The sequence below is a fragment of the Alligator mississippiensis genome, chromosome 2 (genome assembly GCF_030867095.1).
Source record: "Alligator mississippiensis isolate rAllMis1 chromosome 2, rAllMis1, whole genome shotgun sequence".
Taxonomy (NCBI): Eukaryota; Metazoa; Chordata; order Crocodylia; family Alligatoridae; genus Alligator; species Alligator mississippiensis.
In genome coordinates, this window is record NC_081825.1 from 179,367,763 (window position 1) to 179,509,187 (window position 141,425).

The 141,425-nt window shown below is 44.3% G+C and overlaps 6 protein-coding genes, 1 long non-coding RNA gene and 1 other non-coding gene across 12 annotated transcripts in view; 5 read left to right on the forward strand and 3 right to left on the reverse strand.

The window, feature by feature from the left end:
- The first annotated feature begins 10,982 nt into the window (after positions 1-10,982).
- Positions 10,983-18,451, forward strand: CIMAP1A (ciliary microtubule associated protein 1A). Its single transcript, XR_009459572.1, has 3 exons — positions 10,983-11,078; positions 13,937-14,058; positions 18,315-18,451. It is a non-coding gene; the product is annotated as a ciliary microtubule associated protein 1A (transcript).
- Positions 18,452-29,476: 11,025 nt separating this feature from the next.
- Positions 29,477-36,554, reverse strand: BET1L (Bet1 golgi vesicular membrane trafficking protein like). 3 transcript variants are annotated; one of them, XM_059722512.1, is made up of 4 exons: positions 36,530-36,554; positions 35,160-35,251; positions 34,277-34,333; positions 29,477-31,787 (listed from the first exon to the last, which is right to left on the reverse strand). In XM_059722512.1, exons 2-4 carry the CDS (start codon positions 35,232-35,234, stop codon positions 31,620-31,622), a joined length of 300 nt encoding a protein of 99 aa, XP_059578495.1. In that variant the 5' UTR covers positions 35,235-35,251; positions 36,530-36,554; the 3' UTR covers positions 29,477-31,619. The 3 variants fall into 3 exon arrangements, with proteins under 3 accessions (XP_059578495.1, XP_006274947.2, XP_059578494.1); XM_006274885.4 differs by lacking the exon at positions 36,530-36,554 and adding an exon at positions 36,284-36,359; XM_059722511.1 differs by lacking the exon at positions 36,530-36,554 and adding an exon at positions 35,956-36,118.
- A 3,468-nt stretch (positions 36,555-40,022) lies between these two features.
- On the forward strand, positions 40,023-64,962 carry RIC8A (RIC8 guanine nucleotide exchange factor A). Of its 2 annotated transcripts, none has more exons than XM_006274884.4 (11): positions 40,023-40,290; positions 42,798-42,981; positions 51,101-51,148; positions 56,221-56,835; positions 57,548-57,642; positions 58,141-58,291; positions 59,211-59,306; positions 59,618-59,762; positions 60,479-60,623; positions 62,006-62,125; positions 63,306-64,962. In XM_006274884.4, exons 2-11 carry the CDS (start codon positions 42,898-42,900, stop codon positions 63,424-63,426), a joined length of 1,620 nt encoding a protein of 539 aa, XP_006274946.3. In that variant the 5' UTR covers positions 40,023-40,290; positions 42,798-42,897; the 3' UTR covers positions 63,427-64,962. The 2 variants fall into 2 exon arrangements, with proteins under 2 accessions (XP_006274946.3, XP_059578496.1); XM_059722513.1 differs by lacking the exon at positions 40,023-40,290 and adding an exon at positions 42,515-42,598.
- Positions 64,963-67,267: 2,305 nt separating this feature from the next.
- SIRT3 (sirtuin 3) lies at positions 67,268-75,179 on the reverse strand. 2 transcript variants are annotated; one of them, XM_014604254.3, is made up of 9 exons: positions 74,825-75,179; positions 73,658-73,829; positions 72,082-72,279; positions 71,224-71,354; positions 70,881-70,981; positions 70,446-70,607; positions 69,640-69,849; positions 68,256-68,324; positions 67,268-67,464 (listed from the first exon to the last, which is right to left on the reverse strand). In XM_014604254.3, the coding sequence occupies exons 1-8, from the start codon at positions 74,898-74,900 to the stop codon at positions 68,304-68,306; spliced, it is 1,071 nt and encodes a 356-aa protein (XP_014459740.2). In that variant the 5' UTR covers positions 74,901-75,179; the 3' UTR covers positions 67,268-67,464; positions 68,256-68,303. The 2 variants fall into 2 exon arrangements, with proteins under 2 accessions (XP_014459740.2, XP_006274945.3); XM_006274883.4 differs by having other exon boundaries at positions 71,122-71,354.
- Positions 75,180-76,758: 1,579 nt separating this feature from the next.
- On the forward strand, positions 76,759-90,454 carry PSMD13 (proteasome 26S subunit, non-ATPase 13). The gene is made up of 13 exons (XM_006274882.4): positions 76,759-76,926; positions 78,528-78,606; positions 79,852-79,886; positions 79,967-80,022; positions 80,409-80,452; positions 80,743-80,829; positions 81,818-81,989; positions 82,544-82,623; positions 82,710-82,835; positions 86,005-86,067; positions 87,232-87,312; positions 87,782-87,898; positions 89,657-90,454. Exons 1-13 carry the CDS (start codon positions 76,832-76,834, stop codon positions 89,750-89,752), a joined length of 1,131 nt encoding a protein of 376 aa, XP_006274944.1. The 5' UTR covers positions 76,759-76,831; the 3' UTR covers positions 89,753-90,454.
- Positions 90,455-92,968: 2,514 nt separating this feature from the next.
- Positions 92,969-100,038, reverse strand: LOC102561884 (uncharacterized). The gene is made up of 2 exons (XR_363610.4): positions 95,777-100,038; positions 92,969-93,190 (listed from the first exon to the last, which is right to left on the reverse strand). It is a non-coding gene; the product is annotated as an uncharacterized LOC102561884 (long non-coding RNA).
- Positions 100,039-111,999: 11,961 nt separating this feature from the next.
- On the forward strand, positions 112,000-126,756 carry LOC102571826 (NACHT, LRR and PYD domains-containing protein 12-like). Its single transcript, XM_019484927.2, has 3 exons — positions 112,000-112,112; positions 123,073-123,114; positions 125,270-126,756. Exons 1-3 carry the CDS (start codon positions 112,103-112,105, stop codon positions 126,670-126,672), a joined length of 1,455 nt encoding a protein of 484 aa, XP_019340472.2. The 5' UTR covers positions 112,000-112,102; the 3' UTR covers positions 126,673-126,756.
- LOC132243302 (NACHT, LRR and PYD domains-containing protein 3-like) overlaps positions 126,692-141,425 on the forward strand; it is a 26,540-nt gene continuing 11,806 nt past the window's right edge. Inside the window, exons 1-4 of the mRNA XM_059721329.1 lie at positions 126,692-127,008; positions 136,137-136,264; positions 137,496-137,664; positions 141,017-141,190. Coding sequence (XP_059577312.1) covers positions 126,692-127,008; positions 136,137-136,264; positions 137,496-137,664; positions 141,017-141,190 — 788 coding nt within the window. The remainder of the gene's footprint in view (positions 127,009-136,136; positions 136,265-137,495; positions 137,665-141,016; positions 141,191-141,425) is intronic.

The window sequence follows — 141,425 nt, forward strand, 5'->3', positions numbered from 1 at the left end:
TGGGTACAACACTGGACTAGGATTCAAGTGAGTCATCTTTTATTCCCAGCTTTAACACTGACCTGTTGACAAACGGTGGGCAAGTCACTTCACTTCTGCATCTCAGTTTACCCATCTGAATATGAAGACCGTAGTATGTGACCACTCTTTGAAAAACTACTAGAATAGATGAATGAATGAAAAGTATGATATAAAATTTACTCATTGGCATTATTTTTACTTTTTCAAATCAGGCTTTTAGCATCTCCAATTGAGAATAATTGCAGCTATAAATAATTGGTGGGACCAAGCTTATCCACATTCATTTGCACCTGAAACTTGCACTTCAAGTAAAGGAAGTCAGGTTTTCAAAATATGGCTTTTTTTTAAAGCCTAATTGGAAGTCAGTTCCTTGAGACAGCCTATAAATGTATCACACCTTTCCCCTGGACCAGTCTACCTCAACCATATGAGAATCAGGACATCCCCCACCCCCAACTTTTATGCATTTGGCTGTCCCCGAGTTGAGAACAACTGTTGTGCTGTCTTGACTTACTGCAGTGGTTCTCAGCCAGGTGTCACCTCTACTGCCATCAGGTAAACAGCCCCATGTACCTGTCTGAACAGCCAGACCAGGAAGGGCTAAGGCATATACTCACTGTCCTGTCTCATAGTGCTCTCTGATTAGCTAAAAGCAGGCAGGGAAGCTGGCTCATGCTGTACCCTTTGCTGTCCAACCCTGCATGGCAGTGCCATAGCAATGAAGTTTGGTGCCTGGGGCAAAGTCCGCAGCAGCAGCCCACCCTCACCCCACACACAGATCCAGGGGGCACACTGCCCCCCGTGCTTGCCTGGGAGTGCATGCAACACCAGGAGCCACCCTTCCCCCATCCCTGTGACCCCCAAAATGAGCCTCTCATGGCTCTAGCCCATGTCCTGCCCCAGCTGGGCAGTGCTGTTGGTGCCCCTTCGCTTTGGTGCCCAGGGTGGTCGCCCTGCTCACCCCTCCCTTGCTAGGGTACTGCTGTATGGTGTCACCCAGAAACAGAGGTGTGCAGGCCAGATGGAACTTTGCAATCCTATGGGAGGAGAAAATCTGGCTGCTTTGTGTTATTTGGGCTCTTTCTGAAAAATGCCCAAGCAAGGTCAGTAAAGGGTAATACTCAAGTTGCTTAGGAGCCTAAACCCCATGTTCAAAAGGGACTAGCCCATTGAAATTAATGGGGTAGGCACTTAATCTGATTAGGTGCTGTTGAAAATTCCACTGGGCTCTGTGTGTGTGTAGGAGTCCAAAACCTTTTGGAAATGTGGTCCTCTGTCTAAGTTACTTTTGAAAATGGGAACAAGTTGCTTTCAAAAAATCTTCCTTTAAGCTCCAAAATGCAATGGCCTTCTTTTGGAGCATCAAAGGAAGAACTCATTATATACACATATGCAAATGCTTTGAATTTGACTCTGCTGCCTAACTACCATCACGTGAAAACATGAGCCAGCAATAACTAGAGACAGATGCTAGCAGAAAGACTGATCAGTAGTTATTCAACTGGACTGCCCTCAGGACTCAAGGTCCTTGTGCCAATCTGAGGGTCTTGCTGCTTGGGAATTGATTATTTCAAAAGTAGAGGCAAGACACTGAAGCTACAGGAATGATTCATGAAATCTTGACACCAGCACTTGAATCCCACTGCTGGGTAGTGTTCTAGAACACTCAGCGCTGGTGTGCAAGGTAATTGTGAGTTTTCTATGACCATTTCACGAAAGTTCTTCCCACAATCTGCAAGGAGGGAGAAACCTCGGCCTGCCCTGCCAGTATCCTGCCTTCTCTTTCCAGTTTTGTTTTTTTTTTCCCCACCCCCGTAATAAAAAGAGAACAGAAGAGAAGCCAGGGCTATCTGTATATACTTGGACTTCAAAAGACAAAAGAGGTAAATTATTTTCTGTTCATCTAGTTGGGAATTTTCCAGTTTTGTCTTTTCTTTCCTGGTTTAGGTTCACTAATTTGTTATACTGGTTCTGAGTGAATTTAGCAGCATAACTTCCAGGTGTGTCTATAGCATCAGGGTTGAATCCAAATTTTGCACCTCATTGCGAACTTAAGTTAAGAGGATCATACTAACAAATAATTTTCTCTGTAGGGCATAAATGGTTCAATATTTCTGGGCTGGTATACTTTAAACTTTTTTTCTTAAAATAACACCTTGATATATAAATGATTAGTAAAGACTGACAGCAATCACATATTATTAGGGAAGGTACACAATCATGTAAAATGTGCAAGTATTCTGTCAGCTCCATTAACCACAGCTCCATGAACAACTAACACAAAGATTTACCGAGCATTATATAAAGGAAAGCACAGTTCAAACCTACCCCAACCAAATTCCAGAGACAATTCTGCTAATTCCCCTCACAAATTCATTTTGGAGATTCAGCATACTATTTACTTAGGACACATACCTTGAGAAGGAATCTTAGGGCCTCATTACATGTTAATTTTAGGTGGCTCCTGGAGCTCTTAACCCCTGCATTAGCCACATGTTAACACCTGAAACTAGTTCCAAGCACACTTTAGGCAGCTTAAAGTTACACCACTCCAGGGCAGATTTGTCTCTGATCATTGGTGACATGTAGGGGGGTGCATGCGGGTGCATGTGCACCCCTTGAAATCAGCCTTGCACCCCCTGGAAATGCCAGCTGCAAAACCATAAGTGCCAGTGGAAGTGCACTTCTGGTTTCACTGCTGGTTCAGTGATCGGCAGCTGGGGGACACCCTCCTGCCCCCCTCAGAGATCTGGTGCCCCCCCAGACTCAGGAGGCACCAGTCACCCATGTCTCTGATCCATGTTACCTAGCTCATGTTCCATTAATGTGTGGCCACTCCCAACAAATGAACTGCCCAAGCTGCAGTCCTTCAGCATCTCAGGATGCAGTGTCTCCTCCATACCCTCCTTTTCTGTGTGGACAAATTTTCTTGAACTCTACTGCCCTAGAAGGTGGTGCTAGCACTAAGCCAACTCCCCCTTCAACCTCTGGTGATATGACCTTTCCACTTGCAGGGGTACAACCCTGGCAAGCAGCCTCCAGAACACATACCAGCTAGCCAGGTTGCAGGGCACAGATAGGTCTAGGAGTGGGTTTTAGGGGAAAATTTCTTTTTAAATTCTGGAGGGGGGTTTACTTCTTTTTATTTTATCTTTCAGAGGCTGCCTTCCTTCATTTCACCATGCTTCCCCAACCCCAATTTCCTTTCCACCTCCCATTTTATTACCCGCTCCATCCCATTAACTCTCCACCTCCTAGCTTCATGTTCTTACCCCCCAAAACCCATGTCTCACACACCATCACCTAGAGCAGGGATAGAAATCTGTCCTGGCCACCAGCCCTTCAGCAGCAACTCACAGTTACAGCTCCTGGTCTTGCCCTTGCTCACTAGGCTTCTCAGTGGCAAGGCACAGCTGTGCAGGGTGGGGGCAGTCAGAGAAGTCTGTTAGGTTTAAGGTGTGTCTGCTCCAAACTTGAGCTAGCACTAACACTTATCAACATTTGAGTAGATCTAAGTTCAAGGTGTAACAAGCCCTTTAGAACACAGTTCTACTCTGTCTACTGACCACAAGAAATTCTGAAATTAACATTTACGAGCATTTTTGGGGAGCCACATGAACTGCAGTCGCAACATGATTTTAAATGTACTTGGGAATATCTAGGAGCAAGTGTGTTTCCTTGATCCTAGAGAAGCAATAATCCATAAAAAGCTTTGTAGTAAGGAAGCTATTCGGATATAGGCAGAGTGCTACTGGTCTCACATCTTCAAGCACTGAACATGCTTATTTCAAAATTTGCATCCTGATGTAGCATATTGGTGTTGAAAATGTGTTTGAAGAGCTACTGGAACTGTCTAGAGACGTAATAACTGGGTACTCTGAAGAAAAAAACATCAAGTCCCTAAAACCAGTTATCTTTAGATAAAGAAATTAAAACTCCTAAATGGCCATTTGCAATGTGATACATGATACCTCACATCTACAAGTCCATTTATTAAGCAGATATTAATTTGTGGCATAATGTGACCATACAGTAGATCTTTCCAAGATACAAGCAGAATGTTATCTAGTTTCTTTGCATATCCTAGTTTTAGCAGGAAGATTCCAACTGGGCAACCTACACAGTAGGTTCCTGGTTGCGTTGCCTTCAAAAAGGAAACTCCAGAGCTCTCTAGTGAGTCCTTCATGTTGCAACAATATGATTTTCTTTTTTATAAAACGAGTGTGCAGTATATACATAATAAGGTAGCTTGAGGGGTGTAGGTTGTAGCCGTGTTGGTCTAAGGACATAGGCAGACAAGGTTTTTTGGGTGAATCTGATATCTTTTCTCATCTAATAAAAGATATCAGATTCACCCAAGGTAGCTTGACAAGTTTGGAGACTGGCATATTGTGTTAAGCCCTAACCCCTTTTAGTTTTTCGAGCTCATCTGAGGGAAGAACTATTTCAGCCGACTAAAAGTAGGCTTTTTCTTCTTATGGCATTTCCCTCCATCCACTTCCTTTATAATTTGCCTAACCTTAACATAGAGGAGTGATGAGAAGAGATAAAGCTAAAATCCAGCAAAACTTTACTCACACAGATAATTCTGACTTACATGATTAGGGTTTACCTTATACGTTTCTATTATATAATTTGGTGGAATTTTGTGGCGAGGCAGAGAGAGGAAGAGTACAGCTTTGTTCTTCCTGTGCATTGAAAATCCTTCTGTAGTACAGATTGCACTGGTGTACTTTAATGCAGTATAGTCTGAAAGGGGAGTGTAAAATATCATATGGACTTACCTGTTCAGAGGCTTATCCTTAAATCAGGCTGTACACAGGAGTCTCACTGAAATCAGAAGAACACAGAAAGGATTGGATCCTTATTTCTATAGTCCAGGGGGTTTCAAACTGTGTTTTGTGGAGCCCTGGGATTCTGTGAGAGGTCATCAGGGATCCCATAAAGAGATTGGGGGTAATGGCAGAGCAGACCAGGAGACAGTGTATCACCACTGCCAGGTCAGGTTGCCTGGCTCCATGTCAGCTTATGCAGCCCCCAGAGCCAGGGATAGGGGTTCTATGGCAGAAGAAGTGATGCGAAAGAGTTCTTTGATTTTTGGAAGTTTGAAAACTACTGCCACAGTAGATTTGTATCACTCAAAGTCAAAGAACAATGATTTTTTTTTTTTAATGTTCAGTGCTATAAACTAAAACTTAGGATGTTCCTTTTCCTATACTTCATCAACAAGAACCAAGGATTTTGAAGCTGGAATTTCATTGATGTGGTGAGGGAAGAAAAAAACCAACTCCCTCTTCTGTAAATGTAGTAGCCGAGAGAAGCTAACTGCATTCACTTCCAACTGAGAAACTAGTGGTCTGCTCACTACAACTTCATGCATGGCAAATCCTGGAAATGAGATGAGAGCTACTTTAGAGTGTCACTTGATACGTCTCCAGCTACGCTCTTAGGCATCTACATTGCTCGATCTCTAGAATTTGTCATAGGTCAAGCACAGCCAGTGAGCATTGTATGCCTCCATGCAGTGTGGTATGGACAGAAGTGTGGAAGACTGCTAGGGTGCACAATACAATGACCAGTGACAGACAGCAGGTAAACCTGGGGTCTGCTTTACAGTGAATGATATGACTGGGCAGGGAAACAGATCTCTTTGAAATATCAAATGAGTCCTGGTTCTGGATACTGGGAAATGCCCTCTTTATCACTTCAAGAGGGACCTCAATAGAAGGATTCAGCTGTCCTGTCCCCATTACTTGTATTCACCTATGGGAAATGTAGCAAGACTGATATCCAAGGAAAATCTCATCAAACAGCTGTGTATTACCTCAGTAATACCATGCTGCTGGCAGCAGTGGCCCTAGGGGAGGTACAAAACATGGTTCCTTCAACACAGATCCATTATGCCTACAACTAGCCTTTGGGTGTAGTACAATTTTAGGGCCAGGTTGAGAATGGATTTTTGAAACTCTCAAAAGAAAAAGAACTCTTCTTCTTTCAAAGAATATATTATTAACACTTCTACTTTCTCTTTAGGCTTTGTAACCAGCTCCCACTATGGGTGACAGAGTTTGGGTGGGAACCTGGAGACCACATCGGCCAAGGATACCAATAGCAGCCCAGTATACTGGTCCAGGACCCAAGTACTCAATACAGGGAACAACAGGTAAAAAGCACAGACAGATACAGAACTCTAGGGAACCTGGTTCATAGTAATAATTTAAACACAAAGTTTAGATCAGTTCAGATCATTCATTTTGTGTACACTCACATATATTTTATTTAAATAACTCCACTATCTTTGGTGTGACAATTAGTATAACTTTTCCCACATTGCTGCTGAATATTAGTAATTTTTATTTTTTTTTATAACCTAGCAGAGAGAACTGAGTGACTCTACTTAGTACACACCTACCTGATACTACTTCAAATAGTGTTTTAATATCAATCATTCTTCTAATTTTCTCTATGACAAATAGATTTTATTGCTGAGATGGTAAATTTTCATGACAAAAGCACAAGGCTGAATTAGGCACAAATTTCCACAGACCAGGGATTGCAAAAAGTGTAAGTTTTTGGGAAATTCATAAAGAATATTACTTTTACGATTAATTGCATTTTCCACCATCCGTGACTTGCTCCGCAGAGAATTCAAGGCAAGGTAAGCTGCCTGTCTGTGACACCAAGAACTTAAAGATGGTTGTTTGCAAAAGGCAGCTAGTATTGGCTCTTCTCTTCTTCTGCCTCATGCTTGTGTAAATTGCAATTGGCTTTTAATACCTTTTTCTAAGGCATCCATCACTGTAGTTTCTAACATAGAACAGAAATATAATTCATTCAGAAGGAATTGTCTAAATCAATTTTTAAAATATCAGTTACTGCTTCATTAAGTGGCAATTGCTGCTTTTGGTGTGAAATTACCATGTTAGTAACGTAATTGTATCTACAAGCATCAGAATTCATGATAGGTAACATCTCTTATTAGAATGCATTGGAAAGGCACCCCCCGCCCTCCCTCCGCGACAATTAGTTATAAGAATTTTTTACATTTACTTCTCGTTAATTTGAAATCTGGTTAATTAACTTCTGGTTAATTTTGACACTGATCACAGATAGCAATTTTCTCAGACTTTGCAGTCCTGTCATTAAGATGGTGTCTTCCTGTCAGAGCTCTAACACATATTGTTTAAAGAATTCCTCTTCTGTATGACTGAACAATTTTTTGTGCTGTTTAAAAATTTTAGTGCAGTCACTTTACTTTGAAAGGGACCTTAGGTTTCATCTATACTTGGAAAATAACTATCATGGAATATCTATTTTACTATATTTCCAAACCCTTAGTCACTGGTATGAGAACAAAACCGGACAGCTCATTTTTTCATAGAATCATAAAAATCAAGGGCTGAAAGAGACTTCAAAAGATTATTGATTCCAATCCTCTTGCTCTGGGCAGGAATACTGCTGAGATCAAATGATCCCAGCAAGGTGTCTGTCCAGTCTCCTCTTGAAGACTTCCAAGGTTGGGGACTACAGCACCTTCTTGGGAAGTCTATTCCAGATTCTGGTCACCCTCACCATAAAGAAGTTCTTCTTTCCTTACATCCAACCTGAAACCATCCTTTAACAATTTATGGCCATTGCTCCTTCTTCTCCCCTGGGGCACCCTAGTGAACAGTTTTTCTCCTGGCTCCTGATATTCACCTTTACATACCTATAGATGGCCACCAAATCCCACCTCAGTCTTCTTGTCCCCAGGCTGAACAGTCTCACATCCCTTAGTCTTTCCTCATAAGGTTTGTCCTACAGGCCCTTAATCATTTTGTGGCCCTTCTCTAGACCCTTTCAAGATTTTCCATGTCTTTTTTGAAGTGTGGCACACAGAACTGGACACAGCTGGGGTCTCACCAGCACCAAGTAGAGGAAGTATCACTTCCTTAGCTCTGCTTGCAGCACATCAACTAATGCATTTCAGTATGTTATTAGCTCTGTTGACTACAGCATCGAACTGGTGGCTCATGTTCATCCTGTGATCAACCATAACCCTGAAATCCCTTTCAGTCATCGTGCTGGCCAGGATCTCTCCTCCTAACCTATATTCATGTTGGTAGTTACTTCTGCACAAATGAAGTACTCTGCATTTATCCTTATTGAACTGCATCTGGTTCTGTTCCACCCACCTTTCCAGCTTGCCCAGGCCTGTTTGTATCCACATCCTATCCCCGAGTTTAACCGCTTTTCCCCATAACTTAGTATCATCTACAAACTTGACCAGAATGCTTTCCACCTTCTCATCTAAATTGTTGATAAAAATGTTGAACAGCACGGGGCCAAGAACCAGACCCTGTGGGACACCACTGGCCACCTCCCGCTAAAATGATACAGACCCATCCACTAACACTCTCTGGATTTCAACCCTTAGCCAGTTCCCAACCCACCTGACTATGGACTCTGCCAGCCCACAATCCCCCAGTTTTGTTTTGTTTTGTTTTTTTATAAGAGCCTCATGGGGGACCATATTGAAGGCCTTTTTAAAATCCACATATGTGACATCAACTGCATCTCCCACATCTAAGCGGTTTGTTACTTGATCATGGAAGATGAGATTGGTCAAACATGACCTACCCAAACCATAATGACTATCCTTCAGCATCATGCCCTCTGCCAGTCTCTCACAAATGGACATTTTGATCATTTTTTCCAAAATTTTACTTGGTATCAAGGTCAAACTAACTGGTCTATAGTTTCCTGGGTTCTCTCACATCCCCTTTTTAAAGACTGGCACCACATTGGCCCTTTTCCAGTCTTCTAGGAACTCTCCCAAACACCACAAGTTTTCAAATCCTTCACCAACGATCCTGCAGTGACTCCAGCTAATTCCTGCAGCACCCTCAGGTGTAGTACATCCGGTTCTGCTAACTCGAAGACATTCAGCTGCTTTAAGTACTCTCTCACCAGTTCAACACTAATCATTTCTTGGCAACTGCCCCCCTGCATCCATCCAGTATTTGACCAGGTGGGTGATCACCATTTGTATGCAGGAACACCAGTGCAAAGTATTCATTAAACAGTTTTGCTTTCTCCTGACTGTCTGTTTTCAGCTGTTCCGTCCCATTCGGCAAGGGCCCCACATTTCCCTTCATCTTCCTCCTGCTCCCTATATACCTAAAGAAGAACTTATTATTGTCCTTGATATCGGTCACCAACCTGATCTTGGTTACCACCCTTGCCTTCCTTATCATCTCCCTACAAACATAGGCTATACTTGTGTATTCCTCCTTGGTGACTACTCCTTGTTTTCAATGTCCGTAAGTCTCCTTTTTCTTTTTTAAGCACTCCTTGACTCCGCTGGTAAGCCAAGAGGACTTCCTGGCCCCTTTTCCACCTTTCCTGAATAAAGGAATGACCTTTTCTACTCTCTGAGGATCGTTCCTTTGAGGAATGACCACCTTTCCTGAACTCCCTTCCCCTCCAGTTCCTCTTCCAAAAGGGTCTCTCCCACTATTTTTCTAAGCTCATTCAAGTCAGCCTTCCTGAATTCAAGCACCTCTGCCTTACTGACTGAGTTCCCTGCCCTATGATGGATAATGAATTCTATCATCTCATGATCACTATCTCCCAGATTACCCTCAGATCTCCCACCAGGTTGTCCCCTTTGACTAGAACAAAATCCAACAAAGCTTTCCCCATGCTCAACCCTTTCACCTTCTGAACTAAATAAAATTCTTCCACTCAGGTCAAAAATCTACATGACCAGTCAGAGCTGGCCAAGTGCTCTTCCCAGCAGATGTCAGGGTAACTGAGAGCACCCATGAAAACTATGTTGTTTGAATGTGCAGCCGCCATCAGTTCTCTGAAAAATTCCAGATCCAGCTCCTCCTCCTGGTTTAGCAGTCTGTAGTAGACACCTATTGCTGGGTGAAAAATCTGAGATACATAGAATCTGAAAAAAATGTGTGATATACTGAATATATGTCCTACAAAACAAAAGGAAACACAGTGTCCTGAAAGGGAATTTCATGAGGCCAAAGACTCAAATAACTTTAGCACTGTAATACAAAGGGAATTTAAAATGTGACTTGGTCAACACATAGAAAATGTAGCCTTTCTTCCTAGGTTACATGAAGCACAATCCAACCAAAAAGAAAGCCCCTGCTTATAGTATTAGTGGGACAAGGCCACGTTGCAAAGAAAGCTGCTCTCCAGGTCCTCGCTACTATGTGGCCTCAATGACCAGAAGGGGGAAGGAAGTTGCCCCAGCTTATACCATATCTGGGCATCCCATAGTGAAAACAGAGATCACCCCTGGACCAAGTGAGTAGCACATCTCTAGCAGGCTATCCAAAGTGAGGATAGCATGTCCGTGATCTCCCTCTCTTAACGGATTGGAAACTTTAGAACATTTTTTAGAATAAAGTATGTATATCCTCAAACAGAAACAGCTCCAATGCTGGGGGATGAAATGTGGGAGGAGCAGCCACATAGGACCATGGGGCAGAGATACAGAAGGAATGGCATGTGGACAGAAGGGCTAGAATGCAGAACTAGAACGAGAGGGGAATTGGTGGTAAGCACTTGCTGTAGGACAGGGGAAGGCAATTATTTTGAGTGGAGGGCCACTTACTGAGTTTTGGCAAGCCATCGAGGGCCTCATGACAGGCAGCCAGGGGCAGATAAATATTAATTTTCTAAATTTTTAGGGGCCCTGTGGGCTGGATAAAATGGCCTGGTGGGCCACATCTGGTCCACAAGTCACATTTTGCCCACCCCTGCTGTAGGAGGCAGGAGAAATGCCAATACCGGACCATGGGGACAGGATGTGTGGGAAAAGGCAATACAGTGTGATGAGTCAGATGGAAGCCCTAGAATTTTGTATGCTGAACCTACAGACCAAGTCATTTGCTTTGGATGCTTTTAAGGAAAAGCTGTCATTACTGTTGCTTTGTTCTACTCTTGTCTAGGTGATTACTCACCAGAGAAGTCAAGAAAACATGTCTATCGATGTGCTCCTATTCACTCCATTTCCTTTAGATCTAAAAGCTTCAGAGTAGACAGCACTCCAGGTAAAAAATCCATTAACTAATAAATAAATCTGATGTAGGACTCCTGTTGTTGAAACCTGGCCTGAAGGCAGATAGTCCTGAGTCTGATTCCAGAGGAAAGTATTCTGATACAAGATAAAAGCTTCAAAAGGATCCAGTGTTATACCCAGAGCTAAGTGGGATTGTCATCAAGATTAACAGACTAAAATGTGAAACAACTTCATTTACTTAGGTGCATTTGAAAAGAATATGCAAATCCTTTTTCCTTTTAGCCCTGACATGCAGGTCTTATTTTATACTTGGCTGCCTCGCCCACCAGAACTTCTGCTGACTGACAGCAGGTGTCATAGGAACATGCTCACTGCCATGCTGTTCCAATATGGCAGCCACCAGGATGCAAAGCAAGTCCTGGGGAAACACAGCTGCTTAAGGGACTACAGCAGTTGGTATGTATAGACAGTCTTCTGCCTTCTACTAGCTTCTAGATGGCAGCAGAAGTCTTCATCACAAGGAAAAGTGACTTTACTCTTCCAGAATAGACTGGGTTCTGCCACCAAAGACTAGCTTTTCGGGCTATGCGAAATTTTTCTGGCTGTCTCATTTCAATGCTATTTCAACTCATTTTGAGCTCGAAACAGCAAAATCAAAATGAAATGAAGGGCTTCGAAACAGCTTTGAAACTAAATGAGGGTAGTCAAATCATTTCAGAAGTTTCGCAATGTTTCGAGTTTTGAAGCTGAAGCTGGGCTTGCTTGCAAGGAAACAGAAAGTAAGGAAAGGGAGGGGGAAGAGCACAGTGAGGGCACGCCTTAACACACGCTGGGAAAGAAGCTCCTACAGGAGAGGGAAGAAGGGCTCTGCCACAGTTTGGCTGCCTGAGATGCTGCTGGTACTACTGTGCAAGTGTTCACTAAGTGATTTTATACCTGTTGTCATTTAAGCAGTGGACTGGCCTGAGGCTGTTGCGGGGGAGGAGGCCTCATTGGGGCACACTGCCATGTCATGTAGAGGCCCCAGCACCAGCGAGTGCACCCCTTAACATAAACATGCAGTCATACGTCATGAGTTTTGCTTGTCAGCAGTTTCTGAGAAACCCCTGTGCCTATCTCCTTGAAAGCTGGCAGGCTTAATGCCTGCAGCAGAGGCTACCATACCTGCAGTTTTCACCCCCCTGTGCCTTCACACTTAAAAGTGACACAAGTTTTGCTGTCAAGATTTGAGGTGCAGTTTCCCAGAAACCCCTGCACTTATCTCCTTCAAAATTGGCAGGATTTATGCTCTCAGAAGGAGCTACCATCCCTGCTGCTTTCATCTAAATCTGCCAAAAAATTACAAAGTTATAGGCAGTGTTGTGCTTCCCCATTATAGCCTATGGGTGAAACATCAAAACAGCTTTGAAATGATGAAACAGTTTCAATGAAACAAAATGGAACCGTGCTTTCAAAATGAAATGAAACTCAAAACAAAACACTGTTCTGTCGAAACAGTGAAATGGAAGTCGAAACAAAACGGTGCTGTTTCGCACAGCCCTAGTAGCTTTGATTGCAGATCCTGACAAACCATGGAGCCATCTGAGCAGTCAGTGTTAAACCAAACCAATGAGTACCTAGGTGAACGGTGGCAAATGCACACTAGTTCAGAAGAAAATCCTGCAATACTCTAATTAACATTTGCACAGTCCAGAATGGGGAAACAATGTTTGTGTTTGATGTTTGCTAAGTTCATGCATATATAAATGATAAATCCAGTGCATGCTGAAAACAGGGAAAACAAAAGCATAAATAAATAAATAAATAAATAAATAAAACAAGCACACTGGTCATGGAAAGATATACATTTGAACTGCTCCAAATTCTCCTTCAGAGCACTTCAGGTTGATGTGAAGCCCCCAACTCCATCCTCCCACTAGACCACTTAAAAAAATCACTACAAACATGCAAGAGCCTGCTCTTCAGTCAGCTGGGTGCAATAGAGGTTTGCTTGGCTCTGCGACTCCACTCCCTACCCACCCAGGGAGCAAGGGGCTGGAATTGGAATAGACAGCTAATGTTCTTCTGTGCTCTCAGCTTCTGGTCTCCTGGTCCCAGAGCCTGAAAGCCAGGCAAGAAATTGCTCTGCTCATACTCGGAATATGTGGCGCTCAGACTCCCAAGACCACCAAGAATGGCTGAAAGCACAGAAGAGCAGGTGATGTGAGAAAATATGGAGAAGTCAATGGGAGTCCTGTGACAAATACACAATACTTTGAAAAATGCTCCTTTCTGTGTGTATTGTTTAACAAGGCAAGCATCTCTTATGAAATAATTAAAATAAGAAAGAAAAAATATATTGTGATAGTGCCCCCAGCCCATCATAGAGAATGGCCTTCTTGTAACTTGGCCTGGACAAAACACAGGGTGTGATGACAATGCTGTTCCCCAATAGCTTACTGTTTAAGTGCATGAGCAGAGCAGGGGGATTATCAAACATGTTGATAATTTAAGACACGGCAATTAGCATGAGGATAGGCTACTACAGGCTTTGAAGGCCAAGAGAAGTCTTCTGTGCTTGTGGCATCAGATAAGGTAGGATCAGAATACTGATGCAAAGGACAAAGCAGTCAGCCAAGAAAGTCCACTTTGCTGCTGTAAAACATGCTAAGTGAAGCATCCCACAACCTCAGAAAAATGAAGATAGGTCCTGTCCACAAAGGCAAAAAAAACCCAGATTATATGATAGTCCCATGAGGCTACTACAGTATTACAAATCGGTGCCCCAACATGGTTGGAATTGTTTTCCTCCCAGCCTCAGTTTGAAAATGTCTTCCTTGTCTAGATGTGCTATCTAATCCTTGACCACTCATGCTGAATGTAATAATTATTATCCTTCTCTCCTGCCAGGTCCTGCCAGATATACAATCCCTAAGATGTTGGGCCCCAACACAGTGGACAAAACAGCTAGTCCTTGCTATTCCATGAAATGGAAAAGTAACATAGGTTATTTTTATGAGGATCGCCATAAGGTAGGCTGCCTTTCTACCTCCTTTCCAAGTATTCTTATCAGTAACCAGAGGCCCCCTCCAAAACTGAAGGGATCCAAATATTGTTGGGTCCTTTCTTAATATACAAATACAAGCAGATCCAAGCACTCAGTTTGCACATGAACAGTGGTATGCAGAGTCCTACTTACTGTACCATCAAGACAGGGTGCTTCTATACTTGCAGCATCTACCTATCCAAAGGACATGACTCAAATACCATCAAAATCAATGATACTCCCAAATTCTTCAAATTTGACCTAGTCTTTCTACCAACCCCAATCATAAAATTATAGAAAAGTAGGGATAGAAGGAACCTCAAAAGATCATCTATGCTAACCCCCTGTTCAAGGCAGGATGATCCCTGATTAAATAACCCAATCAAATGTTTGTCTAACCTGCTTCTGAAAACTTCTAAGGATAGAAATTCCATAAACTCCTGAAGTAGTCTGTTCCAGTGCTTAACCACCCTCATTGTGAGCAAGTTCTTTCTAATATCTAATCTACATTTCTTCTGCTGCAATTTAAGAATGCTACTCCTTGTCCTGTCCACTACAGTCATAATGAATAGTCTACCTGTACCCTCTTTATAATCACCCCTCAGGTATATGAAGACTGTTATCAAATCTCTCCTCAGTCTTCTCTTCTCCAGGCTAAATAATCCCAATTCTCTCCATCTTTCCTCAGAAATCATAGTTTCCAAGCCTCTAATAATTTCTGGCACTGGGAAGGTATGGTATGGAAATGGGAATGGGATGGTACTGGTGAGAGTTCAATTTTCTGGACTTCAGTGTTGAGCTGGTTCATAACTTGGTGAAGGGCAACTTTCAGTTCCATAAGGTGCAGGATACAGCTAAGGGATGACTTGTCTTGGATTTTGTCCTGATCAATAGGGAAGAACTGGTGGAAAATTTGACGGTGATAGGTAGCTTGGGAAGAAGCAATAATAAGATGCTAAAATTACAGTAGGTGTGCAAACATGATTCACAAGATAACCCAGAGATTTCAAAGAGGAATCCATAGTATTAAAAGCATTCTTACTTCTTGTGGCCATTCTGAGTTCTTTGCGAAAGAAGAATTTCTATATTATTTTTCACTAGCCAAAAATCTAGTGAAAACTAAGAGCTGACATTTTCTGAGTGATGCCCTGGGTCTATCAAGAGGTCCCCTGAGTCTAGAAAAGTTGAGAACTACTATATTAAATCCCTTGGCTTTCTCTGCATCGCTTATTAGTAGACTGCCCTCTGTGTTCAATAAAGAACCTACACTTCCCTACGGTCTTATTTCTTATTTATTCTCTTTTATGTTCCTCGCTACTTGCAACTCAAATCATGCCTTGGACTACCTGGTTTTCTCCTTGCATGCCCATGTGATTCTCTTATATGCTTCCCTAGTAATATGGACACATTTTCACTTTTTCTACGATTCCTTTTTGGGTTTCAACTCAGTGAAAAGTTCTCTGTTTAGCCAGGCCAGCCTCTTGCTGAACTTCCTTTTCTTCCTTTGGATTGGGATAGCTTGTTCCTGTGTCTTTAATAAGGCCTCCTTCAAGTACAACCAGGTCTCTGGAACTTCCTTTTCCCCCTCAGTTTTGCCTCCCACGGGATCCTGAGACTGTTAAAAGTCTGTTTTTCTGAAACCCAGCATCTTTATTCTGCTGTTCTCCTCAATTCCTTTCTTTAGGATCTTGAACTCTTATCATTTCATAGTTACTGTTACCCATTACCTTCCAATTTCTCTCTGTTCCTCCCCATTTCTGAGTGACAGATCAAAAAGAGCTACCCTGTACTTGGTCTGTCCATCACTAGTACCAAAAAGTTATCCCTGACACACCCCTAAAACTTGATGGACTGTCTCACACCAGTAGTTTTCATCAGTAATTATAGTTTCCCTGAAAACTAGGTCCTGCAATTTGGAAACTGCAGTTAATTTTAAAAAAGATTCATTCACTTCTTTCTGGTTTGGTGGTCTGTGGCAGACACCCACTGTGACATTACCCTTACTGTGATGGGAGGGGAGAAATCTGAGAGGAGAGATCCTCTTGCCTTGACGCAGAAGCCTTTAATAAGTCTGCTCCAGCAACCTTTGAGTCATGGGCCAGAACAACCTGCTCAAGTCCGACATGGGCCGGGTGATTTCCGCAGTGCATCAGTGATGGGGGCTTTGCCTAAGCCACACCAGGACCAGGCAGTTGGGAGCTCCTCCCAAGGCACCAGCTTCTTCCAGGTCCTTGGCTGTAGTATGGGTGCAGATTTTAGCCAGTGGGAAGCTGCATTGGTGCTCATCACCTTCCAGCTGTATCTGCACTACAGCTGCTTCTCCCCCTCTCCACTTCTCAGCAGTGGTAGCACAGGCATAGGAACAGGTATAATCAAAACCCTTCAGCTCTGAAGGCTGAAACCAGTGGCTCTGTGAGCTGAACATTGTCAAACCCTGGCTTACCCTGTTCTGCAACTCAAAATAAGATTATGTCTCTATATATAGGGCAATACTACCCCCACCTTTTCCCTCCTGCCTATATAAGCTATACCCATTCATGACAGTACTCCCATCATGTGAACTCTCTCTCCCCAGCTCTATTATCCCAATCACATCATACTTTCATTATTGCATTAGGACTTCCAATTCTTCATGCTTATTCCACATGCTCCTTGCTTTAGTATATAAAAATGTAGGTAAAATCATGTTGACTGACCACCCCTGTGAAAGAGGAGATGGGATGGGAGGGGAGGAGAAGAAAAAATCGTCAGGATGTACATAATGCAATATTAGTCTGGAGGAAAAAATATCTATTATTTTTAAGTTTAGAGCCCTACTTACATACCAGAACCCTACTGTGCTTGGTACTGTCCAAACAGTGGCTTTAGTGTCCTAGTTTTAGAATAGCTGCTACTGAAAATGCAGTCACAAGAGTTTAAACCCAAATTTCTCTGCCATCTGTAAAGAATTGCCCTTGAAACACCTGCAATGATCCCTGTCTCTAAAATTAAAAACTTTTTTCATTTTTTAAATACCTGTTATACTGACAATTGAAATGCTACCAAATGCAAGTATAAATGCTACACAATGACATCTGAAGGATCCTAGGTTTCTTAGAGCAGACAACAACAGCTGTGTTTCAATTACTTTTGTTACAATTGCTATATATAAGAAGGCTCAAGGCTGTGTTAGCACCACCAGATAGTACTTGGGGATTGTTAGAGCACAATTAACCCTTAAATGGAACATGAAATACAAATGAAGACAACTCTGTGTCCTAAAATCAAAATGTAGACAACTCAGTGTCTTAAAATCAGTCTTGGACAACTCGGTGTCCTGAAATCAAAGTCTAACTTTATTAGTACAACAAGTATTATCATCTCAGGGGTTCTTATATTCAGAGAGAAAAAAACCAATCAGTACAATAATTTCACCCAATCCCAGATGTTACTTTGCTCGGACAGAAAAGATGGCCACTCAGTTCCTGGAAGCAAAGGGTACGTTATGGGCTGGAAGGGTCCAGACAGGTGTTGAAAGCTGGATTTCTGATGATGATGAACTTTTTTGCTCCCTGCTTTTATGCTTTTCTTCAACTTCACTTCTTTGATGACTCTCTGCTTTCGGATTGGTCTCTTTGGACTCAGCATATTCCTTTGTCTAACACATCCATTGCAAGCACACCTCTTAAATTTGGCCTTTTTCTGGTGTCTTACTTTGGGCATTGTCCATTTGTCTTCCTTATCACCTTTCATTAATATAGCCAATTCTTCCATCCCTCTGATTCAGCTGGTTAGTGCCAAGTTCAGTTAACTGAAGCTAGTAACAAGGCCATTGCTATGTTATGTTAAAAGAACTTCTCACAGTGATAAAAAAGAAAAGATATAATATAATGAGCACCTATGAGCTCTACAAAAACAACTCAAAGCCAGCTAATAATAAAAAACAAAAAGTTAATAAGGACAAAACTTAAGCAACGATTCAACAAGGCTAAATTATAAACAACACTATAAGCAGGTACAACTTGAAAGCATTAAACATAACAAGCTACCCTAACAGCTGGAAACAGATTTCAAAACAATTAATGGAAACTTCTGAAGGAGTTGCAAACAATAAAAAGAGAAAACTTGCTCTTCAGGCAAATTGTTAACTTTGCTTATATGCTATGATAACATTTTCCTATCAAGCTTGGTGCAACTCTCAGGGGAGGCTGGGGGTCCTCAATGTTGATGTTTTCATCTGAAAGATTTCACTGTCTCTTACAGACACCAGGTCCTGCTGCATATAATAGGCCAAAGCTTGATGCATACAAACACAGAGCACCTGAGTACAGTATGAGCTCACCAAGTAGGCCTCCAGGAGATAGAACTTTGCATCCTGGACCTGCAGCCTACAATATAGGAAAGGTAAGACAAAAAAAGCCCTTGTTTCCCTTTTCCTCCTTTCAGCAGCTGGCCTTTATTGTCTCAGCATCTCCTTCAATAGTTTTTGTGAACTAGGGTTAGTAGCTAAATTACAGGACTAACAATTAGGCCTGTGTGAGTCGGCAGCAATCAGATCCGGCCACTTTGGATGGCCGCGATCCGATCCGGAGCTCCCGACTGGGTTTCCATCTTGATCTGGCCAAAGCTTCGCAGCTGTCTTGGAGATCCGGCCATAGGGTATAATTGGGGAATCAATTAAATGTCTATAACATTGTTGTTTTTTGTCCAATTTGGATTAAACTTTCAGGGAAGGTAGCCTCTGCTGAGAGCATGAAACCTGCCAAGTTTCAAGAATATAGGTGCAGGGGTTTGGAAGGAACTGTACCCCAAGTTCTTGAAAGCCAAACTCGTGTCTTGGCTGTGCGTTACAACACAGGGGGGTGAAAACTGCAGGGCTGGTAGCTCTTACTGAGGCACCTCAAGCTATGGACAAGCGAATTTCATGCCACGGGTGACACTGCGTGTGTTAAGGCGCAGCGGGGTGACAGCTGCAGGGATGGTGGCCCCTGTTGAGGCCACGACACCTGCCAGCTGTTGAGGAGATCGGTGCAGGGGGGTTGTGGGGCCCTGCACCCCTCGCAGCTGACAGACAAAACTCCTGCTAAGACTGTGTCTGTCTTAGGGCAGTTGATTGTCTGCATTGATTCTTCCTCTCCTTAGCCTGGTTTTGTAGGTGCTAATTGATGCTCGTTAAGTCATTATGTAGTAGCTAGGCCCTGTGTATTGAGCTGGTCCCTGAGTCCCTGGTCCCTGAGTGAATCATGATTGATTGGTAACTGGTAACACAGCAGCTTAGCAGCCAGGCCTGCAGCAGTGTCTCCCCTCCCCGCCCCAAGACGGAGACAGTCAGTCTCGCAAGCACCCGTGGCACCAGTTTTGCATGTCCTCATCTTGAGGGGCAGTTCCCCCCAAACCCCTGCACTGATCTTCTTGAAACTTGGCAGGCTTTGTGGCCTCAGTAAGAGCTACCACCCCTGCAGTTTTGACCCCCCTGTGGTGTAACACATAAACGTGACAGGAGTTTTGCTTTCAAGAATTTGGGGTGCTGTTCCCCCCAGGCCCCTGCACCGATCTTCTTGAAACTTGGCAGGCTTTATCCTCTCTGCAGAGTCTACCATTCCTGAAAATTTCATCTAAATCGGATAAAAACAACAAAGTTATAGGTATTTTATTGTTTCCCCATTATACCCTAAGGCCGGATCTCCGAGGCGGCTCCGAAGCGCTTCGGGAAGCCAAACGAGGCCCCCGAAGCGTCCGAAGCTCCTCCGGATCTGAAGCTCTGTCCGAAGCCTTGCACAGCCCTACTAACAATCTTGGCAGCAGGATTGTGGTGTTTTACTTTACTAGTATTAAGAAGTCTTTACTTTCAGCCATTATGAGTCATGGCTTTTTCCACTGGACTCTGGTATCTATATTTAAAAAAAAAAAATCAGATTCCAATAAGTAATGACTATATCTTCAATGTATAGATTAATGATTTAAAGGAAAAATTGGTAGATGGGACTGTGATCTTGCAGGAGAAGCCATGTTTGAAAGCTAAACAAACTCCATACACTAATAAGGCATTATTAAAACAGATGAATTGCACAGAAAGACACGCATAAGAGAAAGTTCCTTTATTAAGCATACATGTGCATATATATCCGTTCCAACACCATCTCTTATCCCAACAGCATAGACATAAGAGAGATTTATATCCTACTCTAATATTTGAACCTAAGAAAAAACACATGCAAACACAAAGGTTGTATCTGTGCATCTGAGAACCACAAAGTTTAAAGGAAAAGCCGCAATTAAAATTTACTTAGTCTTATTGTATGAGCAGTATCAAAAAAGTGCAGTTACCTTCAGTGTACTGATTTTTTTTTTAAACAAATAAGGTTTGCTTCTACTTATAGTAGCAAACTTAGGTGTAAATAGTTCAAAGGGACATCTATAAAAGAGGCACAAAACTTTTTCCTGCAACTACTGTAATATATGGTGAATATGTAGCCACTGTTTCATAGTATGATATTTACCTCTAGGCTATGGAGAAATTGTAAGAAATCAAATTAAATGTACTATTGTAGTCTCTGAAAGATATTTTATAGCTCACTGAGAGAAAAGGCTTGATCATAAATTACCAGCTTAGTAGGTAGAGTTAAATGAAAGCAGCAAGGAATATACTATGTTACACAGGATGCAAAGGTGAAATTATGTATGCAAATTTCACGTGAAGGATCACTGACTTGCATCAGTTATATTCTGTCATATAACTGATGCAAGTACTGGTGCATACAGAAGCAGTGTTGTTACTTTATTTTTTTCAGAGTGCCAGCCTCAAAGGTTAAACAGCACCAGATCATACCATCCACCTAAGAAATGTTGCAACTTTTCATTCAAATTGCAGAGCAGCTGATGTACTTCATTGTTCCTATTCTCTCTGCCCCCACTTACACTTACAGCTCCAAACTTCTTTTTTACTGAGATATAGTGAGCATGAGGTGCAGCAAGTAGCAAGGATTCTTCAGACCTGGTACTTGACTATGGAGGGTACAGGCCATGGCAACTAGCAAGAAGTGAAGGTAATTAATGAAGAATACTCCAATTAATTTGATTTACTTTTCTTCTTCCAGGTGACACTGAAGAAATCCATGTCTTCTGGGATCACCTTTGGAATCCGGCATTCTGAGTACACAGTGCCTTTAATTATGGAAATCTATTGACCTTCCTGCAAAGCTGTCTTACAAGAACTAAATTTATTTTCCCATATCATGTTGCTTTATGTTTGAAAGCTGCCAGATTTTATATAGCTCCTCTTAAATTTAGAAGCAGTCATATCTCCAACTTGTAACAAAAGATGTGCATCCATATTCAGAAAATTATCATGTGTAGTAGTATAATTTGCCCCCTGCTATAAAAGAATCTTCAATGTCCCCACTCTGCAAGGAAGAGAGCATATTGAAGCTAAGATCATTGTCATCTGTGTGGATCATGCTGCCTTCATCAGTACAGTACTACCACTTCACAGCACCTGGCTCCAGCTATTCTTCAGACTCTGGACTTTCACAAAATTGCCTGTGTAAAAATCTCATTCCATTTCCTACTAATAAGGCAGTCAGTTGAGTTTAGTCCTGTGATGGCCCTAGCTGCATGCCATTGGGGGGGTGTGTGTGTGTGTGTGTGTGTGTGTGTGTGTGTGTGTGTGTAATCACGGTATTAGGATTTAAGAAAAATAAACCAGGAAGTGAATCTGAATTTAACATTTTGAAGTTATTGATCACCCATTTGCCTTTAGATGGAGCTATATACTAAGGTTTAAATAGACACAGCCTGAAGTATTAAAACAAATTCTCATGTACGCTACAGTTATATTCAGGCAAAGCTTTACATAGACTTTTCATCAGTCTTCCTCAATTCACTTGTTCTTCATTTATCTTGGATAGTACGAGAAAATAAATGGACTAGTTTATAGTTTCTGGTTTTCATGCCTCTGCAAAATATTACATTATTAGAGCTGCTGGCAAATGCAGAAATCCCTAAAAAAAAACATTGGCTTTCCATTAGAATGTGTAAAATAAAGGAAGCTTTGTGCTTTGTGCCTAGGCTGTTGTCTTTACCCAGAAGAAGCACCGTTCTTCCTCTCACCACTGCCGTGTGCATTCACTAGCCAAGGACATACAAGGTCCGCATACAGACCAACCACAACCAGAAATCATATTCAGAAAGCACAGGAGCTACTCCCTTTGGATGTTCCTAGTAGAGCACATAGGAGGTGAGGGATTAGACACAACCAAGCCTTTTCATGCTGCTGTTTGGCACAGGATGGATACAGCTGGGAAAGGAAGTTACTTCTACTGAAGTACTGTAAAAATGGTCAAGTTCCTTCTGAATAATGGAGAAAAGTTCTGCCTTCTAAGACACCATTCTTCCCTGAGCTTCCCTCAGATAGCGTGCAAGTTTGCACCTTCCTTTAATAACTGGGCAGTGATTACGTGTCACAAAAACATGCAAAGACTTAATGTACTTATTGTGGAGGAGCTGTTGGCTCTGCTTAACCAAGATGGAAAAACAAATAACTTTCCCAACTACTGTTTTGTTAATTTTTTTTATGTATTCTTTCAAGACAAAATTAACGAGAAGGCAATGATAGGGAGGGTAGCAGTTGAATGCCAGCACTTCTGGATCCTTAACTAGTCTGTGTGAGGGATAGAACTTCAGATTGATGCAAGGATAGTTATTAATGAATTATGCTTTATTGTTATAATACTAGGATATTATGAAATTGCCTGCATCTTTACTGAATTAAGAAAATACATACAGTTTTTATATTTGTCAGTATTTGGAGACCAATACCTGCTTGGGTTTTTGCTTGCTTATTTTGTTAAGTAATATGTAATAAGAAAATGATCCCTTCTCCCCCTCTCCGGATTTCTCTCACTCAGGAACAGGTCTCACATGTCAAGAAAAATATAAACATATTTATTACTAAAAAGTGTGTTTATACTCAAAGAGCACTTACAATTGTCTTTCTGTCTGAAAATATTTATGGCATTTCTTTTATGCTATATTTTGAAAGATGTATACAAGTATTAATTATGGAGGTTTATGCTGTAAAAGCATAATTATAAGTATTAATTATGGAGGTTTATGCTGTAAAAGCTGTAAGGATAAGTTAAAGCTGTGCTATAAGTTTTAAATATGAGGATATTTGGTCAGAGGAACAGAAGTCCCGTAAGACTGTCTCATCAAAAAAATCAAAGCACATCCTTCTTGCGTGGAGTTGAAGCCTGGTATAGACAAAACTTCCCTCAAAGCAAGTGGGTGAAAATGCATCAGATTAGATGTTCTACAAAATTCTTATTTTAAAGTGATTTTTATGAAGACTCCAAAGTATTCATCCTTGAAGTTTAAAGAAAAACATTGGTGGGTGGAAAATATTTTATAGTAGGCTTTTTCAGCAGCTAAATGAGCACTTGTCATTGAAGGCAAAATATCATGTGACTCTTTAAATGCTTCAGGGGACATTGATATCTTGAAGGAAGCTTCATTGCATATACAGTAAAAGCTGTGTTAACTGGCATGAGTGGGGAACAGTGTGCTGGTTATATAAAAATCCTGGTTATCAGAGGCAGGGGTTTTTGGCCAGACGCAGCAGCGCAGGGTGGTGGATGGCGGCAGCGGCCATGTACGAACTCTCCCCCTCCATGTCTGATTAATAGAAATGCCGGTTACTAAAATGCCAGTTAACACAGGTTTTACTATATTTTGAACCTCAAAGTAAGCCTCATATCCAGGGATGGGCAAAATGTGGCCTGCAGGTTGGATCCGGCCTGAGGGGCCCCTAAAAAATTTAGAAAAATAATAGTTACCTGCCCCTGGCTGCCTGTCATGTGGCCACTTGCTGCTGTAAGAAGCTTTAAAATATTCATAGAATTAGTCACTGGACAAAGTCCAAGCAACTTCAGATATGCCTACACTGTGCTGGGTGTATCCAGGAAGGAAAGATGCTCCCCAAAACATTCCAGCTTTTACTCACATACAACAAAATATGGAGCAGCTTCACTGCTGCATTTCCAGGGTCATCCCCTATGGCTGCCCAACAGACCTCTGTCTAGTGTGCTTAAGACCAGCCACATGGGACGTCTTTAGGGTGGCTTTATTACCACATTTCTGGGTTTAGCCTGCGTGAGAAAAGACACTCCTTTCTGGATAGGCCAGGGACATGGCATAGATATACCCTTCTTTATCACATTCAGGATGGCACCACTCCTGAGATAGCTGAGAACAAGAGAAAAGACTTTACTTAGATGACTGTTTGAGTTTAAAAAAACTAATTTCAAAACAGGAAGATTTATACAGGCAAAGAAGGGTGCCTGGACCCTTTTGAAGCACGACTTTGATTTCTCTTGAGTCTCAATGGAACTTAAGGAGGGAGAGGGAGCATTGAATAATAAACAGAACAAGTTTAAGCTAAAGTTAGCTTTAGGGATGCTCTAAAAAGTTCTTATCATCATTGGGGAGGGGCGTGAGTTTACAAACCCATTGCATATAGATTAACAGATTACACATTCATGAGTGTTATGAATCAGGGTGTAAATCTGACCTAATGGTTAATATCCTGGTCACTAAGTGGGAGAGCAGGGCCACGAAGCATCAAGATGAGAATTCAGAGCCAGAAGCCACAGTCCAGTACTGTGCTAGAAGCCAGAAACCAGGAGGTCCAAGGTAAGAGTGAGGGCAGAAAGCCTGATTAGGAACTAGGCTGGAGACAAGACTGGGGGCTTGCACAGTACCAAGCAGGAAATGGAGCCAAAGTGAGAATAGGAACCAGAACTGGAGCTAGGAGGGATGGGGCACAAGACTTGAAGCAGGAAACAAGGGCAAGAACAGGGGACAGGAGCAGAGAGATGACACTACAAGCCAAGCACAGCTCCAGGTTTGTGAAGAGTAAAGAACCAACAGCTTTTCTTGGGACTGGTCTTGTACTTTAATGTTTAGCCACCTGCAGCCAATAGGGTAGTCAGGCCCAGCTTGACCAAATCAAGACTCAGTCAGCTCCAGGAAAGCCTTAAACTTAGTGTTGACCCTTAGCTTAACAATGATCTCAAGACACTGCCTAACCTGAGCCTCAAAGATGCCAACCCAATGAAAGGCACAAGAGTCATATTTTATCCACAATGGCCTGAAAGACATTTTCCTTCTTCCATGAAATAAGAGGGGGAAAATAAAAATTTGTTTGAATCAAGCAAGATGCCATACTTTGCTCCTCTCCCACCACATTGCAGCACTAATTATAGCTTGTCCTGTTCACCTCTGAAAGCAAACACTTTGAGAACAGTACTAAAAGCAGGCATGACAGTCCTGAGAAGCACTCATCATAACTAGATGACTTAATGCTGACTTTGTGAAGGAACATCTTGAGAAGCTGGATACCTTCAAGTCAGCCGGCCCTGACAATCTTCACCCCAGGGTACTCAAGGAGCTGGCGAGCATCATAGCCCAGCCACTAGCGCGGATCTTTGAAAACTCTTGGCGCTCTGGTGTAGTGCCCGAAGACTGGAAGAAGGCCAACGTGGTGCCTATCTTCAAGAAAGGGAGGAAAGTGGATCCGGCTAACTATAGGCCCATCAGCCTGACTTCTATCCCGGGGAAGATCTTAGAAAAGTTTATTAAAGAGGCCATCCTTAATGGACTGGCCGACGCCAACATCTTAAGGGATAGCCAGCACGGGTTTGTTGCGGGTAGGTCTTGCTTGACCAATCTCATTTCCTTCTACGACCAGGTGACCTATCACCTGGACAAGGGAGATGAGATTGATGTCATATATCTTGACTTCAAAAAAGCCTTCGATCTGGTGTCCCATGATCGTCTCTTGGAGAAACTGGCCAATTGTCGCCTTGGGTCCCCCACGATCCACTGGCTGGAAAATTGGCTCCGGGGTCGGACCCAGAGGGTAGTAATTGATGGAAGTCACTCATCGTGGTGTCCTGTGACCAGTGGGGTCCCCCAGGGCTCTGTCCTTGGACCCATACTGTTCAGCATCTTCATTAATGATGTGGACACTGGAGTCAGAAGCGGACTGGCCAAGTTCGCCGATGACACCAAACTTTGGGGCAAAGCATCCACACCAGAAGACAGGTAGATGATCCAGGCTGACCTGGACAGGCTCAGCAAGTGGGCGGATGAGAATCTGATGGTGTTCAACGCCGATAAATGCAAGGTTCTCCACCTTGGGAAAAAAACCTCGCAGCATCCTTATAGGCTCGGCAGTGCTATGTTGGTTAGCACTATGGAAGAAAGAGACTTGGGGGTCATCATTGACCACAAGATGAACATGAGCCTGCAATGCAATGCTGCGGCTAGTAAAGCGACCAAAACGCTGGCTTGCATCCATAGATGCTTCTCAAGCAAATCCCGGGACGTCATTCTCCCCCTGTACTCGGCCTTAGTGAGGCCGCAGCTGGAGTACTGCGTCCAGTTTTGGGCTCCACAATTCAAAAAGGATGCGGAGAAGCTTGAGAGAGTCCAGAGAAGAGCCACGTGCATGATCAGAGGTCAGGGAAGCAGACCCTACGATGACAGGCTGAGAGCCCTGGGGCTCTTTAGCCTGGAAAAGCACAGGCTCAGGGGTGATCTGATGGCCACCTACAAGTTTATCAGGGGTGACCATCAGTATCTAGGGGAACGTTTGTTCACCAGAGCGCCCCAAGGGATGACGAGGACGAATGGTCACAAACTACTACAAGATCGTTTCAGGCTGGACATAAGGAAGAATTTCTTTACTGTCCGAGCCCCCAAGGTCTGGAACAGCCTGCCACCGGAGGTTGTTCAAGCGCCTTCTTTGAACACCTTCAAGATGAAACTGGATGCTTATCTTGCTGGGATCCTATGACCCCAGCTGACGTCCTGCCCTTTGGGCGGGGGGCTGGACTCGATGATCTTCCGAGGTCCCTTCCAGCCCTAATGTCTATGAAATCTATGAAATCTATGAGATGGCTAAAACTGCACCAAGTTTTCAACAGACATTGGCGAGAAACTCTGCAACGTCAAAGCTGGAGTGGAATTATAATTTAAGAAACCAACAGTTTCGCCTATTATATGCCAGATGGTTCGGATGATGTATTCCTGGAGGCATTAGTGAAACCTTGTCAACAGAAAGAAACATTACAATTAAACACTAATCAATTTACTTGTCAAGATAGCTATTTGAAGATCGTTTGAGTAACAGACTTAAATACTTCTAATTTAATGAGGCTTGGTTAAGATGACACCCCTTTTCCCATGTATATTATGGAGATTCAAAACCCTTGGGTTTTTGGCATGCCATGCCAAGCCCCAATATTCTAAGCTAGGCTTTCATGGGAGCCCTGGGGAAGCGTGTAAGGATGGGTGAGTCAGTATGGCCAAAATGCATTTTTAGTTTTGGGGCAGCTGAGACCATTCGTGTCCTGCCAGGGAAGAAGGCCTCAGGCCTTTGGGCTTGCAAAGCCTCTCTGAGGCTGAGCATCAGGCTGGCAGATACAAAGGGAGAGGAGATAAAAAGCAAAGCAGATATAAAGGAACAACCTTTCAATGGAATTCTTTACCCATCTATAAACTTTCATTTGCCTTGAGACAGGGCTTGTTTGTTATTTGGGGAATAAAATAGATTGGTTCCATTCAAGAGAAAAACCCATTCTCAAAGTACAATCTCATGTTAAAAAGGTTTCCACAAAAGGCACGCAGACAGGTCATACCCAAAATAGCCATTGTTTAATTTTCTTTTCCTTTAGTAATAGGAAACGGTTGTGGTTATTTGCAATGATTTTGCTGGTCTTTCAGCACCCTGCCCCTTCATTCATAAATAAAAAACATCACATAGTAGGAGAAATCATGAATTGGAATTGAAAGTGAGAGAGAAGCAATAACATTTTGTTAAATGTTCCTGACCACCTCTTTTCATGACTTCTGAACAAGAAGGTGCTGGATAAGCAAAATGATCCTTCAGAAGGCCATAGAGGACAACCGTTCTTCCGCCTGGTGGCCTCTTATCATATGCAGAACCTGCCAAGGTATATCTTATCACCAGGGATCCTGTTTTTTTCTGTTAAAAAAATATCACAAATTCTAATTTAAAAAATTTGCAAATTCTCTTATTAAAAAATCCCAAATCTGTGTTTTTTATTTTAAAGCAATTTGGAAGCCTACCAGCGCCTCAATCAGTATAATAAAATAAATTCTAAATACCTATATATTTTAGTGTTTGATTTTGGGTTTATATTATGGAATATCAGAGTTCACCCTGCCCCCTTTGCTCACTGGGATGGAGGTCCAGTTGTGGCTGTCCCCCACCACTGCATTGTGGCACTGAGCAGCCCTGGCATGCGAGTGTCCTGCCCATGCCATCGTCTCTCACTCCTAAGCCACAGCCCCTCAACTCTGCTGGTGCCCTTCACTCGTGACCCACAGCCCTTTGGCCCTGCCGGTGCCCCTCACTCCCTACCCACAGCCCTAACCCCCCTGCCAGTGCTCCTCACACACAGCCTACAGCCCCCGCCCCCCCGCCCTGACAGATGGGGTCCCCAGCTGCCAGAGGTATGGGGAGGGGAGGGGAGGGAGAGAGATGCAAGCTTCCTACTGCAGGCTCAGGGCTCCCTGTCCTGTTGCCTTCCCCCCACAGGCCATCATGGCGGGCAAGACCCTGTGCAGTAGGGCAGAGGGGCAGGGAGGCTCAGTGCTGCCACCGGGACCCCTGCACTGCCATGGTGAGATTGCTCCCTGCCCACGTGGCAGCAGCAGGGGCACAACTCTGCATTGCCATCTCCAGTGCTACTTGGTCAGCAGGGAACATCTTGCCATGGTGCTGCAGGGCTCCCCGCTGCCCCCGGATGAGCCACCTGTGGCTCTGTCCTGCACCCCCAACTGCGGCCACACATTCCCATTCCGGCCCTGGGTCCCAAGCCCCAGGCACCACTCTGGCTGGGCAGTGACCCCAGCACCAGCCCTGCCTAACTCCCTCCCTCCTTCGCTATGGGGGCCTCAATTCCCCCTGCCCCCACACCAGACTTACCTAGGAGGAAGCTGTGGGAACTGACCTCCTTTCTGTCTGGCTGCCACGTGCTTGTGTGCACATGCACATGCTGCCTCCTGCCTGATCGCCCTCCTCCCACTCCCTCCAGCCCCTTGCAGGCTGGAACTCTGCCAGCCTGCAAGAGGAAACCCACTGTTTCCCATGTTCCCCCACCCTTTAAGAGGAGAAAAATCTGTGTTTTTCCATAGTGAACGGAAAGCCCAGATCCCTGCTTATCATTTTCTGGCCCAAAGCAGTTGATTTTTGCCCATAATGCTGGAGGTGTTATTGCATCAAATGAATTCCAAGGTATCAAACCCTGTAGAATGTCAGTATAAATCAGGTACAAAACATTTAGAAACTGTTTTTTGATTTTTGTAATAAATTCTGAAAGAAAAATTCTGATACAGAGTCTCTTAAAACAGTACAACTTTATTTTCAGCACAAAAAGCAAAATAAGCAGATCACTGCTGAAGTGATTTAGAATCCTTTCATCAGGAGGGATTTATATTACAGAATGAAGCCAAGCAATTTACCCTTCAGAATGTTAAATGAGCTCAGAACTGCCAAGTCTTGCCACAGAAAACAATGCGAAACAGAATTGGGTCACCACAGCCTCCTTCTCCACACATACCCACTGCACCTTCTGTCTCAAAACTCTGGAACAAGATAAGTTGAAGTAGGTTAGCTAGCTCATTATGAGATCAAGATTCAAGGTGAGGAGGAGGAGATTGATTTATTATTTCAGATTTGTCAGTGTTCTTGGGTCAGAAAAAAAAATCCTCAGATGTACTGCACATCACTTGTCAAGGCTGAATAATGTATCTAGGAATTAGGGAATATAAATTGGCCAGGATGCAGAAAGACTGAGTACGTAAAGGAATAGTTTTTTGGTCCAGCAATTTGGTTGGCATGAAACGAGCTAAGAATCCTTACAGGGAAACAATTTCAGACAAAATACACATTATAAAACATTTATGGCAGAGTTGCTTTGTACAATAAGGGTTTGTTTTTTAATTTTTTTTTAAAAGACCCAAACTCTATTATAGCAGTATTTTACCAGTTATACATGATTTAATGGAATTGAAGGAAGATATAAATAATTCAGATATGAGGGAACAGGCCTGGAACAGAACGAGGGGTGAAGTAATGGCAAGTTCATTCCATGAAAGGGGAGAAGAATGGTGTTTTTCAAGGAACATTCTTAACTAGCATACGGTACACAGTAGGATGGAGTGGCTGAGACATGATTTGCACAGCTTTCTAATGTACAGAATACTGCAGCTTTATAGTAAAATGAGAGCTTTACACATGTGTTGCATCTCAAAGTCCTGAACACTCTAGAGAGTGACTGCTTTAAATAGACAATACTTTTTCATATATTTATTCCAGAAAGATACAACTAGTGGCATGCTGAGCATCTACCAGACTGGCTATAGAGAAGAGACCAAGTTGAGTATCTGAAGTGACTTTCTATTTTTAAAATCACTCTTTTGGTCAAATCCTCTGCTCTTCCTTTTCCTATTGAAAAAAGATGGGGCCATGTTTTACCCTGTTACCTAAACTCTAAGTTTGCGTAAGAAATGTCTTCCTCCACATACCAAAGTGCTAATTCATGAGGATGCCAGTACCAACTGTCCAAGGCACACAACAAGGCCTAAAGCAACTTCAAATCATCTTTTAGACACTGCAAATTAATATTTCCCTGCTCCCTAGGTTTTCAACTGTTTCAGGTCTTTAATGGTTGCAATGGGAAATCCATGTGTACCTATAATCACTCACACATACTTATGATACAAAGAAAATACTAACACCAGCCAGCTCTCTCCTGTAGGGTCTCTCTCTCCCCATCTACTACGAAAATAATCAGTAGAACCAAACTCTTATCCTAATAACATCTACTCTATCCCCAAGTCCATCAGTAGTTCAATGTAACAAGAAGATTTTTAGCTCCAGGCCTACCCTACATGCAATCTGGAACTTCAAAGCACTATACAAAACTATTTTAACCCAGGGAAATACCACTGGCATCCCCATACCAAAATGTGAGTCAGAAAAAAGATTTGGCTTAAAATCCAGGAGTGTCTGCTTCCCAAGCTCACATTCAGCTTTGTAACATGCTCTGCTTTTATAAGTGAACTGAGCACAGGCCAATTGCCCACTTTATGGTTATGGATTTACTTTGATCACAAACCTTCATATTAACAGCATGGGATGACAGTGAAGTTAACACTGAGGCCATGGACAAATCAATAGAAGAGGTTCTGAAGGGTATAGATAGCAAGACGATAGATGACAGCTGACTATCAACAAGATCAAATTATGTCATACATAAATTTAAAAAAGGTTAGAATGAACCATTCACCTTATATTAAGAAAAAAAAATTATATGACCCAGATGTCCAAGACCACCCACAACAACAGTTTCTTTGGACTCCAACTTGTTATCTGATCCTCCAGAAATCTCTCAGCAGGATAAACTGAGGGTGACTTTGAATAAGTCTAACATTGTCACAGCTTTCCATTCCATAAAAATTCCACTACAAGGACCTCACTCAAGTCCGTGCTTTCGACACCAGATAGTAGAGGATGAAGAAGACGACAATCAGTCCAGCAGAAACATAACAGAGTAGTTTGCGATTATCCCTCCCTGATCGCGTCATGCTGGAAAAACGCTTCCCAGTCCCAGTCAGCAGGCCAGTTACACTCATGAAATCTGAGTCCTGAGGGGCAGAAAAGGTGAAATGGAAAAGTTATAACACAAGTCAAGGTTCCCCTGGAATGCACTCCTTATTTCAGTCATTAGCTGCCATGAGAAACAGATAGTAACAGAAATTCTAAGTCTAGATTAAGAAAAAAACCAAAATACAAGAATGCAGTTTTTTGACAAAACAGGTTTGGCTACTCTCTCTCAAACTCCAGGGAAAAGCATCATGTTAAGGATGTCTGAAGGGCAGGATTATAAATGTAACACACGACCCACAGTGTAACCCCCACCCTATGTTAATGTAAGTTTAAAGGTTTTAATTGCACCCTAACCAAAATAATGTCAAATGCCCTCAGAAAAACTTTATTTTTCCCTTTTTCCCCCATCACATCATACAACATACCTCAAAAACATGCGTTAGTGCTGCATGCAACTGCTCTGCCTGTCAAAGCCAGTTATCACTGATTAATTCCATGCAAATTTACTCCAGAATAAGAGTGCCCCCACATGGAATCAGTCACAGATAGCATGTGTAAACAAGCCTTTGAGATTAGAAAAAATGAAATTCCTTCCTGTAGTGTTGTTTGCAGAATAGGTAATAATGTTGCTCAATGTTGTGTCAAGGCACTAAAATACCCTGCTCTACAAATTCTTCCCCATCCTCTTTCCTTTCCTATCTTCTCACAGCACCACCATTATCACAAATCACATTTTCCTACTCAAAACCTTTAAAAAAAATGGCTGCTGTTCACTCTAATTAGTTTCTGATGACCTCCAACCTACCCCTTTCTTAAAGTGCTTGACAGGAAGGCTACTTTCTCAAACCTCTCCCAGAACTATATCTGAAATATGCAGTCTGAGCATGGCTACAAACAAAGAATTTACTTTCTTCCAATTGTTAATAACCCTTTCCTTTCTGATGACAGCTGGTCCCCCCCCCAATTTTGAGTTCAATGAAAAGCTCGTATCACTCCTTCCTCCTGTACCACCTCCCCAGTTATGCAGGCATCTTCATAGGTCCTTCTATTTACCCAGTAGCTTTGCACCTTTGATAATGGTCTTACTTCTGCATCAAATACCCTCCTGTTGGCTGTGCTCTTTTCTTCCCCTTGCTCAGTTATCTGATTTCTACCTTTATCATTTGCTGTATTTTTTAAATGACAGTCAGATGAATACATCATTCAAGAACATTAAGGAAGTCAGAGAGTGTAAGAGACAATGTTAATCTCACAGTTTCTAGCTTAAGCTTAGGTTTACTCCAAGATATTTATCTGAAGTCCATCTCTTGAAGGGAAGTAAAAAAAATGGGTATACCGTCTTGATTTAAGACCCCTCATTTAACTTTTCTGCTGTAATCATGGTCTCTTCCTTCACCCTAACCTTCCACTCTCCTCCATTTCCAGTGAAAACAAGTATACATTAGACCTTCCACACACTGCCCGTGACATCACTGCCTGCATGCCAGCTCTGCTGAAGCCTGAATAGGTTTATCTTGCCTTGCTTTCAATATTGTGGTTATCTTCTATAGGGGTTACATGCCCTAGCTACCCAGATTCCAACCTGCAGACAACCACTTCCCAATCACTCACAGAAACAGCTTGACCACATCAATCCCAAACTCAAACATATCAAAGGAAGGGATTCCAATGCCAAATTGAATCATGAAGTTATTCTTAGTCTAGAAATTCTTGGTGGGCACATTTTAAGCTACAGACCTGGTCTTGTGGCCAAATAGCTTGCTTATTACTTTAAGTACATAAAATGCTTTGAAATTAAATTGTATCATATGAATGAAAATCATTATATTAAGCAATGGAAGAAATCTTGAGGCAAAAAAGTTTGCTTGTGTTTGCTAACGTCAAGTGTGAAGCTAGGGGATTTTCCAGCCACAAATGCATGTATTGGCTGCACAAGCCATTCCCCAAGTCCCTGGATTCTCCATCAGCAATAAAGAGTTTACGAAACATGCCAGATTTTGTCTCAAAAATCACCGTTTTTTAAATACCCGTGGTAATTAAAAATGAGAAGAAAAAGGAACAGAGTACTTGATATTATTAACACTACAAACCCTGATTCCAATTCTATACATCCAGGGCATTTCAGAGGCTGTAGAAGTACCCCCAAGAGATTTATAAACACTTCCAAAACTCCTAAACAGGAGTGACAAAGGCAGGCAGGCAGGCTTATATTATCTTCATAGGAGCCAGTTTGTAATCCTAGTAAGTAAGTAATTTCTACCTGCATTACTGAACTATACTACTCCCTATCAGTGTCAACTGTTATTAAATGCTGGCTGTATTTGCCCAACATAATATTGGGAGCTTTTAAGTTTCTGTTGGCTTATGTACTTAAAACCCCAAACAATGTTTTCATGTTACCTGACATGTGCTGGGTTGTTAAACCCAACTGCCAGAGTTTGATCACCTTTCCTTCTGAACTACAGAGCAAACTCTTTGAAGTCAGCACAAAACCATTCACATGTTAGACATCTCACCAGTGTCTTACCATGCCATCTAGATAGTGATTTTGATCTTCAGCATCTTTGTCAATATCCAGTGCCAGCTAATCAAAACACAGAAGGATGCAAGTGTTACTATCTTCAAATTAACAGATCAACTCCTAATATATCTGAAGCTGGTGAAACCCCAACCACACAAACAGGCCATTACTTCCACTGCCTCCTACACATTACACACTGCCATGTCTGTTCTATGCAATGAAAAAAAGAAGACGGGGGAGGAGGGAGATTCTGCCTACATTTTAAGATTATATAAATTCCTGCGCTTTGCAGCATTGGAAATAAAGGTCTATAGTTGGAAGCTTCTGTACATGAAATGACCATGCCTATCATGAAGCAGTAACAGAACACAGATTCTGGTTTTCTGATAATGATGTTGTCTGTGCATTACAGCCATATGTTAACTGAGGCTTTTGACATTAGTGGAAGCAAATGATTACTGTGAATACTCCTTTAATAGCCATGGATACACCACGACTATCATCACCATAAATATCATGACTCCCTCCTGAAGGAAAACTGAAAGTGTGTTTTTTATTAATATTTTTAACCTGGTTTTATAACTACTTTCTTCCACAGAAGGCACGCCTTGTCTGACATGTTTACCTGCCTTGGCCTCCCTGCCGCTTACTTTTTATATCAAATTTCTTCTCTAGCTGCCACTAAGACCAGACAATTTTGGTGATGAGAAAATTGGTAAAATTTCCCAGCTACATCATTAGAAAAGTTAACTATGCAACCCACCACAGGCTGTATCATATCCTGCATCTTCTCAAACCATGGAATAAAGAAATCACCCCTGTGTAAACCAGCTCCTTTCTCACAGTGAACACAGCAAGGAAAATGGACCACATGGAGTTAGTAACTAACCGATTTCAGCCTGGTGACTTTGGTGGCAAGATTGTCTGCCATATGTTTGTTCTCGACATCCAACATGTCATCCATGCCGTTCTGGCCCTGGCCTGAAAGAGAGAGGAGGAGTCTTATCAGTTATGACACAAACATCAGCATGTAAACTCATCACAGCTGGTAAGAGAACTGGGATTTCTGTTCGCAGCGCCACCGCCACTTTGTTGTTAGTTAGGTGACTCCGAGTACCATTTTAAGAACCGGTTTTTCCTACCCCTGAAATGTTACCCCAGATGTATGATATGTATCCGAGACACCCAACATACATGCAAACCCTGATCCTGCTTTAGCTACACAGGTGCAAAGCTTGAGAGCGCTCAGATTCAATTACTTATAGATATATTATCTGTGTATGTGTGTATACACACACATGCACACCTATACCTAGATATGCAGACACACATGTACATTTTATATATATATATATATATATACACACACACACATACACACACAGGTGCGTGTATCTGTGTATCCACATACAAACACACATATATTTGTTCTTCTTTGACACACGACCATCTACAGTGTGTACAAGACAGGTCAGCTAGTGTGCCGGAGGGGACGTAACAAGGTACCCGCATCAGCAGCTACCGACCCACTGCAGATGTATGCCCCGAGACATGGGGGTCACTGCAGGACGGGTGGGGTGGCAGGGGGCCTGCAGCTCTTACGGAGCCAGTTATCAAAGGGACAGGTTGAAAACATCTCCCGCCTAATACCTGCCCCTCCAAGCGATACAAAAACAGAGACGTACTCCTAGCACCTGGGCAGCACTGGCAGGCATGAAAGGCACCTAGCGCCAGCCTCTGACCTGCCAGCAGCCCAAGCAAGCCCCGGCCAGGCAGGTGAGCGCGGTGGGAGGGCAGGCACACAGCACACGGGGTCGGAGGAAGAGGAGGCATCCCCCCATCCCCGGGCCGGGGCTGGCAAAGCAAAACCTCCCCCAACCAAACAGCCGCATGTGCGCCCCCCCACCGCCCCAGTCACGGGCAGCCCCAGGGACACCCCCAGCATGCAACCGCACGACCCACGCCCGAGCCCCCGGCAGGGATCCGAGCTGAGCGCCCCGCGGCCCCGCTCACCGCGCCCCCACTCCGCCATGGCCGCGGCCCGTCTCCGTGGCCGGCCCCGCCCCGGCTGCTGCGGGCGGAGCCACCGCCGCTCCTTGCCCCGCCCCCGCGCCGCCTGGAGAGAGCCCGGGGCACAGGGGCCGGAGACACTGGCCTGCGGCCGGCTTCCTCCCTCCCTCCCTCCGAGCGGCAGCAGCCGGGGTCTCCAGTTGCAGCAAGGGCAGATTAAGCTGTTAGGGGGAAATAAACCCCGCTCACGCTAGGAAGGGAGCACAGTAAAGGAGCAGGTCGCCTGGCAAGGAAACGCCGTGTATCTGCGTCCAGGAAGGCAGGGTTCCTCAAGCGCTCCCGGGCAAACCTGCTCTTCTGGTGCCCGCCCCGGCGTCGGGGCTTCAAGCCCACTTGATGCAAACGGCAGCCGCTCTCTAGCTCGCTCCTGCGGCCACACGGCTGAGGCGGGGCGAAAGTCGGCGGCATCTGAACCGCTTGGGCCCGCACCTAGGACACCTGCTAAAGGATTTTGGAAACATCTGCAGCCTCTGGTGAGGTGGAGGATGTTTGCGGGCTGTAGGGCCAGTATGGTTCTGGGCTGACTCCGGGATTTGGACTTGATTTGACTGGGAACATGAAACATTTCTTTAAAAAAACAGGTCTTCCAGAGGTGGTGGCCTCTCCATCCTTGGACGTTTTTAGGACCCAGCTAGACAAAGCCTTGGCTGGGAAGATGTAGTTGGGGATGGTCCTGCTTTGAGCAGGGGTTGGACTAGATGACCTCCTGAGGTCCCTTCCAGCCCACATTTCCTAAGACACCACTCATAAAAGCCCCTCGCCTCTCTGGCAGGTTTCCTGGGACATCAGGGCTGCAGCATCCCTCCAGCACTGCCAGACACAAAGGGCACGCTTGTCCAGCCGCAGTTTGACTTCCTTTTTTCTCCCCTCTATAGCAGTGACTCTCAGGCGGGGCCATGGCACCCGAGATCCTTTTTAACCGTGCCACACAATACGATGCACAGGGTAGACCCAGCGACTTCAAAGAGGAATACATAGCAGCAAGAGCCATCACACCTGCTGTGAGAGGCAGGAATTCTTGTGGGCGATTCTTTTATCGGGCCATCTGTGCGCGGTTGGGATAGACTAGTGCTTCTCAACCTTTTTAGGTTTGAGGCACCCCTCCATAGTCTCAAGGCAGTCTCCATAGGGACTGGAATTAGAATTATTGGACTGGACAAATTCTTGGGGAAAAAGGGCATCAGTATCTATTGAGCACAGGAGTTAAGGGTCCAGCCTCTGAATTCAAAGTTCCTGGACCTTAAATGCTAGAGGTTGCAAGTGATGGAAGAAAGTGAATAAAAACCAACCCTGGTCTTGTCTTGTTTACTCTCCCTTTCAGTATCCATTTTCTGCCGCTGTGTGACACAGGCCTATTTGACACATAGGGTTAACGTGCACTTTACCACAAAGCAATAGTTACTCTCCCCGCATAAGCCGCGGAACAGGGTGGGGCACCCAGGCCATGGCCTGACCAACATTTAGCACGTTAACTTAACTAGCTATGCAGTTAAAAAAATAGCTATACAGTTTTAACCGGAATGGCAATTGCGCATTTGTGGGTTATATAAATTGATGTGCTACAAGTTGGTCAGGCTGTGGCCCAGGTGGCCCACCTCGTTCTGCAGGCTATGCCCCCTGTTATTAGAGGGGGCAATTGGGTATATGTCAGTTGATTTCAGGGGACAACTAAAGACAAAACAGGACTGGGAGTGAGGTCAGAGGTTCAAAATGAGTACACCAAGGAGGGGGACACTGAGCAGAGTACACTGGACAGTGCCCACTGAATAAGTCCAGGGAGCTAGTGGACACTGCCAAGTGAAACTTTGTCTGGAGACATGAATGGACCAGGCACAGGAAAATGGCCCTGCAGTCCCCGGGGGGCCCCCAGCCAGAGCCTCTGTGTGACAGGCCTATTTGACACATGTTGGGAACATGGCCCTTATGCCCACAGATCAACAATTACCTCCCCTTAATAATAGAGGGAGCTATTGGGTATGCATCAGCTGAATTCATGGGACAAAAAAAAATACAAAACAAGGACAGGAGTGAAGGTCACAGGTTCAAAACGAGTGCACCAAGGGGGACAGGCTGAGCAGAGTATGCGGGACAGTGCCCACTGGCCCTCAAGTCCAAGGAGGCAGTGGACACTGCCCAGTGAAACTCTGCCCAGAGACATGAACAGACCAGGGACAGGAAAGTGGCCCCACAGTCCCCAGGGGCTGCCCAGCCAGAGTCTCTGTGTGATACAGGCCTATTTAACACCTATTGGGGACATGGGCCTTAGGTTCACATGTGTCAACTGATTACTTGAGAAAACAAAAGAAGCAGGGACAGAGTAAAGGTCATAGGTTCAAAACAAATGCACCAAGGGTAGACATCATGCAGAGCACACGGGACAGTGCCCACTGGTCCCCAGTCAAGTCCAAGGAGCCAGTGAACACCTCCCAGTGAAACTCTGCCTGGAGATGTGGATGGTCTCCCTGGCCAGAGCCTCTGTGTGATAAAGGATCCCCGGCCAAGATGGACCTATAGTCTGATACAGTCAATGGCAATTCTTATGTTCTTACAGGCTGGAGGCAGCCCATCAGGAAAGGCCAGCTCTTATTTTTCACTCATGTTTAGACTACAGAAAAAAAGTAGAGCAATTCTGTTGCAAAGAACTTATGCAGGCCATTCCAGGTCTGAATGCTTTTAACACCATGGATTCCTTTCCTGACATCTCTGGGTTTATTTTGTGAATCCCATTAGCACACTCAACAGGGACAACATTGTGTGGCACCCCTGAAAGGACCTCAAGGCATCCCTGGGTGCCATGGCATCTTGGTTGAAAATCATGGGTGTAAACACCCAAACTTCTGGCTATCCTAGGACCCTATCTCAGGCCTGTGGCCTTGCTGCGTTCTTTGCAGCAGCAGAACGGCTTGATTCTTTTTTTCTGTAGCAGAAACACGAGTGATAATGAAAAGCTGGCATTTTCCAAGGGTTGCCTTGAGTCTCATGAGGGTGCCTTGAGTCTGAAACAAGGTTGAGAACCACTATTGTAGGGATTCCTAAAAAATGAGGGTTGGAAAGGACCTCAAGAGGTCATTTAGTTCAGTGGTTCTCAACTTTTTTTTGTACCAGGACCCATTTGTAAACATTGATGGCCAGTCTGGATTCACTCCGGACCCGCTGCCCCCAGGCCCTAGCCCCTCAGAGTGTGAGGCAGTGGAGGCCCCAAGCAGCCCCTGGCAGGCTGGAGCTCTGCCAGCCTGCAAGGGAAAAACCCTGGTTTCCCATGTTTTTTTCCTATAAGGAAGAATCCATTTTTAAAGTTTCTTGATCCATTTTCCAAGTTGGTTTGTGCCCCTTTCATATATTCTTGTGACCCACGGGTTGAGGAATGCTGATCTAGTCCAGCCCCCTGCTCAGACCAGGACCAGCCCCAACTACATCATCCCAGCAAGTCTTTGTCCAGCTGAGTTTTAAAAACCTCCAAGGATGAAGAGTCTGCCACCTCTCTGGGTGACCTGTTCCAGTGTTTTATTATCCTCCTCAGGAGAAAGCTTTTCCTAATATCAAACCTGAACTTCCCTTGCTGCAACTTGAGCACATTGCTCCTTGTCCTGTCATCTGCCACCACTGAGACCAGCCCTCCCCTGGCAGGCAGCAGGATCCGCCCCTTGCATTTTGCACAGTGCTCATGTTTTTTTTATATTCCTCTTGCTCATAGTGCGGGGCGGGAAACAGCCTCAACCCCTGACAAGGCTCCTGATTGCTTGTATGGTTGGCAGGCTGGTGGGTGATCTCTGCCCTGTCCCACAACCCCAAGCCTCCAGGTAAAGCAGCTCTTCCCTTTGCCTGGGTCTCCACCCAGCTTCCAGCCACCCCTCCCTGCCTCCTCTGGCTGAGAGCTGGGGAGGGCTAGGGGCAGCAGCAGTGTCCAGGAAATGAAGCAGGAAACCTGAGCCAGCGCAGCTAAAGAGAAGGTAACTCGCTCATCTTTTCTCCCTCGGATGGCTCATGGCAGTCAGACATCTCTGTCCCCTTGGCCCCTTAAAATCCCAGCAGAGGTGGCCTTAAAATCCAGCAGTTTGTTGCAGCCTCTGCCACACTTCCATGTAGATTCTCTCTGCAGGGTCCCTGCTTGCCTGAAATCGTCTCCATTTTGTCCCTTTTTTCAAGCGATCAGCAAGGACTTGCTTCACAGGAAAATAGAAAGCCACATCTCTATAATTATTCACTAATGCTGTGATCCCACAAAGGCTTCCGCAGAGGAGCTTTGCCACCAGGAGTATTTTCAGTTCCTCTTAATGGGATTGCTCCCAGATGTAAAGCTAAGCACATGAGTGAATCTCAGTAGGATGCTGGTCAAAAGGAGGAGCAGGAAACCAAGCCTCCTCCTGTTTTCTTAGGGGACTAAAGGTGACAAATAGGTCTGTTTTCTTAGGGGTTTGAACCCTGAGGAAAGAATGGCAATAAAGAGGAGGAGGGGACCTTAAACAAGCAGAATAAAAATTGCAAAGATTGAGGTCAGTGGTTATTATAGTCCATCTCCTGCATTGTTATGTGATGCTGGACTGGGCAACATGCTGGAGAGTACTGTGTTAGGGATAAATCCTGCACTGGTCCTAAAGGAAGGAGCTGTCTGTTCCATCTTTAATGTCTATGCCGCTATGAAATCTCTCTTAGTTCATTGTGTGCATATGTGGACGTTGTATTCCTGTTTTTCTTCCCAAATAATTCTATATGGAGCAATGAGATGTCAGAGTGGGCGCATCTATAGGTGCACTTTAATGTGTAGTAGCCTATTTTACTGCGTATTAAAGCATCTCATAAAAACCATGCTAATATGCGAATGCGTTGTAAAAATAGGCTAGTGTGCTTTAAGCTTCGCTAAAAAAGCATGCACTTTCACTACTCCATATTAGGGTAGCCTAATGCTCATTTATTTAGGATCTCAAATTCAAGGTACCAAATTTAATGTGCGTCAGGAAAAGTGCATTAATGGACGTGTAGACATACTCAGTGTGCATTAAACTGACACTCTGACTTTAACTGTGATAACTTTGTAGCGATGGCACAAACCATATGGCAGAGGTTCTCAAACTGTCGTCTGCGGACCACCACTGGTCTGCAAGCTCCATTCAGGTGGTCCACAGATAGGTTGCAGAACAATCAAAAATATCTGTAGTTGGCCCTGCATTTGATTTATTTTTTCTGACGATGGAGATTAAGTGGTCCGCTGAGACCCTCAGCAATTTTCAAGTGGTCTGCGAAAAAAAAAGTTTGAGAACCGCTGCTTTGTGGTGTCTTAACCCGTGTCTACATTGCGCGTTGTGGCAATGTAGACACATTTGAGTTGGTTTTAATCTAGCTAGCTTGGAGAATGAGAGCAGTGAAGTCACTGGCACAGGTGTCAACCACTGATTACCCAAGGCTCTGGGTGGGTTTATATGGACCAAAATGACACTTGCGCTCTTGCAACATTGCTGCTGTCAGTACCTATGCTATCTAGATCAAAGCCAGTCTGGGTATTTCTGTGCATGTTGCAGTCAGTCATGACTTTCTGTGGCAGTGTAGATATAGATGTAGATGTTTGATTCTGTAGTAAGCAGCTCCCTTTGGAGTCTAGGATTGGGGCTTTGTGTCATTTTACACTACCCGTCTTCAGTACTATTGCAAAATTTGTCACACAGCTATAGAATCTTAAATCTTTGTGCTTTCACAAGTGTGTGGAATCATACTGTGATTTATGATGTGACCCCTTATTATTATTTAAAGTCACAGTTTCAGCACTGTAAGCCTATGTGGTGCTTTATAGACACTTTAAACTCATGCCTAGCCTTTAAACATAAATGTGTGTCTAGTGGTTTATAACAGATCACTTGGCTTTTGAGATGGTGTAAACCTATTTCCTCCTGTATCATGAAGACACACACTTGTGTAGTCTGTTCAGCATGTCCTCCAACTTCCCTAATTACATAGCCCTTTGCAGGCCCCAAATGCACCAGGCTGGGTTTCTTTTTGAAGAAACTGCTGAGGAACTCTTTCATGCCACCTTTAAAAGACTGCTCCACCTTAACCCAGTCGGGATGGAGCTTGTCTGTCTATGTTGCTCTCTTGTGAGCCCCTGTTATTCCCCAGGGATGTTTCTGTGTGTCTGTGTGTGTTGGGGGGGGGGGTGATTTCCTCTGTGCACTATGAGAAATCAGGACAGTCGGTGGTGGAGGAGGAGAAGGAGGGCTATTTCAGGGAGCTGCAGTTATCTGTTCTGTGTTAATCCTCAGGCTGGGGGTGAGGGAGGTTTCCTAAGTGATTTAGTGGGAGGGCATATATTAAACACTGAAAGGCAGAGAGAAGGAAGAGGATTAAAGGGAGGGGGAGAGGGAGAGAAAGAGGAAGCTTGTGGCTGGTTTTACTGGGGATGTTCATCTGCTTTGCTTTTTAGGTATAACAGAGTAAGCAATCGCACTTGTTTTTTTCTCCCCCCCAGCTGTCTGTGTGGCAGGGTCCCCCTGCATCTGTAATTATCCAGCAACATAGCAAAGCCCCTCCCCATCTCGCCTCACATCTGTATCTAAGCTGCTGGAGCAATGGAGCTCAGGACTATGGTAGCGACTGTGGAAAGCAGGGAGCAAGACACAGTCCTCAAGGTGCTGCAGATCTACAATCAGGAGGTGAGTGAGTATGGCAAGCTGCTGCTTGATGTTGCCTTTCCCTATTTATAAGCAGGTTGGTAAGAGGATCCATGTTCTGGGATCTCTGTCAGGCACAAGGCAGGGTAGATCTGTACCTTATAGACTAAATCAGAGGTGCATACACTCTCAGCTCTGTGTTATCCAGCTTCTATCTGCCTCATCTACTTGCATTTGTCTGTATTGCTTGTCTGCTTGATCTTTCCTTTTTCTTTCCTGCAGATCTTGCAAGTAAGGTTTAATAATGAGCATCTAGTAAACATCTCTTTCCTGCTTTCCTTGTGTACTGGAAGCAAAGCCTCTGTAAGGGATTTTCACATCTAGGGTCCATGCTAGAAAACTGAGTGTCAGTGTGGGAGCTGAATAATGAAGGAAGGTTTGAAGGCCTGAGGAGGAGTGATGGATGAAGTTGAGTGGTTATGGCTTTCAATTAATGAGCAAAAACCCCATGGGGATTTTCCAAATATGCATGTTCTGAAAGGTGATCATAGGACAAATTGAAAATAGGATGCAAAAGGAGCAAACTTAGGAATGAGAGATTTCCACTGCTGGGCTAAAAACAGTTCAAAATATTTCATGAGTATACTGTCACCTTCTTAAAAAAAACCATGTATAGTTGTGCTGGGATGGATAATCTATACAAGTGCAGTGAAACTTGCTTCAAGGAAGTTACACCAGAGAGACATTTGGCCCTGCAGAAATACATGACTCATTCTGCACCACTCCTAAGTAGGTGGAAAATGAGCAGAGAAAGCTGCAAATATTATTGCAAAAGTGTCATTTTCCAGGGAAAAATGTGGGTACCACATCTGTTCCAGTCAAGCAGTTCTACATGGGTAGAAATCTCACCTAGGAAACAGTAGGTCCTCTTAAAGAATGACTTAACAGCAGCAATAGCAGAAACCCTGGCAGACAAAACATGAAGGAAAGTAGGAGAACAAAGTGGAAATTTGAAGAGCAGATAGAAATATATAAAAAAAGCCACCAAGACATTCTTGGTAGGTATGTCAACCATAAGAAACCTGTTAGAATATTAGGGAGAAAATGGAATGATTGGTGAGGATAAGATATTGCAGAACAGTGAAACAATTTCTTTCTATTGGTCTTTACCATAGCAATTGATGGTGAGAAACATGCTCCAGACCTATTATTTTCAGGTAACAAACAGGCATTTTTAACATGGAAGGAACTTAATGTTAAGATACCCGAGGAATCCATAACAGCACTGTTGGAGTTTCATATTTTTCAAAGTATCTGGAGAAGGCATAATTTGTAGATGACACAAAATCATTTGAGGAAGTCAAGACTGCCAAAGATCATCAGGACTTCTTGAAGGACCTACCAAAACGCATGCTCCAAAGCTCTTTGAAATCCGTAGAAAGACTATCATCAACTTCACTGAGCACAGGATCAGACTTAAAGCTAGGCAATAAAGTAATATGGAAGCCAAAAATTTCATTGTAGTCTGGTACAAGAATATGTATGTTGGAAAGAACAAGTTGAACTATTTAGACCTTGATAATATGTTCTAAATGAACTGTCATCAGGTGGTGGGGAAGGGGAATCCCTATGCAGTATTTATGAGCAGCTCAAAAAAGCTTTGATGAAACAGCATTGGTCAAAAATGATGGAAGGAAGTACAAAGGATAATAATTTATGGCCTTTTTATGCAGAAGGGGAGAGTAAATTATTGTAATAGTTATGTTTGGACTTAATTTCTTGGCTCATTGATTCATACATTTTAAAGGAGAACACATTTGAAACATTTTAGAAGGAAGTATGCATAATGAACCCGTGGAACTCATTGCCATAAGATAGCATTGAGACAAGGTGGCTGAGTAGAATTAAAAAAGGATTAGACATTTGCATGCATGATAATGAGTTTTATTAGGTAGGCTAAAATATTGAAATCCACATTGAAAACTTGAAATCCTCATCCTTTGGAGCATAAATCAATTTACTAACTGCCTGGGCTTGGGAAGAAAACCCCCACCATGGGCATGAATGTAAAATGGACAATTATACATCATCCTTGGAAGCTTCTGCAGTGGACCACTGTTGGAAGCAGGCTGCCTGAGTAAATGGATCACTGGTCTGATGTAGTAGGGCAACAGTGGTGGGGACTGAGGGAAGGCTCATTGTATCCTTTACCCCTTGGACACTTACAGGTAGTGCAGCCACAGTTTGGCACTGTGGTTTGTTTTCAATTACCTGTGCAGGTGTTACTGCAACCCACACCTGTGTTAGTAATCTAGGATAGTAAGTCCTGGGACCTAAGTGTTCGGTGAATAGAGTAGATACAGATTTCTAGGTCATCCTTTTGAAGATGCCTCTTCTTGAGATGTGGAAATTGTTTCATTCTTTTGAAAAAAAGGATCAGATTAGAAATGTTGTGCTTTGGATGCAGGTGCATGATTCCTATCATCTATCTACTGCAGTGAGTAGTGGGGTGAATCCTGTGATCCCTCCTCCATTTTCAGTCATTCCTGACTCAGATAATGCTGCCACTGATTTCAGAAGGTCTCTGAAAAATGGCTAAGCAAAATCTGAATTGAGGACCTTGGAATTTGGGTCTATATATTTGAGTGACTATGTGAAATGTGCTAAAGAGAAGATGAAAACATTTCTTTTTATGCTTTCCACCCAAAGCTCATTATGAAAGTGAGAGTGAGTTATTTGGTTCATGCTGATTGTAGCTGTGCAATTAAAATGATCGTTGTCACAAAATAAGGCAGTAAATATACACTGCAAGCTGCTATGCAGTGAGAATGTATTTGCATATGCTGATCAGTTGTTTAAAGAACATGTGGTGAATAACTGACATACTGTCAGATATGCTTAGGAGGACCCTAGACAGATTAGTGACAGGCTGGACTGAAAGAGTAGATAGTGAGCACTAACTGTATGAAAAATATATAGATTTGGGCCATAACTGGGCACAGATAGGTTGGACAACATAGCTGGATTATCATGAATAACTACTTCATGGCTAGTTTGTTATAGTTTTAAAAAATAAGTTAGCTGGCTAAAGAGCTGTAGCTAGGAATGTGTCACATATCAGTAGCCGGCTAAAATGACTTGCCCAGAGTTTGAAAACTAAATCTATATACATATGAGTATCACAAGCAAAAGGAGCAAATCTAAGGATAATATCCAAGGAATATTACTTGTTATTTATGCATCACTGTAACTTTATGTGGCCCTTTTGTAAGTGAAAGGCTCATTCTGAGCCCTACAGTATTCTCATTGCAATAGTCAGTGCCAAACAAGGGAGTGACGTGTCTAGTATCCTGTTCTGATGCCTTTGACTCCACAGCCTGAATAACCAGATATCTAGTTACAGCTGGGTCAACTGAGGGCAGCCTTCAGTAAAGCTTGAATTTGTGCTTTGGTAGCTGTGGTGGGATATCATTTTTGCTCTGCCATTCCACCCCGGCTCATGGTCCTTTACAGACCAGTGAAAGATGTGAGTCCAGATTCTTGGCCATTTCTTCATCCATTTTGTACTTTGTAGTCTTTGAATGGAGTCTTTGACCAGCAGGGATGACTCTAAGCCATCATCTGCTCCTGGTCCAACAAAACTTGGGGGGGAGAGGGAAGTCTGTCTGAAATTTTAGACTGATGGAACAGCCCCATAAGCAGCTCTGGCGCTGTGCTAGCTTTGTGTTGCATACCAAAGCAGTCCTCTGCGGTCTCCAGGGGCAGGGCATGAGATGGAAATCTACCAGTCAACCCCTTTCTCAGCACAACTAAGGATCCATCCCAGTGTCCGAGCCTGACAAGGTTTAAAAATAAACACAGATGAATGGCTTGTTGTGCACTTTATGGATATGTGAACTTGAAAGAACGAAATAGAATTTCTTGATTTTTTTTTTTTTTTTAATTTATTTATTTTTGCTTTGAGTACCATAGCAGATCTGACCAGAGACCTGGAAATGGGAATATATCAAAGGGAAAAAGTACTTACAGGGTAATGGTATTCCGGTACTTAGAAGGTTGTTGTAAAAGTGATGGTGATCAATTTCTGCATAAGAGAGATAGTGATCAATTTCTGCATCAATTTTTGCTTAATTTGCAGCAAAGATGATTTAGGTCGGATATTAGGAAAAAAAATCTGCTTGAGTGATGAAACACTGGAAAGGGTTCTTTGGGCAAGTTATGGGGATCCCTTTTACTGGAGGTTTTCAGGAACAGATTAGATAAATATCTTTTAGGGGTGATCTAGATATACTCGGTCATGTCTCAGACCAACAGATGGATTAGATGGTCTCTTACAGTCCCTTCCAGGCCTGCATTTCTAGGCTTCTCTTAAAGCAACCATGCATATAATTCAAGTTAGCTGTGTAAATAATGTTAAACAGATTGTGTTGGAAGACAAAGACATGTGGAAGAAAGAGGAAATCAGTTAAACCTGACTAAGTCTCAAAACAATGGAAGAGAAGAAAAACTTGAAGTGATAAAAAGGGACTGGAAGAGTTTTGTGAGCCTGCTACTCTGCTAACAGTGAAGACTGTGATTTCTGCTCAGAGAAAGTACAAAGTAAACTAAGGTAAGGAGGGAAAGATACACAAGAGAGAAAATGTAAGTCAAGGAAGGGTTGAAAGATCATAGAATGAAATGAACTGATTTGATAGTGCCTACTGTACTAAGTGAGTGAAATGCCCCCCAGTGACGCTGTACAAACTGCAGGCCTGGTATATCAATGAAATGCTGATGTTTTGTTGCAAACGTAGTACTTAATGCTTCTGCATGTGGTCTCCTGCAGAAGTGTGAGCGTGAACGAGTTAACTGAGCATTAAAATGTTCTGAAAAGAAGAAGCTGAATAAATCACAAAAGTTTTCAAAGCAATAAAAGAAAATAGGTAGATAAAAGAAACAATGGGGAACTTGACAGCGAGGTACCTAATGCCTCTTCTCTGTATATTCTGTCAGGACTTTAATGATGGAGGATGCCAGACATGCCAGATGTAATAACAAGCTAGATCCATGCAGAGAACAGTTAATCAGGAAGTGGAATGTTTGAAGACTAAGCAGATCCCAGGGTGCAGTTAGGGTCAATATTTGAATGAAGAAGCAAGTGAGGTGTAGGATGTTAGCTTTTTTCTGCTCAAGAAAGCTTATGATGTAAAAGCATACCTTAGTAGCTATATTAAGGGATCCAGAGCAGATGGAGGAAACTATAAGAATGTTAGCTGTGGAGCTGATTATGGAAACACTCCCCAAGGAGAGGGATGAAGGTTGATTACTAGAATACTGAAAATGCAAAAGTGTGTATAAAATCCTAAATGATTGATATCTGTCTTGAGAGTAGTGTTAAAATCAAAAGCCGAGTGCTTTCACACACCTGGCAAGGAGTCTTCTGTTTTAAATGTAGGATATCCTTCTTGCCTTCTCACTTTGGGGATGTGATCCTTCATATGTGGCAGCTTTTTACCAATTAAAATAGGGGGGAAGGTTCCTTAGGACTGCTCTTTTTACAGAAAAAATGGACAGAACTGAAGGCTGTCTATCTCCTGGTATGCCTTATAGCCAACCTAGAAAACTCTTGAACTGGTTGCTTACTCATAGAAAGCCATGGTCAATAGGGAGGCAAAAAAGAACTAAAGAAACACTAAGAACTCCTTGATCTACAACTGTACAAGCTAGTGCTGAAAGCAGGAACAAAAATCAAGTATTCATGGTGGAAACTAATCTAAATACAAGCTGACCCTGATATAGGGAATTTGTATTACCACAACTGCAAAGAAGACAAAAGGAGCATGCCTCTCTTCTTCAAGATCAACCTAAAGCTGTGTCCCAGAGAACTTTTCTGGACTATGAGATTCTTTAAAGGCTTGGCTGGCCACCACTCAGCTCCAGAATGGGGCATCTCTCTCCGTGAGGAACTATCTCGTTTTTTCACAGAGATAATCACTCCCATTTCTGAGTGGTTATATAGGCCATAGGATATAATAAACCAGGAGTAGGACTAGAAACAACTCTTTCTGTTGATAATCCAGCCATTTACATGTGATATAACATTTCACTGGTTTAGACAAGAAAATAGACACTCAACACATCTCTCACATACAAGCAAACTAACCAAGCACCTATAAACAAATCAAGCTGTTTTTCCTACAGGAAAGAAGTTAGAGTTTGTATTATTGTTTCTGTGTTCAGGAAAGTGCATGAGTATATTACAGTGATGGGGGTTATAATAGTATTGTGATAGGCTCTTGAAAAAAATGAAGTCATTTGAAAAACTGACAACAAGCTTTCATGTGAGCTCTCCCCTCCCTACAATTCTCGTCGTTCCACAAGCTGTTGCTTGTTTCATGTATTCATTCCTTTTTTTAAAGTGTAGTAGTGACTATTATGATAATCTAGCCCACTAATTCTCAACCAGGGTGTTGATTGCATTCTGGGGGCCACAAGATCCTTTGAAGGGTGTCCCAATGTGTGAGATAAGTAGACAAGCACAGGTTTAGGCTTATCCCTACCTGGCTGCTCCCCAACCCCCGACTGCCTGGCCCCTCTGCAAGGAGGTAAGCACTGTAATAAATACATTCGGTTTTCAAATGGGGTGCCTCTTAATTCACAAAAGTTATGGAGGGGTGCCTTGAGTCTAAAAAAGTTGAGAACCACTGATCTAGCCTGACTTCCTCTATAACACAGACTGTTGAATTTCACCAGTTTCCTGCATCAAGTCCAGTGATGTGTGGACATCTATACCTTATAGGGTCAACAAAATGAGACTCCTGTGCCTATGAATTCCATGTTATAGGGTAGCCATTAAAACAAGGAGCCTGTGGATTTCTCTGAGCCTCAAAGCCCAGGGATTTACTCATTATACAGCAGACACTATAAGGCTAAACCATGGAATCACCCAGACATCAAGACTGCCCAGGGATCTTTAGTGCCTGTGGAGAATACGAGTTATTTTTAAAGGTCTTATCCAGAAAAGTTATTTACAGAGGAGTGACCTAAAAGAAAGAAGGAGCATGCAGTGAGGGAAATCAACCTTGTTAATGATAGAAAACTAGAACAACCCTAGGAATTGATGAAGACAAAGATCCCTACTGTTAAATTGCTGAATAGCTTAGACAGAAGAAGAGAATGAGGACCAGAATGAGGCTTGTGCTGTAACAGAGAGAAATGGGAGATAACAAGGCTTGCATCTAAAATTAAAAGGAAGGAAGTTGCACAGAATGGAGGTAATTTGGGGAACCTGGAGCAGGAGTGGGATTGGGAAGAATGAAGCAGGTCAAAGCCTGGGGGACACCCTCTGGGTGTAAGTAGTGCTCATGAAAGTAAGACAAATGTGGGGGGTGGATATGTATTCAAGTAAGTAGTAGTCTTTCCATTGATTTCAGTGGCCTCCAGATCAGGCCCTTATTGCAACCATAAGAGATGCTATTACCAGTTAAGTGATCCTTGCTCTTGTTTTGTTGTTATGTTCCAGCATAGAATTCCTATACAATAAATCTTTGACCTTAGATAACACTGGCTAAATTGGTTTTGCAATACCACAAATTTGTTTAGCAGTACTAGCAGAATTATTTTCTGCCAAATGTGCATGCCAGAGCCAGGGAGCTCCTGTCCTGAAACACTCCATTAACCAAACTTGCCCATGATCTTGTGCTCCTTAGTGTCTCCCCTTCTGATATTTTAAAGGGAAGTGAAGGCCTCCATAGTGCATCTAAAGTCAACTGTGCTTTATCACATTAAGAAAACTTCATAAGCGCTCCTACCATCTGAAGCCTGATTTTTTTCCATTAACATTTTGCCTGGTTTCTTAGTGACTTCAGCTGCTTATGTTTTATCAGTTTACATAAATAGACCACTTCAAAACTGTCTATTGCACATTGCTTTACTGCTTTCCTGCATCTTGGAGTTCCACAGGTTGCCTTTCCTTTTGTGAGACAGAATGGTTGCAGTTCTAATTCATTTCTAAACCTACTGCCTTTCTGTTGAATGACTATTCCCTAGCTTCTATGCAGGCTGGCTGAGTAAAGGGAGCCCACTTACTTTCTTTGAAGCGTTCCTTATAAACTGTAGAGCAAGTTTCTTTTCTCAGTTTGCTTGCCTCTTGAGACTGATCATTTCTGCTTTGCTTTTACAGAAGTCTCAGTGCTTCACATTTGAAGATCATGAGCGGGAGGAGAGGAAGGTATGTCCTTCATTTTTTTTTTTTTTTTTTTTTCTGTGGTCATTCAGGTGTGCTTGAATGCAGAGTAGCTCATGTAGTAAGGCTTGATGATGACAAAACCCAAAGGCTAGGGACAGACATTACACATAAACTGGTTTAAGTGATCAGAAACTGTTGTACACCTGTAACAGAACAGATATTCGGTGTACATAAACCAGTTTGAAAATAGCTGAAACCACTTTGAGATGAACCTGGTTGAATGTAGTATCAGACTTAACTGATCTGAGTCAAACCAGTTTATGCAATGTCTGTCCCAGACCCCTTCCTGGTTTAACTTAAACCAGAGTCCCCCAGCATCCCAGATGCTTTGCAGCTCTGGGTGGGGCTCTCTGCTGGAACTCTGGCAGAGATGACAGGCACAGCAGCATTTGCCTGGCTTCCCCTTGCTCCACCTCCCCTCACCACTCCCTGCTCAAGCAGGGATTCCCCACTCCCATAGCACGGACTGTAGCTAGCATGTGGTATACTAACTAATGCTGAGAGGTGTTTGTGTAAGGCAGACAGGACAGTGTCTGCTTAGGGCTTTTTGGAGCTAATCAACAGGTCATCTGGTAATGTCCCTCCATTCCTTCCTTGGAAAAAGTTGTTTAAGAAGAGCTTAAACTAATGAGAGATCCTTTTGTTTTGTTTGATGCTCTCATAAATGCTAACAATTCCCTGTGTAACTCACTGCTGTGTAACTCAATGTTCTGTTATCAACTCCCTGCTGGCTCCCGCTGGTCGGGTGTTGGGGGGAACCCCTCCCTAATCAGAGTGACCTGCCAGAGCCTGGCCACGCCCCCCTCTCCGTTCAGCACTGAGGAAGGGAAGGTAGGGCTGCTCTAGTGTCCCCGGCTTTTAGCCTGAGCCACTGTAGGCATACTCCTACATTTCTTCAGTTCAGAGTGGATGTCTGTATGGTTACAAACTGGATCAGCCTAGCCAGGTTAGACTAACCTGCAAAGATTGAATCAATTCAGGCTCAGGCTTTTTGAATGTCTGTCCCTAGCCAAAGAGAAAAGGTAATGCTTTTCCACTGGGTCACATGTGGAGCAGTACTAGGTTAGGAAGTAGGTCTGGGTGCTGTTTGCTGGAATATACCTGTCATTATATGATATTTTAGTAAAAATGTCTGTTACCACTTAACGAAGTGCACCTGTTTCCTTTGGGTTCATTGGTGGTGGAGGTTTGTACCAAGGATATGTTATGTGGTAACTCTCATCCCACGAAGAACAATTAATAGAACTTGAGAATTCTCCCAGTGCATGTTAATTTATTATGAATCTGTGACATGGACTGCTGCAAAGTATGAGCTGGTAGAAAATGCTTTGTTGTGTGAGCCAGACCAAGTTTCAGATTAAAGCACTGGACTGGGACGTGGGATCTGAGCTCTGCTCTGCCTCTGATTTTGTGTGTGAACTCAGGCCTGTCACTCGGGCCAACAATTTCAGAAACAGCACTGATTTGGGGAGCCTCATTGAGACACCTGCCATGCCCCTGCATTTCCTTGGGCAATAGAGAGCTGAAAGTCAGGACCCTTAGTATCTCAGGGTGGGCATCTGAGGTGCTCAGAGTCCTCAACCTTAATTTCTGTGCCTTAGTTTCCCTCTCTATATAAAAGGTAAGGATGAGGAAACTTGTTGTTTTATATTTTAAGCTGTTTGTGAGCAGCAAGGCTCTTGTTAAGGAATTAAATTAACGGTTCTCTTGTTCCTGTTCTTGGCTCCTTATTATGATGAACTATCCATGATGAGGCTGAGCTAAGCCAATTACACTGAGCTACAGTAAACCCTATAATCAGTGGTACTTTGATCCTTTCACATCTATAATGCCTGCCTCACTTTGAAAGAGAGATGCATTCACCTAAAGGGAGACATTCCTGCCACCTAAGCAGACATACTGTATGGATGTGTGCAGATAGACATGCTCACCAAGTACCTGGTTGTGCATGGAATCAGCCTGACCTTTGTTTCTCTTCAGTGAGGCATTATCAGTATGGCTAGACATGCAAATTTTGCTGAAGTACAAAAAAGACACAAACTCTTCAGGCATCCATCAGGGATGGATAAGATCCAGCCAGTGATAGCGTGTCTGGAGTAGTTCCTCACTGTCTTGTCAGCAGTGCCTGTTCCTTGTCTAGAGGCAGAATACTGTTAAACATGATCTCATCTCTGCCAGGGTCCAGGCTCAATTACTCCTCAACATTACTTGATGAGCTTTCTATAATTCCTGATAATTTGAGGCAATCACTGTTTTATACTGCTTCCTACCGTGGACACTAGAATAGAAAGCTCCTGTCTCATTGCCTGCAACACCTTCTCTCGGTTTGAACCCATAATGAACAACCACACTCCTGTCACTAGCCCTGTAGATTGGCAACGGCTTATTATGTGCATGCACTTGAACATGGCTACACACAAGCATCCTCTAAACAGACATACCCTATACTGCCTATACCTAACACAAGACCCAATTCACCTCCTCTTTAATTCTACTGAACTCAGTGAAGTTATGCTGGATGTGAATAGCCTGCGGTATCAGAAACATGGTAAGATAACCACAGAAAACACAAATACCACCATCCATGTAGCTAGGAAATATCCTTCATCTACCTACTCACACTTAAGTTTTCATCTGCAGTGAAGAAATGTCCTTTTGTAAGAAATGATTATGCCCCCTTGGCCACTGGGAAAGTCCTGTGTATTTAACTTAAAAGTGCTCCAGTAGATTTTCGAGAAGGATACTGTAAGAGACATGGTAGATGGCCTTGGGTTTTGTAGCAGTAAAGGTTAAAGAATCGTAATGCAAAGAGCATTCAAAAACAAAACTTGATGGGACAAAGCAGGCCTGTTAGCATACCTGTCTCCCTTACAAAAGGTCAAAATGAGATTAGGATCCAATAGAGACTTTAGTAGAGTGAGCCACTATGCCTTTGTGGAGCTTCTGCTTGCTATACATATTGCCCTTATGCGTGTTTTTATGCAAAGTGTTTTTTATATTATTAAAAATCATTGTAGTGTTAAAGTGATGCTGTAGCCAGGAATTATGTGAGGGGCAAGAATTTCTTTGTGTGATAGTTGGTTCAATAAAAGATATCACCCCCAAAAAATCCTTGCCTTGCATAAAAATTATTGATCACTCCAGTACTTCAAGAAACTGGATTGTACTATAATGTCAACAGATCCTCCTTCTTGGGTGGCTGAAGGAGTTTGACTGCAGAGCTTGGGTATTACAATACAACTTTTATAAAATGTTTGTAATAGTTATGTTTTCAAGGACCCCTCCTCATTTAGTTCACGTTGGATCATGCCTAGAAAGGCCTGGGGATTACAAGACCTCATTGATTTATGTTTTGCTGTCTCCAAAGACATAGCTGTGATAAATGGCCATTTCACCCTCACTTCTAAACATGGGTTTAGACCTATAGAAAGGTCTAATATTACCATGACATGATTACTTACACGGGATGTACAAAACAATGGCTAGTGCTATCATGTGTATGGTGAAAACTGATTTATTAGACACGAGAACAATGCATTACTATGTTCTTATTAATCAGTGTATTGAATGCTTGCTGGAATCACATTGATATGTACACAAAATGCTTTGGCTAACTTATTATCTGTTAGTCATTTTCAGATGTACATACATAATAATCAAAATGGAATTTGTTCCTTATAATTAATTTGGTACCAACCTCTGCCCTCCATAGCGCTCATCGAGCCAGCTGATGTTTGCTAAGCATTAGATGCACCCCAGCTTTTCATAGCCCACAAAACATAGACAATCAGCCATGTTGCATAACTGTTTTTTATTTTGATAAATGCATGTAAATGAACAAAGAAATAATCTTTAGTGGATTGTTTTACTCCTTCATAATCATGTAATTCTTATATAGCGAGTGTGCCAAATTTTTGTAGTAGGAAATCGTACATTAACAACAGCTGTCCTCATAGAGTACCTGCCATTGTGCGTGAGTGATAGAATCCTTGTCTGTCATGTGAGAGACCCAGGTTCGATTCCTGGACACACACACAGGTGCAGTCATCAAGGCACCAAATGTCTGGACTTGGTCTAGCCTTTGCATACTGTCTCAGTGGTCTAAAGAGAGGATGGAAGGTCTGGGCAGCCTCCATTCTTCTGCTTAGGTATGTCTCGAAGGTCCTGGTGACCTCTCATGTGTACATCAAGGTCTACAAGGGTCAATGGTTTTGCCTAATATTACTGTCATTAAGTGATCCAGTGTGTACAGTCTGCCCTTGGAATTTTTTTAAAATACATTTGACTTCAGTTACAGGCGTCAAAATCATTCTGTATTGTGTCTTAATATAGCCTGAAAAACATGTATCATAAAAAGTTGAAGATTGACTAATTAATGAAAAATTGGTCGCTCATGGATAATTAGTCATCATTACAAGTCTTCTCGGAGCGATGAATTGACCAGATTTGGCTGTAATTGAAAATGACTTTGCAGGGCTGTGTGATGTATTATCCTTTTATGTTCAGTTATTTACAGTTATGCAAGATGTCATTAATCCACAGTGAAGTGGTTTTTCAGCGGGTGTAACGTTGCCATCACTGAAAATATGTTATTGTACACCCCTGAGCAGTTTGGGTCAATGCCTCTTCCTCTCGTTGGTGTGAACTGTTGATTTCTGCTCTAAATGCTTAAGGTCTTTAATCTTCTTCTCAACAGTATCCCATTTGCTTTTCCACCAGGCTAGATCCTTCTCCCATCCCTTATTGTTGTATTATGTATCCCGTAGTTTGTTCAGCTTATTTCCTGCATCCTCAGAACAATCTTCCTCCCCGTGACTTTGAGGCTCCCATTACCTCTTCCCATACTTTATTACTCAAAATGGGTCCAACTGCAAAAGGTGGTGCCAAATGACCCTGAACTTTGGAAAATCACACTGGAATCTGAGTCTTTGTGGCAGGGCCATCTCTGGCTCAGCACAGTGCATTATGTGATGCCAACATTTGGGAGCAATTGAAATGCCAGCACTCTGATGCATCGTTTGCTGTATTTTCATGTTTCCCTTTTCACTCCACAGAAACTGGCACAGCTGCTGATCAAGTTCTTGGAGAGGGAGCTCCAGCCAGCTTGCCAAGTCACGTGTTTGGAAAGCATCCGCATCCTCTCCCGGGACAAACACTGCCTTGACCCCTTCACTACCAGGGAAGGCCTGAAGACCCTGGCCAGACATGCTGGTATTGACTACTCGGAGGAGGTCATTCAGGAGATCCCAGACCTGGATGTCATCCTGGAGGCCCTCAAGTGCCTCTGCAATATTGTCTTCAGCAGCCGTCTTGCACAAGAGCTGACAGCTGAGGCCCGGCTTGTGGTAGGCCTGACTGAGCGCATTAAACTCTACAATGAGAAGAAACTCCCCCATGAAGTTAAGTTCTTTGATCTGCGTCTTCTGTTCCTGCTGACAGCCCTGAGAGTGGACATCCGGCAACAGCTAGCCCAGGAGCTCAGGGGAATCAGCCTGATGACAGACACCCTGGAGTTGACACTAGGGGTGAAGTGGTTGGACCCTTATGAGGTATCTACTGAGGGGAGCCTTCCTCCACCCTTGCCTCGCCAGGAGACAGAGCGTGCTATGGAGATCCTCAAGGTGCTCTTCAATATCACATTTGACTCCAGCAAGAGGGAGGTGGATGAGGTAAGTTTCTTAGTGGTCGTTTCCCAGGCTGTTCACACTGCCTGTGATTCAGTTTGATTTGTGGTTTTTCCACCTCCCAGTTCTCATTCTTTGTCTGCTGCACACTAAAGTTGGTGCGGTCTCCTGCCTATTAAACAGAATCCTAGCAGCAGAACTGTGCCCTGGGCCCTTCATGTTGCAACCTTTGGTATCTCTGTCCTATGTATTGTTAACTTTTGATTTCAGAACATTTAGAAACTCTTCATTTTCTTTCAAATGTTCCTATGACTTGAACTATAACCTTGAGCTAGAGAAGAGCGGAGAACTCACAACATTTTTAGAAATGGTAAAACATGGCCTTTTCCACTTTCTGCATCAGCTAAAGAGTATGATGGTGGATGCAGGCAGCTGACTTAGGACTGTCTGTGGCTTCTCCCCAACCTGCTATCAGCTGTACAGTGTGATGGAGGACTCAGGAAGATTCAGGTAGGATATGGAGTAGGAGCAAGATCAGCAAGTGGTTAAGGAAGCAGTAGCAACATTCTGGGTTCATTTCTGTGATTAGTGCACTACTCCTCTTTCTCCATTTAATGAAGATGGGGCTTGTTCTGGGTGCTGGAATGCAAGACTGTTCCAGAACAGCAAAGACAGTCACAAACTTTGTGATATTGGGGACTGCAGAGACACGTTTCCTTCTCATGATCAGGTGTGTCATTTTCTGTTTTGGGGCCAGGAAGATGCTGCTCTGTACAGACACCTGGGTGCTCTCCTTCGTCACTGCTTGATGATTTCAGCTGATGGAGAAGATAGGACAGAGGAATTTCACAGGTGAAGAGCATTGTCTCAAGTGTGAGACTTGAACCTATGCATCTTTCTTGCTGAGAGTTGAAACTGCCATGCACACATGAAGGGTTGGATTCTGATATCATTAGCCATGCCTACAAGTGGTCCCACTAAAGTCAATGGGACTGCTTGCCAGAGTGAGTGCTCAGTAACTTGGTTAAGGTGTCCACAGTCTGGATTTTAAATAAATGACTCTATCCTATTGTCCAGAATAGTTGTGCATTGGATATAGACTGTTCTTCTTGGAAATAGGCCTGAGACCTCCCAATATCAAGTCATGTTTGACCTTGGTGGGTACCTCCCTTTATTAGTGTGGTCATAGCTATAGTCTACATGGATGTCACAGTAAAAGATCATTTTTGAGCTTACTCTTAGGCTCCCCAGGAATTAACAAATGAACCTGTTCTTTGCACAGTTTAAAAAAAAAAAAATGCATTAATGCAAATCCCTGATTATCTGCTGCATCTTTTTCTTTACACTCAGCCACACAGTTAACCTGTTGGGCAACTTGCCGCTGAAGTGCCTGGATGTCCTACTAACTCCTAAGGTCCGGCCAGGCTCACTTGAGTACATGGGTGTCAACATGGATGCAGTCAGCGTCCTGCTAGATTTCCTTGAACGACGTCTTGACAGGGTAAGTGGGGAGATTGTTCAAAGCCAAAGGGGAAAGTCTTCTGGACTTGCTGGATGACAGACATGATCCTCTACCTCACATATAAATATGCTGCTTTCTCCTTTAAAAGGCAAAATGAAACAGAGAAACAATAAAAACTGCATCATGTAGAAAGCACAAAAGCATCAGCAAAAGTAATGTCTGATTTGAAATTTCCCTGAGTTGTTTGAAGATATTCCTCTAATGGAAGAGGTAGATATTTCCCAAGAGAGGCCAAGCAGTGCCTGGTAGCTTAGCAATTTGATAAAAGGTTAATTAATTGCCTAGAAGATGACTGGTTGGTGGAATGGTAAGATGATTTATTTGTTGATAAAGATGTAATAGTTGTATTGGGTGGTAACCACTGACTGCTTGGGAGTTGGTTAACTGGTGGATGAGTGCAAGGCTGGTTATCAAGGAATAGGAAGAACTATAACTAGCTAATAGTCTGATGAATTGGACAACTTTGTGGATACAAGGTTAGCTGGTGTGGTTGACCTGTTTCTTTGCAGTGTCTAACTTAGGGTCAAATGGTCACTGTTCTCATTTAGATATAGAGGGCTGAAGTTTTTGTAGGCTTTGAGCCTAAATGGGGGAAATAACAGCCAAATTCCTCTTCAAAATCATGGAACTTCTTTTCCAGCAGCTTGGTCTAAGTGTCTTTTGAAGCCAGAAATAAAACTCATCAAGGTGGCTGTGGCTTTCATTCTCCAAAGTCACTCCAAGGGCTTCGTTAATTTGACTGCATTATGCCTCACAGTGGGGAAGCTGCTGTTGCAGAGTACTGGAATCTTTCTTAGCCCATGACTCCTTCTATTTGGCTCCACACTGTTGCGATCTGCCTGTATTAGGAACTGAACTACCTACACTTACTGTTTGTTTTGGGCTCTTTTTTTCCTAGGGCCATAAGCTGAAGGAAAGTCTGACCCCTGTGCTGAACCTGCTGACTGAGAGTGCCCGTGCCCACCGCCAGACAAGGAAGTTCCTCAAAGCGAAGGTATCCTGCTGGCTTAGGTAGAATCCAAAAGACGTTAATTTCTGAGTCTTCTCAGGTGAGAGGAGACGCTATGGATCTTCTGTAAATACCATCAGGCTACAAACAGATATCCCCTCTCTCGTCATATAATAAGTTCTGACCTCCAAGTCTGTGAGGCCTGTAACCCCTGCTATATTTGTCTGCACAGTTCCTGCTTTCCCCTAAACTTATTCAATTACTTGGTTGATAGAATCCATGCAGACACCCTAGTGCAAGACACTGCAGAAAACCCCAGGCTGTTCTGTTTTGATCCCTCTCACTATGGTTTGCAGGTGCTGCCTCCTCTCCGGGATGTGAAGAACCGCCCTGAGGTGGGGAACTTGCTGCGGAACAAGCTTGTGCGCCTGATGACTCACATTGACACTGATGTAAAGCACTGTGCGGCTGAGTTCCTCTTTGTACTCTGCAAGGAGAGTGGTGAGTGAGGAGACACCTCGGGGCTGGGTGGCATCTCCTAGGTTCTCAGTGCCAGAGAAGCTGGACATGGGATCCACATTCTGGTAGAAGCTGCTGTGTAGAGCTCACAGCACATTGTGCTTTCTTTGGCTGAGGGAAATCCTTTGCTAGTCTTCAAATCTGCCAAACAGGCAGTGGGTGGCTATGGGAGGGTGGAGGCAAGTGCACCATGGGAAGGATGATTAGCTTTCCCATCTCTTGAATGCAGCTTCTGGAGGAGTGGTGCCAGTGATTGGTGATCTGCTGCCAAGGGTTGAGTCCTTCTTGCCCCACAGATAGTGGGTATCATTCAGACCTGTTGCCAGCAGGTGCTCCATGCCTCAGGACCAGCATAGTTGCTGTGTAATAACACTGGTCTCTGCTTTTCCCTGTGCTTTCCATTCCAGAGCCCAGGGGCACAGTTGCCATTTTGGGGATTCTTTCCAGGGGATAAAGACCTTGCGTTGAATGTATTGTTTCACAGCTTGGGAGCAGGGTGTGTGCCATAGCCTTTGTTTCCCCTCCTGCCTTTTCCATGTGAAGGCACATCCTGTGGACATCCATGTTGGCTGCTGCATCAAGTTTGTTTGATAGGGTTCTCTCATTTGCCTCCTGACCCTATGAGTCTCTTCTCTGGCTGGGTAGCTGGTACTGGGGTGGGGCAATGCACTGAGTTTTCTGTCTCTTTCCCTTGTCAGTGTCACGGTTTGTGAAGTACACAGGGTATGGAAATGCAGCAGGGCTCCTGGCAGCACGAGGCCTCATGGCAGGGGGCCGGGAAGAGGGAGAATATTCTGAGGATGAAGACACTGATACAGAAGAATACAAGGAGGCTAAGCCCAAGTACAGAACCCTTTTTCTGTTACCAGCCTATACTGTCCCCCATACCCTGTCTCTATTCATTGTTCTGTACATTTCCTCACTTGCTTTCCATTTATCTCCCTAAACCCCTCAAGACATGTTGCCTACTTTCTCCTCCCCAACCCCATTTTACTGCTTGCCTGATCCAGTGGTTACCAACTTCCTGCTCCACAGCCACTGCCCACCCTTCAGATAGAAAGTCTTCACCTTCTAGATGAGCTGCTCATGTGCCCTGGCTGTAGACCAACAGATATGTTCTATTAATAGGCCTTATGAAGAGAGGCTGAGAGCCATGAGACTCTTCAGGCTAGAAAAGTGCAGGCTCTGGGGGGACCTGGTGGCTGTCTATAAGTACATAAGGGGTGTACATCAGGATCTGGGGGAACATCTGTTCACCAGAGCGCCCCAAGGGATAACAAGGACCAATGGTCATAAACTCCTGCAAGACTGTTTTAGGTTGAACATAAGGAAAAATGTCTTTACTGTCCAAACCCCCAAGCCCTGGAATAGACGCCCTCCAGAAGTGGTGCAGGCACCTACTCTGGACTCATTCAAGAAACGTTTGGATGCTTATCTTGCTGGGATCCTTTGACCCCAGCTGACTTCTGCCCCTGGGACAGGGGGCTGGACTTGATGATCTTCAAGGTCCCTTCCAGCCCTAACATCTATGAAATCTATTAAATCTATTGTTGGCAGCAAGATATGCTGTCAAGAGCAAAATAGGCTCTTTCCATGTACAGCTAAGGTTGGGCAAAGGGGAAGGCACCCTCTAGTAAGTGGTGTGAGCAGTTCTTGTAGAGTGAGTTCCAGTGCAATGCCTCCACCTCCAGCTGCTGTGTCCCTGTGCTCAGCTGATGAGAACCCGTTCCTATGTTTCCTCACTGAGTTATGGTACTCCCCAGTCTGTGCTGAGCTCTGAACCAACACAGAATTTGTCTTCTTTGGTTGGGCCATTGGTCTGTCCATTCCACTGTGCCATTCAGTGCCTTTTTAGGCTATATTTATGGATTTTTTTGTAAATTTTTTAATTGGGAGGAGCACAGTGGTGAGATTTTCTTTTCTCCCCTTGGATTGAAATCTTTGGATTGAAGTGGGCAGGGCAGGGCATGCTCCAACCCCAGTGGCTAGAGAAGTGGGAGTCACTTGTACAGAGAGTTGCGGGTGACACAAGGGGGCAGGGGCAAGAGCCCCTGGTGCAGTACATCTGTACTCCTGTGATACCACTATCAGTCATCAGCTAAGAGAGTGTGTCCCCCTGCCATTGAACTCTTCACATAGTTATAGGAAAAACCCACTTTTTAATGAGCCTGTTTGTCTCCTCTCTCTCTCTCTCTCTCTCTCCTCCCATTCATGAATGTGGGCAGCATTAACCCAGTGACAGGACGTGTGGAAGAAAAACTCCCCAACCCCATGGAAGGGATGACTGAGGAGCAGAAGGAGTATGAAGCCATGAAGCTGGTTAACATGTTTGACAAGCTGTCCAGGTAATAGAAATGTGTGTGTATTCCTCTAGCATGAGGATGCAGTGGGATTTGAGAGAACCCATAGGTTTTTGATGCTATAGCAGATCAGAATTCATATGCTTGCATACCTATTTGTAGGCCTTCAGGAGGAGAACGCCAGCTCAGTGTAGGCCACCTCACAGATGTACTCTCCATTACCAAGTGCATCTGAGTACAGTCACCTCACTGGAGTTCAGCTTGGAAGCTCTGTAGCAGCTGGCAGCACTGCCCCTGGGTAGCTGCTGGTAGGAAATAGTGTTTCAGAGACAAATGGCAGCCAGTGCTACTGATTTTTTTTTTTTTTTTTTTTTCCTTCCCTGCAGGAGAGCCTTCTCCAGTAATAGCTCATCCATTATTCATGGGCCCTGTAGACAGGAATCCAGGATTTACCTAGTGAGTTCAAAAGACCCCAAGACGAAGAAAAAGGGCAGTAGGGCAGATGCAGATTAGCAGTTAATGCAGGTGCCACATTTCCCAGTGTGTGTGTGTTAAAGAGAGAGAGATCCAGCCTGGTGCCGCTAACATTACACTGCAACTGGCTAGTTAGGATGGTACCAGGGCCTCTGAGGTATTCTACACCCAGACCAGTGCAGCAGGAGCGTAGAGTGGCTGTTCCTGGGGCCTGCAGTACTAATTATGGTGTTGTTGGAACTGTAGAGCGACCACTGTTCAGTGCCTCAGGAGCTGTATTCAATAAATTTAGAAGCAGAGCCAGTTCCTTCCTTGGATTAGACTGTTTGGTGAGGTGGGTTTTTTTTTTTTTTCCTGTTGCCATTAAAAGCTTTGAAACTGGAAGCCTTGAGTGTTTAGAGGTTTCTATAAGAGTTCTGGGTGCTCAGCATTTCTGAAAATCAGGCTGACCTTTGTTCTTTTAACAAGCTTGTTCCAAGGGTCATCTGCTTCATTGGTGTCAAACAGCATTCTTCCTGGATGTCATGTAGGTCTTGAGAGATCCCATAAGTCTCTGATGCTGTGGCAGCTTAGAACTCACTGGTTCCCCCACATACTTCTAGGCCCTCACGTGGAGCTCTTCATGGGTCTCTCAGGGGATGGACATAGATGCTTAGTAACAAGGGTGGATCTGGGACCAATGCATTAGTGTGATTCTTCATCAGAACTACTTTCATCAAAATTGCTCTGCTGTTTTCCCCTTTGATTGCAGACAGCAAGTCATCCAGCCGATGGGGATTAGTCCAAGTGGCAACCTTACCCCTCTGGAGAATGTTGTGCATGAGATGGCTGAGGAGAGGTCGTCATCTGACTCTGACCGGGGGCTAGACTGATCCGGACCTATCCGTCTCCCCCCAGGACTGTGGACCCTCCACTTTCCATCCAGAACTGGTGCTGCATTTGGCGATTTGGCACCGGGCAAGGGACACAACCCATGGGATCTGAATCGGGGCTGCCTCCCCACTGCCCTGGGAGGGTAATAACTATCCCCTCCCTAGTCCTGCAGCCACCTCTCCTTCCCCAAAGAGCTCCCCACAGCTTGGTTCCATCCTGGTTTCTCTTCCTTTTATGCCCATAAGGATATCATACTCCAGCCCACTCCTAGGATTTTCCACTAGGACTTTTTATAAGAGAATTTTTGGGAGGGGAGGAGATATCTTATCACATCCACGGGGTTCAATAGCATGTGAAGCATTGTCTGTACTGACACTTGGGTTGGGTATATGACTTTGCGTGCATCTCTGTGTTGACAAGTGGGAGCACTGTTTGCATGTAAGCAAGACACATGCAACGTGAATGTGGAAGGGCCTGTCTGAGAACATAGGTTGGAACTGGGGAAAAAACAGGTGTGTGTGAACATGTGTGCACAAGCAGAGAGCATGACTGAGATGTATAGTGTACAGAAGTGTATGCGCCTGGTGAGGCTGTGTCTCTATGCGTGTGGAGTGAGTGCCATTGTGCATGTACAGCTAGAGCCATGTGTGAAGCGTAAACATATGGATGTAATGTGTGTGTGGGCACAGAACATGTGCCAGTGACTGGTGTCTGATGAAATGACCTGGTAGGGACATGTGATATTTAGATGTGTGTGTTGGAGCTCCTGTTAGGGTACACATGCACATTTGGTGTGGAAGCATATTATATTGTATTAATACAGATCTTATCTGAAGCTTTCAGTGCTCACACTGATTGCAGGGCTGACATCTGCAGATGACTCTTTGCCAGAAATGCTCTGATTTTTAGTCCATGGCACTGTGTAGTGCTCCTGTTACCACCAGATAGTAGTTTTCTGGATTAACCCCTCCCTTAGCTCTTTCTGAGTGGGAGACCACATCCCACACTTAGTTGCCTGCTGAACCATTTGCTTCAGCTTCCACCTATCCATAGCTCTTTGAACTCACAGGCTGGTATCAAAGTCCATCCATCACTAACGCTTAGACTTCTCTGTTCTCACAAAGGAAAACAATCCTCTGGTTTGTCTTGTGTACCAAACATTTTGAAACTTATTAGCATAAATAAAAATGGAAGAATTCCACTAGAATAAAGAAATCAATGTACTCATTTGTGGGAAGGTTGATTCATCTGAGTGTCGCAACTTGAAGCAAATGAAAAGGCAGTCAGTGTTCCTGAGAAGTTTAAAGTTTATTCCAAAATAAAGTACTATACCAAAAAGAGTTAAAGCTGAAGCTATTAATAGACCTTAAGTGACAATAAGAACAAAAAAGCTTAATTGAATGGTGTAATTTGAAATAAAGCATCTGAGCTTCAGGAACCTCATTCCCCAAATCACCTTAGCTCTGCCACATTGTACCTCATAATGTGTACTAGAATTCGTAGGACCATAAAATGATTTTTGGCTATTTTTCAAATGTTTGCAATTATTAATACTGAAAACAACACAATGCCCTGGCCATGTCAGTTCCAGTTTCTCCTTTCTGTGGAAGAGGTCATAGCTATTCTGAGAATTAGTCTATTCCCACTGTATAAATCTCAATGCTTACATGGTTGTGCAGGTAGTTGGGGCTCTGACCCACACCAAAGGAGTGAAAAGATAAAATGCAGTGATATTTCTATTCTGTATAGAGAGGTTGGACAAGGTGAGTTGGGCTTTGTGGCTTGTAGTTCAAAGGTGAAGGTTCAGGAAGTCAAGAAATGGTAGAAACCCTAGTGGCCAGAAGTGTTATTGAGAAAATGGCTGAGACTTATTAAAATGTTTAGCAACCAGCTTACATATTAAAGATAATCTTTACTGCAGGGGGAAAAAGGCAGAGATTTCTAATTTTCCCCCTTTTATGAAAATAATACTTTTGTATTCTCCACAAAGTTCTTCATTGATGAAGATTTTTTTTTAATCCGAGTTCTCAAAGGGATACAAATTGAATAACTTGGAATTAACCCACTAAATTTTATAAATAGACACCTATTATTTCCCTTCCCACCCCCATAGACAGAATGGGATAAATAATTTTGGAATTTCTAAGCCAACTGCTCTTTATTTCTTTGAAAGAAGCTAGCAAAATAATAATAGGAAGTTTTCATGTATGTGCAAACTTCTGGCCTTTGCAACACTGATTTCACAGAAATATTAAACCAGATTCTATTCTACCTATTAGGCACATAAATAGACTTAAGGGGCTTAAGGGCAATCTTATTCCACTCTCATCAAGCCAGATGATGACATGTTACAATAATAGATGCACTAAGAGATTTTAATGTCAGGGTGGCATAGGATCACACTTGGATGCCTGACAGGTGGAATGGCACCTGGCCTCATTGTTTTTAATCATGAAAAAACATGGTGCATTTTACTATTTATCGTGTTGTTAAAATTTCCTTGTGGTTAGATCCCTCCAGCCATTCATGCTTAAGACTCCATCTTATAATCAATTTAGACTTTAATCCAACAAACCCCAATGCATGTGCCTAACTTGAAACAGGTACGTGATCCGTAGCCATAGGGTTTACCTGCTTGTTCTAAGTATAAGCATAAGTGTTTGCAGGATCAGGGCCGAAGTCTTCAAAGACATCTTTGATGTGTATGATTTGGAATTGATATGTGTTGTCAAATAGTAAAATTTTAGCCATGTACATACAAATCAACAAATCTCCAAGCATGCTAAATATCTGTTTTGCAAAACAAAATAAACACTTCAGCTTTTATTTGAGCTGCACATTCAAATTCATTTGAAATTGATGGTCCCATATGCATGTAGGAGCATTCCAAAGTATTTGAATCACACATTCAGACAAACAAGTCTGTTCATTTGAATGTGAGATCAATCAGACCACTTCTCTATTTTTTACAAATGCCAGGAAGTTCAGTCGTAAATACTCAGTTATGTCACTGTCAGGCTAGGAAGAGCCAGATTCACAGCAGATGTAAATTGACAAAGAAGTCAATGGTGCTGCTGGGTTGATTTACATTAGCTGAGGACTGGGCTCAAAGCTTCTACCATCAAAAAAGATAATTCAAAACTAGCATGCATAGAGCATATTAACTGAGCCATACTGCTCCTCTATATGTAAGGCATGAAGGTGAGCATAAAAGGAAGTGTTACAAGTATACAAAGAGGCAATTTTATAGTAACTATAGAAATCTTGCATCTAAATTCCTTGACTTCTGTGTATTCAGTGGGCCACCATAACCTGAGCCTTGTGTGAAGTGTTTTGCATTTAATCTTTGCTCTGATTCTGTAGACCTAATTTCAACTGAGGTAGTATTGTAATAGGTGGACTAATTAGAGACACATTCTCCCAGCCATATTTCAAATCCCATGTCAGGATTGGACTCACTTGCAATAATATCACTATCACATGGTGGGGAGTGGAGGGGGGAAGAGACTCCATTGTTACGTCCATCTGTGATCTGCAAGTAAATATTTCATGAACTTTTAGAAAGGGGAGGTAATCACCCTAGTGTCATAATCAATAGTTCTTTTCTCTGGGAAAGGGGAATAGGTAGGCAAGCCTCTCTTGCTCCACATGTTGGGAGTATCCTCCAAGTTGTAACGTACAGGAAATCCAGCCAGCAATTAAAAGATGAAACACTATTAGATTGATAAAAGAGCAAAGATGGGTAACAAAAGAACAGATGGAAAGAGTTGGGGAAATGGGATGAAAACAATTAACACTAGGAAATGTGTGAACTACACATAGAAATGCAATGGACTGACATCAGCAAAAACATTAGCACTTTTTATTAAATATTATTCAGTAGAAATATAAAACAACATTCTATTCAAATTGAAACAGCAGCTTAAACCAGCCCTGCTCAACAGGCATGGCTGTTTGAGGAACCATCTCTAGGCACATCAACACCTTTCACCTCCCGATTAGCAGCGATTTTCCCCCAAATAACAACTGGTACAAATCTGCAACAAAAACAAAAATCATCATTTAAAAAAAAGCATCTGAGCCTCATAGCACCCTCTCAAATAGGTGGTTCAGGGAGCCAAATGTCTATCTGTTCCAGCTGAGGCTTTTGGAACTGAGACCTTACACCAGCAGCAGTGGAGGGAGACTAACCAACCCACTTGAAAGTGATTTTCAGTGTCTACTGCTAGGTACCCAACTTGAGGCATTTCAACACACCTGATTTTGCAAACATGCACCGTTTGAAAATTCCATGAGGGTCTTTTGGGGTACCAGTCCAGGAACTGGTGCTCCCAAAATCAAGTGTCACTCATGCAAATTTTGTCCAGAACACCTGGCATGTGTGTTGTGGGAGGGAAACAAGGCTGGCTTAAATCTAATAGTGATCTTCACAGAGCTGGATGATAAAGCCTATCAGTGGTGTATAAACTAAGTGACAGAAGCAAAGGACAAATTAACTGAAGGAAGAAGAGTCATCTCCAGATTTATGGTCTGGACAAGAAAGAATAGAAATAATGGAGTTCAGTGGCCACATGTCTCGTTCAGATATCCGACTGAGAAAGTCATCTCTTGGCACAACCAGCCCATGCCCTGTTTGATCTTTGCTTCCTAGGCAGCTTGTGCAATGGTCCTTACTGTATTGTTTTACAGGCAGTCAGACAGTACCAAAGAGATTCCTGCAGACCAAGTTCTTAGTTATAAGTAGTATTTGATACTGTAAAAATAGACAGCATCTTGCACAGTTGTCTTCTGTTGTCACGCCCTGTCTGCGCTGGGAATTACAACTTACCCGTTTTCAAGGTGAAGATCATTTTCCAACTGTGTTCAGCCAGCCATCCTAACTGTCTTTGGCATCCAGCTAAAAATAGATAGAACATATATTGCTGGTCAGGGTGGCTCAGACAGATATGGTCCAGTGTTCATCAGCTTGGCTGGTGACATTCGCTCACCCAAACCCTCATAGTGAGGAGGAAGAGGACACGTTTCACGATTAGCCAGATTTGTATGGCTTTCAACAATGCATTACAATAACTCTCATGTAACCCTAAAATAGCTTAAAGAGAAATACCTGAAAAGTGACTCTGAATCCCTTATACATACTCATGACAGTAAACTGATGAAAGATAAACAAAACAGCTAAAATGGGATCTCAGACGTAACATACTACACGATTTCTTCTCATAACTCATGGCTGTTAAAATATTGCCAAATTCTCTGCTTATAAAGGTGGACAAAATGCATCTGAAAAAAAAGAGCTCTGCATGTCTATACCAGCAGGAAATAGAGTTAAATGCTCCACTAGAAATTTAGAGAGAAATAAAAAATGTCTGAGCCTACATACGACGGAACCTTCACATGAGGGCTAATGTAAACTGCTACTAAATAATGGTATATAATTAATGGTAATATGAAAATTAAATCTTAACTACAAACTTGCTGAAGATCTCAAAGGATCATCTATCCAGTGGACTTCTCCAAGAAGTAAGGGTTTGCAAAATCAAAATTTAATTAGCATTTCAAGACTGCCATACTGGACAAATGCTGGTACTCCTGACTACTGCTCTGTGTGTTCTGTGCAGATTTGTAAGATTCTACTGAACTAGTCTTATACCCATGTCAGCAGTCTATTTCTTGGCATGGGGAACTGAGCTTGACACTTCCCAGTCAGTCAGAACCTCCTGCATCTATACAACTTTTACGCTCTGCACCCCTAGCTGTATATTATTCCAGACATGGGAAACTGGTAGCATTTCCATTGACTTAAACAGCCCATGGACCAGGCCCTTGCTTGCAAGGGTTCTGTCTTAAATTTATCTAACCCCATCTCTCTGTTTTCTTTATACCTCCTAGGTCTGTATCTGTCCTCACTAATAAAATGATCTCTCACTTAGGTTTACACCCTCTTCCTCTGTAAAGGATGAAGATATATTTAACAACATGGCTGTTTCCTTATTGTGTGATATAAATACTGTGTTTGCTGTTAAATGCCACAATATTTTGATTCTGTAACCTTCACCACTCCTGTTTTGGACACGGACTGTAACCTTGAAGGTGAATGCTATGTGAATATCTGTTTACTACAATTCTCACCACCTCTTCACTCCCAGAATCCTTTCTTTGACACAAGGAATAAAAGGGAAGAGACAAATATGGCCTCTGTGAGCCCTTCATACCTTCTCTGTTTCCCTCTGAATTAATTCCTGCATCTCCTTCTTCCAGCCCAGCAACTCCACCAGCTTCTCCACCCCACTGACCACATCTCCCAGCTGGGCTATGTCATTGTACTGTTGCTGATATGCGAATGGTCCCACCAGGTCTCGATTGATCAGTACACGGGGAACAGAGCTGCGGACGGCACCAGCAAGACTAGCAAATGGCTCCACCTAAATCAGTTCCGTACCCCCAAAAGAGCACAAAGAAAAATCTTTATCCCAGGAGAAGAGGTCAGGTGGAGAATTCATGCTCCACTGTGAGTGTATTCAATTTAGCAAATAACCTTAGGGCCTCAAGGGGCTTTACCCCACTGGAGGGCCCACACCTCTCAATCCAACTTTGCCATGCAACACATCCCCTCCCCCCATTTAATATCAATGTGTATGCTGCATGTCTTAAGCTAGATACACTGTCTGTGCAGGATTTTCCCACACAAAAGTAATTCCCTACATTGTAGATAATTTGTAGGTGCCCCACTTCCCTAGTTATTTAGTGTTCCTTCTTCAAGTAATCACAAAACTAATCTCTTTCACCCAAGAAGCCCATCCCTCCAACTTTACTCAGCACTCCTCAGAGTTTCCCATTTCCATCTTCCCATTTCTATATAATCTGTGCTTTTCAAAGGGTCCACAAACCTCACTCCTTACCCACTATGGCCTCAAAATTCATTGCTTCATTTTCCCAATCCCTGAATTGTGTCCCTTTCTTTCTCCAAGTCCCTGAACTACTACATGCCAACAATCCCAATGTCTTCTAGGTGCCAAACCTCAAGGGATGTCCCAATAACAAAGAGAAGGTCTGCCATAGGGAAATCTGTCATATGCAGGAAGAACCGGCTTGGGAGCTCCTCTCCAAAAAACACAATGTCAGGTTTGATGAGTCCAGTGCAGACTGGGCAGTGGGGGATCTTGTCTGCCATCACTTCCCCCTGAAATGAGAACACCCAAAACCACAAATGTGTCTTATGGGGCAGCACAGGACCCTACTGGCTCTCATATATAGGTTTCAATTTAATCACAATGAAGCAGCAATTCAGCCCAAGTGCTTTCCCTCCTTAATTGTGTTCTTCCTGAAACAAAAAATTTGTCTCTTGGACCTGAGAACTTTATAGCCTCTGTGATGCCTCGCTTGTGGCATCTCATACCCTTTGACTTTGCTTCTGATGTCTCTCTGTGTACATGCCCCAGTCACTGTCACTTACCCTAAAGTCTTCACCTGGATATGTTCTACGACAGACAGTGCACGTAGCAGTGGCAAAGGTGCCGTGGGCTTCCACTAGACTATTGGGAGGGATCCCGGCAACTGGAACACATAGACCGAAATAAAAACAACTGAGCAAAAGGCAACTGAACTGGCAGCCCCTACACTCACCAAACAGTTCCATTGCCATTTGCCACCCCTGCCTCCTTCCACTGCCTGAGACCTTGGAAGGGGACACTCACCCCTCTCTAGCCCATCGATGTTCTGGGTGTACAGACGCATAAGGAGGTCTTTGTCATGCAGGAGTCGCAGGAAGTAATGGGCATAGTTGGGCTTATAATTACCAGGGTACAGCTCCTTGGCCAAAGTGAAAAAGGGTTTAGGATTGTGGAAGAAATAACTGAGTTCAAAGATGGCTTCTGGGTAGGGAATGTTGTACTGCTGGAGGTTACTGTACAGGCCACTCCCAGGAGACCTGCAGAGGGGAGAAATGTGGCTTGGCAGTCAAAAAACCACAGGAAGGCAAACCTATCGCAGAGGTTTCTGAAATACATGTACCCTGAGAACAAGGGACATGACAGAGGGAGTCTGGCCAGCTTTGTGATCCCTACCTAGATGCTTTGTGCTAATCAAGCAGAGCAAAGCAATCTCAAATTGCCATTATATATAAGGGAATGGGTAATGTTAAATTGGCATATCTGGCTTTCCGCCACCCTCTCCCGTCTCCTGGCATGGAGGCATGTTAAGAGTCTGTGAATGGTGGTGAGGGCCCCAGCTGGTTCACTGTGCACCAAAGGTCCTGGAATAGCAGAGTGGCCTCTGTTCTCACTGGAGCAACTAGCTTATGCCAAGATTAGACTGATTTCTGGAAGAGCCAGGGAGGATACAGCAAGGGATGAAGCAATGAGAAGAGCTCTAATGACCTGAGGTTCTGCACTGGAGCCCAGGTTGCTGATAGATGTGCTAATCTCTGCTCTGGCATCGTCCAAGCTGGCCAGAGAGTAAACAGAAGCAGTAGATACAGGGATTTTGTCTGTAGCTGGGAGATGCTGCAGCTAATTCTAGGCTGACACAAGCTAGCACCAATGAGAAGCAGAGGGATGTGGAGAGGTAGGCTCCAGGTGTTACCTGGGTTTGGGAGATTAGAAATCCCATCTCTAGCATGGCCCAGATAAGCACGTGCAAGAGGAACAAGGTGTTACCTGAAATCTGGGATGCCACTGGGGGTACTGATCCCAGCTCCAGCCATCACCACCACCCTGCTGCACTCTTTCTTCTGAATTAATTCTGCCACATTGTGTAGGGTGAGCTTCCGCTTCCTGCTGTCACCTCCCCCTCCACTAATTCCAGAGATGCCTCTGGCCGTAACAGATAAGGAGACAGGTTTTACTGCTGGGATCCTGCAAGGGGCAGAGAAAGAAATACAGCAGATCACAAAAGGGCTGAGGATTGTAATCTCAAGAGTTCTGGAGAAAGCCCAAGGCTGATCTTCTAAACTGCAGATGTGTGTGTTTTTCTTGAGTAACCCAAGGTAGAAAACTTATCTTAAGTTCTCAGGAGCACATCCACACCCTTCTACCTGAGGACCTTAAGGCACTGAATGGTTGTTAAGCCTCACACTATGTCTTTGTGGGCATGTCTACACGAGATGCTAAATGTGCAGTAGACTAATTCTACTGCGCATTAGTGCATCACAGAAAAAGCCGTGCTATTGTACTAACACGCAGTAGAATTAGTCTACTGCACATTAATGTCACTAAAAAGGTGTGTGCCAATGCTACTGCACAGTAGCACCAGTTACTGTACATTCAATTAGTACCTGATACTGCAGGCACTAATTTTAACGCACAGTACCTACAGCACATTAATGCACGTGTAGACATGCCCAGTACAGGTATTTGGGTGAATTACAGAGAAGGCACAGGCATTAAGAAAGCTTTGAATCTCCAAATCAGCATACAAAGCCTCTGGTTGGACACAGATTGGAAACCTTTTTTGTGTCACAGCTCATAAGAAGCACCTGACTGTGTTACATACTGCTGTGATGTGTACAGCTGTTGTCCAGTCTAGGAACTGCAGGAACTACCACTGTGGCCTGAAGGAAACCCTTGACCCTTTTAGAGTCCCCTCAAGGGCTGCCTCTTGCGAGGGTCAGTGTGCACATGGCAAGCACCATTACTGCTCAGCCTTATGTGTGGAAGGGAATGAAAGAATTTATAATCTCATATTATATAAGTAGCATTTGTTTGTGCAGGATGATACTGCTGATCCAGAGAAAATCTAGGAATGAGAACAGAGCCAAGGGGAAGCTGCTGGGATTTATGACTCATGGCAGTGTTAGTAGGCCACAGTACTGCTGAATGTTGCCTTCATGATCTATTTTTATATTGCCAAACCCATGCTTGTTTGATCGTTGAGCTGCTAAAACCAGTGTCCAGACCCTGGCAGTAGTCATTATTTCTCTCCATAAACCTGTTTTCTGTTTCATACAGTCTCCCCAAATGCCTGAGGTAGCAGGTCCCATGCCTCACCTAGCCTGGCAGCCTGTGTATTTAGATGATGGGTGCTTCCTGTTCCAAGCACCATGCTGTAACATATTTTGTGGTATCCGAAATGTCTGATGACAAAAGTCTCAACCTCCTGGGGGTGGGTATTTCTGTGACACTGAGAAAGCTGGATACGCCCCTGAGATAATGGGACGTTGGTTTGTGGGGAATTTGTGTCAGGATTATGTGGCAGAGGGACAGCGAGCAGTATGAAATGAGAGATCAGCCATACCTCACCCTGGAAGCACAGGCCATCTTCTCTCCAGCCCATGCCAGAACTCCCCTCTGCTGTGAATGTCCATTTGTGAGGGTGAAGCCAAATCCCAAGGAAGGCACAGGGTCATTTCTGGACAGCACCCTACTGTGATGATCTCCCTGAGTGCATATCCAGAGACTCCTGCATGCTGAAACAAAAGATACCACAGTCTGGGCCAGGTGACAAGTCTACTCACTGGAGAGGTTTGGCCCAATTAGATGGAATCTCTCCAGAAAAACGGAGAAAACACAGTCAGCTCCGTGCACTGATTAAGTATTATTGATGTAGGTGTAACTTCACTTGTACACAGCATTAAAAAAAAAGGCACCTTCAGATGAACAAAGCCCACCAGGGGCACTTTTTGTACAAAGTGGACATTTCCTTGAGGCACCATATTCCATGCACACTTAGTAACTTATGGACCACTAGAAACCCTCATGGAGCTCATGTCTTAGGCCAAGAGCCTTCAGATAATCAGGTATGGTTACAGCAGTGGTTCTCAACCTTTTTAGATTCAAGGAACCCCTCGTTAGACTCACAGCACCTCTCAGAAAAGGTCAGGTTTTAGCTTTCACCTGATTTTTTACTACAGACCAATAATATAAGTTTTTATGTTGCAAAGAACTCAGAAAGACCACAACAGGTCAGAATATTTTTAACACTGTGGATTCCTATTAGAAACCTCAGGGTTTCTCTTGCAGACCATATTTGGACACCTAAGAGTGCCAGTGTTGTGTGGGACCCTGCAGCACCCTTGAGAGGATCTCAAGGCACACCAGAGTACCAAGGCACCTTGCTTGAAAATCACTGGGCTACTGAGTTAAAACCCTCTCCCATGCATAGCACATCACTGACAATGATCTAACACACATCAACTCTCCGCTCCACACTCCCTACAGTCCTCCATGCTCCGCAGTCTCACTTGCCACCCTCCCCAAGTCCTGTCTGAACTCTACCTTCTCCCTTCGGCCTCTAAGGTCAAAACACCAATCTCCTGCAGTCACTTCTGAACTTTGTCAATCTACTCATTTTTGCTGCCCCCCAAACTCCTACCATTTCCCTCATTCTGATCTTCAGCCTTCCCGAAACCTGCAGTCCTACTCACTCCAGCACTTTTCAGTCTCAACTGAATCCGCTGTTTACCTGCAAATCCCGGATGACTCGCAGGAGGCAGCACATTGCCAGCAGCGAGGACTCTGAACCGTACGCCCAGGTTCATTCCCCTTCACTCGCCTTGTTGCAGAAAGCGACGACTTGTGCAATGTGGCTGAGAACGAAGGAGGTTCCTGTGGTTGCTTCTCTGCTTTCCCCTTTAGAGGCTCTGGCAACTGAATGCCCTTTTGGCTGCAAGGAGCATAGCAAGGAGCAACCTTTGCACTGGCTATTACTATTGACCCCGGGGCTGGGGCAGGGGGATCCAGAGCACAAGGCAAACCACCAGTCTAGTCTGTTTGCTCACAGTCTATCAGAGCCAGGCACAGCTAAGAAGGTCTTTACCATAATTTCCCTAATACAAAGGCTTCTATGTTAGACACATCATAGACTGTGTTATCAGAGCAGCTCTCCTTCAGAGGCAACCGGGTTGCAAAGTGTTTATTACACCACTGAAAGGGAGGGGAGCACATCTTGCCTGTTCAGCAGTGCTCAGGGCAGGGAGGGAAGAAAAACTTCCCCATTCCATTCCTCCATTGCAACTTCAGGGGGAGGAATTTAGAGCTTTGCTAAATATTGGGGTTTTTATTTGGCTAAGATCAAGCGTGTTGCAGGGCATCTGAACTCCCAGGCCTCTGAGCCTGGGACTGGCCCGTCTGGATCTGGGGAGTATCTGAACTTCCAGGCCTACGGGTTGGGCAGGTAGGCTACTGGCCCAATTGAAGTGATGTAGCCCATAGATATTTGTAGACAAGGTTATTTGATTTGGTATTGGAAAGAATAAAAATGGGATTTGATAGTGAGTCCCTCGGTATTTGAGCAGCCCTGGTTGCAGGAGACAAGTGATTGGGGAGAATCTCAGTTTTCATTTCAAAATAAGTAGATTTCTTGCACTCTTGGTTGGGGAGGAAACTATCTGAACACTTCCTAGAGGCACAAAAGCCAGAAATCAGCTAAAAAGTACCCCAAATATGTTGGCCGTTATTTTTTAATTTTTATTTTTTATAACTCATAATGTCATGCTGGTGTGCAGTTGTTGGAGGGTCGCGGCTCATGATTTCTGAACTTTTGAAGTTTGGCATACAAAACGTACCTTGGACAGAACGTAAACCCCTGGATAGGAAAATGGCCAGGACATTGGGATAAACATCACCAGGTCCCTCAAAATGTCACTGGGTCTTTCGTGTCCATGAGTCCCCTGGACTTTGGTGTAATAAAAAATATCGGATTTACCCAAAGAGCCTCGTCTGGACGTTGGCGCTGTCTCATCGAAAGGATGAGCTTTCGTTGTGTGCTACCACCAACCGGAGAAACAATCACGGCTCTGCACATTCAAGCAGCGGCGTTATCAGTGGTCATCGGGTTAGGTCTGAAGCGAGGCAGCCCATGTATCGGCGCAACAAGAGCTTCCCTGGCTTTGGCTCCTATCCATTTTATCATGTTGCAAAACTACCTGTGTACTTCCCTCTGCCAGTCCATTACTGCACCATTACTTCTCCCTTGCAGAGCTGTGCGTTCGATTGTTTTTTCCCTACGAAAAGCTGCCAAATATGATTTTACTGATTGTATGCCCCTGCTTTATGTAAACCGTGTCCTCCAAGAGCATTTACTGCCCTTCTCAGCACCTCGGTATTGTCCTGGGCGACACGCTCCTCGAAAGGTCTGCTTTGGATCTGCGCCAGAGCCTTGCCCCGGTATCAAAGCGCCCGCTCACGGGACACGCAGCACCGGGTGGAGGGGAGCCCGCCCCGCCCGCGGCGCTAGGCCCAGGCCATTGCCATGGCTACCGCGGGTGGTGGTTGGGAGGGGTTGAGGGCGGCACTACGCGGAGCCATACGGTACCCATCATGCCCCGCGCCAGCGGAGGCCGGAACGGGATGCTGAGCTGCGGCGGGGTGAGGCAAAGCGTGCCGGAAGTGAGTGTGCATTTCCGGCAGCGCTGCTTCCGGTTCCTCGCACGAATTCGTCGCCCCGGCTCCGGCCGCCGCCGCCGCCAACATGAAGGACGTGCCGGGCTTCCTGCAGCAGAGCCAGAGCTCGGGGCCCGGCCAGGCCGCCGTGTGGCACCGCCTGGAGGAGCTCTACAACAAGAAGTGAGCGCGGGGGGGGGGTGACGTAGCACGCCGGCGGGGGGGTAATACCCCCCCAATTGAGCCCCCCCTGTATTGAGCGCCGCGCATGCGCACTGGGGGGGCCGGCGAGCGCTGGTCTCCCCTGGGGAGACGTTGGAGCGGGGCGTTCGCGTCGTGCAGCGCGGGGGACGGGGATGGGGATGGGGACGGGAGGGCCGACACGTGCACGCATGCACATGGACACAGCCATACGCGTGTGTGGGGGTGGACTTTGTTTTTTTTTAAATCAAACTTCGGTCTGTGATACCCAGCCCTTTGCTGTCTCTGGTGCTGGTCCTGGTCCCCCTGGAGTGGAGAGCAGCTGTCCCTGGCTAGGATGTGCCGGCTTTCCAGCTGCTCAGTGTGACACTCTGGGCTGCACACCAGCCCCATGGTTGCCAGCATAGTGGCTAGCACTCTGGACTCTGATTTGAGCAACATGGGATCAAATCTCAGTGGCACCTGCTCCCTGGGCCCTGCATGAGCCTTCACCCGATTTGCTTCCCTCGGTTTGACATAAGGAAAAACTTCTTTACGCATCAAGTGCCAAGGGTTTGGCACAGGCTCCCCCCAGGGGTGGTGCAGTCACCCACCCTGGCGATCTTCAAAAAGCACCTTGACCCCCATTTTGCTGGGGTCATCTGACCCCAGCTGTCTTTCCTGCCCAAGTGCAGGGGGCTGGACCTGATGATCTGTAAGGTCCCTTCTAGCCACCAGCATCTATGAAACTGTGATGTCATCCGTCACAGGCAACAGAGGCTTCTCTGAGCCAGGCTAGAGATGGCTCTCTTCCTTCGTTCGGAGCCTAGAGGCTGGTTTAGCAGCTATGGGATTACCGGCAAAAGCAAACCAGCATAAAAGAGGCTGGGTGGGACACAAAGCTAGTAGCCTGCAAGCTGGCTGCGATACTGGACTGCTCAGACTAGCAGCTGAAAGAGCTGTAACACGTGTCAGGGTGTTTTTAAGCCTTCCCCAAAATCCTTGGGTGTTGACAGCTGCCAAAGCTGGGGATTTGGACTGGAGTGCACCAGTGCTCCTGCTGGGGCATAAAGCCAGAGGTTCCTGGCTGGAGGGTCTTTCCTCTGCTCACGGTCAGACTGATTCCCATATTTGGGATCAGGAAGGAATTGTACTCCCTGGTCATACTGGTACGGACTCAGGGGCTTTTGTGTTCTTTGGTAAGGCGGGGTGTAGCCTTCTATCTGGGATCTATGGAGCATATATTAGCAACCTTTTATAGAAGCAGGAAGTTGGCAGCCGTGGTTCCCCTGCTTTACCTGTTTGGGCAAGTTAGGGTATTAGGTCTATGTTGTGTCAGGGTTGAGGGTAGTCTTACGTAGTTTCTATGCTGGTTTGGATAGGGATGACCATGCCTCAGGCAAGGGGGTTGGACCTCTGGAGTGAACCTTCCAGCCCTACTTCTCTTACGATTCTATGATTAAAGTTAGAAATGACCCTGTTGTCATTTATAGATTCACTGAAATGGGCTGTATAATTACGCAGGGCATTTCGGTGGATGTCAGGTCTGAGGTAGTTGCTTACTGTTCTCATATTTGCTGAGGATGACTTTGTTTTGTTTTCAGACTCTGGCATCAGCTGACTCTGCAGGTGTTGGACTTTGTGCAGGACCCCTGCTTTGCCCAAGGAGATGGACTCATTAAGGTGAGTCGGCTGGTTTTTCTTACGTGGTTGTCACTGTAGATGTGATGCTAAAGAAGGTGTTTCAGTTCTTTCTAAGTACACTCCTCTGTTTGGAATGGCATGAATAATTATTGTGTAAATGTCAACAAACATTAAATGTACCAGACTGAACTAGTGGTTCTCAACCTTGTTAGGTGCCAGGCATCCTTTGGAAAATGCCAGCTCTTAGTTTTCACTCATTTTTTCAGTAAAGACAAAAAACAACAATTCTGCTGTTGCAAAGAGCCCAAAGCGACCACAAGTCGAAATGTTTTTGACACTGGATTCCTATTTGAAAACTCTGGGTTTATCTTATGAACCCTAGGTAGATGTTTGCACAGCCAATGTTCCTTGGCACCCTTAAAAGGATCTCACAGCACCCTGATTGCGAAATCACTTAGATAGTCATTGGTGGTCAGATTTTAATAGATGTAAAGCTTTAGCTGATTTTTAAAAATGTAAAAGCAGTTACCATGTTACTACATTCTAATATGAAAAATTGACATGGTCTTCAAAGGAGCATGGTTTTAATTTGGTTCATCTGTGGTTTTGAAAACCTTTATTTTTTCTGTGTAAGCTAGGTGATCTCTTCAAAATTCCTAAGCTGTTAGCATCAAAGTTATAATTTTCTCTTTCTGAGTTAGGTATATAGCCAACTTTATGAATGCAACACACAAGTAATATTTGAATCTAGACATTTGGATACTCTTGTACTTGTTTTTCCCATTTTACTTTACATTTATTTAATTAGGTTAATCAAAAAGCAAACAGCAAAGAAATCCTGAGCTTTTGGACTGACTCAGTCTTTAGCATAGGCTGTCTAGAGAAGCTTTAAAGAGCATTGCTTCTACTGACTGTATGAACATTTAGAGAAATGTACCTGAGCAGCCCCTGCAACAGGCTACAAGTTGTAAACAGACCTACTTAAAATGCCTGCTGATGAAGGCTAGTCTCATGGCAGTTGGTCAGTCATGAATCTTTTGATGGGCGAATCACTTTCCACTGTTTTTGAAAGGTGATCCTGGTGGCTGCTTTCTATAAATCGAACAATATTTGGCTTATCCAGTTTGGAGTCAGTATGGACAGATCTGTCTACCTGGGAATTTGCTTTCTGTTTCTTAGAAATACTAGTTCATATTCAATGAGGGGCAAGTTACTGGGCTAATTAGAATAAAATAGCCTCTTGTCACTAACTGGCGCACTTTTTTTTCCCCCCCATATCTCTAGCTTTATGAGAATTTCATCAGTGAGTTTGAGCACAGGTAAGACTGACTACTTGTCCATAAACTCATTGGTAATATATTCATTTTTACCTTTTCTGACAATGTGTTGTTTATTCCAGGGTGAACCCTTTGTCCCTAGTAGAGATCATTCTTCATGTAGTGAGGCAGATGACAGGTGAGTAACCTTACTGTTTCTCATAGTGACCTAATAGACTAGGAATTTAAATAGTTTACGGTTACAGCTAAGTCTTCACTGTGAAACTGGAGCTTTTGGTTTTGCATCATACTGAAAGAGTTCTTTGAGTTTATGCTTTTTCAACAAGTGGCAAAATTTACCACTGTGGTCAAGGTGATGTAGAAGAGATGGCTAACATACAGCAGCTGGGAACTTGGCTTTAAAATTCCCTAATTTGTTAACTCCTTTGGCAGTGTGGTGACTTTGGCCACTGAGAATCTGCCTCTTAGTTTTGTGGGACTGTTAAAGTAAACTTTATGTAATAGTAGATTCTGATATTCTGCTGTTCAGATCCTTAGTATGATTTCCTCCTTGCTCCACTTCAGATCCTAATGCAGCCCTTACCTTCCTGGAAAAGACTCGAGAAAAGGTGTGTGTCAATTCAAATTTTTCTACTTTTTATATTGCAGCAAATGCACACTTTACATGTGTGTTGTGTATTAAATTTGTGGATTCAGAAATGTTAACATCTGCTCATATTGGAAGAGACACGTTCTCAGTTTTCCGTGAACAAACTATGGTGGATTTAGATATGAGAATAGAGCAAGCAACAAAGTCTAACTACAGTAGTAGTAGCAGCTATGCTTTAAGAATTGATAAGTTTCCTGCTTGGCTTGAACACTTATGGCTCTTTGACTTGTAAGTATGTTGTGTTTGCAGGTGAAAAGCAGTGATGAAGCTGTGATTCTGTGTAAAACAGCCATAGGGGCTCTGAAGTTAAATATTGGGGATCTACAGGTTACAAAGGTGAGAGATTACTCATGTACCTCTTTTAGCACGTTTTAGGCCCTTTCTCTTTGTTTAGTCTTGAATTTAGTGAGAAGAGACTATTTAAGTTCCTTTTTAAGCTCCCATAGTTATAAGAGCAGGTCATTTTGGTAACCCCATTCCATTAACTGCAAAATACTTTAGTTCTATTTGCCACAGGAATTACTAGATCTTACTGTAGTTGTGGCTGCAACTAGCCTACAGTGGCTACGTGCATCATCATAGTTCCCACAGTATGTTGCTGCCACCATGACTCATAGCTGAGATGGTGACAGCCTATGCTTTAAGTTATGAAGATGGTTGATTCTGTCCTTACTTACAGCCAGTCATTGCGCTTGCCATTGCAAAAGGCTTGAAAAATGATTGGGTTGTCTCTCTGGTCATGGAGCTCATTGTTTCAGAGTGAAGCTTAATGATGGCCTTATATATCCTGTTGGATTAATATTGTTTGGTGAAAAGCTAAGAAACATTGTATATCTATCTCTTTATTTGGTTTGTTGGGTTAAATGTTATTTATTGCTTAATGGTCTTACTTGGTGCTTGCTTAGATGGGTAAAAAAAGAGAAATCTGATTTGTCTGGTACTCAGTGGGATGGGTAAAAAAGAGAAATCTGATTTGTTTAACATAACCAGCAGAGGCATCACTCAAACCCTTTTAGTGTAGTTTAGCTGTGTGTAGTTGGCGTCTTGTGGAAATACAAAGTTTGAAGGGTAACAGTGCCTTCACAAACACTGGTGAACGTCAGAGTCTGTGGTAGAGAGAGCGTTATTCAGTTTGTTTCTGTTGCTGTTACTGACGCTCTCAGTTGCAGCCTTGTGTGCTTTGCTTTGGATGGGATTTCTGTACAAAAAAAAAAATTAATTAGTAGCTTTACTGATCAGGAGTTGGTGAGTGGGGAGGCACCACTGTATGAACACAATGTGTAATAAATAATGTGTTATGAACTTTTTTTCTGCTCTTCTTTAGGAGACCATAGAGGAAGTTGAAGAGATGCTGAACAATCTTCCTGGAGTGACTTCTGTTCACAGCCGTTTCTATGACCTCTCCAGCAAATACTACCAGACAATTGGGAATCATGCCTCTTATTATAAGGATGCACTGCGGTTTCTGGGTTGTATCGATGTTAAGGATCTTCCAGGTAACTGCTTGCCATATGCATGGAATAGTGGTTTCTATGTTCCTTCAGCTCTGGTCCACTCCATCAGTTTGATCCAACTGTAGGCAGTGACAGAAAAAAATCTAGGCTTCCTCAGAACTTGACCATAATACAGAGGGATTAATTGACCCTGAATGAAATTCTGCCCACAAATTAATCTCTTAGCTACTGCACCCAAGATGTATTGAGAGGTAGGGTCCATCTGCAACAGTTGAAGATATAAAAGTTGGAGAGACTTACATTTGCTCTCTCTTGTGTAGATAAATGATAGCATTCCTCTGAATTTTTAGCTTGGGAAGATGTGTTGCTAATAAATTAGTGAGGTAATGAGTGCCCCCCCCAATAGTTCAAATACTGAAACTAGATATTTGTGTGAATCTCCTTTCACTTGGGTTAAAGATTGCATTTAATGGGGCTTGTTAGAGTCTTAAGGTGGTGTTAATAGCCAGTAAGCTAAGAGTGATGATGGCATACAGCTCTTTCCCATTATGACATGTGCAGAATTCAGTTTTGCTTCATCCAGATTTTTCTTGTAGTATCAGAGCAACAGGAGAGAGCCTTTACCTTGGGACTGGCAGGTCTCCTGGGAGAAGGAGTTTATAACTTTGGCGAGTTGGTAAGTTGATTTTTGGATTGTCTGAGCTATTTGAATGGAAAGAACTGGTTGTATCCTGTCAACACTCTCTTGTCTGCTTTTTTAAGCTTATGCACCCTGTTCTGGAATCTTTAAGGAACACTGACAGGCAGTGGCTGATTGACACACTTTATGCCTTCAACAGTGGCAACGTAGAGAAATTTCAGGCTCTCAAGACAGCATGGGGCCAGCAGGTAAGTAAGTTGGGAAGCATTACAGTTCCATAGTGCTTTGATATATAGGGTGTAGAGCTGAGGCTGAATATTCTGGATGAAAGAGTTTTAAAGTTGGAGTGGGTTTGCTGCATTTGAAATCCTTCTCAGCTTGTTCATCCATAACAATTAAAACGTTCCAGCTGCTGCTCTTTTGAAACATTCCCCCTTTTTAAAGGGAACTAAGTGGTTGTGTGTCCATGCCTACCACCATCTGCTTGAGAATAAAATGCAGTATATCCTCATTATAATGAACCCTCTTGGGACCAGGAGCAAAATTCATTAGAGAATGTTCACTGTAATAGGGCAAGTCAATTTGCTGCATGATAATGAAAAGATTGACTTCTGTTACTGAGACTATTAAAAGTAGGGGGCTGTTATAAACAGGATTTGTAATAGCAAAGTTCTTTTTCTGCATCTGGAAAAAAAAAAGGGGGGGGGAGGTGGTGTGGGGGCAACAGTTAAAGGCCTTGCAGGACCATATTTTCCTGATTCACATGGATGTAGAATCTGTCACAGTATAGTAATGTTTTCTTAAATTGTGTATTTCCGCCTTATATTTGGATTGATTAGATTAACTAAAATGGAGAAGTGAGGAGGAACATCCTGTAACCAAAGAAAGAACAACAGAACTTCATGAGGTCCATTAGGGATTTACTGTGCTAATATAACTTACCTGGCTAGTGCTTCATGCTTTGGCCCTAGCACTGTAGAACATAGTGCCTCCTTGTCTTCCTGAAATAACTTACAAAGTAATGATCACTAATGTCAATCAGTGAGTCCTCGGTTAAGGACCATACTTTTGCATATTGTGCGGAGGAATGTACCCTTTTCTGTTGTTAGTAACATATGCAATGTTCAGACTGTGTCAAGTTTAAGCACAGGACCTTTTGCCACAGGAGCAAGGCAGAATCAGCTGGAGAGGACCCCAGAAGTCATCTAGTCCAGGGGTTGGCAACATCTTGGGGCTGACTGCCAAAAACCCTGCAACTTTGACTTGGAACATGTTGGCATTCCAGGGGCAGATGGTGGGGGGACCTGCAAGGGGCCCGCCCAGTCCTTGTTGTGGCATTGCAACCCTGGCCCCTTTCCTGCCATGCTTCTCGAGACGTGTGCAGCCGCTGGCAACAATAAGCTGGGCTGTGGCTCTGGACCATGATGCAGCTGTCTGCTGCAAGCAGCCTGGGCTGGGTAGGCCCCTGCTAACTGCCATGGAGCCCGGGCTACTTGCAGAATGCAGCTGCAGGAGGCTGCACTAGAGTCCAGAGGCCTGGCCTGGCTTGTAGCTGGCAGCAGCTGAACACATGGCTCATGGCAGACAGTGGGGAAAGGGCCAGGGGCAGTGATCTTTGTGGCAGTGCAGCCCTGGCCCCTTCCTCACTGTCTGCCCCGAGGTGCGTGTGCAGCAGTTGCTGTCAACGAGCTGGGCCAGGGCTCCAGACCCCAGTACAGCCTCAATACAGCCTTGTGGCTGGCTACCCCAGCCAGCCCAGGTTCTGGGGAAGCTGTTGTTGCCTGCCATGGAGCCCAGGCTGCTCGCAGCAGGGCTTGCAGTCTCTATTGTCTGCTGCAAGAAACCCATGCTTTGTGGCTGGTGACAGCAGCCTGCCCAGAGGCAGAGCCAGCTGTGCTGTGCCAAGCCAAATAACTTAATGGTGTCCATGTCATGTGTTAGCACGTGCTGGGGGTTGCAGACCCCTGATATAGTCCAACCCCCTACCTGAGGCAGGATCATCCCTATCCAAACCATCCCATACAACCATAATCTAAACTCTACAGTAGACTCCTGTTAAACCTGACACTGCATAGACCTAACACCCTAATCTGCCACGGGTAAAACAGGGGAGCCATGGCAGCCAGTGTCCTGTTTCTATAAAATGTTGTCAGTATACACTTAAGAGGTCCTGGGTAGCAGGCCATGCTCCGTACTAAAGAGGAAGGCAAAACACCCTACAGTTTTTACCAGTCTGGCGGCATGGAGTAAAATTCCTTCCTGACACCAGATACGGTGATCAATCTGACCCTGAGCTCTGAAGGGCAAGACCCTCTAGCCAGGAACCTCCGACTCTGTTCCTAATGGAAGAATCAGTAAACCCCAGTTGAAGTCCCCAGCCTTAGCTGTAGCCAGCACCCAGCACCTCTGAGAAGACTTAAATATACCCTGACACATATAGCAAAAAAAAGGCGGGGGAGAGGAAAAGGGACAGAAGCAACCAGCAAAGCCCAGAAGCGTAGGAAATACCCATGGTAGAAAATAGGCATAGCTACACCTAGATCATCCCTGACTAGCGGTTATCCAACCTCTTCTTCAGTGATGGAAAGTCCGCAGCTTCCCTAGGTAGTCTATTCCACTGCCTCACTATTCCCACCGTAAAGAAGTTTTTCTGGATATCCAATCTAAACTTACTTTGGTGCAACTTCAAACCATTGGTCCATGTTTTCCCGTCTGAAGCAAGAGAGAATGTGCTTTCCCTCTTTATGGCTGTCTTTCAAGTATTTGAAGTCTACTGTCATGTCCCCTCAAGTGCCCTTTCCCCCATGCTGAACATGCTTAGCAGCTTCAGCCTTTCCTCATACGACTTGCCCTCCAAGCCCTTGATCATCTTTGTTGCCTACCTCTGGACCCTCTCAAGTTCTCCACAGCCTTTTTACAATGTAGAGCACAGAACTGCACACAGGACCCCAGATGAGGCCTAACCATTGCTAAGTAGAGAGGCACTATCACTTCCTGAGTCTTGCACCTAATGGTTTCTGTAGCCCAAAACCACATTGGCCTTTTGTGTGGCTGCATCATGCTGCAGATCCATTGAATCTACCAATTTTCCATAGAGCTGCCATCCAGCCAGGTGTCTCTCATTTTGTATTTGTGTTTTTGATTATTCCTCCTGAGGTGTAGCACCTTGCATTTGTCTGCGTTGAACACCATCCTGTTGGCTGTAGCCCAACTTTCCAATTGGTCAAGATCCTTCTGAATTACGCTCACACCCTCCAATGTGTTCACAATCCCAGTTTTGGGTGTGGGGTATTGGCCTTCTCTGGGATTCCCTACTTATGCACAGAAAGCAGTTATTTTTATAAAAAAGGTGGGTAAATTGAGGAATAGTGAACTTCCTTTATAGAGATTCACGTAACACTGTTTGTTATCTTGCAGCCAGACTTGGCTGCAAATGAAACACTTCTCCTGCAGAAGATCCAGCTGTTGTGCCTCATGGAGGTGAGTTGATAGCCAGGATCCTGAAAGGTCTACCCAGTGTGTACTAAATAAAGCAGCGTGGAAGGCACTACTCAACTTCAGTCTGGTGTCAAATACACTTTTTGTGAGAGGGAATTGTGTGTACAGTGTTTTCATTACCCTGCTATTTTATATGGTAGGTCATAGGTTGGAGTTATATTGCTGGTAATTGTGGCAATGCAGGATTTTACCTCATGGGGGTGTTGAAGGACAGGTACTGCTAGTGAGCAGAAAAAAAGTGCAAATGGATACTAGTAGGAGATGACAAGGGCCTCAAATAGTTGTCCTTTCAGGACTCATCTGAAGTGCAGGCCCTTAAAGCAAGTCCTAATACAGTATTAAATGGCCTGAGAGCAGCTTGATTTTAGTCTCAAATGAATAAAGAATGAAAATCCTGCCCTGTGCAAAAAAGTCCTGTGGTGTTTATCTCTGAATTCTTTTCCCTATGCGCAAGATCCAGTTTCATTATTGCCCATATGCAGAGTCCTGTGAAACCCACACTCTGAATTTTTCTTTAAAAGATTAAATTTTGATAGAAAGAGGGCATGTCTACACTTGTATTAATGCACCTTTTCTAATGCACATTAAATTTGGTACCTTCAATGTGAGGTATTAAATCAGTGTGCATTAGGCTGTGCTAATGCGCAGTAGCACATTTGTGCACTTTTTTAGTGACGTTTAATGAACAGTCAGCTCTTACTGCCAATTAACGTAATGTCATGTACAAAACCGTGACGCTTTAATGCTCAGTAAAATAGTCTACTGTGCATTAAAGCACACATGTAGCTGCACCCAGAGTTCATTTAAAACATTCTATCAAACTTTGATCTGGTCATGTGGCCCTTATGCAGTTGTAGTTGTTGTAATAATCTGATATGCATGGAGAATTCCTGTGCTTGGGAAGCTGGATGGCTTGCAAGCTAGGCATGGGAAACTGATTACTAGTCTGTTGTTTCCTACTGTGAATGGGCGTGTTTCATAAACCAGTCATCTAAAAGCAGAATAATTCTCAAATGCTACTACCCATGAAAGTCAGAAAGTGAAAATGGGTGGAGGTAATGTCTCTGAAACATAGTGCCAGGAAGACTCGTGCACTTTGGGAGGGACTCTTAAGAACTCTATGCATTTTATTTATTTTATCTTTAGATGACTTTTACACGACCAGCCAATCATAGACAGCTCACTTTTGAAGAGATAGCTAAAAGTGCCAAAGTCACTGTGAATGAGGTGAGTTTTGTTAATGTCTTTTAATGAAACCAATAATGAAGCATAACTGAGTCTACAATTCTGGTAGCATCAGTTGTACAGACACTGGTATAACAAAATGTTGAAAAGATTACATAATTGCCATACAGTATGTTATCTGATCATCATCTATGTAGCATCCCAGGGTTGTAGAGGAAGAATAAATGCTGACGACTCTTTGTGACTCCAATTCAGGTGCACCTTGCATTCCTTAGTAAAAATGTGTATAGTTTTCATTACTGTGGAGCAGAACTTTCTAAATTTGGTTGCTCTGTATAAAATATTGACTTCGTAAGTGATCCTCTAAGGTGGGTAGGAGTGAGCTGACATTGAGCTAGCACAATAGGTCCACTCAGTTAATCTGTAGTCTAATGACAGGATTACGCTCTGGTTCAGTTCAAAAGTTGTGCATTCTTGAGTGCTTCACTTCCTTTCTCTCTTCTACCTCCAGGTGGAACTGTTGGTGATGAAAGCACTCTCAGTCGGGTTAGTAAAGGGCAGTATTGATGAAGTTGATAAGAGGGTGCACATGACATGGGTCCAACCACGAGTGCTGGATTTACAACAGGTGAGGACTTCCGAATACTAAATCACTAGTAACTTTCCTTCTCTCTACCTCAGATTAATAGATTTTTTTGTGTCAGCTACCACATCAGTAAGACTAATTTGTACCTATTGGGCATTTGTGCACATGCCTACACTGCAACACCAGGTGCTTTTAAAAGCACCCAGTGCTGTGGCGCATACATTTGTATAAACGGTGAAATGTACATCGGCACTGAGAAAATGGCGGCAGCATGCTTTTGAACTAAAAACTTTGAAGATGTTTTAATTCAAAAGCGCACTGCTGCCATTTTCTCAGCGCTGATGTGCATTTTGCTATGTATACAGATGTATGTAATGCAGTGCTGGGCATGTCAGCTCACATACACAGCAGACTCAATTAATCAAGTCTGCTTTGACACACCAGAGATACACATGCATTTGTCTGGTGCAGTGCGTCGTATAAATGCCCATTGGTCCTGCCAACGTCTTGTGGAGTTTTGACACACAGGAATGTTAACCAAGTGTCCCCTTTCAAAAAGCCTTTAATAAGTTCTTTCTTACTTAACCATCATAAAATAAGGCCTGGTTTTGAGGCACTCCAGCCATAACTTAACTTTACAATGGCCACTGGCAAACCTTCCTAGGAGATGTGGCCCTAGTGATAAAAAAGTGCGTGCAGAGTTCTGCAAATAGGGCCTTCCACACTGCAGGATAATTGTGCTAGTCTGTCTATAGGTGTATGTTGTATTAATGTTCTATTTTTAAAAATTAATTAAATGAAACCTCAAGCTTGTTGATTAGTCAGTGTGGTATGGTGCACATCTTGTGGTAACAGACTCTGTGTAAGTGATTGATTTGGAAGCAAGATTGAGTTATACTTTCTCAAGATTAAAGTACCAACATTCAGGGTGCACACAATACTAGAACAAGATGTAGGCAACATTCTGCCTACATCTAGCTAGGAAGGAGGAAGAACTAGAACAGTGCTTCTTAGCCAAGGTGCTGCAAGACTCTTAAGAGTGCAGCAGGCTGCTGCTCAGTATTTGCACTGTGCATAGGATAAACCAGAGCTTTCAAATAAGAATCTATAGTGTTAAAAGCATTCTAACCTGTTGTGGTCTGTCTTTGCAACAGAAGGGATACTCTTATTTTTTCCATAGTCAAAAATAAAGTGAAAGCTAGGAGCTAGCCTTATCTGAGGGGTGCCTTGAGCCTAAAAAGGCTGAGAAGCATATGACTAGAAGACCACCCTCTGCCATTCTTTGTTTCCATGAATCCTTTTTCACCCTAATGATTGTAGTTAAAGGGGACTCTTGAGCTTTTCAAAAATGTGTAAGGTGTAAAAACCCCTGATTCGTGGAGAAAGCTCCCCTTTTTTTGACTTAAGCTGAACTGCATGTTGGTGTCTTAATGGTACAGTGCCACAATTCAGGAATTGTTTCATTTTACACAGCTTAAAATTACTTTCCCTTAGTTTTTGCTGCTCTTTTAGAAGCTTTCTGAGAAGCCCAGATATTTATAATTTTTAGGGCTTGTCATGCTTAAGATTACCATGTTTGGACTCTTAGTGTCCCATTTTGAGCTTGTTCAGTTTTGCTAATTTCTTTCCCCTCGTGTCTCTCATTAATCAGATTTTTTCACATACTTTCCACTACTGCCCCCCCCCTCCCGCCCCCCCTCCTCCCCCCAGCCACGCACGCACCTATACATTAATGCTGTGGAAATTGTAGAAAACTTTTGGTTGCTGAATTCCTGATCCTGTTCTGGATTTGCTTTCCAGATCAAGGGGATGAAGGACCGTCTGGAGTTCTGGTGTACAGATGTGAGGAGTATGGAGATGCTTGTAGAGCACCAAGCCCATGATATCCTGACGTAGAGGACCTTGCACTGCCTGAGGGAGTACCTTCTGCTGCTGAAGTGGCAGCACCCAGACCACTGACTCTGTACTGAATTATATTAAAAATTGGGGGGAGGGTTGGGGAAGAGGGAAAGAACTACTTTTTGATGCTTGTACAGAGAAGCAAGTGGCCTTTGCTGCGTAACCCTTTGCTTGGAGTCAGGAATTCCCTGTATGTTAACACACTTAGAACTGACCATGGGAGCTCCCATCCTGCTGTCACCAAATGGGGAAAAGGGCTACGTAATGGTTTTAGTGTCAGGTTTTTGTAGCCATTAACTGCCTCCTGCACAAGCTAAATGGGTAGCTGTCATAGCCCTCTAGTGAGGTGGTGAAAACTTCTCTACATAAATATTTTTATAGGGAGGTGCTACATACCACTGTCAGGCATTGCAGACATGGTGATTAGCTTCAGTAGAGCATGACTTCCCTGGAAGCCCATCCTCCCAACAGCATTACTGACACCATCTCCCTATTGTCCCTTCAGTTGGTAATGCCCCCTCAGTTGGTAGCAGAGGGAGCTGCTCACTCCATTGAAGGGTTTTCCAGGAATAAAATTGTTAACTTGGTGGATTTGTTTTTATATCCTTTTGGGGGTTGTTCTTGTCTTTTACAAACACTTTATTCTGAAGTGTGGTGCAGCAATATTGCTGGAATAAACTCTACCTTCCCCTTCCTGTAGCTCCACTTGCACTTTTTTATGCTAACTCATGGGATGAGCCATCTGTCTTGTGTAAGGTGGCAAGAGGGCAAAATACTTTTTAAAGCAAACCTACGACCTTGCACAGAACAGCTGTAGCCTTTATTATAGATCAGCGTGCCTTAAAAATAAACAGAAACAACAGTGAGAGTGCCAAGACCAGTGTTTAAGGCTCTTTGTTGGCAAGCTCTTACCAAGCCAGGGAGCTGCATTCTGAAGCAGCTCAGCCTTTACACACAGTAAATTACTACTCAACTTGCGGAAGGGTGATGAATTCAAACACTGAATAATGGAACAGCTCACTTAATCCAGCTTTTAGCCTGTCTCTTAAACAACTACTGTTTAAAAACCTTTCAGTTCAGTTTGATTAAATCATTTTGCTGTGCTATCCCCGTCATAGCACGGGAGTCTTGTGCATCTAATGACCGGTGGATTCCTTTTGTGCAGCAACAGGGTAACCTTATACCTGGGCCCTGAACACTCTTCCTGTGAAAAAATACAACTGTTTTGCACTTACCCAGCCCCTCCCCCAAAAAGGGAGGTGCTCTTCAATACTGGAAGAATGAGCAATGATCCAAGGGCAGGGAAGCAGGCTCAATAACAAAGAGGGCTGCTTCTTGCTTTCTTCTGTGATGATGCAAGGTGATGGTGTTTTATATAGATTGACTCTAGTAGGCCTTCAATGACTGTTGTATAGGTGATACTCTATGGATGCGGGGGCCCTACTATAACCCATCAGTTAGGTAGGTGATAGCTACTTAAAAGTATGGTAAACGGTCAGATAAAGTTTTACCAGCTATTGTGAACTGAGTATGCTCCGTGCCCTGTGTTCTCTCGCCATCTGTTGTTCCTAGTCTTAGCACAGGCTCATTCTGAAATCTTTACACTGCTGCTCCCTACTACTTACACTGGTAGTCTTGCCTTAAGAGTATGTGGGTAGTATATTTGCCAAGATGGCTCCTGCCATCACAATCAGATTCCTCAAGGCTTTAGTTCTGCATGTGGTGGCTAAGTCTTTGTTCTCCACACTCTCATGAGAACAGGAGTCCTGTAGGGTTCGCTATAGCTGAAGTGTTTGTTTTTTGTTTTTCCCCTTAGTCCAATGCACTAGGCTAATTGGTCTGAGAAAGCCCAGTGCTAGCAATATAAGAGAAATATACTTCACAAAAAAAAAAAAATACAATTTGACCATTGTTGCAATGAAGATCAGATGTACAGAAGACTGGCTTGATAGCTGTTTTAGACTTGAATGCTCATGTGAAACAATAAGTGATCATTGATCATTCAGTGACTAGTTTTTCTTCAGCCACCATTAGTACTTCAGTGAATTTCTTCACAAAGTATTTTTTTCATTTTAGCATGTTTCCTCTTGCTGCCTGAGTCTCCAATGTGTTTAAATTTCTTGTGGGAATGTCTCAATTCTTTCTTGTTTTGGAAAGTGACAAGTTCCTGTGGTGTTTACAAGTGGTAAGATTCATTTTCTTCTACTATTGTGCAATTTGACTTATCCAATTCATGCTTTGCTTCCTTTTCCAGGTTAACATGGTGTATAAAGTGCTCTCATGCCCAAGAAACCCTGACTGCTTACTGCTGCTTGCGATGACTTAATTCGGCAGGGGGTTAACCCTTTTGCCCAGTTTGAGCCCCTTGCCCTGTCCAATCTGCAGCTCTGTTTTCTGCAGCTGTGGTGTCTGTCCCTTCTCTGATCTGTTCAGCACTGAAGCTGCCCTTGCCACTTTTGTCACTTGTGCTGTAGTTTGGCCACCCTTGACTTAATTCATGCAGAAGGTAGGGTAGATTTGCATCTCTCTGCTCTTTATTCATGCAGGATAGAGTTTAAAACAACAAAAAAGAAACCTAGCAATACATTTAAGATTTCAGAGTTGAGGCAGGGAGAGAGGACTTCTTTTTTTTTAAAAAAAAGGTAGAACCTCATTATTTGGTTGCTTTTGGAGTCATTGCAAATTTAAAGAGCAACTAGAACACAATCATGCCAGGTTGTTTTACTTGGCCATTTAGGTTTTAATGGCTGTAGTTCACAGTTTAATGCTCTTTGTTGGCCTGAAAATTTTAACTTAAGGGGACCTTATGAAAGCTCTTTTAGTACAGAGATTGTAAAATTTTGTGTCTCCTGAGCAGGGTTCCCCATCTCCTACAGGAGGCATTTTACTGTAGCAAATTAGTGAGGTTCTGCCTAATATAAATTATGTCCAATTGGTCTTAATTTTATGAACTCTCTTCAGACCATTCTAGAAGGCTCCAAATGTACAAGACATGTAAAATAGTGGGGATGACAGAAACATCCTGCTTAAAGAACATGAAAAGCACCCTAGTCAGTGTCTTTAATAAGAGGATACTGCTGCTGTCCTCCCTATAGTGGTACCCAGTGGCTCCCAGTCAGGACCGGGGCCTTTTCTTCTGGGCTTTATACAAGTCAGTCCTTTCCCTAACGAATCCCCAGTTCTACAGAAAAAAAAACAGTCGAGGCCATGGTGTGGGTTTTTTTCATAATGCTTTAATTATAAAAGAGCAGCTTCCTGTGAAAGGATCTGTTCAATAGTCTTCATTCCCATCCTTTGGCTCTGGGCTTGGAAAAGGTTCCTCCTCCCTGTCCTTCACTCATTCTGGTGGGCTTTGTAGTCCTGAATGTGTGCTAGAATCCAGCCTGATGGAATCAGGAAGACCGAGAACATCACAATTAGTCCAATGGCTTGGTCCTACCAAAGGGAGAGAAACCAGAGGGTCAGCAGGGTCTTCAGTGGCCTTCCCTGTGGAATGGAGCTGGACAGTGGTGTGATACTTTCCCACCAGAATTTGGGGTGTAACCTGTAATTAGCTTAAGGAAATGGTTCCTGTTGGCCCAAACTGCCTGCTTGCCTTTTATTCTTAATCACTGTTGACTCAAAGCCATAGCTTTGAAAGTGCAGGGAAAGTAGTAGCAGTCAAATGGTGAGTATAGAAGCCTGTTGTATACATGAGGAGAAACAAGGAAATGTGGGACATTCCAATGGTTATCAGTTGCTTGCATGATTTGACATGTTAATATCTACATTTCTTTCTTTTAGCTGTGTGTTGGTGCATTTTTGTATTGGGGTTTAAGCTGGTAATCAGAGTAATCTTCAATCTATCATCTCACTTTAGTTGGTATCCGTTTTGGGACAATGTGGTTCCTAAGCAGCTGTTTTGAACAATAGGAACTTTCCCAGCTAGAGTGGAGCTGAGAGCTGTTTTAGTTTCCAGCTTGGTTTGTTCATGGACTGCAAAGGAAGTCAAGGCTGAGAAACCAACCTTGCATGGGCAGAGATTGCTTTTAGTGCCTCAGCAATGTTGTCTGCCAGAAGACTTATTCTCAGTCTTCCAGAGTTGTGAAATTGGTATCCCTGCTCCTGCCATCCAACCTGCTTTTAAGATTCAGCCAGAAAGCTCAGGACCTGGCAATAACTCATTCCTGAAAGGCACAGTGCAGTCAGGCTGACTTTCAAGTGACCTTGCAGTGCTAAAAGCACTGGCAATGTCTGGAACACATTTCTGTGTAGTAACAAATGATTTACAGCTTGCATTTATTCTAGGTACAGCTGCAGTCTGATGAGAGCTGTACTGCCACAAGAGCTAAGAAGCATTAATGGTGTAAAAAAACTAAAATTGATGTCTGAGACCTTTGTTAAATATTTTGCTTAGGCCTTGCTCTGACAAAACTTCTGTTGGCTTCAACCAAGACTCCTGAGTCAGGAAGGAGGAACTGAGTATAAATTAAGTTTGGCTTGCCAGGCTTGACATTCTTTGTCTTGAATTTATCTTGTGCACTTGGCAAAGCAGGAGTACAGCAGGGAACTGCCCAAAGATTCCTTTCTTGTAGCAAATGCTTATGCCAATAGGGAAGGTCACACTTTAGAGGCTTAACTAGAATCAAAGTCTGTTTGGAAAGGATCTGTTCATAACTCAAACCAAATTGACAAGCCTTTTAAGTAAAGGGAACAGCAATACAGCCTGTTACGAAAGGCCCCAATTCACTCTACCTTGGGCTCAGGGCTAGAACTTGCTGTAGAATTGCAGTATGACCCCCTTACTCTGCCATACTCCAAATGGGACCCTGTCTTCACTCTATACTCATCTGAAAACAAAAATAAAATCTTTATTGTTATTGGCACATTGCGGTAGAATTGACTGTTCCTCTGAGCATGGCATTGCAGGCAGAGTAAATCGAGCTGTAGATGACTGATCCTGTTTCCTGGTATGTGTAACAGATAGCAGTGACAATGGAGTCTGCCTTCACTAGTGTTACAGGTTAGTCTTAACGCAGTAAATGCCAAGAATCTTTTCAGCAGTATGAAAAGTAGAATTTGTTTCTGATCATGCATTTGCATATTTGCATCCTAATCCTGCAGCAAGCTTCATGGAGGCACCTATGCAGAGCCCCCTGCAGGCTTCAGTATCCCATACAGAATTCACTGTAGCATCAGGGGGTTTTATTTGGGGTCTCTGTGACCTTGACTGTGCAAAGCAATTCACAGAGTGGGCAGTTACCTCTATGGGAAGGAGGAGTGTTACTCTCGAAATCAGGCTTAATCTGTAATTCACAGACATGAGAGAAACCCAAGTCACACCGTTCAGATCCATGTTTCCTTCTCCCCAGTGTGCTGTGGATTTGGGATCTGATTTGGTTTGGCCTATTTTAGACCCAGCCCAGCTTTAAGGTTCACCTCCAAACTTCAGTGGTAATGGGCCAGGGCCAGAAAAAAAGAGGGCCTTTTCTGTCATTTTACTTTGAACAGAAAAAAGTAAAACACATGGAAAAAATATTTCTAGGAGTCAAATCAGCCAACCTCTGTCAGATAGCGGTGCACCCCTCTTGATGCTGGTGGACTCACTAAAAGCTGGAATGGGCCTACTATTGAGGAAAACATTGGCAGTTTTTAAGGAAGTTGTTTCTTTCTTTAATTCAACGTAGACATTTTGTTTTTTCTTCATTGTTTCACTTTCGCTCCCAAATGAGTGTATTTGGTTTCAGGTAACTGAAAAATAGGAAGAGTCAGGGCTTCACACCCCAGGAAAGACTTACTAGAATTTCTGTTTCTTATAATGTGTGTCAGTTTTTAAACTTTGTCCTACATTCATATTTGAATTTTTCATTTTCATCAATGCCACTATTTTTTGGCTGCCACCCACAGAGTGTGCCTGCCTCTTTAATACGACCCAGGAATGTCCCCAGCTACATTTTTAATTGGTGTATAAGCATAAAATTATAAACTGCCTGATAGACAAGCACAGGTCACCACTCTTCCCCAAAACAAAAGGTTACTTACAGCTGGAGTGAGTATTTCCTCTGGTGGTTTGGACATATAGTTCCCTCTGGGAACAATCTGATTCCTCATTGTTGCATGGAGCAACCTGAAGGCACGCTGAAACCCCAGCATGGTCAGTCCTCCTTGTCCGCTCCCTTCCAAGCCCAGGCTCTGTACCCTTTGCAGGGAGTGGCTCTAGTTCCAGGCTGCGAGCTGTGAGATTGCAGCTGTTTGTGTCGAAAGCTCCTCCTACCCTCCAACGATGGCGGTTGAAGGTCTGAAAGTTTTTTGCTCTGGTGTCAGATGTCAGAGCGATAAACAAGTTCAGTACCTTATGCCTGCTAGATTAATTTAGCACTACTTGGCTCTGATTGGCTGGGGAAATTGCTTGGTTACAACCCGTGATCAGAACAAACAGCCACTTATGGTTTCCTAAATTCAGTGCATAGGGGCTTGTGGTTGAAAGTGTCTAAAGCTGCTTCCTTCTGGATTTTCCTGTGTCAGTCAGTTATGCAACACTGTTAGGCTCAAGTAAACTGCTGCTTGTAAAAAAGTTCATGCATCTCTGGTTCACTTCATCTATAAAGTGTAAATCTGCTGTCCCCTTTCAGCTGTAAGGCAGGGTAAAGGCCATGAGAGGGAACTGATTCAAGTGCAGTGGAGCAGACCTTTTACAGGTAACCACATAAAGAGCAGAGAGCTATTTTACCTCTACAGAAATAGGGTGGACCTTTTATATGAGTGTCCTATAACTGCCTGGGGTTTCAGAAGGAAGGGGAAATATAGTTGAATGATTGAATTGGGAAGAACAGAGCTCAAGGCATTTTATTTCTATTACTTCCTTCCATTGGTGCTTTATGTGACTGGATCACTTAAGCTTTCTGAGATAGTTTCCCTCTCTGTGAAAGGGTGATAAAAATGCCTGCTTTGAAATGATGTTGCAGAGCTCATTCAAAATCCATTCTGTATCTTGAAATTCTCACATGAAAGATGCTGGAAAAGAGCCAGATATTAGTATAGGCTTTTGATGGGAAGAATTGATAGAAAAGTGACTTGATCAAACACAGGCCTGTGGGTGGAATGGTTGGTATGGACTACGTGAGGCACAGCCTTTTTTGGTGTAAATTACTCTGCTTCAAGGTAAAGCTACTCGAGTGTAAATTACACTGGATTTGTATACCTATTTCAAACCACAGAGTAGTCCTTTGCTCAATGCAAACTGGCTCCCCCATCTCCTAGGGCATCTTTACGTGTGTCAGCAGGGGGGTGGTGCTTTAATTAGAGTGGATCCAAGAGCTGCTCTAATTAAAGCACCTGTGGCGTCTTGTGTATTCAGCATCCCATGCTTCAAAATGGCAGCAAGGGCACTTTAACTAAAGCTCATTTGACAAGCTTTAGTTAAAGCACCTCCACTGACATTTTGAAGCACGGGGGCACTGAACACACAAGAGGCAGAGGCTGCTGGAGTGCACTAATTAGCATGTTTCAGCAGACTTGATTGATCGAGTCTGCCCTGATGGGCTGTATCTACAGGCACCCCTAGTGACTAGGCGCACCAACCTCAGGCAGCCAGTGGGAGAGTTGATAGGCTGTCAGGCCCTTACTATGGAGTAAAATCTGGGGTGGATTAATCTGTAGCAATTGTGTCATTTGTCTTTACAGGCAGCAGGGTCTGCAGACAAACCCCTGTGGAACAAGCACATCACGTTGGGATGTGCCTGAAACATTACTGCTGTGAGCATTTCAGTGGGTACAAGCTGACCAAGCACTTGTTTGAGGCTGTGTTTGGGATGGGAGAGTGGATCCAGGGGAATCGGTGGTCCCTCTGCAGCACCTCTTTAGAGCTTAATGAATCCATTCTCTCCCCTTGCTAGTGCTGCCAGGCACCATAAAGCAGGAGCAGTTGAAGCTGCCAGTCAGGCAGTGGCTAATCCTATTTTCCTTTTGTGGCACAACTGGAAGACAGTCATGTTGCAGCTTCAGAGTGACACCATGATCTCTGAGATGGTACCATGCTACAGTGTGCACTGTAGCAAGCACCAGCTGCTGAGCTCCGGTTCAGCTTCCATTCACGTGGCCAGTGAAGAAGGCTTAGATTTCTGCCAAACTCCAGTTGTGACGACCGGCTGCAAGTAATGGCCAGGGCTTTGGAAACTGGAACCCCCCCTTCCCTTCCTTCACTCCCTGCTGCAGGCCAGCACTCCTTGTTGCAGCTGTCTGTGCTGATGCCAAGGGAGCTGCAGCTCCACCTTCCTCTCATTCCAGCAGCTGAATGTCCCTCCCCCCTGCCCTGACCTTGCCAGTCGCGCGCGCTCTCTCTTCGCACAGAGGCAGGCGCTTTCAGAACTGGAGTTGAATAAGCAATGACTAGTCTGAAATCCAAAGTCCAGGGCTGCCCTGCATGCTCCTGCTAGCTTACTCTGGATTTCCTGTGCCTTTTGCTGTCTCATTTTTAAGTAGGGAGCTTTGCCGTGGTGCAAAGTACTAGCCTGGCAGTTTGGGAGAAGGCTGATGCTTGCAGAAATGGCAGAGGGCTGAGACCATGCCAGTCTAAGCGTCTCTCCAAACTGCTCTGCTAATGTGCCTCGAGTTGACCTGCCTGGCCCATGCTCTGGACTGAGGGGATCATCCTGTTTTTGGCCCTGCTGAATCCTCCAGAGACTGCCATGCCAAGTGGGGGGTGGGGGACAGTGAGGGCCAGCTGTGCTAGATAATGGTGGACATCTGTCCACTAGGAACCAAATTGAGGTAATTTACTTATTCCTTTTGTCCAAGACAATAACGCACGGTACCTACTATTGGCCATCAGTGATGTGGGTTGGTTTGGGTCAGTAGGCTAAAGCAGTGATTCTCAGCCAGGGTGCTGCACAAGATAAACCCAGGGATTTCAAAAAGGAAATATGGTGTCAAAAATATTCTGACTTGTGAGTTTTATGAGCTCTTTGTAACAGAAGAATTGCTCTTTTTTTTTTTTTGTAGTAAAAAAAGAGGGAAAACTAAGGGCTGGCATTTTGTGAGGGGTGTCTCAACTCTAAAAAGGTTGAGAACCACTAGCCTGGAGGTTTCCCTCAGTTTTCCTGAATGCTCACAATCAGCTGGAGCAGGAGTACTCCTCCTCGGCCCAGGAGTGTAGGAGGGCTATTAGGAAGGCCAAGGTAGAGATGGAACTCAGGCTAGCGTCCAGGATTAAGGACAACAAAAAGTCCTTTTTCAAGTACATTTGGAGCAAGAAGAGGGCACCAGACAATGTAGGGCCCCTGCAAGACACAAATGGTAATCTGGTGGCCACACCAGATGAGAGAGCTGATATTTTTAACAGTTTCTTTGCCTCTGTTTTCCTGAACAGGGACCAGGATATCCCACCTACCAGAGGTAGGGACAATCTTGGGGATAGCTCTGTCAGGCCTTCAGTCAGTGCAGATGTAGTTAGGGATCTTCTGGAAGGGCTAGACATGTTTAAATCTGCAGGTCCAGATGCCCTCCACCCAAGGGTGTTGAGGGAGCTGGCAGGGGTCATCGCAGAGCCCTTGGCCTGGCTGTATGAGCATTTGTGGTCATCTGGCCAGGTGCCGGGGGATTGGAAACTGGCTAATGTGGTCCCAGTTTTTAAGAAGGGGAGGAAGGAGGACCCAAGTAACTATAGGCCTGTAAGCCTCATCTCGGTGCTTGGGAAGATCATGGAGAGAATCATCAAGGAGCACATCTGTGGGGGGGCCAGCAGAGGAGATCATGCTCAGGGGAATCAGCATGGGTTCATCAAAGGCAGGTCCTGCCTGACCAGCCTGATTGCCTTTTATGACCAAGTAACTAAATCCTTGCATGATGGTGTCGCTGTGGATGTAGTCTTTCTAGACTTTAAGAAGGCCTTTGACACTGTCTCTCACCCCACCCTCATCAATAAATTAAGCGACTGCGGCATTGATGCCTGCACAATGTTGGATGGTAAATTGGCTGATGGGGCGCACCCAGAGAGTAGCGGTGGATGGGTCGTACTCAACCTGGCGAGATGTGAGCAGTGGGGTACCCCAGGGCTCGGTACTCGGGCCCACACTTTAACATCTTCATCAGCGACTTGGACGAGGGGGTGGAAAGCACGCTGTCCAAATTTGCTGATGACACTAAGATGTGGGGTGAGGTGGACATACTTGAAGGGAGAGAGGCTGCAACTAGATTTAGACAGACTACAAAAGTGGGCAGATGAGAATAGGATGGGGTTCAGTGTAGACAAATGCAGGGTGCTGCACCTTGGGAGAAGGAATCCACAGCATACATACAGGCTGGGGAGTTCCCTTCTTGAAAGCACAGAGGCGGAAGGGATCTTGGAGTCGTTATTGACTCCAAGGTGAACATGAGCCGCCAATGCCAGACTGCAGCCAGCAAGGCCAGCCATACCTTGTCATGCATCCAAAGGTGCATCTCAAGCCGGTCCAGAGAGGTGATACTCCCCCTCTATGCGACTTTGGTCAGGCCGCAGTTGGAGTACTGCATCCAGTACTGGGCACTGCACTTCAAAAGGGATGTGGCCAGCCTGGAGAGGGTTCAGAGGAGGGCCACCCACTTGGTGAGAGGGCAGCGGACAGGCCCTACGAGGAGAGACTGAAGGACCTGAACGTGTTCAGCCTCAGCAAGAGGAGGCTGAGGGGGGACCTGGTGGCTGCCTACAAGCTCATCAGGGGAGATCAACAGCAAATGGGCAGAGCCCTTTTCTCCCCAGCACCACCTGGCGTGATGAGGAACAATGGTAACAAGCTGATGGAGAATAGGTTTAGGTTAGAGATCAGAAGGCAATATTTTACAGTTAGGGCGGCCAAAATCTGGAACCAGCTTCCCAGGGAAGTCCTCACCCCTACCTTGGGCAAATTCAGGAAGAGGTTGGATGATCACCTGTCTGGGGTCTTGTGAATCCAGCATTCATTCCTGCCTGTGGCAGGGGGTCAGGCTAGATGATCTGTTCAGGTCCCTCCGGACCCTAGCTACTATGATACTATGATAACCCCTGCTTATAGCGATGGTTGCTGGGATTCTGATTCTGTGTGCTCGTTTCCTGCATTTATATTTTGGGAATCTTGCATGTCACACTCTTGAAAAATGTGAGCAGGCCATTGCCAACTGCCGGTAATATAACTGGGGGGGGCGCAACTGAGGCAGCAGCCCCAGGAGCTGTCTTTGTTGCAGGGGGCAGGGGGAGCAATGCAAAAGCAGCCATTGCTGCGGTGGCGGCACAGTTCACATGGAAAGAGCTGGCACAACCCTGGGCACTGAGGCTGCCTTGGGCACAGAGCTGTGCTGCTAGGTCTCTGTCACCTGTCTAGGGACCAGCGACCTCCCTTGGAAACCCCACACCAGTGGGATTTCAGACAGGAACTGAGCTTCAATTACTGATCTTTGCTCAGCCTGTTTAACCAGGCAGCAGTAGAGAAACCAAAGCCAACTTCAGCCTGCTCCAACTTGCCTGCAGTCTTTATTAGGATCTAGTATTTTTTTTTATCAAAGTGCAGTTCTGGTGATTTTTTGTGAAAACAATTTGACAAGCTTTTCAATTTTTTTAATGAAAAATGCTTGATCCAAAATTAAAAAGCTGCCATTTAATTTCATAGGGCTATTCTTAAAAAAAAAAAAAAAGTTTGAAAACCAGAGCCCAGACAAAACTTTCAATTTGAAATGAGATGAAAGCATTCACTTAAAATATTTATTTGAAAGATCAAAATGTTTTGTTGGGTTCTTAATGGAATTGTTTCATTTAATATTTTTTTTATTCAAAACAGGACTTTTTGATCAGATAGGTAAATAGATAGTTTGGTGTAAGCTTTTAGGCTACGGTTTTGTTGAAACAAGTTCTTTGGTTCCCTCTGTAGGTGAAGTGGGAGAATGGAGAGTTTGTTTGTATCTGCAAATAGGTCTAATTTGCCGAGAGCCCAGGAGTCCCATACAGGAACTCTTGGAGCCTTTTTAAAAGGGGAATGTGTCAAAAATACAATAGCTGGTATATTCTAATTGTTATGTGTGAAGGAGCTGAGAACAATTCAAATGTAGCAGAACTGTTACAACTTGAACCTGTCTCGGCCGGGCTGAGCCAACTCGAGGTGATTCAGAAATTACTCGTTCGTCAGGGCGGGCTGGTGAATGGAGAGGCAGACGAGGTTTAATGGTTGTAAAAAACTTTACTTACGTCGCGGGTGGCTGCGACGGAAACGGTTCGGTCGTCTGGACAACAATGTGAGTTGCTCCAGCTGGCGAGGCCAATGCCAGTAAATCCATCCGTAATTCAAGCCGGCGGGGAAAGGGTACGTCTGGGACTGCGTTCGGCGACGGGAAGAGGGGTCGATAGGTGATCAGTCTATCGACCAGCTAGCCACAAGTCAGATCTCTAAGAGGCACTCTGCAGCGTGCTCAAAGCTCTTCGACTTGGGCGGAAGTCGCGCTAGTTTTTAAACAGCCAGCAAGCCAATTACCGGCCGCCACGTGTGAATAATTTAGCACTAGCCAATTGCGGGGCACGAATTTGCATCCGAATGGCGGGAACTCTTTGCACCGTGCATTTCTGTGCTGCAAAGAGAAATGCATCCTGCAAAGACAGCTGCAAATTGGCGGGAACTCTCCTGCACGCAGGTTCTTTATGCAGCAAAAACCCTCGCTGTGCAAGAGGCTCTCGTGACAAGAAAACTCCATAGTGCCGAGGCACCAAAATCACTGGGTCGTGACAGAACCCTCAGTGAAGGAATATTAAAGTTGGAGCATGTTTTGCAACATTTGATTAATTTCTGCTTCTTCATACATAATAATTACAACATACTAACTGCTGGTCCCCTCTTGAAAGGTTCCTCTTTTGAAAGGGCTTCAAGCATTAGTACTTCCATACCTGAAGAGTGCCCCAGGCTGCGCCATCCAAAGTTTTGTTGTGCCCCACGTTCACAAACAGTACTAAACTAAACTTGCTATGTAGTTGTAGATGGGCAAAAGTGGGTGGCATGTTTGTGACTTCATGGAAGCTATTCAGCAGAGAAAATGGGCTTCACCAGTAGCTTAATTAAGGGTGCGTGTATGACCTGGGCAATAGCCCCAGATACTGCTTTTGTGGAGATGTTGGGGGGAAGGAGGAGTGCAAAAATAGCCACTGCCACCAACAGCACCACAACAGCTAGTACTGCCCTAAGTGTTGCCCCTCCCCAGGACGCAAAACTGCCTTGTTTTACCTCTCGGCCACATCTGCCTGGAAGTTAGCAGCCCCAGATTTGGTAATCAAGTGCAAAATCAACTGTAGGGTTTTTGTTAAAATCTAATTGTTTTCATTCTTGACTAAGAATAGGTTTTACTGAGGGTCATGATGGGATCTGTTATTCTTGGACTTCCCTTATCTTGGTTGATTGGTGGCAGTGCACCTCTTAGAAGCTGGCAACTGAAGGCCATGCAGCAGCAAACTGGATGAAGACAATATTAACAGGCTATGGTAAATCCCCAGCAGAGGGAATTATTCTGAACTTATTTGCTTTAGGTGGTTCCGGATTTCTGGGCTGGTTCATGGACTTCTGCTGTGAGCCAGAAGGGTGGTTCTTTGGGTCCATCCTATCTGGTTGGTTAGTTTGGCCAGTTTGTTTTTACTGTAAACAACATAAAAAAGGACCAGTCATATTGTCAAGTTACCACAGCTCTGCTTGTGACAGGGGAAGAAAAATAGCTCTAATAGTGATCAGGATACATAATAAATATTTTAATTGCCTACAGCATCTGCATATGTACCAAAAATTGGGACCATTTGGCTTTTAAAGACAAGACTACAGCCTGCCTACAATTGGGACCTATTTTGCATGCCTGAACACAGAATTAAGTGACAGCTACAATTCCCTTAATGATTAACCCTTTGATACAAAATTAAGGTACATTTACAGTCCCCTTAATTATCACCACCCAGCCAGAAAAGAAGCAACAGGCCCATCTATTATCTAACCTTTTATTGCCATATCCCAAAAGCATAAGAACAAACATTTATGTCAATGCTTATCTAGCTGCCCACAACCGCACAAGAGGTGGTCATCATTTTACAGGAGGGGTTAAACGTCATTAATGATCTGCCCACGGTGTTTAAGCTCAGGGCTCTGGGTGACATCAACTTCCTTGTCATGGGATGGTGTGTTATTGTAGCAGGTTGGAGCTGACTTCATTTTTTTCTATTTAGTACCTCTGCTTTCTGCAAGTCCATTTATAGCATCTGACAAAGTAGCCTGTAGCCACTGAAAGCTCATGCCTTTCTGAATGAGTTAGTCTATTAGGTGCCACCCTGTCCTGCCTTCTGCCTAATTCTAGACTAGCATGGCTAACTACCTCTCTCTGTTACTAATGTGTTTAAGCTGTTCACATCTTTCTTGACATGTGGGGCCCACCACTGGACACAGTACTCCAGGTAAGGCCTCATCATTGCCAAACAGAGTGCAAGAATCACTTCCATCCATTTGCAAGTGACACTCCCAGTATGCTGCTGGCTGTTTTTGCAACAAGGGTATACTGTTGGCTCATATTCAGCTTCTGGTCTACTGTAACCTCCAGGTCGTTCTCTGCAGTATTTCAGGGTACTGCCGCATAGCCAATCATTTCCTAATCTGTATTTGTGGAATAACCAGTGTAAATCTCTTCCGTCTAAAATTTCTGTCCGAGCTGCAAATCATAGGGCATTTTTACATGTGCTCTGGGGCGTGGCAGCACTGGGCGCTTTAATTAGCGAGCCATGCTAATTAAAAGCACCCCTGTCGTGTATCAGCATTCCCACACTGAAAAAATGGTGGCAGGGCACTTTGACTTAAAGGTCATCAAACGTGTTTGCTTTCAATGCGCCCTGCCACCATTTTTTCAGCATGGGGACACTGATGTATATGATGTGAAAGGCTGCTGGAGCGCATTAATTTCTGTCTTTGAGTTTCTGCGCTTGATTAATCAAGTCTGCTCCAATGTGCTGATTTCCAGCAGGTTGGAGCAGGCTCCCCACGTGCCTGTAGAAGCCCATAGTGAGCATATAAAGAAGTAAATGTTGAAAAGTAGCTGAGGACTCTACTTCCTGCTAGCTGGGAAATTTTAGCCTCTCACATAGGCTGCCTTCTGGCCAATCTAAGCTATGGGTTTAGGCAGATGAAATTAAGTATCTGGACCTTTCTAAAATCAGTCTTGATAATGTGAGCATTGACCTAGACACCAAGTTGTTAATCACATGGCTGGGCACCTGGAACAACTTGCCATGGAAAGGGGCAGCAGCGACTTCTGGTTGCTGCCACCACCAGTACAGTTGCATGGCTGCAGCAACAGGTGTTTCTTTTCTGTCCCCACTCCCACCCCCAACCCCCCAGTCGACACCCTGGGCATCTGCTTCAGTCGCCCTGCCCTGGTTCCACCACTGGCAGGACACCTCAGCCCCTCCTCAGAGGACATACATCTCTGTCACCCTTTCACTTCTCTGGGTGGGCAAAAGATATAGTCTGAAAACGGAACCCACTCTCATTGTTTCCTGGCATTACTCACTGATTTGAGATGCCCATTATTAAATCTTTATTAGTGTTTTCCAAATCCTGATATGAGATGCATAAAATATTCTGCATGCTCTCAATATAGAAACAAGTGATTTCTGAATATTTATAGCTGGATAGCTTTATCCCTGGTACAGCAGTTCTGCACTGGTTTTAAAGTTCATAAGACATTAAGCGCAACTAATGCATATTAACTGCCCTGCCCCTAGCAGCGATCGTGTTGATTGATATGGTGTGTTGTTGTTAATCTAATAACAGTTTAATCACATTCTGGGTCCTTAATTTGAGGTGGTGAATTCCAGTAGGCAGCAGATTCCCTAAAAGTTGAGCATTGTAACACCTTATGTAGCAGGTTCTTAGCATGAGAACCCTATCCTTGAAATCTCTGGATGATTGTTTCCCACCTGAAGTTGAAATATTTTTTTAAAAGAGGGGCCTATTCAATTTGTACCCATTTATAGATCCTGTACAGCCACCCCAAGCAGAGGTTTCACCACTGGCCTGCAATGTGGACAGGAGAACAGCTTGCCTTATACCAGAAGAAGAATTTCTCAGTGTACTTTCTGCAGGTTTTGCTGCGAGTCAGGTGAGAACACAACTGTGAGGTTATACTATCCTCAGTTGCCTATTTGTCATTCTGGAGCAAATGATAACAGTGGAGTTATCAGTGTGAACAGGGAATAACTGAGAGCAACATGTGACTCATGGCATAGACATCAAAGGCCTACAAGATGTGTCCAAAGCAAATTTATCAGAAAGGAACTTATTATCTATTTGTTCCATGTAACTTGTGATAGGCCCGGCATGAGGCAAGTGAGCACCAGCAAGAGAAGAACTGAAGATTCCTTTTAAAAACTCTCTACTATTTTGGTATGAGTTTGGTAGTGGAATATTATTATTTTTATTCTTTATTTTGTTAAGAACATAATGTCAGAAGTGCCATTTTGGATCAGATCAATGGTCCATCTAGCCCAGTATTCTGTATCTAACAGTGAAAGAAATGGATGCTATAGAGGGAGAGCATTAAACCAGATATCTCTAGAGGTGGTCTATCCCCTATTCAGTATCTTCCTTGGCATTCCCCGTTATTAGTTTAGAGATGCCAGAGGAACTATCTCCAACCATTGTGTTCAGTTGCCATTAATAGAACTATCATCCACAAATTCATCCAGTTGCTTTTTGAACCTGGCTATGCTGTCTGCCTCCCCAACCTCCTGTGTCAATCAGTTTCAGAAGTTAACTACATGTTGCTTGAAAAAGTACTTTCTTTTGTTTGTTTTAAACCTGTCATGTACTAATTTCAGCAGGTGTCCCTTAGTTCTAGTATTCTGGGACTTGGTGAACAACACTTCTCTGTTCACTTGGTCCACATCCTTCATGATTTTATAGACCTCTATCATAGCCCCCTCAGGCTTCTCCTTTTCAAACAGAAGAGTCCTAGCTGTTTTAGTCTCTCTTTGTATGGCACCACTATCTTCTGGGAAGGGGGGGGGGGGGTGAAGACAGATGCAGGGAGGGGATAGCTGCCAATGTCAGAGGGAGGGAAGAAGTAGAGGAGAGAAGAGGAGTTTATTTTATCTCTGGTAAACAGCCTCTGACAAAAGGGGGGAGAGGGAAGGGAGAGAGATTATCTCAGGTAAGCAGCACCTGCTTAGGGACAGGGGAAGGAGAAAGAGAGTGAGAGAGTAAATAGCACCTGGTGTAGGTCCAGGGAGAGGAGAGGGAGAGAGGAAGGACGGCTGCGGAGGGGATCCACAGCATGGCACAGGACAGAAAAAGGAGTATGCGAGGCTGAGCTAGTTGCTGCCGATCTGTGCTGTGGGCCATATCCAGTCATTTCAGGGATCAGATCTGGTCTGCGGTCCATAGCTTAAGCACTACTGTAATAGAAGATGCATCCACATCTTCTAGATTGTTTTGAAAATCTCCTGGGTATTCATGATCTCACTGCCTATGAAGTTACCTCACTTTAGAGGCTCCTGTAAGAGAGAAGAGGTGACCAGGAAAAGCGAAAGCAGCAAGAAGAGAAGATGGGATGTGGCATTGAGGGAAGAAGGATGGTTGGATAGGGTAAAGCAGAAACCTTGGCAGGAGTAAAAGATGTCTTAAGCAGGGGAAGCTGTAGAGCGGTGGTTCTCAACCTTTTTGGACTCAAGGCACCCCTTTATAGACTCAAGGCACACCTTGGAAAATGCCAGGGCTTCATTTTCTCTCATTTTTTGACTACAGAAAAATGATAGTGCAATTCTTCTGTCTGGAAGAACTCAGAAAGATCATAGCAGGTCAGAATGTTTTTGACAGTATGGATTCCTATTTGAAAACTCTGGGTTTATCTTGTGAGTCCTGTGTGCATGCCTAACAGGGCTAACATTGCTTGGCATCCCAAGGCACTCTTGAAAGGATCTCAAGGCATCCCAGGGTGTTGTGGCATGATGGTTGAGAATCACTGCTGTGAATGTACAGGGAATGTAGACCCATGGGGTACCCTGGGGCGGGAGGAGACCAGTGTAAAAGAAAAGGAGGTTTGTGAATGTCTCAGGAAGGAGAGTATAATGAATCTACCTCCACTGGAGAAGACTTAAACCCAGGTCCCAGTTGGAAGTAGTCTGAGAGCAGGCTGAGTCATCCTCAGCTACAGAAAGAGGGCCCTGCTTGTACAAGACCTTATAAGCTCAAAGCAGATAGCAGCATGCTGCCCAAACAGCAGACTGCCTTGCTCTGCCTTTAGCTTACTTGGATCTTCTTTGCAATCCTGCCTCTAGCTTCTGACCTTAGCTTCTGACTTCAGCTCTCCACTCCTGGCATTGGTTCCTGACCTGGCTTGCTTCTGGATTCTACTTGCCTCATGACTTGGTTCCTGACCTCAGCTTCTGGACCTTGTCCTTGCTACACACATGACCTACCCTGACTGCCAACATCCCAGTCACTTAAAAAGAAAGGAAAAACTTTGAGGAAGGAATTCGAGGTGAGTCACTGTCAGAAAGCACAAGGCCAGGGAGAAGGTGTTGGAACAAGCTGGCAAAGCAAAGAGCAACAAGCCTCACGCCTGGCTAGGGCACAGCCAGAAGTCCTATGGCTTCAGTGAATTAAGTGATTTGGCTGCCAACAATTATAATGTGTAGTGCACATGCAATTGAGGACTAAATTGAGAAGAACTTGTCCTCTAGAAATTGCTGTTCCAAGGAGCAGTTGATTAGGTTTGTATTTTTGTCAAAAAATTAATTACATTTTAATCTAATTTTTAATACTAAGTTCTAAAGAAAACACTGAAGTGTTAAATTATTTCTACCTGCTGCTAATGGCACTTCATAGTTGTTATGGTCAGAAGGGACCTCAATAGATCATTGAGTCCGACCTGCTGCCCTGGGCAGTTAAGAGTGCTGGGGTCAGATGACCCCAGCCAGGTGCTTGTCCAGTCTCCTCTCAAAGACCTCCAGGGTAGGGGAGAGTACCACCTCCCTTGGAAGCCCATTCCAGATTCTGGCAGCCCTCACCATAAAGTTCTTCCTGATGTCCAACCTAAATCTGGTCTCTGTCAGTTTGTGGCCATTCCTGGTTATTCCAATGGGGTGCCCTGGTAAACAGCATCTCTTATTTCTTGCTCCCCTCCTCTCCTTCCTCCCTGATTGAATTTGTAAACAGCTACAAGATCCACTCTCAGCCTTCTCTTGTGAAGGCTGAAGAGATCCAGGTCCCCCCATCTCTCCTCGTAGGGGCTTACCTGCAGGCCCCTAACCATATGAGTGACCCTCCTCTGGACCCTCTCAAGGTTACCTACAACCCTCTTAAAGTGTGGCAGCCAGAACTGGATGCAGTACTTCAACTGTGGCTTGACCAATGCTGCATAGAGGGGAAGCATCACCTCCCTGGACCTGTTCGTGATGCACCTGCTAATGCATGATAGAGTGCAGTTAGCTTTACTGATTTTTTTTGTCACATTGATGGCTCAGATTCAGCTTGGAGTCAACTGTGACTCCAAGATCCCTTTCTGCTGCTGTGTTGCTGAGAAGGTCATCCCCTAGCCTATAGATGTGTTGGTGATTCCTTCTCCCTAGATGCAGCACTTTGCACTTGTCTTTGTTGAACTGTATCCTATTGTTTTGAAAATAACATAAAATTGTGCTTCTTTTAATCCCTTCCAAGTGAAAATGACTTCAACGTTTTTCAGGAAAATACTTTTGATGCTCAGTTGAGCAGTTCCCATTTCAACCAGTAGAGACAGTGGGCACGACTCCATTACTGTGCACTCATTTTAGTACTTGTATTAGCAAGTACTAAATAAATGCGCAGTAACCAGAGTTACTACACAGTAGTGCCAATTTGGATAACACCAGTGAACATTTTTTAGGTGATGCTACTGTGCAGTAGCCTAATACTGCACAGTAGCATATTAGCACTGTCCTTGGTGTGATGCACTACTATGCAGTATTTTTTGGCTACTGCACAGTCAGCATCTAGTGTGCATGCACCCAGTGATACAAAAATGAAATAAATGGCTCTGTGGATGTGTGGAAAACAGCAGACATAATATACCTTGTCTTTAGCAAGGCTTTTGATACGGTCTCCCACAGCATTCTTGCAAGCAAGCTGAGGAAGTATGGGTTAGATGAGTGGACTGTAAGGTGGATAGAAAGCTGGCTGGATTGTCGGCCTCAACAGGTAGTAATCAATGCTTCAATGTCTAGTTGGTAGCCAGTATCAAGTGGAGTGCCCCAGGGGTCAGTCCTGGAGACAGTTTTGTTCAACATCTTCATTAATGTTCTGGAAGATGGGATGGATTGCACCCTCAGCAAGGTTGTAGATGATGCCAAGCTGGTGGGTATAGTAGATACATTGGAAGGTAGAACTAGGATTCAGGGTGACCTTGACAAATTGGAGGATTGGGCCAAAAGGAATCTCATGAGGTTCAACAAGGATGAGTGCAAAGTCCTGCACTTAGGAGGGAACAGTCCCATGCATCAGTACAGGCTGGGGGGCTGTCTGGCTGGGCAGCAGCTGTGCAGAAAAGGACCTAGGGATTACAGTGGACAATAAGATGGATATGAGTCAGCAGTGTGCTCTTCCCCAAGACCATTCTGAGAAGGATTCTGCTGCTGTACTGGGAGAAAAAGAGAAAAGTAAAATGATCCAATCAAATGTTCGTTTACTATAAATATTTCCCAGAGTGCCAGCAAACCAGGTATACCTGGCTGATCCAGTTTGCCTCCCATTGGCCTTTGAAGTTAAAGGAAAGATGCATTGAGGGTAAGCTTACCAATGAGTTGAAGCTGGGCCTTTGTTTTTGCATCTTCATTTTTATACCCACCAGATTAATTGGTATATAATAAATGAGCCATTCTATCAACCTGATTGTGGATGCAACTAAGAAATGCCAGAATCCAAGTTTACACCTTGAACTTCATTTACTGAAGCAATTTGTTCCTGCAGGAAAGAAGCATCTCTCTTGCAAATTTGGCCTGTAACATATCTAGAATGCATTTGAGAGTGTAGTGTTAATATATTAACATATATTATCTGCTGTTAATATATTAACATCTGAAAGCGGGGAAATGATAACTGAAGTAGAAAAAAACTGCAATAACAAGGATTGTTGAGATCTTTGGGGAGATCTAATCAAGTCCAGTGAATGAGCAACTGCATGAATTTCATTTGCCAACGCTGATAATTGGCATTACTTTGCGTTGAAAGGAAAACATTAAAGTACTTCTATTGGTGCAGGTTTTAAACATAGCTGTATCAACTCAGGAAAAGGACCTGTGTTCTGTCATTGGCCACTAAGTTAAAATCTAAATTCAGTGTATTAACTCCAACAGACGCTGGTCTTCCTTTTACATTACTGCCTTGATGCTGGTGGGGGTTTCAGGGCAGCAAGGGGCTCTTTGATCTCACATACTGTCATACACAGTAGCATAGCCAAGACATAATGTGGCCCACCCATCTCTTTCTGCCCTTCCCTCTTTTGTTACTTTCAGCAACCTGAAAGGAAATCTTGCCATTGAGGATCTTGGGGACATAAGATGAAAAGCCAAAATCTGAGCTCCTTAGCACTGGAATGCACCCAGCACTTCACCCTCATGTACTCAAGCTTCCATACTGGCACTCACTACCATAGTTTCCAAGTGCCTCTTTCCTCTAGGTTGAAACACAGTCTCTCCCTTACATCCTGCCCTGTCCCTGCTGAAGTGCCCAGACAAAATGCTGGCTCCTTCCGTTTTCCTCCAAAACCATGTAACAGGCACATTTGTATTTTTTAATCAGTGAAAGCTGAGATTCTTCTGTAATAAGTCTCCTGGAGGTGTGGGTTATAAGCAGGACACCAAATGTTGCGATTCCCTTAATAAAATAATGTGAGATGAATACCACTGATTCCTGCCACTGTCAGAATGATCTGTAAGTGCTCAGCTTCTCTGCACATCAGAACTTGCTTATTTAAATGCTTTGCTTTCAGCCTCCAAAACTCGAGCACTTTCTAAACATCTGTACATGGCACGTATGTGACACAAGTTGGCAAGTTTCATAGTTTGTTTCAGAGCTGATAAATCTCTGTAGAATTTGTTCCTCTCTGTTGTAATGGAAGCCCTTATTTCTTAGCTAATTTGTAGGAATGTTTTATTAAGCAGTGGCACAGCAGAGAAGCTTATGTCAGACAAAGAAAAGCAGTATTCTTAAAAAAGAAACAGGAAAGGGGTGGAGAAGAAGGCCCAGAGAGAGGGCGGGGGGAGGGGAATGGGCTGGGATTGCACTGAAAATTACTTTGCTTGAATTTCATCCTGTAGTGGTGATTCACTTGCTCTGAGAGGAGGAAAAATAGTTTGTAACAAACTGGACCAGCTCTCCCATGCTGCACGGTGAGCTTATCATGCATAATATTTTACTTGATTTAGTGCATTTTAAATTCGGGTTTTTATATCTAATAGGCAGTCAAGTTTGTGGTATGTAGAAGTCAAGAGGTATGTAGAAACAAGGCCATGGTAGGGGGCCGTGCCAGCTGTCTGAGTTCTCTGGTTCCTTCAGGAGCAGAGCTGACGTGATTCCAGGTTTGTGTTCTTCTCTACTTTGTATATACATACATGGTAGGGGTGTGTAAAGTGGGCCCCATTCGATTTGGATTCGGATTCAGCCTGAATCAGGGACAGTGATTCGATTTGTTGATTCAGATCACTATCTCTGATTCGATTCAGCCGAATCCGATCTGAAGCTTCAATGCTGATTTGGACAATCAGCGATTTGGACATAGCTGCAGTTTTAAAAGATTTTCCTACATACTTTGTAGTAGCAGACACGGCTCGTGAACGCTGCGATTTTGGGGCACATGGGTTGCCCACAGGAACATGGGATGGGGGCTCCATGTGCTCAGCAGTGAACCCAGAAGTACTTCTGGGTCCACCAGGGAGCTGGGGGGGGGGGTGCAGAGGGGCCCCCCAGTGCGCTCCCCATCAGACCCAGAAATGGACCGGAACTGCTTCTGGCCCACTTCCGGGTCTGCTGCCAAGCATGCTGGGGGACCCCCTGTGCTTCTGTGGGACATTCCATGTGACCCAGCACTGCAGCCTTCACAAGCCATCTGCTACCTAGAGGTCTGTAGAAAAAGCATTTAAAGCTGTCTCTGTGTCCAAATCTTCTGAATCTCTGCGAATCGATTTGGAGGGTTCCAGTTTGATTCAGAGACATTAAAGGGTCCTCTGATTCAATTCAGATTCGGAGATTCAGCTACCGAATTGGGGTGAATCTCCACTGAATTGAATCAGGGACTGAAGCTTCTCACTGCATCTCTCCATTCTTCCACCATTTCCCATCCTAACTCCTTCATGAGCATAGGAGTGACGTGGAGGCCAGGTGCAAGTGGCTGCACTTCCAATCTACTCTCTGCCCATCAGTACTGTGAGGGAGAGGAAATGTTATTTCTGGGAGGTGAGGGCAAAGAAAGTTGTTCCTAACACTACTTAGAAAAGAAGATGACTGGAGAAAAAGTGTGTGTGACTGCAAACTAATGAAGTCATAAATCACGTTGGCCACTTTGCTGAGGGGCTGTTCTCCTTTCCTGAAGCCTCAGTCTGAACAAAAGCTTCTTTACCAGGAAATTCACTCTGCTTTCATAAAAAAGCAGGAGACTAACAGTTAAATGGAGTATACAACACTGATCTCATGCAATGGAATTTTTACAGGAGATGCACATTTTAAAAGTTAGTAACAAGTTCTGTGTGAAATGATTTAGCAGTTTGTACTATGCATCTTTAGTTCTGGTTTTTGATTGGACAGTAATGTATTCAAACAAGATAAGACAGGATATAAAAAAATGCCATTGATACTCAAACGTGTTAAGGCAGAGCTCATGCTTTTGTGTATATGGTTGAGATTCCATGCTGATCCTGGGAGCTAAATGAACTGATGATGATGTTATAGCAGGAGTCGCAGCACTAGTGGAGTGCTACGTGTGGAGTGTGTGCATGAAACGGGGACCAGGACAGCCTAGAATTTTGCTCTGGGAGGCTCACGCCATGATACACACTTTCATTCTGAAGGATTTTGTGACAAGGGCACTGTGACACCCACATTGTGCTTGCTATCTGCCTCTGGCTCTGACTAGAGTCAATGTTACGAGATAAAAGACTTACTCCCTAGGAAATGAGTGTTGGTATTTGGCAGAGATTCAAGGGAGACAGGATTGCCCAGCCTGCTGCTTGACCCATTTATTCTAGCATGGGTATAGAAATAAAGCAAGTTGCACTTTGAATGTGCCCAAGGCTCCACAGAATGAGGTCTGGTCAAGGTCAAAGTCTTTTCTAAGTATGGTCACTCCCAAAGCAGAGTAAGAAACAACTGTTATATAGTAGCTCCTGCAAAACCACATATAAAGGCCCCTGCACTCTTTTGTATGTAGTCATTCAGCCATTAATTTTTCATGGGTGTTATTACTCCCTGGGGAGGTGAAGTAAACTTGTGGGCATGATACAAAATGAATTGAAATGAAGCCTTAAGGATTATCTGGATGCCTTAACGATTTGTGCTGATCTTTCACATCTGACCCTTCTGGAGCTCATCAGCACTGGACTGTGGCCTGTTTGCTGTTCAGTTTGATGGCCCTGGAGGGGACAAAGGCTATTGGGCGAAGGCTATAGGCAGTTGTTAATCCTCTGAAATGAATACAGTCTTTCCCCCCCACGCACCCCTGTGTTGTTACTGATGCTTGATTGAATGTGTCAGCATGTTGCGTTTCCAGCAGCATGGACATCAATGGGAACACGGCTGAGGAAGGGGTATTACATAACAAATGGGTGATATAAAAAGCTGTTCATGGAGCCACTTTTAGTTGTCATACATCAGAAATAATTCACTAACATGGAAAGCTCCACAGATTGCCACACACAACTATTTTTTTTTAATCTGGATGCTTGTAGCAAAACACATAATTTGTTTTATGATTTTTACCTATTGCTTAAGATGACTAATTTCCATTTGTGGAGCAGTAACAACGCTGGATGACAAGTTATTTACTGCCTGTCAGAATGTAAAACAGGTATGAAACATCCAGGGCTGAAAAATCATTTGTCCTAATCCTTCAGTGAAAATCCACAGAGCTGGATCTGTCTATAAGAACCAGGGAAGGGTCAGAACAATTTACTGTCCAAACAGGGCCTTTCATGTTATGGGACATTGCGGGTTCTGAATCGTTGGAATCTACTCTGAAGTTTATTAATTAGCGTATTTATGGCAAAGACATGGCTCATATCCTGCTTGCTTTACCCTCATAAATAGTTTCCTGGGCTGCAATAAGATCACCAAACCAAGCAGAGGATTGGTAGACTAGACTGACTCCTGACTAGACTGACTAGACTGCTGCAGGTTGGGAAAGCCAACCCTTTTGTGAGATCAGCATTGTAGAAGAACTTGCTGTCATTCTAGTTGACCCCTTTGGAGCTGCTTTTTTCCACTTCAGCCTGCAGGGATTTGTCCTTCTGAACCCACCTCATGGAAATGGCTGGGCATTAATATTAGTTTAAATGCTGTAGGGTCCCTGGTATTTTCAAAGTTGAAGCACTTCATCTAAGTGGAGACTATATTGTGCACATGCACTTAAATGAGAAGTTTTGTTGGCCTTATTAATTTACTTATTTTAGCAGTGGTTTCAAGAATTAGTTTAAAAAACGCTGGACCAAGAGTAGGAATTTGGAGGAAGCTAAACCCTCGACTATTGCTCTTAAGTTCTGACCCATTTTTTAGTCCCAGTGGAATTGCAATGGTTGTAGTAGACTCTTCTGTCTGGAGCATGTTCTACATTACATCTCTAGGCAGGTGCCAACTCCATTAGGATTGGTTCTGGTTTTATATGCAGAGCAGAACAAACACCTGCCCTCCCCATCCTTTTTCAGGGTGCTCCTTCTGTAAATTCTATGTGCTTGATTCTTCATCACATCTATAATTGAAAAAGAGCCCCTGCTGTACAGTACACCTTGGTCAGACCCTCAGTTGATAGAAATCATCATAGCTCCATTTAAAAACCATTGGGACCAGGATGATTTACACTGGTATCTGGTCCTCTATCTATATCTCTTCATTTCTAAATAATTTTCTATTAATTTTGCTTCTTCCAGACTGATGTTTCTTCCCTTTGCTTTAAGATATGGCTTTATTATGCCCTCTTCTTGCCCACACCCTCTCCACCTGTCATTATTTTAAGAAAGCCAAGTCCCTGAATAGTGCATTCCCTCAGTATACAGTGCTCACAAAGCAGGGAGGCCTCTCTCCTACTCCTGAATTGCTCCAGCTTGACCCCATGTGCTGAGCAACAAAAGCCTATGATCCTGGGTAACATCCTGCAAGCTTCTAGGACTAGTCTATATTGCATTGCTAGCTTGTGTTGGACTCTGAGTTGTGTCTAACACCCAACTGCTACCTACATACAAACCTCTCTAGCTCAGGTAAAGTGGAAGTTTGAGGCTTAGGTCCCCAATGTGTTGGGATAAAAGGGTGTGAGCATGCCAGTACCGCTTAAACTTGAGCTGGTAAATTGTCAATCCAGTCACTTTGCCGTGTGGTCACTTTTGCTTAAAATGGCCAAACTAGAATGAAGTAGCACATGGCACTAATTCAACCTTGTCTACCTGTTACTATGAAGACAAATCCTTGAAGACCAAAACACAATTCAGTTGATGATAAACACCTGTCACCACTTTTTTCCATCCACTAGAAAGAGGCATTCAGGTGGCTTCTGAAAGCAACAAAAGACTTGGAATCCTTCCCGTTTGCACTGCAGAACTGAAACTACCTATAGTCCTCTACCCCTTACTGTATCTTGGGTGCCTGGAATTTATATACATAGCGTATTTATTTATCATAAAGTCTCACCATTAAGTTGGATAGAAAATTATGTTTTGGGAAATGACTCATAACTTTTGGATAGTTGTGGTTCAATAGTACTGCATGTAGCCCTGGGGCCAGAAGTGAGAATGGAGCATGGCTGAAAAGTGCCATTAGCAACTTAGTGCACTTGTGCACATCACAGCATCTAATCCTTGCTAACTTAACGAGCATTAAACATTTTAAACTTGTTTATTTTGGTGCACTGGGTTTGTGTTTTCACACACTGGGCTTTCAAATGAATTAAGCCCAGTGTGCAATTCCCCTTAAATTCCAGCAGGGGGAGCCAAATGCCAATCTGGCTCCCCCTGCTCCCACCAGCTCAGTAAAGCAAAATCCCTGACATTTGGTCAGGGCAGGGGGGCAGGGGCAGAGGCTGGGGCTGCAACAGGGCAGCAGGGTTGGGGTTGCTTCTCAGGGCAGTGGGGAACTGTGGCCAGCTGGGCAGCACAGGGGCTGGTGGCCATGTTTGCAGGGGCTGAGTGGCCTGGAGATGCTGCCCAGGGGTAAAGAGGGGGAAAGGGAGCTATGGCCAGGTTGCCTAGCGTGGCACAGTGCAGGAGTCCCATCCCAGGGCAGGGCGTGCCACAAGCATCCCCTCCTCTTCCCTCTGGCCAGTGCTGGGGTTGGACACGTTCTGCCACCACCTGCATGAGATGGAGCCACCGCGCTCTGGCCCAGTCAGGGCGGGAACAAAACCCTGGACTCACCGCTTTTGCTGATAAGGGGCAATCCCTGCTGCCCCTCATTGCCTTGCACCAAGTGGGGGGCTCTGCACAAGTCCTCAGGCCACTGCAGGAGTGGTGAGTCCCAGGGCTTTGCACTAAGTTGCTAATGGCACTTTTCAGCCATGCTCCATTCTCACTTCTGGCCCCAGGGCTACATGCAGTACTATTGAACCACAACTATCCAAAAGTTATGAGTCATTTCCCAAAACATAATTTTCTATCCAACTTAATGGTGAGACTTTATGATAAATAAATACGCTATGTATATAAATTCCAGGCACCCAAGATACAGTAAGGGGTAGAGGACTATAGGTAGTTTCAGTTCTGCAGTGCAAACGGGAAGGATTCCAAGTCTTTTGTTGCTTTCAGAAGCCACCTGAATGCCTCTTTCTAGTGGATGGAAAAAAGTGGTGACAGGTGTTTATCATCAACTGAATTGTGTTTTGGTCTTCAAGGATTTGTCTTCATAGTAACAGGTAGACAAGGTTGAATTAGTGCCATGTGCTACTTCATTCTAGTTTGGCCATTTTAAGCAAAAGTGACCACACGGCAAAGTGACTGGATTGACAATTTACCAGCTCAAGTTTAAGCGGTACTGGCATGCTCACACCCTTTTATCCCAACACATTGGGGACCTAAGCCTCAAACTTCCACTTTACCTGAGCTAGAGAGGTTTGTATGTAGGTAGCAGTTGGGTGTTAGACACAACTCAGAGTCCAACACAAGCTAGCAATGCAATATAGACTAGTCCTAGAAGCTTGCAGGATGTTACCCAGGATCATAGGCTTTTGTTGCTCAGCACATGGGGTCAAGCTGGAGCAATTCAGGAGTAGGAGAGAGGCCTCCCTGCTTTGTGAGCACTGTATACTGAGGGAATGCACTATTCAGGGACTTGGCTTTCTTAAAATAATGACAGGTGGAGAGGGTGTGGGCAAGAAGAGGGCATAATAAAGCCGGGGGAGCAGGGAGTGTTGGGGGGCCTGGCAGGGGTCCCCTCCCCCAGCCCCCCTTCCCTGTCCCTAGTATTTACTAGCTCAGAGTCAGGTGCAGCTCCCTGCTGCAGCTACCAGGGACTGCCTGAATCATCAAAGCTGTCCGAATCTTTTCCAAAGATTTGGAGAGCTTTGAATCTATTCGGACCTTTAAATTGGTCCCAATTTGATTCAGATTCAGAGATTCGGCCAGCAAATTGGGCCGAATCTCCTCCAAATTGAATCACCACCTGAAGCTTTGCACAGCCCTATGGGAGTGCAGGGCACTGGCAGGACCAGGGGGCTGTGGGTCAGGAGTGAGGGGCATCATCATGGCCCAGGGGGCAGGGCACTGTGGTTTGGGACTGAGGGGCACTGGCAGGGCTGGGGTCAGTAGGTCAGGAGTGAGGGGCAGCAGCAGGGCTGGGGGTGGGGGCTGTGGCTTGGCATTGGGGGGCAACAGCATGTCACTGCCCTCCCCACCATCACCCTCCCCCTGCATCACAGGAGTACAGTTCCCAGCATCCCCCCAGCTCTCCGGGCTTGGTACAGTTTCTGTGAGGACCCCTGACAGACCCACGGATCACTGTCTTATCTTGGGGGCTCCAGGCGCATAGTGTCCTTTCTCCATCAAGCCAGGCAGTGGAGAGTTTCTTAGCACTTGTGTGTGTGATCCTTACAAATCTCTCAGGTGCAATAAAGTTGCATGGTCCCCTGTCTGTTTGCCTTTGTTGGGAAGAAGCAAAAATGCCTGCCTCTGGGTGGGATGGGGGGAAGAAAACCCCTCAGCTTCTTTTGCTCCCCGGAGAACAAAAAGAGGGAGTTTGCCCCAGAAGGTGCTAATTGCCCTCTTTGAAATGTAAATACTTTCCACAAAAAGGAAGACAACCCCATGGGCACTGCATTCAGTCAGGGGAAGGGGAGGAGGGGATGAAGGTGCTGCTTTCACCCTGGCCAGGGAAAGGCTGGGGCGAGGGTGGGGGATGTGTGTGACCTGAGACTGTGCAATCATGAGTGGTGGCAGCACAAGGGCATGTTGAAGAGGTGGGGGACACAGGGTTGGCCGATGTTGGTCTCTGTTGCCCACCTGCCTGCCGCCTCTGCTCTCTGCCCCATGGGCCAGGGGTTGCCCTCCCTGCTTTTCTTAGCTTTTTCACTGCTCTCTGCTCTATGGCCAGAAAAGTGAGTGGTGCCTGATTTCCTATGAAAAGCAATCAGGAGTGGTTGGCTCATTCCTGATTGTGTCTGTAGAAAAGTAAAAGCTAAAGGGTGGTTACCGTAAGAATCTGGAATTGTCCATGTTGGATCAGTTCAGACTCTCTCCCTTGAGAAGACAGAGTGGGGAGAAGTCACAGCATATTTTCAAGAGATGCAATTTTCACTCAAAATGTAGTTCTGCTTAATAAAATCCAACTGTCTACGGTCAGAAGTTTAACTGCAGACTTACCAAAAAAACCTCTTCCAAACAACATTCCTAGTTTGACAGATAGGAGTAAGAGTAAGAATATGTACAAACAGCACAAGAACTTTCGGGAGAAACTTGTTCCCAGGAGATTTCCAGCCTGTGTTTCCTGACCATCCAAACTTTTGCTTGTCTGGACCAAACCTCTCTCCTGCCATTAGGGTATAACTAGTACCATATTACAATTCACCTAACTAGGAGCAATGTTACCTCAAAGTAGCACCACATTTTCATCTTCCTGTTTTCCAAGATAGGTGCACTGCAGAGACCTGGGAAAAAATATCAGGCCAATTGGACCAGCTGAGCTCACTATCTTTTTTTTCCTCTCACTCCCCTTAGCAAGATGAAAATCACATTTGTCTTAGAATGAACTAACACCATCCCACAGAGCATTACAGACTCAAAACAATGTAACTTTTCTATTGAAGAGCTAAAACTTCACAACAGTTGTAAAATGTCTGGGCAGATTTGGATTCCATATGTAGAATTCAATCCTTTTGCAAGGATGGATTCCATGTAGTCACAAATATTTGTTAGGCATGGTATACAACAGATTTCCTTGCTGCATTCAGCCACAAGGCAGGGCCACTGCTGTATGATTCAGTCAGCATTGACATTAAAGACTGAAGAATTATTTCTCCAAGACAGGAAGGGACTGTCTGGCCATCAAATCCAGTCTGTTCCTAAAGTAAGAAACAATATCAGATGATCCCTATTACAAATGGATTAAACTGTACCCTAAAAGAAGTTGTATTTTTTGCCTCTTCTACTGGAGTCTACTCCCCAAGAGGTTGCCTGAAATATATACTTGCCTTATAAATAACTGGAACACACCCTTTGGGGAGCTCAGAATGAGCAGAAGTTTAAAAGATTTTGTAGAAAAACTCAGATTCTCTATAAAAGACTGTGTTAGGATTACCAAATACCTGGCTCATGTCACAACCTGGTCATGATAAGAGGAAATATTTTTTAATGAAATCTAAGTATGGGCCTTGCAGATGTGGAAGGAATGTAACATGAAGGTGTTTTCAGTTTGGACTTGGGTATAAGAAACCCCCGAGCAAACATGCTAACATTAGGGAGCTCTCGCTGTTTATTTTAATTTAGTTGCATGCAGTGTTTTGGGGGTGGGTTTTTAGTGTAGGATGGAGTTATTTATGAGAGAGATGAGAACAAATATATTATGTCAGTATTTGGCATAATGCCAAGCCACAGCCCCCCCAGCCCTGCTGCTGCCCCTCACTCCGGACCCACTGACCCCAGCCCTGCCAGTGCCCCTCACTCCCAAACTGCAGTGTCCTGCCCCCTGGGCCATGATGGTGCCCCTTCCTCCAGACCCACAGCCCTGTGGTGCTGCCAGTGCCCCTCACTCCCAACCCACCCAGCCCTGCCAGAGGGGCCCCAACTGTCCCCATCCTGATTGAGCCAGAGCGTGGTGGCTTCATCTCGTGCAGGCGGTGATATGTGTCTGGCTCCAGTGCAGGCAGGAGGGAAGAGGAGGGGAGGTTTGTGGCACCCCCGACCCTGGGATGGGGCTGCTGCATTGCACCAGTTCGAAGCGATGTCAGGTGAATAAAGAGGTGAACTACAAAAAGTTGCATTGCCACCTGGTAGACGACAAGGCTCATTACACATCTTTGAGTGCCTTTGTGTTTGCATACAACGAATCCATGGACACAATGCTTTAATTCATGGTGAGCCAAAGTAAACTACGTCCAAGCAGTTTTACTTTAACACACCAAAAAGACTTCTAAAATGGCAGGAAATCCCACTCGTGAAAACAATCACACAGTCACAGCACCTGAAAGGGCAAATCTTGTGGCATGTACATATGCCCTTACTGGGCATCTAGTGGTTTTGAATCCCCCCTGAGTTGATGGTTGTCAGCCAGTGGTCCATAGAGCTGCCTGCATGCCAGAGGTGGGCCAGAAGGGTGGAGCGAGGAAGCTGGAGTTATGAGCCTCAGTGGCTGATTGTCACTGGTAGGCTATGCATCTTCCCTTTACGTGGAAAATTCTGCCACTCTACCATATTGATTATAAACAACGAGCCTTTGCAGTATGCTTTAGTTTTGTTTCCTGATGGCTAATAATGGAAAATAGCAGGCTAAAGCTATTTAGTTTTGTTTGCTTTAGTTTTGTTTCCTAATGGCTAACGATGGAAGATCGAAGTCGCAGAATCAGCGACCTGCTTTTACATGCCCTCGATGACATTTCTCAGGAAGACTTCAAAAGATTTAAAGACAAATTAGCACATTCCAATCTGAAGGGACGAGGCAGCATTCCCCGAGGGCGGCTGGAGAACGCTGACAGGATAGATACCAAGAACCTCCTGCTTGAATTCTGTGGCAGACATGCTGCAGCAGATGTGACCATAGACATCTTTACTCAGATCAATCTCAGAGACGGGGCTGCCAAGCTCAATCAGCTCCAGGACAGTGGCAATAGGAACGAGACGGGGAACAATAGGATGATGGCATAAAACCATTTAAATCCCAGCTAGGAGCCAGAGGGACGCTGGGCAAAGATGTTCACAGAGGACACATTCTTTGACCTGATGCATTCTCTTTTACCACTCACTTGGAAGAGAGGGAATAGAGGTGGTAACCTTATCCCCAGTGGGGGGAATCCTTAAAGGGGTGCAAAGCCAAAATAGCAGGGCACCAGGAGTGCTGTCAAGAAGAGGTGTACCTGGAGTGCATCCCCAGCTGGTAGACTCCTCCTCAGGGACCACTAGCAGTTTGCACAATTTCCAACAGTCTCTAGGGTGCTGTAACCTGTGCTGGAGCCGAGATGCAGAATCAGTGACCTGTAATTTGGAGCTGATTGCAGCACAGAACCTGGCCCAGTTTCTTATCCCTTAACAGCTGAATGTCTAAAAGAGACCTGTTTAGGGTTTCAAGGACAGACTTTACCTTCAAATCTGTATTTTTCAATTTGGACAACCCTAAAAAATATAAATCGAGCTAGCTAGCCAGCAAGCCTGGAAAACTGCAGGCCTGAGTCCCAGGTACTTTCTCTGAGTCCTACAAAAGTGTAAGACCTAGTATTTGGACCTGAGAAATCTCTCTTGAAATAACTAATGCATATAGTCCTGTGGAAAGTACCATGTCAATAAATCTTTTTTTTCCCAGTGAAAGTATTTCATCAGAGATTAACAAGCTCTCTTTAGCAATTACTTCTTTAAACTCGAGATACAGTTATACCAGTCAGCTACAGTTATATTAGTGGCTTTTTATGCAACATCAGTTCACTGTAAATTCTTACAGCTGTCTAAATTTCCCTTTCAGTTTTGAACTCCAATCCAAGTACTTCAGAGGTGTTGGCAAAAGGTATGTAACACTTAGTACTGTGGTGTTTGGCTTATTCAGATGCTTAACTGGAACTCACAAAGCAGAAACAGTTATGTTAACAAAAATGTTAAAGTTTTGCAAAAGCCTTTCCAAATACCAGTATAAAACCCTAGGCTAGTGTAAAACACAGCTACCACCATAACATTGCTTGCTGTGAAAGGCAACATTGTTAAGAGGAATATTGTAACTGCACTTAAAGTGAAGGAGGTTTTGATGGGCAGCAAATGGAATTAATTCCCAGGAGCTGTCTTTATATTGCTCCTCATGGTATTGTTACTACAGTCCAATTCTGTTTCCTTTAAGACAAGACAAGATGAACTACATGAACTGCCTGAAATGATGAGAAAAATGAAGCAAAGAGAGACAATCCAGCTTCTGTGTCATCTCGTGTTCTTGTAGACTCACTGTTAGGCTAGGTACAAACATTCGGGGAGGTTAGGGGAAGGTTAGATTATGTCAAAAATGGCCACCTGATCTAATTTAGTTTGCCCAGGTTTAAACCTTATGCTTCGATTGACCTAACATCCTTTTGAGTCAGAACTGAACCAGTGTGCTGCCCTGGTGCTGGAGGTCTCCCTTCTCTCAGTGGTACCATCTCATGAATGAGGATGGTAACTGGAGTTACTCAGCTGTCATCAGCAAGGTTCCTATGACACTGTTGTCCAAACCCATGTGTTCAGACCAAGTTCTAGCATTTCAAGTTACACTTTCCACCTTAGTCATTACATCAGTTTCAACTGAACATGGTATTCCCCTCCACTCCAGGTTGTAACCTGTTGGAAAGTGTTGTGATACATAGCCAAATAATTTCCAGGTGACACCCAAGAAGTGACTAGGGGAATCAAGTGATCTTTACCCACATAACTGATTTCAGTGTAACTACTTATCTGAGCAAAGGTGGCAGTAGCAAACATACAGTAAAATGATTTCAGGATTCTAAAGAAAGGTGCAGGATATGTTTCAGGAGCTATTTTTGTTGTTAAAAAGGTTCTATTGTAAAGTATTAGGCTGCTTGCAAATGTGAAAAAAGTGCTTTACCAGATGAAGCAGCACTTTACTTTGACCCAGCTCTGCAGCATCTGTATAGATTGGGCACTTCACCCAGTACCGTAGCAAGGTGGGTGGTGAGTGGGGCAACTACCCCGGGCACTGAAGTGAAGGGGGTGCTGTCCAGCCAGGTCAGGGTGCAAGACAGAGCTATGAGTGGCTGATTTGGGAGACACAGGGGTAGGGGAAGGGCAGCTCCCACTGCTCCGTGCACTCCCAGCAAGCATGGGATGGGGGCATGTGCCCCCCCCCAGATCTGTGCATGGGGCAAGGACAGGCTACTGCTGCAGGCTTTGCCCTGGGTGCCAAACTTTGATGCTTCAGCACTGACTTCAGTGGGACTTTTTGGCACTTTTAGCTAAAGCTGGTTCAATTAGACAAAAAAGCCTCACTAAAGTGCTTGGTCTTGACAGATGTTGGGCAAGCCGGGTCAAATTAAGGTGTTGCCTCTTCTGGGTACACACTGGCCTCAGTGCAGGAGCGCGCCAAGTTTAAAGTAAAGCACTTTTTTTCACATCAGCAAGAAGCCTTAGTCTTTCTGAGCTTCTAGTTCAAAATTTTCTGTCTGGTGCCAATGATTCAGAATCCTGGGAAAGTTAAAGAGGATTTTAATTAAAATGTACAGCAATAAGACATCAACGATTATGTTGGCAAAAATCTGATTCTAAAAACAAGATACACAAAGTTGATTATTGCAAACCATCATGAAAGGAAAGAAAATGTGAAATGTCAAGTGGAACTCTGTACCCCTATCGCACAGGCATTCTTTCCTAGCAATGGCTTCATTTATTACATAATGGAGTTATTCAGCATTATAATTGACCCATTACACCCTAGAGAGGGCTATATTTCAGCTGTAGGTTAAGTAATTCCTAGTCTTTACACACAAATGAGTAATTTCAGGAAGAGATGCAGAACTAGGGTCACAGTTAAATCAGTAATATTATCCCTTTCCAATGAAAAGGATCATATATATTTATGGTATTATTATTTTATAGATTTATTTTTAAATGTTAATGAGAAAAATAGTCTTCATTCTGAACTCTTAATGCTGCAGCATTTCTAACGTTTCATGTCATGGTTTTAGATTACAGGGTGAAGTACAGACAACATATACAGAGACAGTACCAGCTAATAAGAGATAGGAACGCACGTCTTGGTGAAAATGTGCCTCTAAACAACAGATACACACAGCTGGTTATTGTAAATGAACATCGTCATGAAAAGGAAAGAGAACATGAAATAATGGCCATGGGACGGAGACACACAGAAATCATTAGTGAACAAGCTGTTTCTTCAGTTACCATAGATACACTTTTTAAACCTGATAAAGATGGAAAAACACCAGAAATCATTGTGCTGGTGGGAGCTGCAGGAATTGGAAAAACAATGACATCAAGAAAGACCATGTTGGATTGGGCAGCTGGAAAGCTTTATGAGGAACAGTTTGATTTTGCTTACTACATCAATTGTAGAGAAATGAACCTTCTTACTCAGGAGACAAGTGTGGTTAATATGATTTTGAAATGTTGTCCTAATAATAAGGCACCAACTGAGCACATTCTGTTACATCCAGAAAAACTCCTCTTCATAATTGTTGGTTTTGATGAACTGAGATTTTCCTTCCATCAGCCAGAAAGTGATCTCTGCTTTGACCCCTGGGAAAAGAAGCCATTAGAAGTCCTGCTGAGTAGTTTATTTAGAAGAACAGTTCTCCCTGAATGCTACTTGATAATCACCACCAGACCGACTGCCTTGGGGAAACTCAGACAGTATTTGGCATGTTCACGTTATGCAGAAATACTGGGATTCTCTGAGGGGGATAGAGAGGAATATTTCCACAAATTCTTTAGGGATGAAAGGCAAGCTTCAAAAGCCTTCAACTTTGTCAGTGAAAATGAAATTCTCTTCACCATGTGCTTCATCCCTATCATGTGTTGGATCATCTGCACGGTTCTGAAACAACAGGTGGAAAGGGGTGAAGATGCTGCACAAACTTTGAAGACAGTCACTGGAGTATACATGCTATATCTTTTCAGTTTAATAAAATCTCCTAGCAGGAATTCAGTGCTACAGAGGCAAGCCCAGCTGAGGAGACTTTGCTCCCTGGCTGCTGATGGCATCTGGGAGCAGAAGATACTCTTTGGGGAAAAAGAAGTCAAAAAGTATGGCTTAGACCAAACAGACTCTCTCCCCCTCTTTCTCAATGAGAACATTTTTCAGAAGGACCTTGATTGTGCAAAGGCCTACAGCTTCATTCAATTAAGTTTTCAAGAGTTTTTTGCTGCTTTATCCTATATATTGGAGAAGGATGGGGAGGAGGACATAATAAAAGATTCAGTGACTCCTAAAAGAGAAGTGAAAAGTTTGCTGGACCACTATGGGAAATCCAGAAATTATTTAATGTTAACAAGGAGATTCTTGTTTGGTTTGCTAAATGAAAACAGATTGAAAGACGGAGGAAAAACTTGGCTGTCAAATATCATCTAAAATTAAGTCAGACTTAGTGATGTGGTTTACATCATCTTTTCCCACAACAAATGGACAAATTGAAGATCTTGAGGCATTTTCCTGTTTGTATGAAATCCAGGAAGAGCAATTTGTGAAAAATGCACTGGAACATTTCACTAAATTAGAGATACGGAGGAAAAAACTTACTCACGTGGATCAAATCGTTGTTTCATTCTGTGTAAAAAATTGCCTGCATTTAGAGTCTCTTTTTCTACGTAGTTGTGAATTTGTATTTGAAACCCATGGGCGGGTGGAGGAGGAAGTGGAAGAAGAAGAAAAAGAAGAATTGCCAATCGCACCAAAGCGATTATGTCAGTAAGTATTATCTGAGCTCTGACATCTGAAACTTTTCTTTTCTTTTTTTCTTTGCTCATAGTATAAAATTATGTACTTTTCTTCAGTAAAGATAGGGGCAAAAAAGATCTTCACTTTTTATAGGTTCAGACAACACAAAGTTCCTCTCTGAGTGCGAAAAAAAATCCAAGTCTGTGTTGTCAAAGGCTGACACCTACTTGTAAAGCTGTATGTTAGCCAAGTTACATAAAGAAAGGAAGCCCCATGGGTGAGGACAGGTTATACCTAACAAAACAAAAATACTATGGCTATCCTTGGCATTGGATATGGGAGAAGAGTTTTTTTTTTAATGCTTAAATGTCATGTACTGATGAAAAGGAGGGTGAAATGAATTACTTATTTTGTTTGTGTTATCTGGTATTGGTGTCACTGGGTTCAGTTTGACTGGATTTCCACAGGAAAGAGTTTGAATTTTCTTGCCAGAAAGGGCCTTAACTAGAATGGTCTCAGCTAAGACATGACCATTTTCTCCCATCCTACCAATAACGACCTCTGTTATCTAAACAGTGTCTGTGAGAAAGAGAAGAGGTAGATCTGATTGGAATGAAGTACAAGGCTTCTGAAAATAAGAGAGAGACAGCAAATGAAAGAGAAGTAAGAAAAGGATAGACCTGGATGTATGAGACTGAAAACTGGATAGTGTAGTAGTTGGCCAAGCTCAAGAGAGCTAAAAAAGACTGTTCAGGAGAAAAGCCAAGGATAGAATCTGAAGGTTTCTCTAAAGGACCTTGTTCAGCTGAAGCCCCACACTGCTGTTAAGGGGAAGCAGGATTTTCCCTGTCTCAGAGAAAGGCATCTCTGTACCTCAGTTGAGGGTTTCCATCAACTGCTGTTGGTCAAAGACCAAACCCAGAGCACAGTATTGTGTGTCTATTACCCAAGGCCAGTTGTGTGGAGGTAAAACAAATCAAGTCAGACTTGAGACTAAAGACCCTGCTCTGTCTTACCAGCCATGGATACAGCTGGGGAATGATGAAGCATTGCCCCATCCTAGCTAGAGTAACAGTAGACTTCTCACCTTAATGTCTAGCTGAGGTGCACAGATTTCAGATCACCCCTTTTACCGCTACAATCTGAATAGCGGGGAAAACAGTTCCTAAATAATGTTAAGGTTTTAAAGTCTTGTTTGAGTAATGCATTAAATTCTTTCTCCCTAAATTTAATCTGTTGTTGAAATGTGAAATACTCTACTACCTGAATATTGGTTGTTTTGATAATGCCAGGTGTGAAATATAGACCTGCATAGCGTCATGATGTGACCTCCATTTTACAGGTGATAACAGAACTGGAGTTTGCCATGTGGTTTGTTTTGGGCTATATTGAATTAGATGCTCTCTGTGGGAAGTCAGCTTTCTGATAGAACTCTTCAGAAGTTTGAGATTGTGTTTAAGTTGGGTACCCCATAACACAGGAAGACAAGGTTCCTTGGGTGAATTTGATATCTTTTATTAGACCAACCCAAATGGTTGGAGAATAGTTATTAAGCAAGCTTTCGGGTTCAAAAACCCTTCGTCAGGCTAAGGAAGTGTCAGCAGTTGGTGTGTGCTCTTCCATTCCATCCAGGAAGAGCACACACCAACTGCTGACACTTCCTTAGGCTGATGAAGGGTTGTTGAACCGGAAAGCTTGCTTAATAACTATTCTCCAACCATTTGGGTTGGTCTAATAAAAGATATCAAATTCACCCAAGGAACCTTGTCTGCCTATGTCCTTAGACCAACACGGCTACAACCCAAACCCCAATAACACAGGAGAAATTCACAAAGGGAAGGACCTAGGCATAACAACACTGAATGTTCCTGTGCTTAAAAGTTAGACTTTCAAGAGTCAAATTCACAATATCAAGTTAGGCACCTAAATTGTGGTCTTTATCTTTGTGGGCAAATTAATGTCAACACTCATGGTTAAATGAGCATTGTAAAATCTACTGTCTCCAGAAATGATAAAAAAACGTTATTGACCAAAACTAAAGGAGATAAGCATTGAAGACATTAACACTAACGTTGGGCTTAGAGGTGTACTTGAACACTCAAGGCACTGTGGTGCTACAAGTTTTAACAGTGAATAGATTCTGTTTAGATCAACCTCTTATTTCATTTTATGTATCTTTTAGAACTAGACAGATTTTTGTTTCAGAGTACTTGTAATGGATTGTAGTATATATATGTGTGTATAATTATACTGTACCAGATAGTATTGAAATGCTTGTAGTGGTAGAATGAAAATTTCTCTGGGGAATATAATCAAATACGTCTATGCTGTTTTTTCAGTGAACAGTGGAAGCATTCATCTATTTACCTGCTCTGTCAGGCACTGAAGGACCCAAACTGTAAATTAAAGGAGCTCCAGTAAGAACTGTTTTTCTTTTAAAATCACTGGACTATAGCTTTTTTCCTAGAAATTGTATAGCTGTGTAGTTAAATTTACTGTGGCTCTTTAAAACAGTTACATAAAATAGTCTTACCTTTTAGGGGCATTTGTAGGGGTCTACCTAAATTGTGGGGGGGACATACTATTGTGGCAAATTGTGGTTGCCCCTAAGCATGACCTCCCCTGCTGGCTCCTCACAGACATGCGCCAGGATAATTCTCTCAAAAAGCTTACCCAGGATCGAGGTAAGACTAACTGGTGTATAGTTTCCTGGGTCCTCCTTCCTCCCTTTTTTGAAAATGGGAACCACATTGACCCTTTTCCAGTCCTCTGGCACCACACCAGAGCACCACGAGCACTCATAAAGCCGTGCCAGGGGTCCCGCAATGACCTCTGCTAATTCCCTCAGCACTCTGGGGTGGGTCGTCAGGACCACCTGATTTAAATACGTCCAGTCCCTCCAGAAGTTCCCTGACTAGATCCTCGCTGACCCTAGGTCTGGGTGCGCCTCCCCTGGGGCCTACGGAGGTCCTGGTGTGGGGGGGTGACCCGGTCTCTGCTCAGGAAAATGGAGGCAAAGAAATTGTTAAATAGGTTAGCCTTGTTGTGTGGTGTGACGACTAGATTTCCTAGCGTGTCTTGCAGAAGCCCCATGTTACCTGGTACCTTCTTTTTACTCCCTATGTATTTAAAAAAGGACTTCTTGTTGTCCTTGATCTGGGTAGCTAGTCGCAGTTCCATCTCCGCCTTGGCCTTCCTGACCGCCCCCCTACAGCCCCGAGCAACTGAGGTATAGTCCTCCCTGGTGATGGCCCCTCCCTTCCATTGGGTGTACACCTCCCTTTTAGCCAGGAGACATTCCCGTATGCTTTTGGTGAGCCATGGGGGCCTTGCACCCTGTTGCCCCCTTTGATCCTTGTTGGGATTACCTCCCTTTGGGCTTGGAGGATCGTCTCATTAAGGAACGACCACTCTTCTTGGACCCCTGACTTCCCTCCCCTCCAGGACCTCAGTGCTTCCCTGACTATTCTCCTTACCTCATTGAAGTCCGCCCTCCAGAAGTCCAGGGCTGCTGCCTTGCTGCAGGCTTTTGCCACCTTGCACTGGATGGTGAATTCCAGCAGACGATGATCACTGTCGCCCAGGTGGTCGAGCACCCGCAGACCCCTCACCAGGTCATCACCCATGGCCAGGATCAGGTCCAACAAGGCGTCTCCCCTGGTGGGGCTGTGCACCTCCTGGGTTAGATGGAGGTCCTGTATCTCAGCTAGGAACCTACGTGAGCGGTCAGACCTGGCTGACTGCTCTTCCCAGCAGATGTCTGGAAAGTTCAGGTCACCCATAATGACCACGTCCTTTGACCTAACTACCTCCGTGGGCTGACTTAAGAATTCCCGGTCTAGCTCTTCCCCTTGGTTGGGTGGTCTGTAGTAGACCCCCACCATTAAGTCCCTTTCCCCTCGACTTCCTTGTATTCTAACCCAGAGCACTTCAGTGTGCCCCTCCACTGACCCAGTGCTACTCGTTGAGGATGTGTATTTCTCCTTGACGTAGAGCGCCACACCCCCACCTTTGCTCCCTGTCCTATCCCTTCTGTACAGCCTATAGCCCTTGATATTCACCACCCAGTCGTGCGTTGGGTCCCACCACGTTTCTGTGAGCCCCGCTATGTCTGGGTTGGTGTCAGCTAGCAGGAGGGTAAGTTCCTCCCTGCTTGTTCCCCATACTACGAGCATTTGTGTAGAGGCATCTGAGGCCTCCTGAAGTTGTGTGCACCGGCCCTCTGCTCTCAGTACTGCCCTGGCCCCTGTTGCTTACCTGGGTATTTGTTCTGCTCGTCGTCAGTCTAGGCTGGGCTGTTCTTGTGGGTGACGCTTGGTTTAGTGGTCCAAGGTTTCCTCTGCCCTTGTCTTCCCCTTCCCCTGATGAATCTAGTTTAAAGCCCGCCGGAGAAGATCCGCCAACCTAGAAGAGAACACATGCTTACCTTTGGGGGAAAGGTGAAGCCCATCCCACCCGAGCATATCTCTCGTCCTGATGTGCGGGTCATTGTCTAGGAAGCCCACCTCGAGACACCATTCCCAAAGCCGCCAGTTGGTCTGTCTGATGCAGGTCTCATGTCGTCTTCCACGTCCGCTCACTGGTAGGACAGAAGAGAATACCACCTGTGCCCCTATCTCCCTGTCATCAGGTGATCAGGGGTTCTCCTGGCCGCATCATTGGTACCCACATGGATTAGGACCACGGGGTAGTAATCGGTGGGCTGGATCAAGGCCTGGATCATCCCCTGACAGACCAACCTGGTGGCCTTCTATGACCAGGTCACAAAATCCTTAGATGCAGGGGTAGCAGTGGACGTAGTCTTTTTGGACTTCAGGAAGGCCTTCGACACTGTCACCCCATTCTCATTAAAAAACTAGGGGACCGTGGCGTTGACACCAACACAGTCAAATGGGTCACTAACTGGCTGGAGGGCCGCACCCAGAGAGTGGTGGTGGATGAGTCATTTTCGACCTGGAGGGATGTGGGCAGCAAGGTTTCCCAGGACTCGGTCCTTGGGCCCGCACTGTTCAACATCTTCATCAGTGACTTGGACGAGGGGGTTAAAAACACCCTGTTCAAATTCGCAGATGACACTAAGATGTGGGGGGATGTGGGCATGCTAGAAAGGAGAAATAGGCTGCAATCGGACCTGGACAGGTTACAGGGGTGGGTGGATGAGAACAGGATGGGTTTCAACACTGACAAGTGCAAGGTGATGCACCTGGGGAGGAAGAACCAACAGCACACATACAGGCTGGGGAACTCCCTTCTTGTCAGTGCAGAGGCAGAAAAGGATCTTGGAGTCATTATTGATGCAAAAATGAACATGGGCTAGCAGTGTGGGGATGCGGTCAAGAAGGGCAACCACACCTTGTCATGCATCCACAGATGCATCTCGAGCAGGTCCAAGGAGGTGATCCTCCCCCTCTTTGCGGCACTGGTCAGGCCGCAGTTGGAGTACTGCGTCCAGTTCTGGGCGCCGCACTTCAGGAGGGATGTGGACAACAGGGAGAGGGTCCAGAGGAGGGCCCCCCACATGATCGGGGTCAGCAGGGCAGGCCCTACAAGGAGAGGCTAAGGGACCTGAACCTGTTCAGCCTCCACAAGAGAAGGCTGAGGGGGGACCTAGTGGCCATTTACAAACTAGTCAGGGGGGACCAGCAAGCATTGGGGGTGTCCCTGTTCCCCCGAGCACTACCAGGAATGACTAGAAATAAGGGTCACAAGCTGGCAGAGGGCAGATTCAGACGACATCAGGAGGCGCTACTTCACTGTCAGAGCAGCTAGGAGCTGGAACCAACTTCCAAGAGAGGTGGTGCTGGCTCCTACCCTGGGGGTCTTTAAGAGGAGGCGGGACGAACACCTTGCTGGGGTCGTTTGACCCCAGCATTCTTTCCTGCCATGGCAGGGGGTCGGACTTGATGATCTGCTCAGGTCCCTTCTGACCCTACCAACTATGAAACTATGAAACCATGAAAACAATATTCACAGGTTGATTTTGGTGTAAAGTTCTAATTCTGTGGCTATTTCATGGTGGTCCCACCTCTGAGGGTGATTGGTGGAGAGGCCTGGGGTGGTGGGGGGAGGGAAGAGGAACAAAGTACTGGCTGCCCTTCTTGCAGCCCCATCCCTCAGCACTGATTGACTGAGAGGGGGTCAGAGGAGGACGAGGGGACAGATGCCACATTGTCTGCTGCCCTTTGTGCTACCCCGCGTGCCAGTGCCTTCTTTTCCTGACAGCAAGGACCCAAGGTTAAGTTTTTTTGTTGCTGTTGATTTTGAAGATTTTGTAGATTTCATGGACAATCCTGGATTTTGCTATTTCTGCAAAATCCACAAAACTGCAAGGCATGTATTAATTTTCAGTCAAGCTTGGAGCAATCTCTCAGCTACTGTAAACTGTCTCATTGTTCCCTTCATTTCAATATGGTGATGGTAGTTTTTGCAGAGAAAAATCTGCTGAAATGTGTATAGGTCACTTGATATACTTGAAATAAGTATAAGCCTACTGTGCAGACTTATACACTGCCATACAAACCTACTGTTCTCAAGCCAGCTTTGAAGTTTCCTCTTTTCTTAAAGAATTATGCAGATAGCTAGCTAGATATTACTGTTGCCATCTCTTTTAGCATTTTTTTTTACATTCTTGGTATTTGGTGTTCATTTTTTTTCTTAACGCCTCAGCTCTTGGAGACATGTTAATAAATGAGACTGGAATAAGTTTAATGAAAGTTTGATCTCAAACCATTGTGGTTGCAGATCAAGCCTGAAAACATGAGCACTGAAGCCTCAAAGAAGCCAAATACAAACAAACCTATGTATGTTTTTTTATTTTAATTTTGGCATGATTTTTAAGCAACTGTCCTAACATTTTCAGGCCTCATTCATGATTTTTTTTAAGGCTCAGAGATTGCAATAGGTCACTTCAATATTCAACCTCAAACTTTCATTGTAAGAAAGAAAAGTTCCTCCTTCTAAACCTCTCTCCATATTCCCCCTACTATTCCTGTTTCTCTCTATGCATCTCCAACTTCTTTTTGGGTGTTTTTCTCCTCAGCCATTTCTCTCAGCTTGGTTCTTTCTTCTCTCCCCACTTTCTCTGCTCTTCTTTGAAGGTATCTTTTCTTCTGCACCTTGGGGAGAATATGCGTATCCCATCTTAACCTCCTCTTTTCTTCCCTCTAAGAGCTGGTGGTGACAGATCAGATATTCTTTTCTTCTCCTACTTTAAAGTTTAGGAATATATCTCTTCACCCCCTTTGCTGTATCTCCTACTCTTTTTAGGGTCTTTCCCCACTTTCTCCCTTCCTTGATTTGTGGTTTATTCTCAGGCCTCCTTTCTCTCTTTTCAAGCTATAAACCTTGTGGGATTGTCTCTTACACTGAGTAGGGCGGCCTTCTTATGTCCCCAGTTTCATCATCTCATGGTGGCTTTTTCTCCTTTTCTCCTCTACCACCTTAAAATTCTCTCCCCTTAGGCTTTCCTTTCCCTACCTTCAACAAGTGACAAAAGTGTACAAATCATGGGACTTGGTTCTCATGGGAGACTGTATTTATCTTGACACCTACTTGGAGGGAAATGCAGCAGTGCACAAGCAGTCCAGGAAATTCCTGCAATGTGTTGTGGATAACTTTTTTATTTAGATGGCAGAGAGGCCAATATGTGGGGAGCTCTTCCTCACCTACTGCTCATAAATAGGGAGGAATTGGTTGAGAATGTGCAGGTGGAAAGTAACTTGGGTGACAGTGGCCACAAAATGGTAGAGTTCAAGATCATAAGGGGAAGAAGGAGGGAGAGAAGCAGAATAAGGACACTAGACCTCAGAAAAGCAGACTTTAAGAAACTTAGGGACTCGGTTAGCAGGATCCCTTGGGAAGCAAGTATGAGGGGAAAAGGAGCCCAGAGGAGGCCATGTTAAAGGCACAGGAGCAAGCTATTCTGATGAAGCAGAAGAATGGGAGGTGCAACAGGAGACCAACCTGGCTAGATAACAATCTCTTCAAGGAGCTGAAACTCAAAAAGGAATCCTAGAAAAAGCAGAAACTTGATTATAGTATTAGGGAAGAGTATGAGAGTATCCCACAAACATGCAGGGAGGAACTTAGGAGTGTCAAGGCACAATATGCCATGCATCAGGCAAGAGACATAAAAGTCAAAGAAAGGGATTCTAAGGTATGTCAAAAGTAAAAAGATGAGAGGAACCTTAGATCCATTATGGAAAGCAGAAGACAATTTAATTATAGATGATGCCTTATCTCAGTTTTCACAAAAAGGGGCAGCTGCAAAATGTCAAGTGCAATTGGCAGCAGAGACAGGAAAGGAGACAGCCTAGAGGAATGATGGAGCAGGTTAGAGATTACTTAAAGAAGGTAGATGCTTTCAGGTCATCAGGGCTAGATGAGATGCACTGGAGGTTCTGAAGGCTGAAGTAATTTCAGAAACGCTGGCCATCCTCTCTGAGAATTTATGGAGGTCAGGCAAGGTCCTGAAAGATTGGAAAAGGGCAAATATAGTGCCCATCTTTAAGAAAGGCAAGAAAGAAGATCCAGGGGACTACCAGAGTCACACTGACCTCAATACTCAGAAAAATCCTGGAGCCAAGTTCTCAAGGAGTCCATTGTGAAGTACCTAGATGAGCACAAGATGATAAGGAAGAGCCAGCGTAGATTCACTGAGAGCAAGTCATGCCTGACCACTCTAATTTCCTGCTATGATAAGGTGATGGGCTCTGTAGCTGAGGGGAGAGCAGTGAATGTGATATACCTTGACTTTAGCAAGGCTTTTGATACTGTCTCCTGTGACATTCTTATTAATAAGCTAAGGAGATACAGGAATAGATGGAAGTACTGCAAGGCAGATAAACAACTGGTTGATCATTGTCTTCAGTGAGTAGTCCTCAATGGTATGATGTCTATTTTGGAGGCGATGTGAAGTGGGGCCCCTCAGGGCTCTATCCTGGGTCCAATACTGTTAATTTCTTCATTAATGGTTTGGATGATGGGATCGAGTGCTTGCTTAGCTAATTTGTGGGTGGCTCTTCTCACTCTAAATCTCAGAGATCCCTTTTCTCCCGAAACTTGTGTCCACTCTGCCACTATCCCCTTTTAAGTCTTCACCTCTGTGGAAAGGTCTGGTTTGCAATAATTGCTCTTCTCTTCTTTTCTGTCCCCTGCAGGCTGTGGCGCTGCCAACTCACAGCTACTTGCTGTGGGGATCTTGCCACTGTTCTCAGAGTCAAACACAACCTGACAGAGCTGGAACTGGGTGGTAATTACCTGGGTGATGCTGGAGTACGGGAGCTGTGTAGGGGACTGAATCATTCAAACTGCAAGTTACAGAGACTAGGGTAAGTAACATTTGGCTTCCTCCTTGTATTTACCAAGGGCCTGCACATGAAGCATTTGACAGGGTGGTCTGCTCCCTGTGCCCCCTGCCATGCTGGTTTGTATTCCAGTGTCTGCTCCAAAACTTACTCTTACTGCAGTCCTCTTGCTGACACTTGAATCATGATCAATTGGATGTTTTATACATAGATAGTGGGCCAAGTAGTGGCAGAAATAATGTATCAGTCTTAATTTCAGGCATTGGAGCATTATATATTGCAACTAATTGTCCCAACCATGGTCAAGTACCCATTGTGTTGCATATATGTGGTGAGGCACAGTTCCTTCTATGATATTATGGCCTAAACCCACAGGACAGGCATTGTAGGGAGGGAAAGAAAACATGTAATCCCCTTGTGCCAGAAGTGGAGAGTGGTCACAAAAAGTGAGTGACATGGCAAAGGTCAGACAGGGACTCTGTGTCAGAGGCAGGAATTAGCCCTCAGGTATCTTGGGTCCTGATGCAATGGTCTAATCACAACCCATCTTTTCTTCGAGGCATGTGCTCAGAGTCGCACTAATTCCTGGGGTTTGGCACACACTATGTAGGAGTGAATGAGCAGAGTAGTACCTCATAATGGTGCTGCCAGGCTTTGGTATAGAGATGTCTTGCCTCTTCCCTTTTGTATTAACATTTTTCTTTTGCTCAAAAGGTGTCCCGCTGTACTGCCTCTCTCCTTTCCACATCTACTTTAACAAAAGAGTTGATGTTTCTTTGCTACCATTTCCCCCCCTCTCAATTTCTACCTCCTTTTCTCCCCCAATATCTGACTTTGTTGCTCTTTCTTGACACTTTTGTTCAAAACTTAGGATAAGCACAGGTAGATCATTCTATAAAAGCAATACAAGTGCATCTTGTTGATTAGGACAGAGGTTTAAAAGGATAAAATATATGTTACATTTTTGATGCATATTATGAATAGTCAAAATGCTGAGGCCCATGGTTGGCTCATCTCTCCTTCTTCCTCCCCCAGGCCTAACAATCCAAGCTTGGAGCTCATGGTTTACTGGGAGGGACAGAGACAACAGATGTTTGGTTTAGTCAATTCTGATTGGTTAGGGAGAAGGGACAGTGAGCCATCTGTCAGAGTGGCTGTGATGTTCCCTGTTGACAACTTAATCGTGCATCCCTGTGTCCCTCTCTCCTCCAGGTTGTGGGGTTGCAGCCTTAGATGCTTGCTGCGAGGACCTTGCTGCTGTTCTCCGCAACAGTGAGAACTTGACAGACATGGAGGTAGGTCGCAATAAACTGGGCAATTCCGGAGTGCGGCTGCTATGTGAGGGATTGAAACATCCAGAGAGCAAGTTATGGAGGCTGGGGTAAGTAGTGTTTGGCTTCCATGTATTTACCAATGTCTTCAGTGTATAGCACTTAATATAGTTGTGTAGCTTGTGCCTGATGGCTACTCCCTGCAGGCATATGGAGGATTGGATAGCCATGCATGAGAGAGAATAGATTATAGTCTGCATTCAGCTTGTTGTATTTGGGAGATGGATATTTTAGTAAGCCCACACCAGACAACCAATTCCACAAAACCCTGCTTTGGGAGACACAAATAGTTTCAATATTCTAAACCAATCCTAAGAAAATAAGCTCTTTTAAAAAAAAATATTTTTTTTTCTTCTTCTTTAGCAATTAGGCCATTTGATTGATAATTTAGAATCCTTTCCACATGTATTTGGGAGAAGTAAAAGAAACATTGCCCCTCCTCTCACCAGATAAGCTCCCAGGTTTTGAAACTTCTGTTTTATACTGTGCTTGCCAGGAATTTTTTATCCACATGCATAGACAATTGAACAAAGTACAGGGGCCAGTGACTTAACATGTACTACTCCCTGCTGCTGTCTGAGTGCCTATTCTTACTCCATGGTCAGCAAAAGCTAAACCATAGTAGCTCAGCCCTATTTTGTTGATGGGAAGTTACCACAGTTTAGCTTCTATATAGTGGGATAGCAGCAGGCGTATAGACAGTTACTTCAAACCCACTGTTCATGATCATGTTCAAAACAGAGGAGTGCTGGGAATCATACAGGAGTAACTGGATGACCCTGGGGCCTGGAGTAATAGAAATGCAATGAAATTTAATAACACAAAGTGCAAGGTCGTGAATTGGGAAGATTAAGAAGCTGGGAGCGCACCAATGGGAAATGGAGGAGGTGATAACACTGCATATATTTTAGTAGATCACAGGATAACCAAGAGCCTCTAGTCTGATATAGCAGTGAAAAGGCAACTGGGGTCCTAATGCTGTATCAGGCAAATATTTTAAGAAACAGGAACATATTAATGCCATTGTACACTGCTTTAATGAGACCCTGTCTAGAATATGATGAATAATTCCTGTAATCTGCATTCAAGAAAGTGAATTTCAGACTTGGACAGATGAGAGAGGGACTACTAGGATGGCTGGAGAAAGGAAATACCTTTGTTACAAATGGAGGAGGTTGTTTTATTTGACCTAAGGAAGCAAAAGATGAGGGAGGGAATATTGCTGCTCTTTTTAAATACATCAGGCAAACAAATATTGGGCAGGAAGAAGGACTGCTTAAGCTATCAGCTAAGAAAAGATGGGTACATAACTCCTGTAACAAGTGGGCCTTCCCAGGGCCAGTCAGACATTGCCCCGCCCACCTGTTTCTGGGCTAACCACCCGCCTCTGTCTCCTGCCACGCCTTGTTGGAAAATGATTAAGATATTATACTGGCAGGAGGTGGCCCATTTTCCCACCCAGATGCCAGGGGGCGCTATCTGCAGCTCCATTCCTCCCCTACACCACAGCCCAAGCCTCGCAGGTGTTCCCTCCAGCTAGTTAGCACGGGGACCCGAGCTCCAGAGTCTTACCAGGACTCTCACTCCCCACCAGAGCTCCTGGTCCCAGCACCCTCACACTGGGTTTACTCTGTACATGCACACACAGTAACATACACCAGACTCCAGGCCCACACACTGGGCTCCAAGGCCTCCTCTGGGATTGGGGCTCCGAGCCCTATCCCCTTATCCCTGACCCCAGGAGCTTCCTTAACAGTTCCCCAAGGCTCAGCCCCCCCAAAGCTTCATGCTGGCTCCTTTATGCAGCCTCAGACCTCCACCACAGAGACTGGGCACTGCCACAGCTCTCTCCACCAACCTGGGCCCTGCCTCAGCGCTCCACCATGAGCCTGGGCCCCCCTTGCTCAGTCTCACCCACCTGGGATGTGGGAGCTGAGGTTATTAAGGCCCCCCAACCCACCTTTTCCTGGGGTGGTAATTGGCCTGGTATTTCTTGGGGGCTCCCACACCACTGGGAGCCCCACCAAGCCACCCACTCCTGGCAGGGTGCAGTTTTAGGTCACGCCCAGGACTAAGAGCCTCCTAGCCATCCCCTACAGCCCTAGCCCTTGCCCTTACCTCCTGGTTGTTCCGGCTATAGCTCAGCCAGGCAGTGTTTCTGCCTGGCCTGGCAGTAGCAAACTGCAGCCTTTATATACTAGCTTCTCAAAATGGCTGCCACCATCAGGCACCTGGTAGCTGCCCGACTGCCCTTAAAGTGGCAGGCACCAACAGTGCCCTCCCGCAACTCCCCATGAATGAATTTTGGCTGGAAATAAGAAGAGGGTCTCTACCTATCTACAGCTTTCTCACGGGTGTTTGTCTACTCATGAGTCCTCCCTCGCTCATCTCTCCCTTCTCTCCATTTTACTGTTCTTCTCTGAGCATCTCCCTTCCTGCCCCGTAGTGGGGCTTTCGTTAGAATCTTAAACCCATGTCTTCCAACTGAGAGCTAGTCATTTTTTGGAATTTGGAGACCTCTCTCCATTCCCTTTTACTGCACTTTCTTGGGCACTTATGCTCCTGATGGTGGTCCTGCATTTCCCCTCCCTGCTATGTGGTCTCTTGGTCTTTAAGGAGAACGTCTCTGCCTTTTCAATTTATAAATCTTGTGGGATCTTCTCTCCCTAAACATTGGGGCTCCCCCTTGCCCTGGGGCTCTTTTTCCCATTTCTCTCCCTGTTTGATCCCTGATCCTAGTGGAAATGTGGGTGTGATGCTGCCTATGATCTGCCTGGTGGCTACTCTCTCCAGGCCTGATGGTCTGAGCTGGAAGCTGACGGGCTACTGGGAGAGACAGAGCCAGGAGACAGCTCTGTTCTGCAGGCAGCAGCAGAGCTAGTGTCAAGCATGTGGAGGAGAAGGATGTCCTGGTCCAGCTCCCAGGAGAAGAAGCTACTGCCACACCCACCCTGCAGCTATGGGCCTGCTCTGCCTGGGTTGTTTTAATCTGGGGGCTGATTGGTGCCAAATCAGCCTGATTTGGGTGAGTGGATTTTAGGGGCCATTCTGTATTGTGTTCAGTCAGTGGAAAAGGCCTGGATTGGTCAGGGAGAAAGTCTCACTCCACTCTTTATTCCACATTGGTCAATGGCAGGTTTCAGGCTCAAAATATCCAAATTATTCTCAACATGAATTGGGCAAGAATGAAAGAGAAAATCTGGGGCTCAAACAGGAGGTTGTACCCAGTACTGGTGTGTTATTGGGTGGCAGTGGAATTTGGGATTGGCTCATGGGTTGGACTTCTGGTCAATTCTGACTGGTCAGGAAGATGGGCTGGTGGGCAGGGTTATCTGTCAGAACCACTGTGATGAGTCCTGTTCATACCACAATTGCTCTTTTCTGCACATCTCTGTTGTGCAGGTTGCGGTATTGCCACCTTACCCATTCCATCTGTGGGGATCTTAACGCTGTCCTCAGCATCAGCCTGAGCCTTTGTGAGTTGGACCTAGGCCGAAACAAAGACCTGGGAGATGTAGGAGTACAGTTGCTACGTGAGGGATTGCAATATCCAAATTGCAAATTACAGAAACTGGGGTCAGTATCACTTTGTCCTTTTGCATACTTACCAGGGTCCTCTGTGGAAATCAGTGAGCAAGGTGTATAGCAGGTACCTGAGGTGCACCTAAATCTCTTGCCACCTGTAATTCATTATTGGTTAATGGCAGAGGTTTAAGGTTTAAAATGTCTACATAAGTCTCTCTGTTCTTGAGGGCATCAAGCATAAATTGGATGCAGGGAAGAAGTGGCACCTAATGTTGTTTTTCATTGG

What these genes read in the sequence shown, in the direction of transcription:
- BET1L (XM_059722511.1), bottom strand. Translation starts at nt 36,103, where the DNA reads ATGCCTCCTCTTCCTCCGACCCCGTGTGCTGTGTGCCTGCCCTCCCAC. An exon ending in GTGCTGCCCAGGTGCTAGGA is followed by an intron (nt 35,252 to 35,955) that starts GTACGTCTCTGT and finishes TCTCTCTTTCAG; the next exon opens with GCCAGGGCCAGAACGGCATG. An exon ending in AAGTCACCAGGCTGAAATCG is followed by an intron (nt 34,334 to 35,159) that starts GTTAGTTACTAA and finishes TGTTTTGATTAG; the next exon opens with CTGGCACTGGATATTGACAA.
- LOC102571826 (XM_019484927.2), top strand. An exon ending in TTCAGAGGTGTTGGCAAAAG is followed by an intron (nt 123,115 to 125,269) that starts GTATGTAACACT and finishes TCATGGTTTTAG; the next exon opens with ATTACAGGGTGAAGTACAGA.
- RIC8A (XM_006274884.4), top strand. Translation starts at nt 42,898, where the DNA reads ATGGAGCTCAGGACTATGGTAGCGACTGTGGAAAGCAGGGAGCAAGAC. An exon ending in AGGACAGAGGAATTTCACAG is followed by an intron (nt 57,643 to 58,140) that starts GTGAAGAGCATT and finishes CTTTACACTCAG; the next exon opens with CCACACAGTTAACCTGTTGG. An exon ending in ATGTTTGACAAGCTGTCCAG is followed by an intron (nt 62,126 to 63,305) that starts GTAATAGAAATG and finishes CTTTGATTGCAG; the next exon opens with ACAGCAAGTCATCCAGCCGA.
- SIRT3 (XM_006274883.4), bottom strand. Translation starts at nt 74,900, where the DNA reads ATGAACCTGGGCGTACGGTTCAGAGTCCTCGCTGCTGGCAATGTGCTG. An exon ending in ATCCAGGTGAAGACTTTAGG is followed by an intron (nt 70,608 to 70,880) that starts GTAAGTGACAGT and finishes TTCTCATTTCAG; the next exon opens with GGGGAAGTGATGGCAGACAA. An exon ending in TTATTGGGACATCCCTTGAG is followed by an intron (nt 69,850 to 70,445) that starts GTTTGGCACCTA and finishes GAACTGATTTAG; the next exon opens with GTGGAGCCATTTGCTAGTCT.
- PSMD13 (XM_006274882.4), top strand. Translation starts at nt 76,832, where the DNA reads ATGAAGGACGTGCCGGGCTTCCTGCAGCAGAGCCAGAGCTCGGGGCCC. An exon ending in CGATGTTAAGGATCTTCCAG is followed by an intron (nt 81,990 to 82,543) that starts GTAACTGCTTGC and finishes TTTTTCTTGTAG; the next exon opens with TATCAGAGCAACAGGAGAGA. An exon ending in TTTATAACTTTGGCGAGTTG is followed by an intron (nt 82,624 to 82,709) that starts GTAAGTTGATTT and finishes TGCTTTTTTAAG; the next exon opens with CTTATGCACCCTGTTCTGGA.